The sequence below is a fragment of the Cryptomeria japonica genome, chromosome 11 (assembly GCF_030272615.1).
Source record: "Cryptomeria japonica chromosome 11, Sugi_1.0, whole genome shotgun sequence".
Classification (NCBI taxonomy): domain Eukaryota; kingdom Viridiplantae; phylum Streptophyta; class Pinopsida; order Cupressales; family Cupressaceae; genus Cryptomeria; species Cryptomeria japonica.
The window spans coordinates 539,577,724-539,721,902 of NC_081415.1; the positions used below are offsets into that span (position 1 = coordinate 539,577,724).

General features: G+C 35.8%; 1 protein-coding gene across 1 annotated transcript; it reads right to left on the reverse strand.

Moving 5' to 3' along the window:
- Positions 1-6,386: 6,386 nt before the first annotated feature.
- On the reverse strand, positions 6,387-82,618 carry LOC131049044 (uncharacterized). Its single transcript, XM_057983048.2, has 5 exons — positions 82,340-82,618; positions 63,224-63,330; positions 25,654-26,182; positions 21,377-21,495; positions 6,387-6,752 (listed from the first exon to the last, which is right to left on the reverse strand). The coding sequence occupies exons 1-5, from the start codon at positions 82,553-82,555 to the stop codon at positions 6,539-6,541; spliced, it is 1,185 nt and encodes a 394-aa protein (XP_057839031.2). The 5' UTR covers positions 82,556-82,618; the 3' UTR covers positions 6,387-6,538.
- Between the last annotated feature and the right edge of the window lie 61,561 nt (positions 82,619-144,179).

The following is a 144,179-nucleotide window of genomic DNA, read 5'->3' on the forward strand; positions in this document are numbered from 1 at the left end:
GGCATTAAATCCTTCATCTCACCTTTTCTCTTTTGATATTTGATGGTATTGAAATAATAATAATATGTTGGATTACTTTGGATTGAAGCTAGAAAAACATTATATAAATAATGACTCATTTTCCCTATAAACAAAGAATATAAACACATGCTATATGGCATTGGATGTTAGGGAATGTGTTTCTACTAGTTTACATTTTCTAACTTCTTGTTACTCAAGCACATTTCTTCTATCAAATTTAACCTTCTTAATACAATTATAAACTATTATCATCAACTTCCTAATAGGATTCTAAACTAGACCTTTAACTAGCATGTGTATGTGGTGTTAAGGTAATTTTCAATAGTTTGTCCACTTGAGTGCCTTGAGTGTTGTATTCAAATCTCTTCAATAATGAAGAATGGGGTTCTTTGATTGAGGCCTCCTTAACTTAGTCAATAGAAGGAAAAAAGTAACATTTGGTTGGATCTTATGCTCCCCTTGTTTTTTATTAGTAAAGCAACGTTAACTAGGGCGTTGACCCTTCACATAGTCAAAAACTATCAACCGCATACAAACAACATAAAAAAACATGATGTTGGCAACAAGAACAACAACCTGAAGGCAGTAAACAAAACTTATGCTCCCCTTGTTACTCCACATCTAAGGACCTAATTTGAACGTATCCACTACAAAGGCAAGAAAACCAAAACATGTAGATGTTTAGTTTGGAGTGGTTTCCTCAAAATGTTACCCAGACTTACCAATAGTGTCACCATCCAAATGAGTTTTTGGCTAGAGATTCACTTCCTCTTCTATCTATTTAATGTCAATGCCATCACATATCACTATTGCTTCAAAGTTGTTGAAGAGATATATATGGGTCTTAGCTTAGTTATTATATCTTCCATACCATGTGTAAACTATTAAATTTATCTTTTGTTTGGTGTGATTTGCAATTGTGTCGAAGCCTATATCCTTGTATTCTTTATATTGGGCTTCATGTGAATTATTAGCTATCTCCAATTTGCCTAGGGTCTTTGTGTTTTGAATACTATACCTTGGGTTTTGGTTGATTCACTAAAAGGGTGATTTCATCATGATGTCTATAGCCATTAAACAAAATATAAAATTTAGTATAAAAAAACTATGAAAAAATAGAAATGGGTTTGAAGCTTGGTAAAGAAGAATAAAATTATAAAAAATGGCATATGCCATGAAGGTTTCTATGTCCTCAAAGGCCTTGGGCTTGGTTTTATAAAGAAAAATGTTAAAAACTTTCTAGGTTGTGATAGATAGAAAAGCAACATTTTTTTCCCTAATTTTTTGAATATTTCAATGCTTTTTAATTTCTCAAGTTAAATCCCAAATAATTGAACTTCAGCCATATTTTTTATTTGGTAAGTCAACCTTGATTCCAAGTAAGCTACCATATTTATCATAGAATGATTCAAAAAGCAAATATAATGATCTTAATGAAGATACTTGGATTTCTAAAACATGTAAATCAGTACAACTTGTTGTGGACATCTTTCTCAAGTTCTACTCTCTTGTGAATCTATTACTTAGAACCATGTTGAAGTTCTTAATTGATATTATAAAACAACCCATTCAAAATGTGGTAAGCATTAATATATTTATTTTTATTCATTTGATTTTATTAAAGCTAAGACCTTGGAACTCCCTTAATAAATAATGAATGGCAATAGATTTGTCATTTTGTACAATAGCAAGTGCAAAAAACAAAGCAAAAATTCACTTATGTTATTTACATCATTGGCATTCAAACATCAAACAATGTAGAAGATGATCCTACAAACTCTAACATTGGACTCTTGCCCAATAGCTACCTTTAGTCCTAACGAGAAACACAATACCATATTATGGGATTGGGAACCTAGGACATGCAATTAGGGCTATCAACAAACTGAAAACAAGAAAATGCAACGAACAAGGGTTATATAAGCCTTCTACTCTTTGAGCTCCAAAAAACTCAAGAAGGTGTTTTAATTGTAGGTCTTGAAAATGATAAACTCTAAACAATAGACCTATTTAAAGTGGATAGTTCTCAGATGTATGATAATGTGTGTTTTATATTTCATAGAGCTAAGGCATAATCTCATTTGCCTTGCAAACTATTGAGAACAAAGTCTAACTCCACACCTACTCCTATAAATAGAAAAGAAAATTATATTATGATTTTGAATGACCCTAGAACAACAGAGAAAGTAAGAATAGTGCGTATTCAATTGGGAACAAAGTCAAGTTGCAGACAAACTATAGTGCATACCCATGTAGCAATCCCTAATCCAACATTTCATGCCTTACATGACATGTTGTTGAAACAAGGTGCAAACTATTCTTAAAATTGCATTCAACAGTTAACACATTTCAATAATCATGAAATAGAATTTAACTCTTTCATTAAAAAAGACCCATTATCAAAATTACACATTCTCCATTAGAGAAGACAAATCAATATGTCATTAACATAGCGATTCATACAATGCATACACAAAAATGGAGACAATCTGAACTGTTTATTTTCATTAATTCTAAAAAATCATATACACTTTAATTACAGTTCACAACATAATCTTACAAAAAACTCTTTCTATTACTATGGACTTGCACCTAATACATTCTACTTTCTCCTCAAATTCCTAAATCCTTTACTACTAGCCCTAATTTCCCTTTTATAGCACAAGGGAGCAAAACAAGCTTCAAGTCAATAGTACACACATCAAAATTTGATTTGCATTTCAATGGAATATGCCTAAAAGCATCTTTACAAGTGCAATACAAAATCATCCCTGAGGGAGAGGAAGAGGCGATTGAGATAACCTCTTGGGATTTGAGCCGCAAGTTGAAGAGTAGTGGTGCTAAGGTGTCTTCATATTCCAGCATCTATCACTTTCCAAAATTCAAAATTTGATGCTAAAATTGGCACTGTCCTTAGGAGGTACATGTTGATTGTGAGACAAAGGATGTACACCTCCAAAACAAAACCTGCAAAAGAACAAGGCGAACAAAAACTGGCATTGAGAGCTACTCTTCTTATGGTTGCTCTTCCTCCAACATGCAATACTCTGTGTCAACTCTCAATTTGTGCAATGGTGGGCCAACTGAAGGCTTTAGGTTCTTGCAATTTATTTATTGCCTCCTTTGTTTTGTTGTTAACCTCAGCAACAAATTTTTGATAAAATGAATCAACCTCCAAAATTTTATCAATGAATAAATAATACATTTCCTTTTTGTGTTGATTTTCCCACACAAGTTGATTCATTGCTAATTGCATTGCTTCTTCAAAATCCTTTTTACAATCATTTAGGGCCTTAACTTGGTTATCCTTTCCGAAAATTCTAGGAATTCTCCAGTGTTGCAAATCTTTGAAAGAATTCACTTTTTCTTTTAATATCACCTCTCATACCTCTACATGATGAATTTCCTTTATCATTATGTTGTAACTTTTCCATGTAGCCCCAATAATTGGAGGGGCAGAGGGCAAGTTCTTGAGTGCCAAGAATGTTCCTTTCAAAGTTGTGGCTCTGGGATGCCACGTGGCCTTCAAAGGTTTAAAGAATGAGACAAGGTCTTGCAGTTGCCTATGGACCTGGAAAATATGTAAATACGAGGCATGAACCTCATCCAGTTTATTCAAAATTTGCTCAAGTAAATGCAAAATTGTGTTCTTCATGATCTTCAACCACTTTTCTCTTCTCTTGAACTTGGTCCAATCTAGCATTCTATTTTTATTCTTAATTACCTTGGCCAAGGCCCTATTTTTATCACTCAACATCTCAAGATCAAAAATGGAAATAGAGGGAATGTCCTCTGGCTCAACAAGTCTAACCTACATTTGTTGTCCTTGGAGAGGTTGTCGCTGCACTATTACAACAACATAAGAAGAATCTCTCTTTGCTAATTCCTTCCTCAACTTCACATTTTCAATATACAATTGATTAAACGAGGAATTTAAGACCACATGTTGCTTCATCAGTGTTCCATGTCTCTTCTCCTCTTCCTCGGCAACTACCTTTGCAAAATATGAAGAATGGAATGCAAATGTGGTAGCTTCAACAATTGATGTGTTTTTTAATGTTCTCAAAATTGCATCCCCCGCTTTCTCTTCTACCATACAAAAGTTTAGGCTTATCCGTGTTGGGGGCCTTTGACCATTGTGCCAATGTTTTTATGCTAGGATGAAACCCAATCCCATGAGTACCATTTTCTCTGGCATATATAGGGTCTTCTTGTTTCATCACTTGATCTAACACAAAAATTCGTTCAATGTCCCAGCCTGGAATCGGAAGCATGCCTTCAATCCTTAATATGTTGAAGATAAGGGTGATGGCATTGAGACTTGGCATCCTTGTAAAAAAATGTCATATAGAAGTACAACTTCACATACATTTTAGCTTCTTTTATTCATATTGTTTACATTAATATTTAATTAAAAAAAAAATTAAATACTATTTTTTTATTTTATTTTGATAACCATTCCCTGTAATACCCAAAATCTAGAAACGTGAACCCCCATCATAATTATTAGTGTACATTTAATAGACAATTTTTTGTTTTTTCGTCAATGAAATGAATGAGTTTTAAAATAGACAGCTCAACAGTTTGTATCACCTACTCACAATGCAAAAACTATATACATCTAAGCATATCCATCGAATATCCTAGGTTAACTACCCAAATCACAATAGAACATTATTTTTTCTTTACTTCAGTTGAATCTTCAAAGTATAGGATAATGTTGACTTTAAAAGTACACTGCATCAGAAAAGACAATGCACGAGAATTTCGAAAAGATCTACATGCATGCTGAAACAATGTAATGTCCCCTTCTGGGATGACTTGCAATTCTGTGTAATGTCCCTGATCAAGTCTTTTTTTCCCTAGCAGACTGATGAAAGAATGAATTGCTGATACTTGTTTCAAAGTGACTTAGATATGAAACCTGATGTGTTCTAGACATATAAGTCTAAAATGACTGTATATACGCAATATACAAACTAAGTATTGTTAGTGCATGCAACTGTCTCATGTGTGTCTGGTGTCCATGATTTATGGGAAACTATTGTTCCACCGTAACAGGCACTCATGCATTGCATATATCTAAGCTAACAACGGAGAGTTTAAGTTTTAACTCTGCCTCCTTCAGAAATTACTATGCTCTCCTCCATAATTTCAGCTCTTACAAGTTCAATAATTGTATTTATATTCATGCAATCAGTGTAATTAAAAATACAAGAGAACCATTCAGATCTATTTTCAGAGCTCTTTTTATCTTAATTTTTCTGCAAGTTTTGTATTTTTTGCTATGCAGAAAATTTAACAAGTATAAATAAATAAAGCTTCTGATTTACAATACGTCACTATTCTAGAATATTTATTTATGTCTGATTATATATATATATATATATATGCTATGCCTGTTCTGAATATACTTATATCAGATTATATATATATATTATGCCTATTCTGAATATACACTTAAGTCAGATTGTTCTGGAATATACACACATCTGATTATCTAGATATTATGCCTTGTCTGAGAGCCTGTGGACAAGCTAAGGTTGGCTCCGCCTTTCACACTATCGCTGTAATTTGGATACAGTTCTTAATTCTGTGTTTCTGGGAATGAGTCTGAGTCGGGTTCTTAGGGCCAATTGCGATTGACTAAACTGTCGCTAACATGCTGTACAAAAAATCTGTATTGAAACCAGAATAGACGGAGCCCCTCTTTTCTGGGATACCAATAGCGGTTCCTAAATATAGTCGGCCGTACAAAAGCGACTCCTGAGAAACGGCGCTGCCGACAATAATCGTGCCTCTTTGTGAATCTCTAGTGACTAGTGTATGCGACTCCAAGAGCCGTCGAATCGCCAAGTTTAGAAAATATTTGTCAATACTTATGTTTTGTTATTAATATTACTTTAGAGAGGGTCGACGGTGTAAGTATTAATAATGGGCAATACACTCCACATATATGGTCACTCAGCCACTTATCGGACTAGAAAGCGGATAGGTTCCTTACTATCATATTTGTTACTTTAATTAAATATTGTCTTAGTTATAATATAATAATACAGTATTATTTTTTAATAATGTATTAGTTGTTATTTTGTCAATAATTTAATATTGTAGAATTTATATTATTATTTGGTAAATATGAAATTGATATTAATTATAAATTATATATTTAATTTTATTTATTTTTATTATTAAGATTTTATTCTATTCTTTTCATTTGGTTATATATATTTTATTTTTTATTGTATTATCATTTATAATTAAATTCTATCATGTTTAGACGGGGACATCACAAAAAAGCACTAGCAATTACACACATTAGATTTTCAACATGTAGCTTTTCCCACAAGTACAAAAAGTTTAGATATAGTTGCAATCATCTATAGGTCATTTCAACAAAGAAGAAGCAAAACTCAAATATTTCTGTTGTTTATTACCAGTGATGACAAATCAAAAACTCAAAATCTAAGCAAAAAATGCTGAAACACAAATTACATAGAACAAAAAATCTAAAACTTCATCTCATCTCAACCTTATTTGTAACAGCAACAATGTATGCATTCCAAGCACCCTGCTGCTTGAAGCTGGAAACTTCTTCATACTTTACATTATCATTCACATCGTAGTCCTCCATTTCCTCCCCTTGTATATCTGGCATTTCACGAATCCAAAAATGTACAGAACTAAATCCGGCCTCTTCTAAGCAATCTTTTATTTCTGGTAAGGTCCATCTGTACATACATCCAATTTTACCAGACAAGAACTTTAGCATAAAAATATGCTTCAACTTCTCTAAATTGATAATTTCATTATACTATCGTTTAGAAATGAACTAGGATCCTTGCATAGCATACTCGGGCCTCTGAAATAGTGTCGAATATGCAATCTAATTTTACAAGCAACTTTAATAAAAACAGATGAATCAAACAAAAATTGCAAATGTTGGATACCTAAAGTAATAAACCAGGTAAGATGATCCAAAGGCTGAGATACTTGGGAAGAAAATGGTCTTGCAATTGGTTTGTTTGGATTCGAGGCCAGACAGTGTTGGCAGTCTTTAGAACAACTGGTGGTTTTTTTGTTATAAGTTGACATGAAAGAGACATAAATCAGCAAATCGAAATGCAACATCCAAAGATCCTAAGACAGGAAAGAAGGGGAGACAAGCAGAGTGATGGAAATCAAGAGCTGACTAGGAAAATTTGATAAGCTAAATATTTACACAGCTAAGACATTTTATGGAAATTAGTGTGCCAAATAGGATAGATCAATCTTCTCTACAAGAATTCATTGCTGTCGTAAAGGACTAATCTGTAACAGTCGACTAAATGAGTAATGGATTGTCAAACCTATTTTCAACTTTGGAGCTATGTTCCTGGAGATAAGAAAGGAAGAAACATGATGTCAACAATAACATGACCAGAAATCGAGGTGGGAGAAAATGGTGCTACAACAACAATGCATATACAAACATTAATTGTAATACGCATTTTTTTCCATAAAACAGCCCTGCGAAGAAACAAATTAACCTAAAACAACAAACAGGCAAAAAACTGTAACAAAAACAGCTGCAACAGCCCCACAAACATCACTGCAACGGCTTTGTTGCAGTTAAAGAAACAAAACATGGCAGAGAAGCTGAGAACAAGTTATTATCGGCAAAAAATTGTTATCAAATGTTTTAATGCATAGTAAACCACCCACCTTATGTATCCTGCCATGAAGATTTTAAATTCTTGATTTATTTATTACGGCCCCAATTATTCATTTTTTTAATTGAAAAGAATATTTTAATGAAAGATAAAATTACAAAAAGTCTCAAAGATTACTTACGTAAAAATCTGGCAGATTTACATAAAAACAGCCTGTACAAAATACAATAACTATGAACAAGAAGATAAGAGATCTATATATGTGTGAGGTGCAAGACAAGAACAGTGAAACTAGAATAGGATATTTTTATGGAGAGAAATGTAGCTTTCAAAAATGGGTCAAGGTCAAACCATAGCGGCAAAAATCTTGTGGGGAAAAAATTGGCAAACCAAAAGTATAAAGAAATTCATAAAATAAAAGATTTAATTGGGAAAAAACGGAGAAATTTCGGACTTAAGAGAAAAAGATAAAAAATTGCAGAAAAGTTTCTGTTTTTTAAATTTAAAGGCATTTTGATAGCATAGAATTATAAAGAGAAAATAAATTTTCGAGTTTAGCCCATCAATTGTGGAACATTGATAATCGTCATTTATATTTATATAAACTTTTGACAGGCATTAGCATAGATATGTTTGGTTAAATTCAAGCACTTCTCAGAAGGAAACCATAGAGATTCAAGATCACTTTTCCTTTCTATGAATAAATTAATCAACAACCAATTCCCCTCTTTTCTGTGAAACTCTAAAGAAATAAAATTGGAGAGGACAACAGACCCTTTTTAGCACACTGTAAAGTCTGTGCTAAGGGTTGTTTAATGCAATTTTTGCTATTAAAAATCAACCCAACCATACACCACATAAAATAGATCACCTTACCCAAATTTTATGAAAAGATGTAACTACTTTCCCATATGTGCCTAACCATTTAAAAGAACAAGCACAAGCAAGAATCCACGTTATCTTGAAAAGTTAAAACAAACATAATTGAGAGATAAGATAAAGAGATTTGCCTTCCACTGAAATCACTTCTAGGTGTTTGAACTTTGAAACCTTAAGCTTAAGCTATGTAAATTCCTCCTCATAAAGCACCTGATTCTTACCATCTTTGGAGTGTATATATATATATATATAAGACAGGCATTTTTTATTCTTCCAGAATATGGTTTTCTATGTTACCATGCCTCCATACTAGCAACCCATGGTCAATGCTATTGCTACATGTCCTGTAGGGTACAAAGCAGAGTTCCCAAACTCGCCGCGAGTCAGGCGAGTTCGCCGAGTTGGCGAGTCGAGCCAAGCTCGGCGAGTTTGGCTGACTCGGGACTCGGACTCGGCGAGTTTTGACCATAACTCCCCTGACTCGCGACTCAGGCGAGTTATGGCAAAACTCGCCGAGTCCAAGCTCCAAGACTCGGCCACGACAGGTCAATGTTTTGACTTGTTTGACAAGTTTTTCTCTCCGTTTTGAGAGTGGTTTCGGACCTCCATGAGTTATAATGCAAAATCTAGTTTTTGGAGGATCCTTCAAATTTCCAGACTTAGTCAAATTTCAAGCCATTTCAGGATCAGGATGGCATTCCAGACTTTTAAGGCAAGTTCACTCTGACCTTGATGTAAGGGACGAGACCTAGGAGGACACTATGCATTACACCAAGGTTTGATTTAGCAACATGAAGCGTGACCAGATAGTACACAAAAACCCTAGGAATGATCTAAATAACCCCTAATCACTCAACTGACCTAACCTCCTTCAGTCCACCTTGAGGAGATCCACTTGAATTGATGACCTTTGAGAAACTCAATCCCTTCAATGCAAAGGCTAAGACACTAAAACGACCAACAACAAAACTAAAAGAGCTAACCCTAGAAAGCAAAAAGTGGGGGTCTTCATTTGCAATGGGGCGATGTGTGAGTACCTAACAACAGGGATGTTTCTTAAAATTTTGAAAAAAGAGGGTGAGTTGGGGACATTTCCTACCTATCCCCACATCCCAAAAAATCCCGCCATGGGGCACAAGGTTATTTTTGGCAAGGGACATGTCTCTGAAGAGCATAATTTCAAACCCTTATGGCCTCACAATTCCCCCTTCCATCCAACATATATATAGCCTAAAAACTAAGAGGTCCAAGAAAGACCAAGGTCAACTATAGTCCCAAGGTAAAATCTAAGTTCAACAAGCACGCTATTTAATGCTACCATACACAAGCACTCCTTACAGTTTCCAAGTGAAGATGTTCATGATGTCTCATGTTGGTGCTCCCAAAATTTCAATTTGGCCAAAGAAAATACTAAACAGAAGCCCCAAACAAGTAGATACTCTACCAACATGCCTTTCATGGCATAACAAGCTAGCACACATTATAATTGGGCTTTATTCAATAATGGGTGCATGAAACAAGTTTAAAATTGTTAAAAATCTCTTAATTTCAAGGGTTTTTTTATTTTGCCGAGTCATTGCCGAGTCGTTGCCGAGTCATAGCCGAGTCACGACTCGAGTCGGCCTTGCCGAGTCCGAGCCGAGTCACGACTCGAGTAACTTTGGTACAAAGCCTCTTTCAACCAAAAATGTTATAACTAATATTTTGCATGAGTTGTTGAAGTCGTAAATCTAATATAAGCTAAGCATCATACTCCTTCAGCCAGCAAAGGAAGCAATATTGTATATAGTGGATAGAGTAATGGCAAGAGCACAACTACCAATAATTTCTAGTTTTCTTTCCTAGAGCCATAGAATTTTTTGGAGTTGATGCATTCACAAAAATCAAGAGCAGTTTTCATTGTGTGAATTGTTCGACAATGTCATTTTTGAGGAGAGAATAGAACATGTACAAATTGTTACCAAAACAAAAATTAATAACCATTCTACAGGGAGACTTAATGGAGAGATGACCCATCATCATCTAAGACAAAACAGAAAAACAATTACAAGGTTTATCATACTCATTGATGTATGTCCTTAACATGTTGAGAAAAGATATGGACGATGAAGAGTTTTCCAACCTTGCAATCACATGGTTTGAAACCAGTTTAGTTCATTGCAAACCATATCCATAAAAAAGAACCAAATGAAATGTGTGCCAGCCAGGAGTTGGCCAATTCTAACAATAGTAAGAAGGCAGATGCTAAAGATATGGCAGAATTAATATTTAATGATCCTAAGTAGGCTGGCAATGAACTAATCAAAATTTCAGAGCCATTGGTCAAAATATTGAACATAGTATATGAGCACTGTATGATGCAATGGATAAAGCAGTGAGGGTTGTCAATGCAACACAGGTGGACTAGAGAGGAAATCCATTTAAGTTTTTGAAGATCGCCTATCAGAGGCAGCAATATCAGCTAAATATATAACTTGGTATGCAGAACAATACTATCTTAACACACATTTCTTCCATGACCTGATTGAAGACCTCTTCATTTGCAATGAAATTCCTAGACTAGGCAGTTTGTGCTTCTATCCATCAAACATCTAAGTAAAACAATGTTGCAGGACCAATTGATTATGAAATGGCAATTTGGCAATGACATGCAACTTTGCCAAAACATGGACAGCATTGTCTACCTGTTTAAACTTTACAATGACAGATATTCAGATCTGAAAATAGATAGCCTAAGACAAAAAAATTGAGAACAGAGAAGGAAGCTTGTAGGTTTAAATTGAATTGGAACAAATCTTAATAGAAAACTAATATTTCCACAATTCAAATGTATCAAGGACAAGTATTGTAACTGGTAAACTTGGCTCAAAACCATTAAGGTGTACCATATTTTTTGTTACAAATTATCTTTTCCTGAACACGCAAGCAAAGATTTCTGGATGGTGGTACTTAAAATCAAACATTGGTCGAATCTCTGTTCCTAAATGCATTCCAGAAGAAAAGGAGGCTGGATTCTGGATAGGGTGGAGAATGGTTTCCTTTTGGGGTTTTTATACAGAAAGTCTACAAATCGCAGATAGGCCCCTAGATTGAGCTAAACTGAATATCAACGGGTTTTAAAAATAGCTACAAGTCTATCCAAGTCTCAAAACAACTGATCAACAGTAGATCTTGTCTTTTGTCAAAAAAAATGGTATTATAACACTTGATCTCAACAGCTATTAGATATGGCAGCTCAATGCCAGACAACCCACCTGCACAAGGATATTTGTCTATGTATAAGGCACACAATTGCGACCAGACTAAACCGAGGATCTGTTTTTATATGCAGATATGTTTACTAAAATACTGAGACAAGACAGTATTTAAGTTTAAACCATTGGCCCCTCGAATGATAGGGAGAGTCAAATTGAGAGTCTAAATGTGAAATGGGGCCCAAAATTTCATTACACAACCTAAAAAATCATAGTCATCTTATGATTTTTATCTAGATTTTCATTCAGAAAAGTAATATGGAAGGCTAGTGTACCTTGGTTCCGAAGGAATTACTACATAGCCTGCTTCAACAAATTTTGCCACTCTAGCTGAACAATTAATCTTCAGTTAAGAATAAAGCTACCTAAAACACTCCAAGATGAGCCTCCTCCTACTAAAGCTTGAAGAGATTAAGCAGGGATGCTTGATTATTTTCAAGCTGGTTAGTAAACTGTTATGTAATGTGGATATTTGGTTTATTATCTGTTTCTCATGTCCCCCCTAGTCCTGCTTTGCTGTGCCCTTTTCGCCTTCTTTCTGATGAATATTTTTTAGGTCTATTCTTCTAATTTTGTGTTAGTTGTCAGAGTTCCCCTTTTGAGTATGTCTTTCCTTCCAGCTCTATTTTCCTTTTTTCTCTATCGGGAGTTTCAGAATTATTCATTCTATCATGACTTTCATCCTTCCCCCCTCTTTCCTTTGTATTTGTCAAACTTTTGAACCCATCCTTACCAGAATGCCAGCTGCTTGACCCGACACCCCAACCTGTGGTATGATTTCCAAGCCCCCAACTCTAATATTTCCACCTTTGGTCATGCTCTCTTTCCAACTCCCCAGCACATGTTGTAATGTCATTATTGGTCATGTTTTGGTGCCATAATTTTCCCAGGTAGGATTTTCCCATCCAAGATCATTGTTCAAATTTGAGATGCAGATTCACATTGTGGCTGACCTATTATTGTTGTGAGGGACATAAAGGGGTGAACAGATCCATTTGTCATGCCCCCGATCTGTCACACACCCAAATAAGAAGTTGTCTTACGATGGTAAGACTTCACAACTTCTTACTCCGATTGTCAATCAACAGCACTCCATGTTCATTATTGTCTTCATGACAAATAGCATGAAACAGGGTTTATAATGAATAATAATTATGAATCAATCTCTTCTTTCCTCAGAGCCACGATCTTCCCTAGAAAGTAAGAACAGATTAAAGATTAGTTAATAGAATACTAAGGGATTATGAGCAGCATCTGACGTGTGGTTGGCAAGGGACACCACTTGGCATGCAAATGGACATGCACTTTTCACGGGTCACAACTTGTAGAAGGGTCACACTTTCCACGGGTCACAACTTGTAGAAGGGTCACAATCCTTCAAGATTGATGGAGTGGTATACGGGAGTCTATAACCTAGATCAAAATTGGGACGAAAGGAAGGAAGACAGTGGATCAGATCATTGATGGACAACCAGTAACAGCAGATTTAAGTTTAGAAACTGCAGATAGCAGAGTTATAACTTGACATGTAATTGGTGCGCTGTATCTTACTTGGATCATATGCTTGTTTACATTTATGTTATGTTATGTCTGCATCCTATTAAGAATAATGAGCCAATATATACAATATAAGTTATTACATTTATTCTGGTATCAATACATATAAACGAATATTGTCAATCAGATTTGCATTTGATAATAATAGGGATATCAGATTTATACTAATTTCATTTACGTACATATGTGTTCATAATATATGAAAGACTACTATATTAATGGCCTAGTCTTTAATCATTCACTATTGCCTTCGAGAGGATAGGTTGGTGTGTGTAGGGAGAGGCAGAGTAATTCCTCACAAGATAGGTAAGCCCAAAATGGAGTATAGATGGAGTCTCCTGAAACCTTGAGGGAGCCTACTTGTAGACTGGTTTCCAAGCGCCCTATGACAGTAAATCCCCGTCCTCCATTAGGGTTAGGAAAGAAGTAGGGAAGGGGCCTAAATATAATAATGGTTGATTGTATTATGAATAATTGATTGTTCTCTAAGTTTTTGTAATGTCCCGTTTTTTACTATCTCAAGAAACCGGAACAATTAGCTAATTCTGATTTCTCACTTGATCAAATAGTTGTTGTTTACCCCATGGGGTGTGTTATTAATATTGCATATCAACAATCAGATGATAACCATAGGATAGAGTAGTAACCAGAAACTCAGAGTAATGCTTTCATTAATGCCAAAATGTCTAGTACAATAATCATTCTCTGCATAAGTGTATCCAACAACAAGTACAAGAGCATATATAAAGACACAATCGAGGGTTGCGGTTACCACCCGTGGGGAACCGTCGTGCAATGGAAAACTACCCTCGATGACACTAACATACTTAACCAAAGTAGCTTAACAAGTAGTACAAAGCCCATTTTACGACCAACATCATCCCCCCCTAAGAAAAGTTGTCTCCGAACGACAAGGACAAAAATCCGAGACTAACACAACAAAATGGGGATGAGTACAATGCTACACAGAAGAAAATCAAGGAGGAGGAGGAAACATCCCTGATGAAGAAGGCCTGGACTGCTGCTTCTCAATAAATTGCCTCAAAGTATGCTCTGTCGCCAACTAGCATTCCCGAGATCTCTTGACCATAAACACAGCCTCCAACAGTTTCTTCTCCTTCGCATCCAATGTCTCCTAAGCCGTCCCCAACTGGGTCTCCAGCGACATCCGAAATTCCCTCTCCTGAACCAACACAGCATCCAGCGCCAACCTGGATTCCCTCTCTCTAGCCAACTCCGCCTCTAGCACCAATCTGGACTCCCTCTCGCGAGTCAACTCAGTCTCAATAGACCGCCTAGCCTCCATCGCAGCTAGTCTCTCAGCCTCTATAGAAGCACCCCGATGCTGAGCCCGCTGCAGGGCTAAGTAAGTATCTCGGAACTGATGCTCCATCTCCTGCACCAGGGAGTACAACTGGTGGCTACCCGGAAGCCGTGGAGCCTGCCAAGCACTTACCATCTCCGGTGTCTCCACTGCGGGCCATCCCTGAGAAAGAAAACATCGCTCAAACTCCTCACACTACCCAGTAAGGACCTGCGCTCGCCTGGCTAAGGCTCCTGCAGCAACATCCGTCTCGGCTGCCTACATACTCTTGGCCAGCTTATGGCCCTGTTCCAATATTGACTCTCCCGCGTGAGTAATGTGTGCCATGTATGCACCCATGGAAGCCAATCCACTAACGACCTCTAGCCCGACCTCAATATCTAATGGAGACCTCACTCCGGAGGGGGCATCCACCTTATCCCCATGAGCTCCAGACCCGCGCTATCGTCCAACTCCACAACCTCATTGAGAATGTGACAGCGTCCCAATAAAGGAGGAACTCCGACCGGGTGCATAGGTTGCATTGCCCACTCACTAAGCCAGGCATCTGTGGCTGCATCCACAGGCTCTCCCAACATCCTGCTAGCCTGCCCCACGGCGACACTCTCAATGTGCGGAATCTCCTCCGTTCCCACATGTTGAACTGGCTCTATCACTCCTCTGGTACTAACTGGTGCCCTTGTATGCATAGTTGAGGCTGGGGCTACCCTTGATGATGTCTCCTGGGGTGGACTGAGGGTGATGGTCGGTCGTAGTTCCCCAAATGCAGGGCCAAGGGTCCGTGTCCTTGCATCCATAGGCAAAGTACCCGAAAGAAGGGCAGGTGAAAAAAGAATCTCCCCTATGGAAGATGCAACCTGTTGTGTGCCATCTTGCGCCATGCCCCCTTATCTCCCACGGCTGGTCCCACACTCTCTAACTCCTCGTGCTATGTACCCTCCATGCAGAAGGCCTCCTCCGCGTCCTCCTCTGAGTTGTCACTTTCCATACCATTGTCCCCATCAGACTTGGAGACTACCACCTGTACTTTTCTTTTCTTTGAAGATGGCGGAGTACTGTTGGGCCCAGAGCCCAAGCTGTCCAAATGCATCTAATAGCAAACAGGTGGGTGTGTATCGTCCACTGGTAACTGTGGTTTAAACTCGTTGTCCTTCAGTGGGACCTGGTCCATCGTGGCCGCAAGGAACAAAGCAATGGCATGGTGCGGCATATAAAAAGTTTTGTGCCGTAACAAGAGAAAAATGTCCAACTTATCTGCTAAGACAGCTGCCCAGTCATACTGTATCCCATTGCGCAGCCCGTCCATGAGAAATATGTGCTGGGTAGAAATGTCTGAGGCACGGCTAGAACCGGTGAGCCTACTTTTCACCACGTCCATTAAGCAACGCATGTTGCCCTCAGCAATGAAGTCCTTCACGCCCCTCTTCTTCTGTGCATGAGCTACGTCTTCCCATTCCTTCTGCGAAAGCTGACAACAAACTAAACCCAGCATCTTTTCCCTGTCCTGCTGTGAGGCCCTCTTCCCTACCTCATTGATTTTCGTGGCTCCTATGGTCGGCAGGCCAAAAACCCGGGCAACCTCTGTTCTGGAGAAGGACACAGTGAGCTTCCTCCCACAATAATCAATCACCAAGCAACACCCATGGCTCTCATAATTCCGAATCATGGCTCTAAGAGGCCCTTCGAACTCCTTTATCCAAAAGATTGGCATTCGGATAATCCATTGTACGCCTGCTCTCCTCAAATTCTCCTTCACCAAATAGTTTTTTGTTGTATCACTCCACCGTTTTCTACAGTTCAACCCATGTAAACCCTCAAACATCACAGTGTCCGTTGTTATTCGCCATGGGCCTGCTGCAACCTTTGGTCGGTGCTTCTTTTTACTAGCACTTGTGTCTATGCCTCCTACAATCCTTACTCCTGATGGTAAAACCCTTGCCGTCTTGTCCAAGTTTGATAACTGTGCTCTCCACTGGCGCTTCCCTACGGAATTCATTTCTCCACCAACGGTTATACCGTTACCTTTTCCTGGGTAGTGCGGCTCTGTCTCTACTCTCTAATCTCCTGGAGGCATCCACAGAGCTCTTCCTCTATTCCGGCCTTGTCTTCTTTTTATTCTCCCGAGGCTTTGTTGTTTTCACGGGGTTGTTGTGGCATTCACAGGGCTATTGTGGTAGTGGTTTGTGCGGTGGTTTTCCCCGCCGCATGGTGGTTCCACCGTGGCCACTTTGTTCTTTTTTTTTCTTTTTTTTTTTCTTTTTTTTTTAATTTTTTCCACTTAGGACTTGTTGGCGCAGCCATCGCTCGTGGTACGGCTTCAATTTGGAGCCATTCACAGCCTGGGGCACCTCTTTTCCGTCCAACGTTGTCAGCCGGATCGCCTCATTGGCCCCGACTTCGCTAATTTGAAAGGGTCCTAGCCATCTCACCTTAAACTTCCCTGGTTTGATCTCGTTTTTGCCGTTGTATTTCAAAACCAACTGTCCCTGGGTGAATTTTGCCCGTTTTAAATGTTTGTCATGCCATACTTTTCTTCTCGCTTGTGCAACCTCCGTGGCCCACTGCGCCACCATTCGACGCTTGTCCAGCTTGTTCAAGTTGTAAAGCCTCTCCCCTAGGCTTTCCTCTCCCCTAGGCTTTCCATGTCTCCGAGTCTATTTTCAATTGCTATTCGTAGACTCCGCACCATGAATTCGACAGGGACCATCCTGACCATACATCAGTTGAAATGGAGTTTGACCGGTGGTCACCTTGTAAGTCGTTTTGTAGGCCCATAATACAGAGGGTAAGTTCTCCTCCCAGTCTTCCTTTTCTACCCCGTAGGACTTGTAGATTACCGACACCAATATTTTATTAGTGGCCTCAGCCTGCCCATTGGCACGTGGGAATAATGAGTGGAAAAATCTTAAACTCGATGGTCAACAGCCGTATGACATGGTTCACAAAGTGGCCCCCTCGGTCACTTGTCAACTGAATAGGTATGCCATATCTCGTAATAATTTGTTCATAGATAAATTTGGCCGTAATTACTAGAGAGTTATCCGGGATGGCCGTCACCTCCACCCACTTAGTCAAGTATTCTGTCGTAACCACAATGTAACGGCACCGCCGTGCACGGCTAGCCTTAAGAGGCCCTACAAAGTCGAGTCCCCATCGTTCGAATAGTTCCTGTGCGTGCGAAGGGTTGAGGGGCATGAAGTCCCGCTTCAAAGGTTTACCCATCCGTTGGCAAGTGTCGCACCCCACGACCCACTCCCGGGCGTCGTCGTGTACAATTGGCCACCACAGCTCTGCCAGCAACAACTTGCGTGTCGTGGTGTCCGGGCCCATATGTCCTCCTGCGGGTCCTTCATGTGCCTCCCTCAATACGTTGGGGACTTCCTCCTCCATGACACAGCGCCTTAGTACCTGGTCGGGTCCCATTTTGTAAAGTAAGCCATTAATCAATTGAAAGGTCTTGCTCCTTAATACTAGCTTCCTCCGTTCCCCTGGAGGCATGTCCTCCGGGAATCGGGATGTCGACAGGTACTCTCCAATATTCTTGTACCACGAAGGGAGTACGGCTATTTGGAAGAAGTGCACATCCGGGAAGTCATCTTTTACTCCCTCCGGAGGTTCCCCTGACTTAATCCGAGACAGCTGATCTGCTATGACATGGCTTCTTCCTAGTCTTACCACAATTGTAAACATGAACTCCTATAGTAGCAATAGCCAACGGCTTATCCTCCCTTGAATAATAGGCTTGTTTACCAAGTACATTAGTGCCTGGTGGTCTACATAAAATGTGAATGGTGTAGCCAGTAGGTAATGTCGGAATTTTTGTATGGCATAGACCATGCCGAGGGCTTCGCGCTCCGTGATACTATAGTTCTTTTCAGCCTTGGAGAGCACCCTGCTCGCAGAATAAATCGGGTGGTCCAACCTATGTCCCCCTACCTGAGCTAGTGTAGCCCCGATGGCATAATTTGAAGTATCCACGTGAACGTGGAATTCCTTATCCCAGTTCGGGTATGCGAGTATGGGTGCTCCCATCAATCTCGTTTTCAGCTCTTCAAATGTGTCGCTATGTGGCTTTGTCCAAATGTATGGCTCCCCTTTCCGTGTCAATCTATCCAACGGGTGGGACACATCAGGGAAGTTCTTGATGAACCTCCTGTAGTACCCTACATGACCAAGGAAAGACTTTACCCCGGTGACGTTTGGAGGAGCTTCCATTTCTACTATGACCCCAATCTTGTCAGGGTCCGTTTTCAATCCTTCTTTGCACACAATGTGTCCAAGCAATCTTCCCTGTGGTACCATGAATCTATATTTCTTCGGATTAAGGGCCAACCGTGCCCTTCGACATCTCTCCAGGCACTCCCCGAGGGCGTTTAGGTGGATGTCCTGCCCACTGTAAATAGACCAATCGTCCAAGAAAGCTTTGAAGTTTCCTACCGACATCTTGTCGAAGATGTGCAAGATGATGCGCTGAAAGGTCGCTGGTGCATTACATAGGCTGAAGGGCATTCGGTTGTATGCATACACACCGTCCTCCACCACGAAGGTAGTTTTCAACTTATCTTCCTCCGTGATGGATATCTGGTTGTACCCAGAGAACCCATCCATGAAGGAGTATATTTCATGTCCAGCCACTTCCTCGAGGATGCTATCGATGAAGGGTATGGGAAACGGGTCTTTAATAGTGACAACGTTCAGACACTGGAAGTCTACACAGATCTGGATCTGATTGGCCTCTTTCTTGAGGGAAATCACAATGGGAGACAACAATTCGCTTGTCTGCACCTTGAAGATTATGCCCGCTTCCAACATCCGCTCAATTTCATCATTCACCCGTGCAGCATACTTTTTGTTCATACTGTAAGGCCGCTTCCTTACCGGTTGGGCTCCCGGTACCAATGTTATGCGATGTACACATAGCCCCGAGGGCACGGCCTCCAGGTCCTTGTAAGTCCATACAAAAACATCCTTGTACTCTAGGAAAATTTTGAAGGCTGCGGCCTTCGACACTGGGTTCCAGTCATCTCCAGCAAGGATGACCTTGGGATCACTTGCCTTTCCCAGATTTGTCTCCTTCAATTGGCTTCTTGGTATTTAATAGGTGCGCCCTTCGGGAACTGGTGTGCGGGAGTGTCATTCACCCAAGCCTCCCCCTCCTTGTATTCCCCGTATTCGGGAGGGAATGTATTTGGTTCTTCCTCGATACTCAATACATTGCACGAGGGTGTAAACAACTCATAATCTTCCATTTGCCAATGGAAGAGGCCATTCATGGAGTCCCCGTCATCCCCCGAGCATGCTTCCAACTCTAATACCCCTTCGTCACTGGGCTCCATTCCGCGTCGATCTTCATCCCCACCCAGCTAGTCTCCTTCAGATTCGGACTCAGAGGAGGATGCCAACTCCTCGCTCACCATCTGCGTACGGAGATCGATCACGTACTTCCTCCCCACGCTTTCTAGGGAGAGCATATTCCGCTTCCAATTATGGTTTGCCTTTGCTGCAATTAGCCACCCACGTCCAAGAATGGCGTCGTACCCTTTCTGCTTCAGTGGAATCACTACAAATTCCAGCACGAATGGCTGCATACCGATCATCACCCACTGGCCCATGAGGGTACCGAGGGGTTTAATCCCATGTTGATTTGCCCCTAGCAGATTGAACGTGGGGGGCCACAATGTAGGCTTTCCCAGTTTTTTCCATGTCTCTTCTGGGAGCACATTTACTCCTGACCCTCCGTCCACAATGGTGTCCGTCAAGGTAGTCCCCAGGATGCCCATTTCTACCACCGCAGGGTGGCGTCCGTTGTTGACTACTAGCAACATAGGGTTGACCTAGACACAACACTGGGAGTAGATTTTTGACATTTTCTAAATTCTTATGCTAGAAATTGTCAAACTACAGTATTGGTATGTGCATGATCATTGGTAAATTCCAAGTAACATTCAGGAATCACAACACAATCTTTTATTAGCATTACCTATAATATAGTAAAAAAATTAAATGAATCAGCTATGCATATACAATTTATTGTTGCATATTGTAAGTCTCTTATATTTGATTACATTCTCTATACCGGTTGTTTCTTTCAACGATCACACGAATCTAACTTATTCTATGCCTATTTTAGAAATTTATGTTCATTTATTCTGAATCATTATGTGTGTGCTAATAGAAATTACTTCTTGTGCAAGTTAGTGCAGAGTGGCTGCGTAGTGACCCTCGACAGACAGTTGTTGGAGTGGACTTGGATGTTGAATCTCTAAAATGGGGCCTTTTAACTTAGAAGGAAACTCCTGCCAGTGTTAATAAAGATGTGAGATCAGCCCCACCAATGTGGGCATAGACTATCTAGGATTCATATTAAATTGTTGCCACTTTATAGTATTACATACCACACACCGATATACATAGCTTAGTACACAATTATGTAAATTCTTCTGGAATTCTAATTCATGTGATTAGGTAAAGAAATAATCTATGTTATGTTCATAATTAAAACATCTTAGACAAGGATAAAATAGCCTTACAAATGCAAACATGGCAGCATACATTGAGAAGAAATCAACAAATTTGCATATTTGAGATATTTGAAGTAGACTATAGCTATACTTAATAGTATTGCCCACATTAAAATGAAATTCTTAGCAATGAGATCATAAGATGAATGATGAATGGTATTAACTTACAATCGCCAGTGATAAGTAAAGGCATGGCGATAACTGCGCTGCATCTTATTGAGATTAAAATGAAGACTTATTCGTGTTGTCCGAGATATGATATCAAAATCCTCTTGTTCCCATATGTACTGCAAATTCAATACTCCAAATATGAGTGCAGTGAAAATAAATTCAATTTTCCCCATACTCTATTTGACAAAGACTATGCACCACATTTATTTAGCTGTAAAATATAGAGAACATTTGCCAACACCAAATAAATTTGTGACTTTACCACACTTGTTCACAAATCCACAATGAAAAGATCGGACTCTTAAATCCTTCAAACTTGATAGCCTTAGTTTGTTTTCAAAACTATACCTTGTCCACATCATTTCTTATATTGAGTTTCGAAGTGAAAAATCTTACAATTAACTGATTTTAAGACAACCACACCAAGAGTTTCAAGCAAAAAGTGTCAAAACCACCTTTGTTTACGTTTTTATTAGGTTTTCTTATTTGAATTCAATGAAAAACTTAGTGTTGTTCTGGAAATGAAAGTGATATTTTGAGTAGGCTTGAATCTGAATGCTTGATAAAGATGAATGGCATTTAACATGAGCCTTTCTTAGGCTGGTTTGGTACCTGCTTACATTTAGACTACATGCTCAGCACTAAAACTAGCCCTTTAGGGTAGTTGAATTAAGGGTTTTAAGTCTGATTCCAGGAAAATAAGTTTAACAGAAAATTCATCTATGAAATAGAAAAAGACTGTTTGTTTGGTCTGAAAATACAAGATAAGACACTGGGTATGGTCAGTCAAAGGGATCTTTTTAAAATAGTTTTAAACAGAAGTCGAATTTCCAGCTGCATGTAACAAACCAGCTAAATATTAAGTTTGTAATTTTTGTAAGAACGCAGCAATGGGAAGAAGGCACACAAGGGATATTGAAAAATAAATTGAATGAATGATTCAATAATCGGATAATTACATTGAACGATATACACACCTATATATAGAGGTTACAAGACGATGTTCTATAAATAGAACTAGTTGTTAAAGTGAAATCAAATAAGCTAAAGAGCTTAAACAGCTAAATATAGCTTAAAAGGCTAAATAATAAAAAGCTAACTTAACAAGCTAAATAAGTCAACTTAAAAGATAAATAGCTAAATAAGTCGATAACTAAGATGACTGCTAAAAATAGAAGATGACCATTATAGAAGATATTAATATTATTTTAACATCCTCCCTAATGGTCATCGTACTCAATACCCTACAGAAGACACTGCAGGTGTTATGATCACAAATGCAAAGACCATCTACTGCTACGGAGACCCTCCCAAGATCTGCAGAATGTAAATGACCAAGAGTACCAAAAGCCATCCAAGCTAATGTAGCCTTCAAACACGAATTAGAGATCTGGCACACTAATTACTGAAGCCTGAAACCATGTTTTTCAGGAAAAAATCAGCAAACCCTTTTGCAGAAGAGTGCCAACTCCAAAACTGACTGCAAGATACCACAGTTGCAGATGTTCGCCTTGGCAGGTGTGACCCAAACTAACTGCAACAAAGCTCGATTTTTTACGAGAAAAATTGATCAAAACCGAAGAACTTCACGAATCACAAATCCCACGCAAACTTCGCATATTATAGATGATTTTTGAGGAAAAAATCGTAAAAACCAGCAAACAATTTTTGAAGAAAAAATCATGAAAACCTAGAAATCTGAGGTTACAAAACATCGTTTTTGTGGAAAAAATGGTAAAACCCAGATAACCAAAATCTTACACGAACATCACGGATTACAGATGAGATAATTTTTAAGGGAAAATTATAAACCCTGCGAACAATTTTTGGGAAAAATATCGTGAAAACCCTCCCATGATTTTTGTGGAAAAAATCAAAAAACCGACAGACAATTTTTCAAGAAAAAATCGTGAAAACCCTGGGACCTCTAAAAGACGAGGTCTGGCCTAAATCAATCTGATAAACGTAACGATTTTCAGCTATCGTGAACATGCACTGTTTCTAGGTGTTGTGGCAGTTGTTGAACTTTTGACTGTGTTCCAACATGATGTTGGTCAAAGATGCCATCATGAAAATGGAGGTTGAACGAGGTCAACCTAGTGAAAGTACAAGACAGAAGAATCGAAGAATCTGATTCAAAAATCAGAATAGAAGCAGCTGCACAAAAAATCTGAAACCTTGGAGTGGAATTTGAGACACGAATCCCAATGCGCGAATTTCAAAGTTTGGAAGAAACCCAAAAATTAAAATTTTTTGCAAACTTAAACTTGAAATTCTTCCTAAAAATAATTAGACAAAAATAATAATTTGCAGAAAATTAAAAAATACCTTTGATTTTTTTTGTAAAAAAAAAAAAAAATATAGACGATTTTTTTTTTAAAAATAGGGGCGAAAACCCTAGGTCGGGTGTACAACATAAACAGCGCCCAGAAGACACCCAAATTCCAGACGTCCATGGAATTAGCAGAAATCGCTGACTGTTTTTAAATTCCAAGGCAAATTTGATGGCACAAAAATCAAGGCATGGAAAATGAGGCACCCAGGAAAATTTGAGACCAACCTAAAATATCTCTCGAAAAACCCACCAAGAATCTGAAATCAGAATGCAGATCTAACGGCTCAAAAATTGAGGCACGAAAAACGATGCACCTAGAAAAATCTGACGACGACCCAATTGAGGTCTTGAAAAACCCACCCAGAATCCAGAATCTGTAACCAAAATAAAAATTTCGACTTGAACTGAAGGGTCAAAACCCTAGAATGATGTTCTATAAATAGAACTAGTCGTTAAAGTGAAATCAAATCAGCTAAAAAGCTTAAAAAGCTAAATATAGCTTAAAAGGCTAAATAATAAAAAGCTAACTTAACAAGCCAAATAAGTCGAATAAAAAGCTAAATAGCTAAATAAGTCAACAACTAAGATGACTGCTAAAAATAGAAGATATTAATATTATTTTAACAGATATATGTCTGCCAACTCATTTGTTAACAGAGGAGGAAGTTGCATCAGTTCTAACTTACGTTGCATACGTTAATCATGTTCGTAGAAATTATTAATGTATGACTTATAAGTCATTACAACATTATAGAAATTAATAGCCTATGTTAAAAAAATTGTAGTAGACAAAGTTTTGTATACGTATAATTAAGGATTTCTACAAAAAAAATCAGAGAAAATCTTGTACAGCTGTGCTCATTAAGAAATTGATGTTTTATAATGTCCCATGAAACACCAAAATTGGTCAGTGGGACTTGAGAGTACAACCAACAAAGATAGTCATAACAAGAGCACCTGAAGTATTATATATACCTGAAGTATATATATATATATATATATATAATGATGATGATGAAATGTAGACCTTTATAATAAAATGCCTACTTCATAATGTGGTATGTGCACCATACACGTGCAACCATTTAAAGGGAGCAAAATTAGGTAAATTGTCCAAACAGTAAAATAAGAGTTGAGATAGAGCCCAAAATCCTTGTCAAAATGGCAAGAGGAATCATCGATCATGATCAACCATAAATTGTATCTGAGGACATTATCTAGGGTGTATTAAGCTGGGAAAAATCAATAAAGCTGTTCATGAAGGCAAACAAGAAGACGCTTCTCCCTCACACACAAAGCTGTAGATACACTAAGATGAATACCGGATGAGGCATGCAAAAGGATAGCAGATACTCAATGTTTTCTAATTGATCTAACGTGTGCCATTCTAAGAGCATCTCCACTGCTGCAGCAGTATCTACAGGTTTGATATTGTCTAGACCAACATTTGCAGTAGCCATAAGGTGCTTGGCAGGCCTTTTAACTGAGATGACCTAATAAAAACTTTAATCAGTTTTGTAAGCTCATGCAAATGTCATAGTAGCTGTTGTCTAAAAGTCACTATCCTAAGAACAAAGCTAAGCACCATCAATAAGAATAAGTTAATAACAATATAATACAAACTATGAATTACCTGAATCTAGAAACAACTGTAATACTTTCCTGAATGGTCATGATAATGAGAGGATTTAATATAAGTATTTCCTCTATTGTGAATAAATTTCCAAACTTTATACTTAAATGATGAATTTGATGTCTTGTTATTGAATAGTAATAACTATACAGATCACAAACATTGCAATACAACCTCTTGAACTTGACCTTATGGACGTATATTTCACAAACACTATTCTTTCAAGAAAAACTATAGAGAAAACATTATATGTGCAAGTGCAAGTAATATAAATGACGAAATTATTGTTTGTGCACCTTTACTTACTGTAAAATCTTCGTATCTTCTGCGAAACTTCAGTGCATGCTCTGAAGATGAACCTCCATAAAGATCCATTACAAATATCCCACCCTCATTTGATATTGCATTCAAAGCTTTCTTAAAATATAACACCAAGTCAGAACGACTTTTAAGGCAACAACAACTATAGTTAAATGCACATACGACATCTGCTGCTGGCCATGAACTGCCTTTTCTCCCCTGATATTCTTGAATTTTCTCATTATTTTCAAGTTTGAGGTTTTTAACATGACTAACTGCATCATCTTCTATCACATTGCTAGGCTCAAACTCAGCATTTCTTAGTGAATTGTCATTTTCTCCTTCCAGTAAGCTGGAGTTAATAAGCTGTGCACTGGACAGAGAATTCAATACATTTCCATGATATAGACATATTCTAGAGTAGGCATCACCTCCAACTTTATCTACATTGTGCTTCAGGCCCCATTTTAGAGATTCAACATCCAAGTCCACTCCAACAACTGTCCGTCGAGGGTCACTACGCAGCCACTCTGCACTAACTTGCACAAGAAGTAATTTTCATTAGCACACACATAATGATTCAGAATAAATGAACATAAATTTCTAAAATAGGCATAGAATAAGTTAGATTCGTGTGATCGTTGAAAGAAACAACCAGTATAGAGAATGTAATCAAATATGAGAGACTTACAATATGCAACAATAAATTGTATATGCATAGCTGATTCATTTAATTTTTTTACTATATAATAGGTAATCCTAATAAAAGATTGTGCTGTGATTCCTGAATGTTACTTGGAATTTACCAATGATCATGCACATACCAATACTGTAGTTTGACAATTTCTAGCATAAGAATTTAGAAAATGTCAAAAATCTACTCCCAGTGTTGTGTCTAGGCTATCTTCCTCTTCAATAGTTAAGGAACATGAATGCAAATGTGAATAATATAACTATGACATCCACTTGAGCCCAATTGTTGAACTTCTAACAAATTCAAATCCTGCCTCCAATTTGAGTGGTAGGACGTGGACTTTCAACATACATGATGTGCTACTGCTAATAATTAATGAATGTCAACATTGTCTCCAATTTATCTCTGTGCACATGCAAATTCTGGCTCAACACCTCTCAAAAATTGCAACTTGATAATCTGCACTCGGAATTTTACTCCATTTTAAAGTTTTGAAGTAACAAAAGTGTTAATTTTGTAACATCGGTCGTGCTATTTCATGATTCCGATGTATTAATCTATTTACATATTAACATATATATACTAATAGATTAACCTTCAGTATATACGTTAATAACTAATGAATAAAACAAGATCAAGTTATTACATTTAACCAACGGTCACACCGTTCATGCTATCGGGTTGATTAGCAATTCTTAACAAATCGCTCTCCTTCCGATCTAGTAATCAATTGATGGTAGTTAACGTGTTGTGGTGAAGAGGTACGTGGGGAAGAGATGTGTCTTCCCACATGGGAAGACATATCTCTTCACTAATCCTCATCCACTTATATAACTTGCATACATTGAGAAGGATGGATACACCAAAATCAATAAGTGTAGTGCATCCTTCAAATCACACTATAGTAGATAAAAATACAACTTTCAGATCATATCAGATATATTGCAGATCGTATATTACAGATCGTGCCATATAAACATATTGCATATCGTGGCACATACATATAGAAGATCGTGAGATATATAATAAGCACAAAATCTACATATAGTAGGTTATAATATTCGATGAATATGAAGGTCCCACAGCAGATTGGTGACATATACAACAAGCAGATTGAATTATCCAAATCTGATCAAAACTTTACATGGTATCAGAGCGAAGTTAAGGAAGATCAAATTAAATTCTATAACGATCTTATAGACATTCACCCGGCCCTTAATAGATCACATTCCTAATAATCCTAATGGCAATCGGAGTTGGGTTTGAAGATCGATCAGAAGGAGCATCAAATTTTGTATCTTGGAAATTGAGGATCATGCTTGTTTTAAAAGAAAAAAAAATTGACTCCCATGTCAAAAGTGAAATTCCTGAACCCTCTAATGATACAAAGAAAATTCAATGGAGCAAGGACAGTGAAAAGGCTCTTAAGATAATTGTGGATTCAGTGAGAGACCCCATTGTGCCAATTATTTCTAAATATGAGATGGCTTTTCAGATGTTCAAAGCCCTAGCCAACATTTATGAAATCAACAACACTAGCAGGGCTCTCACCTTAAAGAATCAACTACACCCTATAAAGATGAATAAAGGAGAGACAGTTACATCCTATTTCTTGAGGATCACTGACCTCAGGGATCAACTATCCACTAATGGACATCTAGTAGACAACAAAGAACTTGCTATGATGGCTCTAAATGGACTTCCTACCACATGGGAATCGTTCATTCAAGGAATCAGTGCTCATTCTAAATTTCCTAAGTTCGATAGATTGAAAACCGATTGCATTCAAGAGGAATCTCGGCTTGTCACAAGAGGAATAAAACAAAACGATGGTAATGAAGACATTCAAGTTCTAAACTCTAATTCCCACAAGAAAGGAAAGAAGAAGAACTTTAAGAGAAAGAGGGACAACAGCTCAAATGGAAAGAGGTCTTCAAAGAAGAAGAGAGACATTTCTGAAGTACAATGTTTCAGATGTGACCAATATGGGCACTATGCAATGAAGTGTCCAGACAATATCAAGCAATAGCCTTCAATGGTAGAAATAAAGAAAGGGAGTGATTCTGAGAAACTAGTCTTCTACCCAGCCCTCTCTAGTCAAGTCACCTCCAGTTCCAACACATGGGTGATTGACAGCGGAGCATCTTGACACATCACTAGATTTCGTGAGCACTTAGATACACTTGTGGAAAATTCAAATGAAGAAGTGACAATTGGTGATGACTCAAATTATCCAGTTATGGGAATAAGACCTACAATATCAACCTAAAGTCAGGCATATCCCTACAACTGACAAGAGTTATATTTGTACCTGGTATAAAGAGAAACCTTGTCTCAATTTCTGCACTTGAAGATAAGGGTTACAGATTAACCTTTATGGAAGGAAAGGTACTTGCTTGGCCAAAGAACTCCACCATCAAGAAAGCCCACACCATTGGAGTAAGACAAGGGAGCCTCTACAGACTTTGGACCACTCCACCTCAAGCCTTGATTCATGAGACTCCAGATTCAAATGAACTTTGGCACAGAAGATTAGGGCACCTTCATTTCCATGCCCTACCTAAGATAGAGAAGATGGTGATTGGCTTACCTATTGATGTGTTTTTCATGCACATGTGAACACAGAATAAAATACCAAGGTATCTTATCCTCTCTTGACCAAAGTTTCCCAACTGCTAAAGATCTCGCCAAAGGATCAATCGGAGTAACTCCAAGGTTCTTGTATGTAGGGTCTCTACGTGTGGATAAGCTCTTCGTGGTATGATGTGATTTTGCTGGAATCACAAGGGGACTTACATTTGACTGCCTGAGCGTTTGATTTGCTTTGGATATTGCTGGAACGTGAGATTTTACTAGTCCTAGATTTTGAAAAAAAGAAAAAAGGATAAGGGCGAGAGAGGATCTAATTCTAACACTAAGAATGTAGGGGCAATGAATGGCCTTTGATGAAATTCTAACTAAGTCTTGCTTTGACATCCCAGGATCATCTCCACAAGGTTAGTGCGATCTTCTAAGGAAAGCTTTATGATGTTCAAATCACCGCTACAAGCATGGACACCATCAGGCTGATGCATATCAATGAAGAAGCGACAATTGATGTTAAGCTTAAGCTAAATGATTCCAGTTGACTACACAAGGCAAGTCTGCAATCAACAAACTGCTAGTAGTATGGATATACAAATTTCACCATCGATCATACACATTTCTTCCACTCATCTAATAACATGAAATCAAATTTGAGAAGTATAGAGACCATGCAAATTGTTGAATCGACCCATAGAATTCACCATTTCTTCAATGAAGTTTACAAATCTTTTACAACAATATCTTGGCAACAATCTTTGCCTTCTCTTTCTATTCTACTCTAACTATTTCCTACTCTCCGACTATTCACTATTAGCTATTCTAACCTCTATGAACTAACTATTAACCCTTTACAAATGAGGAGCCAGGGCTTTATAGAGAAAACCTTTACAAATAGACGGCTCTAATTGATTTAGAATCAATGGCTAGGATTACAAGATAGAAACCCTAATTAGGGTTTGTTACAACAAACTTCCTAACCCAATTAGAAAATTACATTCCAAGGGTGAGGACCAATAGGAAGCAAGGGTAGGTGCCTCGAAGTTTGTGTCGTCCCCAATGAGTCAGATACATTGAATCTGGACACGCTGAGGTGGACCAATCAAACTAGAGGAATGATGGCTGGGATGCCGCCTTGTCTGACACTTGTAACTTGGTTGATGTTGAATTTGATGATGCTGAGAAGCTAACTTTGATTAACTCTTCTGAGACTATTTGCTTCTTCAACAGACCCTTGCACTAACCTTATTTGATTCTCCTTTTGTCTTTGACGTGATGGATGGGTGGTGTACCTTTCCTTGAAATGCTGGCAACACCTTTCATTATCATCTTGTGGTTCCTTAGTGTGGCAAAGTGAAGGTTCTGGAGGTAGCTAGCAATTCCTTGAGCACCTTGAGTCTTGCCTTTTGCCTGTGGAACGTCCTTGACGATGATGGACTAGAAGAGGTCGTCCTTACCCTAGCCTGGCTTTCTCCATCTGCAAAATAAACCAAAAGGTGATTAAGTACATATGACATGTTCATTTCAACAAAGCATTTTCCACCTTAAATCATCAACAAGAAGACTTCAAAATAAAGTTCGCTCAAAATCCTTCCAAGGACAGGCCCTATAAGGGAAGGGTCAGGAGCGAATTTTGCATTTTGCCCAATTTAGACCTCATTTCAACATTATCTCACAACTAGCTCTTCGACTGACCCAAACAAGGTGAAAAATAGGAGTTTCAAAAGGTTTCACCCTGGACCCTCTGGAAGGGTCAGGAGCGAAATTCAAGTCTTAGCTTAAAATCCTTACCTCTTGGACCCAAAACTTACTCAAATGCATGATTGTGGCAATCTCCAAGTCCAATCCTCCTTGACCACTATCCTGGCTTAGCTCAAACTTGAAGGAAAAAAGGACATTTTGTGAATTTCGCCCTGGACCCTTTGGAAGGGTCAAGAGCGAAATTCAAGTCTTAGGCTTGATTCTTCATCTCCTTCACTTCACTTTCATCTTGCAAGGCAGAGTAACATCATTTCAACCTCAACCACCCCTTAGGACTCAAAGTCTTGTCTTGACACAAGGAGGAAATAGGTAGTTTGAAGAATTTCGCTCTGGACCCTTTGGAAGGGTCAAGAGTGAAATTCATGTTTTGCTTGTCTTCTCCTACCTAGCTCCATTCTTTTCACTTTGTTTCCTCTAAACTCCTTCACTTGAATCCATTTCTCAACCTGGCAACATTTACTTGATCCTAAAAAGGCTTGAAAAGGAAAATTCGCTCAAAATCCTAGCCAGGGACTGGACCTATCCAGAATTTCGCTCTGGACCCTTTGGAAGAGTCAGGAGCGAAATTCATGTTTTAGCTCAAAACTTACATTTTTGGTGATCAAAAATCATTCAAAGGCAATCCAAAGGGCTTCTCTCACCTAGATCTAGGCCTGACTTAGCACAAAATTTGAAGGATAAGATGGATTTTAGGGTTTTCGCTCTGGACCCTTTGGAAGAGTCGGGAGCGAAAATCTTGTTTTGAGCTTATTTCCTCATTCTTTCAACTCCAATCCACCTCCAAGACCAAGGACACATTGCCTCACTCCTATCTAGGCCATAAAAACCAAAAACTTAACTTGTCTTGCAAAGAAGATAGGTGATCCTAGGATTTTCGCTCTGGACCCTCTGGAAGGGTCAGGAGCGAAATCCTTGGTTTGGGCTGATTTCCATCATTTTGATAATTACTAGCAAGTCAAGGTCACACCTAAGGACACTCCCAATCCTAATTCACCTTGAACTACCCTAGACTTGGCATAAAATTGAGGAATAAGTGGTTTTGGGAAATTTCACTCTGGACCCTTTGGAAGGGTCAGGAGCGAAATTCACATTCTAGGCTTGATATTTCATTTCTTGAACTCCAATCTATATTGCCAAGCAAAAATACATCACTCCACTTCCATATATGCCATAGGAACCAAAGTTTTGACCTCATCAAAGGAGAAAATAGGTGCTTTGAAGAATTTCGCTCTGGACCCTTTGGAAGGGTCAGGAGCGAAATTCATGATTTGAGCTTACTCCTCCATCTTTCAACCTCAATCAACTTCAAAAGGGCAAGAACACCTCTCCTCACACTCATCCAAGCTATAAAAACTCAAAGTTTGACTTGACCTGCAGGGAAAATAGGTGATTTTAGAAATTTCGCTCTGGACCCTTTGGAAGGGTCAGGAGCGAAATTCACTATTTTGCTCAGTTCCTTCAAATTCCTGGATCACTAGCAACTCAAAGTCATTCTTAGGGACATCTCCTTCTGGAATTTACCTTAGCCCACACTTGATCTAGCACAAAGTTGAGAGAAAAGAGAGGTTTTGAGAAAATTCGCTCTGGACCCTTTGGAAGTGTCAGGAGCGAAAATCTCATTCTTCACTTGGTTCTTCATCCTTTCAATCTCATTCTTCATTACAAGACAAAATTTCATCGTTTTCACCCAAGGAACAAAGTTTTAAGCCCAAACAAGGGAGCAAATGAGGTTTATAATGAATTTCACTCTGGACCCTTTGGAAGGGTCAGGAGCAAAATTCACACTTTGGGCAAAATCTTCACTTTTCAACGCTTTCAATCATCCCCCAAGGCAAGAACACATCAATCTACCTTCCAACATGCCTTAGAGACCAACACTTTAGCCAAAATTAGGAAGGAAATGAGGGTTATGAGGATTTTCGCTCTGGACCCTTTGGAAGGGTTAGGAGCGAAATTTCCATTCTAGGTTCATTTTCACCATTTTGTAGTCTTAAACCTCCTCTCTAAGGCAAACATGCATCCAAGTCTCCTCAACTATGCCTCAAAAATCCAAAACTTGGCCATATAAAAGAGAAAAATAGAGGAAAAGGTGAATTTCGCTCTAGACCCTTTGGAAGGGTCAGGAGCGAAATTCATGCTTTAGACAAAATCCACACTTTCAAACACCTCAAATCACTTCCTAAGGCAAGAATATGTCAATTTGCCCTTACCATGCCCAAGGAATCAAGGTTTCCAGTGCAAACAAGGAGAAAAAAGGTGTCTAGGGAGAATTTCACTCTGGACCCTTTGGAAGGGTCAGGAGCGAAATTCACATTTAGGCTCAGATCTTGACTTCATTCCTCATATTTCTCCATCCAAACAAGTGTTTTGCCCTCAATAATGCCTAGGAATGAGTTAGTTCTAAGTTTGGGTCAAACTAGAATGTCTTATGGAGAGTTTCGCTCTGGACCCTTTGGAAGGGTCAGAAGCGAAATTTGACATTTTGGCCTCTCCGTCAGGATTATTTTATGGAATATAACATTTAAGTATAAGTTATATTCCATATATACTTTAAGTTATATTCCATATATACTGTCAGGATGTTTGAGAGTGGTTTCGGACCTCCAGGAGTTATAATGCAAAATCTAGTTTTTGGAGGATTCTTCAGTTTTCCAGACTTAGTCAAATTTCAGGATCAGGAAGACATTCCAGACAGCCAAATTTCAGGATCAGGAAGACATTCAAGACAGCCAAATTTCAAGGCATTTGAAGATCAAGATGACATTCCAGACTTCATCACTCACCAACTTGACCTAGTTTAGACCTTCAAGGATGATACTCACTCACCAAGCAAGACACAATTAGCAACAAGAGCAAAACCAGGCCCTAAGGAAGACTCTCATAGAAACCCTAATTCTGGGGCCCCATGGACTCACCCTGGCTCAAGCAGAGCCTGCCATCCTAGTGATCCCCCTGGCGACACTCAAAATGCACAGGGCTAACAGACAAACCCTAAAAAACATAGAAAAACAAACCCCATAAAGCAAAAAGTAGGGGTCCCCATTTATAATGGGGCGATGTGTGAATACGTCACAACATTACCCAAAAGCTAAGTCAAGATTCTGAAAGAGCCTACAAGGGGTGTGCCTTGGGAAAGAATACTAAAGGGTCTTTTAATTCTAGCAACAGTAAATCCAAAAATGTATTAGAATTAGTTCATTCTGATTTATGTGGACCCATGTCTGTACCCTCCTTAGGGGGATTTTTATAATATGTAATATTTGTAGATGATTATTCTAGGAAGACCTGGATATATTTTCTGAGGTACAAAGAGTTTGAAGAAATCCTTGCTAAATTTAAGGAATTCAAAGCTCTTGCAGAAAACATGACAGGTAAGAAAATCATAACCTTAAGAACAGACGATGGGGGGAATACACTTCTAATATGTTTAAAGATTATTGTATAAATGTTGGGATTAAGAGGGAGTTAACTGTACCATATAACCCACAACAAAATGGGGTAGCTGAAAGAAAAAATAGGACTATAGTAGAAGCTGCTAGGGCTATGTTGTTTGACCAAAATATAGAAACCTCATTTTGGGCTGAAGCATCTAGGACAGCTTTGTACATTCAAACTAGATGTCCTCACTCTCTTCTTGATAATAAAACCCCTGAAGAAGCCTTTACTGGTAAAAAACCTGACATAAGTCATCTCCGAATCTTTGGGTGTCCAGTCTATATTCATGTCCCCAAAGAAAAGAGATAAAAATTATAACCTTCTGGAAAGAAAGGGGTATTTGTTGGGTACAGTGAAACCTCTAAGGCTTACAGAGTATACATACCTGGTCAAAGGCAAATTGAACTAAGCAGAGATGTCATCTTTGAAGAAGACATAGCATTCAGGAGGTCCAAAAGCTCTAAAGAATTAGAACACCAAGATCCTCCTACAAGCATGGATGAGGATTCCACCCTTGAGATTCAAAGGGAGACCCCTGAAAACACTGAGCATGAAATTCAAGGCTTACCTTTAGAAGAACATTATCTCGAAAATAGGAAGAGACCACTTTGGGCTAAAAAGATGCTTCAAGAAGCTGAAAATTATGCTGCTCCAAAGGGGACCTTCAGAGAAAGTAAGGGACCTAACCTATTTTCCAGTTATACTACCTTGATGAGTGAGATCATTGATGCAGAACCTTCCTGTGTTGGAGATGCTCTCAAGCATCAAGTTTGAAAAGATGCTATGTCAGAAGAGTATCAGTCAATTCTGAAAAATGATGTCTAGGATATTGTGCCTAGGCCTAAAGGCAAATCTATTGTATCTTCTAAATGGCTCTTCAAAATCAAACATGCAGTAGATGGCATCATTGAGAAGCACAAAGCAAGGTTTGTTGCCAGAGGTTTCTCACAGAAAAAAGGTATTGACTATGAAGAGACATTTGCTCCTATTGCCAGATACACTCCTGTCCGAGCAGTTTTGGCTATTGCAACATCTAAAGGATGGAAAGTCCATCAAATGGATATCAAGACTGCTTTTCTGAATGGTAAGATTGAAGAAGAAGTTTATTTGGAGCAACCTGAAGGTTTTGTGATTCATAAGGTTGAATCACATGTCTGCAGATTAAAGAAAGCTCTATATGGACTGAAACAAGCTCCCAGAGCATGGTATGAAAGAATTGATCACTATCTCTTGGAATTAGGGTTTTCCAAGAATGAAGCAGATCCAAATCTCTACTACAAGGTAATCAATGGTGAATTATTAATTCTTATTCTTTATGTTGATGATCTACTAATCACAGGAGAGGATTATTGTATTTCTCGATGTAAGAAAGAATTAGCCTCTAAGTTTGAAATGAAAGATTTAGGAATTCTTCACTACTTCCTTGGATTGGAAGCTTGGCAGTAGGCAGATGGTATAATCCTTAATCAAGGAAAATACACCATTGATATACTTAAAAGATTTGGAATGATGGATTGTAGATCCATGACCACACCTATGGAGACAAATCTGCACAAGCTAAAGGAAGCAGCTGCAAAATCAGAGTTTGCAGATCCTACCCTCTACAGACAGATTATAACACAAGACCTGATATATGTTATGTTGTTAATGCACTAAGTCAGTTCATGTGTGAACCTAGGGAAATACATCTTGTTGCTGCAAAACATATTATGAGATATCTTCGAGGAACTATTGGTTTTGGTCTGAACTATAAACATGTAGACCTTGACCTACATGGATTCACTGATTCTGATGGGGCTAGAAGCATAGTTGACAGGAAAAGCAAATCAGGATGTTGCTTCAGTTTAGGATCAGGAATGATCTCATGGATATGTAGAAAACAGTCCTCAGTTGCTCAGAGTTCTACAAAAGCTGAATACATTGCAGCCTCCATGGGAGCAAGAGAAGCGGTATGGCTCCGGAAATTGCTTGTAGGACTGTTTGGTCAGCCCTTAAATCCTACTGTCATCTATTGTGACAATCAGAGTTGCATCAAGCTCTCAATGAATCCACTATTTCATGACAGGTCTAAACACATTGATATTCCTTATCACTATGTTCGAGATATGGTGGAAAGGAATGTGATCTGACTGAATTATATTAGTACAGGTGAGCAGATTGCAGACATTCTTACCAAGCCTCTCTCCAGAATCAAGATTGAACAATTTAGAGATAAACTTGGTATGGTTGAAAATGTTATTTAAATTTGAGATAGAGTCTCATTTATTCTGATATACTAATATATTTAAAGATGTTTAATGTGTAAACTCTTTTATTTGTCATGTGTGTGACTCCATGACTTCATGGGCCCCCTGTGAACATTATTGAAGGGTGACGACTTTTCAATAATGAACACTTATTTCAAATTGATATTGTAAGGTGACGATTTTACAATTATCAATTTATCTATCTTGATGGATATCATGTGACTTGATATCTGTGGACATGTCATGAGTATATATGTATCTCTAAGACATTATGGTAGATATCTGTTGGATGATATCATTAAATAAACCATAATTATGATAGAGATCTTCATGGTGAATATTATGGACATGATATTTGTGGACATGCCATGAAATCATTATCAGTATGGTAGGCATCATGTGACTTAATGCCAATGCACATACCTTACTTGATAACTATGAGTTATGGTGAGTATCATGAGACTTGATATTCATTGTTGAACCATATCTCTGAATATCACTATGGTGTGATATCTCTACTCTTCACAATCAATGGATGAATTGTGATTTTTTCTCTAACATGAAATGTGCCCTCCCTAGTTAAGAGGGAAAGTTAATTTTGTAACATCGGTCGTGCTATTTCATGATTCTGATGTATTAATCTATTTACATATTAACATATATATACTAATAGATTAACCTTTAGTATATACGTTAATAAGTAATGAATAAAACAAGATTAAGTTATTAAATTTAACCAACGATCACACCGTTCATGCTATCGGGTTGATTAGCGATTCTTAACAAATCGCTCTCCTTCCGATCGGGTAAGCAATTGATGGTAGTTAACATGCTGTGGTGAAGAGGTACGTAGAGAAGAGATGTGTCTTCCCACGTGGGAAGACATATCTCTTCACTACTCCTCATCCACTTATATAACTTGCATACATTGAGAAGGATGGATACACCGAAATCGATAAGTGTAGTGCATCCTTCAAATCACACTATAGTAGATAAAAATACAACTTTCAGATCATATCAGATATATTGCAGATCGTGCCATATAAACATATTGCATATCATGGCACATACATATAGAAGATCGTGAGATATATAATAAGCACAGAATCTACATACAGTAGGCTATAATATTCGGTGAATACGAAGGTCACACAGCAGATTGGTGACATATACAACAAGCAGATTGAATTAACCAAATCTGATCAAAACTTAACAAAAAGGTTCCATATTTGGTGGTTGAAAGCATTTTTTAAGAACTGAAGTTTCTTTCTGCATATAAATTATGGAGACATACGCAGACAAACATCCTTTATCCTCTCGTCTTGACTTGTTGACATCTATGGTAGAAATGTTCATGATTGAGGAATACGTTCAGGGTGATGCTTAAATGAAATCCTCTACATCAGCAGGAGAAGAAGCAATCAACGAGTTTAGTGATCCAAATAAATTGAAGCTAAAAATAGAATTGGGATACCTGTTGAGTCAATATAGAGCTCAAACTTCTAATGAAACCAAATGTTAAGGCAATTCCAACAGGACTTATGATGAATCAACCCAATTTACATTTGACATGGTCTCGAGATAGAAATATTTCTATAGAGGCATAGAAACATGGCACCTTTCTAGCCATCTAAGGTGACTTACAGAAGTAGAGAATGGGCCAATGAAATGGCAGCTTAGTTCAACAAATTCTGAGTGTAATGTTGATATGTGCACATTAGGGAAGTCATATGGGGACACCAAAAACTTGAACCAAGAAGAGGATGTTCAGGCAAGTCCAAGGAATGCACATATGGTGTCAATAGCCAAAGGCTGCCCAAATTTAGCAGCAAAGGGATAAAACAATCCACAAGGAACTAAATGTGTGCAAAACCACTTGCATCTCCAAAAACCAGGATAACAACGCATCTTGGAAAATCACAATAGTGTAACAGAAAACTATTAAAAGATGAATGGAACTACCATGTAAGCAAAGTAAATGGAGCCTAAACTGAAGAAAATAGGGTTCTAAAACTAAAAATAAAACATATTAAATACCTTCTAATAGCAGCATATGTTGTTCTTTCTCCACATACATTGCTTGTTGGAAGCATAATACATGATACATGTCTAGAAAATTCCCTAATGGCCTGCTATAGAAACTTTCATAAATTCATGACACAGTCCTTTTAGTAGGGATGTTGCTTACATTAAGAGTGTTGGAAATTTCAAATGAATTAGAATGAAACCACAACAATATGCAATACACAAGATATGCAATTGCAATATTCAATTGAGCAGCCAAAAGAATATTGCATACAACATGAAAAATATGATAGCTCCTCATAATTTTGACTGAATACTAAATAGTAACATTATAACACAAGAAATCTCCTCTTAGAAAGCTCTAGTAACTGAGCATATCATACTTTTGGAAGTGGGGCTATGTATATGAAGAGTGTCCAAAGTTAAGGTAAAAGCACAACATATGTATCTGTACAACTTTATTTTGCAGCCAAACCGATGTTGCGTAAAACATGTTAATATATGTCATATCATCATATTCTTGACAGAAACTACTATTCTAATACTTCGCCTGCTATATTGATTCATTGTGTTAATTTACATAAAAAATTGCTTATGTACACAACACCAAAAGAATGACATACATCAATTTTCTAATCAAACTAATAACATGGATATCAACATTTGTATACACCTTTAAAGAGATATCACATGCAACCAGGGACTAAATAAATCTCCAAATTAAAAAAAAGTACTCTTGATAATACAAATTTGGTCCAAGCATAGTTGTGGAAAGGAAACAGCCTTACAACCAATTGGAACATTATACTTCCACACTGCATTTCACTGTTGGGTATCAAAGAATTCATCAGAAAACCATGCATTCAAACCACAATATGAGTACACCTGCTTTCCACTCCCAAATATCCATGATGTCATTGGACACAAGAACGGTACATCCAGTTTAATTTGAAAAAGAAACAGCCTTACAAACAATTAGAACATTATACTTCCACACTCCATTTTCTTGTTGGGTATCAAAGAATTCAACAGCAAAACATGCATTCAAACCGCACTATGAGTACACGCATAACACTTTCACTCCTAAATGTCCATGATGTCATTGGACACATGCATGGTGCATCCAGTTTAATTTGAAAAAAACAGCCTTCCAAACAACTGGACATTATAAGGACTTATCATGACCTTCCTTTAGCTGGTCATCAAGGGTATTATAAAACCTACAAGCAGATCAGAGAAAGATTTTCATGGAAGGGGTTGAAGGAAGATGTACTGAAGCACACCCAAGAATGCATGGTGTGTCAAAGAAATAAAGAAGAACACACCTTCCCTTCAGGATTACTCCAACCACTACCCATCCCAAATCAAAAGTGGGAGAGTATATCCATGGACTTCATAACAGGACTCCCAAAGATAACATTTACCTTCCATTATTTAATCGGAAATGACTCCTTGTTTATATTAATGTAATAATCATGTTTAATTATTAACTCCTGATTTAGCTTTACCATAAAAGATGTTAACTAAATATATAATTAGTGATGTATACTAAATAGACATAAACTATATACAATATAATGCATTGTTAATTAAATATATAATAATTATTATTATTATTGATGCATGTAATAAAGCTAAAAATATAAATATACAATATAAACAAAAAAAGAAGAACTTAATACATTATAAACATTTTTAAGAAAATGAGATTTTACAAACTTACGGGACCCCTTATTAATTTATAAGAACCGATACACATTATAAAAAGCGCTTTAAACTTAGGGGTTTTCGGGGAGGAATTGCACCAGCAAACACATTAGGTGTGATGCGTTGCGTCTAAGTTTGAAGGCGCCGAAAGAGAGCTTCGGGTGGGAACGGTGACTCCAACAGTCACCTCGTTCGCTCCTCCAACAGACACGACCCCTGGCCGAGTCCGCCAACTCATTCCATGGACTAATAGTGATTTCACCAACTCACCCCATGCCAAATACCCATACATGTGGCACACTCTTCATCTTTTAGTTGCATTTGGAATTAAATATCAGTACAAGATATCTATTCAACATCAGTCTTTAACATTAATCACCCTTCAAATGATAACTAGCAAGACCAACATTTCTGTTGAATAACAACACCAATATTCTTTTATGAAATTTCATTTTAAAATGAAGCACCTAAGGTAAATTCAAAATACTGGAACTGGTCTCTAACATGCTAAGGCAGCCTACCTTCTTTGATACTGTACATTGAAGAATGAGGAAAAAGCAAGAAATAAAAAATTTTAAAAAATGTATGCAAGATGCTTTCTTGTAAATTCAAAATACTGGAACTGGTCTCTAACATGCTAAGGCAGCCTACCTTCTCTGATACTGTACATTGAAGAATGAGGAAAAAGCAAGAAATAAAAAAATTTTAAAAATGTATGCAAGATGCTTTCTTGAGCAGCCAAACAAAGACTGCCAGAACATGAGTTTTTTGTTCTTTACCCTTGAGTCTTCTCAAAGATATGAACCCAAGAAGGTCATTAACCACATATGTCAACAATAAAATTAGCATGAGTGTCTAAGGAGCAAAGTACAAGCAATAGATGCAGGCATGAAATTGCACATATAGCATTTAGGGTGGTGTTGGTGTACATTTTATCATATACCGAACATTAGAATAAAATACCCAAGGATACTCTATCCTCTCTTGAAAAACCACCACTTATGCTAAGGTTGTAAGAAGACTATATGGCGATTCCAAGGTTTCTTTGGTCAGGTCTTGACATGTGGATAAGCTCAATGGGCGTTGTGATATGCTGGTAATACACAAAGGGACTTACGCTTGGCTCGTTCAATTCACAATGGAGATTTATCGTTTGTGGGTTTTGGATTGTGGACTTCAAGAAAACTGAAAAGGAGATATGGTTTAGAAATTCTAATCTATTCCTAAGAATTCAAGAGACGGTAAAGACTGGGTGAAACTAACAACACTACTTTGTTTCGCCACACTTAGGACAACTACGCAAAGCATGTGCAATCTTCTAAGGTTGTGCTCAAGATTTTCACACTTACGAATAACACCAACAATTGAACAATATTACTCAAAGTAGAAGTTAAGCATCCACATCAAAAGCTTAGGGTAACTTTACATATCGAATGAAAATCATCCATCCAACAAAAGTATGAGCAAAAAGTTTTACCAATCTAAACTATCAAATCCTTCATTCTTCTAACATACATGAAATAAAATCTAAACTATGATGAGGGATAAGAACCATGCCAACTCCAAAATAAAAGAGGTAATCACCATCAATTCGAACAATGCATTACTTATTACTTTGGCAATTGTATGCAACAATTGCTTATCTCAACATGTTTTGCAACATGCTCCCATGATTTACAAATGAGGGGTGAGTTCAATTTATAGGCTCCCCAATTACAATTAAATGGCCAGGATTGATTTCTAATCAACGGCCTAGATTAAAACAACCTAACCCTAATTAGGGTTTCCCAAAATAGATCAAATATCCTTCGAATGAGAGACAAGTGGCACAAGATGCTATCTTTTAGGATTGCACCCCCTTCTTCTGCTGAGAGGTAGTGTGTTCAATGAACCTGGACATGTTGACTTGAATTCCCCAATTTGTGTCGAAAAATTTGCCTAAGTATGGAAATTTGTCTGGCATACTCTTCTTGCCACCAATTTATGTTGCACATGGGAGCTTGTCTTTGACTCTTCAGAAATGAAATCCTTCAAGAAATCTGGAATTTCTTTCCATAACTTTCGTCGAGTCTGAAGACTTCTCTTTCTTGATGCCCGGAGACTCTTTCAGGTGCCTTGAATTTGGAGAAGAATTTGATTCATCTCCTCTTTATTTTCTTCTTTGTTCTTCTTCTTTCTTCATGTTTCCTCTCCAACATTTAGTCAAAATTTGATTCTTTTGGTTGTGGAAAATTCCACACTCAGCCATTTTTCATGTATCAAACCTTTATCCACCCGTTCGTTTGATTGACCCTTGATTTCATGTGCTTGTCAAATTTATTTTCCTGCTCGATTGTTGGTCTGATTTCATGTGAATTTGTTAAAATTAGTCTTTCCTCATGGCATGTCGGCTAGATGGTCTTCTTGTCTAATGGATCAAATTTGAGGTCCCTGATCCGACATCTTCACATATTTCATTTATGCCTTGGACAAATTCATGTCTGAGTTTAAATCAACTTGCTTGGACAAAGGCTTGGACAATTTTCAGTCCTGTCTTATGTCCTGACTGTGAATGTGCCAATTTATTTTTCTCCCTCTTAGGTTGTCTTAAACCATGAACTCGAATGTGTCTGACATATTAAGGTTTGTGTCTTGGAACAAATTTGTGTCAGTCTTTATGTCTTGGCATGCTTCATGTCAATGGGCTTGTCCTCAAACTTGGAATATTCTTGGACAATCATCCTTCATTTTTTTATGGATCGAAAAAGTTCGGACAGACACATGTCCTCTTGTCTTTGGCACATTTCGGAATTATAATCAGACAATTTGTCTTGCTCTTTGTCATGTCATCTTGGCAGGCTTCGGAAGTATGATCGAACAATTTGTCTTTCAATCTATCAGGCCATCTTGTTATTGGAAAGAAAAATTGCATGCTTTGGATTGTTTGGCATGCTCGAAGGCTTTCCTTTTGGCAAGGCGAAGTTCACATATCCTTGGACAATTTTTTATTTGCTCAAATTTTGTGCTTAGTTTCTTTGGACAAAATCTTTGGACATGTCTTATTCCTCAGCAAACTTTGGATGACTTTCTTCCTTGGATATGAAAGGGCGGACTTTCCACATCTTTGGATAGATTTTGGTTGATGCTTCACTTCAAACTTGGAAGGTTATCACATGTATATCGGATATAAACAATCTTCCTCTTCCGAGGAGGGTTTGGAAATGATTAAAACTTCCTTGCTGACCATGATAGCAGCAATTTGACAATGTGAATTTAGATTACTCTCTTTTTTTTTTTGACAAGGCAGAATTTATTCTTCCTCAGGCAAGTCCACTTTCAATTTGCTGACTTGGACGATCTTGGATGAATTTTATTTTTTGGCAGATTTGAAAGATTTCTGAGAAATCTATGTGCAGATTTGAATTATTTTCCCAAGGTAGATTCAAGGATGATCAATGGTGAACTCAAAATTTTATCAGCAAACCTTGGTGATGGCGAACTTGAACCTTTTGAATGTCCCTTTCAAACCCTTGGACCTGCTTTATTCTTCCTTTTGGAGATGTTCAAGGTAGAATTTTCTCCTTCAAACTGTTATCAATGGCGAATTTAAGGAGAATATCGAACTTATTTTATCCAAACCCTTGACTTTTCTTTATTTCTCATCCAAATTCTTCTGAAAATTTGATAATCTAATTGGATTTTGGAGCTGCTTCCTCAAAAGAATTTGAATATTTTTTCTTCAAACCCTTGAATTTATTTTACTTCTGCAAAGGTAATTTGATAATATGATCAGATTTTGGCATGAATCTAATAATATTTATGCCTGAGAGCTGTTCACTTTGATTTCCAAACCTGTAGACATGGCAGATTTTGAAGTTGGATAATCTGATCATGCATTGAAGCTACTAGCTTCTCTCAACTTGGCGAATTTTGACAAAGTTTTGATGCTTCCTTCTTTGCTATACAAACTTCTTGGCAAACAAAGTATTAATGAATGGGCATCATCTCTTTATAGCTTCGTAGCAATTTCTAGAAGCTTTGTGTTTAATTCTATCTTTAGAAAATTGAAAGCCTTTGCCTTCTTCTAGAAGGAAGCTTGGAAGATTCTCAAAAATTAGAAAGTTTTATTGTTTTATCCTCCCTCTAAGAAGTTGGAATTTATCCTTAGAAGCTTCCATCGTGTTTTTAGAAAGTTTTATTTGTTTTAAATCTCCTTCTAGAAATTCGAATTTGAGGAAGGCATGCCACAATTTTTTATTTTTTATTTTTTTTCTATTTTTATTTATTTATTTATTTTATTATATTATTATGTGACTTTAATTGCCAAGTCATCTTACTTGCCATTTTTAATTCTCTTGGAATGCCATATCATCTTTTATTGCCAAGTCATCTTTTATTGCCAACTAGGAAATTTATATATTTTTTTTTATTCTATGCCATCTTCAAGTGGGACCTACATTCTTTCTCAAGCGTTGACGAATTTTGCACATCTTCGTTGTGCCATGTTTTTAAAGTGGACTTGGAAAGAATTTCTAGCTTGTGCCATGTTTTTAAAGTGGACTTGGAAAGAATTTCTAGCTTGGACATGAGGTGCACTTTAAAAATTGTCAGACATTTTTGGTGCATGAATAAGCTTAACCTTAGGCAGGAATTAAGTAACCCTTGCCATGAGTTAGTTAACCCTCGATAGGAGTTTAATATTTGTCGGACAATTTTTAAATTGATCCCGCTCAAATTTCTTCCACATTTTAACTAATCGTCTGCCATTCTACCCTTGAACCTTGTTGAACTTGTCTGCCATTTTTATTTCTTCAACCTGGACGAAATTTTCGATGTGCCATTCTACTTGCCTTATTTTGACTTGGTCAATAGTGTTCATGCCATGTTCATACCTTGCTGGTTCATCTGGACAAAAACCCTAATCTGGATTTCCATTTTGCTTTTTGCACTTGGAGACCTCATTTTTGAAATCTGAGAACATGGGTAGGAATAATTCGGCATGAGGATCAAAACCATAATCTCAGAAAAAAAAACAAATTTTCAAACCCTTGCTTTTTACACTTAGAAGCAAAAATTTTCGAATCTAAAGAAATGGGTAGGATCAGAATAACCTAAAGAACAAAACCCTAATCTCAGAAAAAAGCAAAATTTTCAAAGCCCCGCTTTTTATATCTAGAGGCGAGATTTTCAAATTCCGACAAAATGGGTAATAATAAAATAGCTCAAAGAACAAAACCCAGATACCAGTTTTAAAAAAGCAAAAAAAAGCAAAAAAAGCAAAAAATGCAAAAAATTCTAAAAATAGCAATTTGTCAGAAATGACTTAAAGCAATTGCGATTTTCATCCTTTAGACCTTCTGCACACTTTTGCACTGTTCAAATTCAATTTTGAGCATAAATTCTCAATCTAGCCCGGATGACCTCAAAACTCTAACTCTAAACTCTCATTGTAAAAAGATTGGTGATTAGCAGATGCGACACCAAAACAAGAACCCTAAAAAGCAAAAAAAAAAGGGGGTCCCCATTTGCAATGGGGCGATGTGTGGAATAGGTTACAACAAGTGGTAATAAGAATATTAAATAAGAGTTGGTAAGTCTGTCTGCCATTCCATTAATATTGTATGGATACCATGCATAAACAAATTTTGCATGCTGCATCATGGTCTTGAGTCTCATATATACTTCCGCTTCTTGTATTTTCTCATTTATCTTTTTCATTTGGTAAAAGCAAAAAAGAGAGCCTCTCCTTTTGAGCTCAAGGGTGGAACATATCACAGACATTGACGGAAGGTTCAATCTAACCTCTACCCATGACTTTATTGTTATGGTCTACAGATACATAATTTACTTTTTGGCATCTTTCTATCGTAGATTCCATTTTTAATGCATGCAGTAGTTTTCAATATTCTTTCATGGAATTTCAGTAACCTTTGAGAGTATAGTACTGAAACAGCAAAAACTAGCAATTTTTTTCTTAGGTATCAAAAATATTTCTCTTGTAATCCACACTGGCACCTCTAAAACTGTTTGGTTCATGGCTGCCGGGAACCAGTCACTAAAAGGACTAAATGCAGCCATTTTCTAGTGTGTATGAATTGAAACATAAAAAGTGAGGTATTTTGGGGAACTCCACATGGTATTGTTTTTCCTTGGTTTTACTAATTGGTCTCTTAATATTGATGATGTCATATGGTAAACCTTTCTCATTCTTCCATTATTTTTTTTATGCCCTAGCAGATAAGGGTGTATCATGCCTATAGCTAAAAAAGTGTAGCAGTTAAACATGTAAAGCATGGCCTAAAGTTTTCTTGGAGATAAAATATCTAGTTTCCATGCTATTCGACCTATGTATATCCTGCTGCCAATTGTTTTCCAGTCCCTACATTCTTGACTTTACCAATTTGAAAAATTTGGTAAAATCACAAACATACAACGTGGTAAACCTTTTATGGTAATGTAGAAAGAAAGAAATTATATTCATGTCCATGTGTTAACAAAGTCGGTCAACAGGACTCAATGATATGTCCAATAAAAAAGTGCTGAAGCAATGAAACAACAAAACCAAAGAACAATGGGGTAAACCCACAAAGAGTAAACTCTAGGCATGGAATACAAGTAGAAATATAAATAACCAAGCAATGGGAAGAACCCCTAGGGGAATAACAAAATAGTGAGAACCAAAGATGAAAACAAGGTACAAAACTGGTATAGACACAAGTTTGTACCAATGCTTGGAGAGGAAGGAGGAAAATTTTTGGCATCATCATCCACGACCACTACAAAATAAATGCTAGATCTAATAATATCCACACAAATTTGGTCCCAAGCTAAAAGGCTTTGATTAAACAACTCTGTGAGGAAACAAGATACTTATTCAAACCTAACATCTATGGTCAACAAATCTCCAAAGTGGGAGAGAAATATAGTGATACAAAATAGACTATGTACCCCAATGTGCAGGCAGGGAGAACAAGAAGGTACCTGATGCCAAGTACTCATAGTTATGAATCCATAAAGACTTACATGTGAGTAAGAAGCCTAGGATATCTAAGTAGCAGCTTCTGGAAGTAGATGCCATCTCACTTATGTCTCACTATTTGTGTGTAGATCAATGAAATCCAAGGACTTGTCTAATAAACCCAGCATTCAAGAGAGTATGAAAAAAAGAGGTAATCAACCTTGTAGCCAAGGAGGTCGATTCTTATTGAAGGGATATACAAATAATCAGTGGATAGAGACTATACTAAACTGGTTACAGAATCCAAACTATTGTAGCAGAAAGTAAATCAAGAACATGCACAAATGAACACAAGATTATCTTTGGGAAACCCTTTCAAGAAACAAACCCAACAACATAGCACCACTCAATATATTATCAAAGAGAATGATTACCATATAGAGAGATTTCACATGTGTTGACTTGATGTCATATATCTTATAATCAATCTGATAGCGTGTAGGTACTTTAGAAATATATCGAACAACTATATCCAAACACAACACCAAGTACTTGATGTATAGGCAAGGGACACACCAAACCACCATATTGTTTCTAATACCAAGGGACCAAAACCTTGGCCAAAATCCTCCAACCAAACCCATGTGCCCCACATTGTGAATGAGGCCAACATTATGTTGGGATTCCGTTGACCCCTACTGTAATGTCCCCAATTTTAGCCACTAGGCTAAGAGGAGCTATAAGGAGAAATTAATTAAATTAATTTCTTATAAAGTCATTAAAATAAATTATTTATTAAAAATGTGACTTTATATTTAATTAATTTAATTATAAGTGACTAAAGTATAAAAATAAAATATTAATTATTAGTCACTTAATTGAAAATAAATATATTGTACCTACCCCCCCTTCTAGAAGCCTCTCATGATGGGTTATGAAAAAAGATAAATAGAAGAGGGTAAGTGTTGGAAGGCAGACTTGGATTCAATATTGATGAATTGTTTGGTTTTGTAGAACCTAGTGGGTGCCTGCAGACTAAGGATCCTTGGGAACGGAAACTCCCATTGATCGCATAACTGAGAGAGTGAAAGATCTCTCGAGGGGTTGCATAGAGGAGGTGACACCTCAGTCATCTCAATTGGGTTTATTGAAGATTCAGATCAGTTTGATAGTGGTCGTGCTTCAGACTTTCAGATTTGGAGACCATCTTGTTCAAGATATTCTACATCAGCAATATTCATTATAGATCCTTGGCAATACTTATTGGCGATTTGAAGAAGAAGTTTTGAAGAGTTTGGGGACAGATCGAAGAACTTATACCTTGCTGTTGCAGACCTTGGGTTTCATGTTTTGATTCATATCTTATGATTGATGCATCGAACTTGCTTGCTAATGGTTGCAGATTGGAGAGGAGTCCTAGGTGACATCATTAAGGGTATTTATCGGAAGTTAGTGTGCCCATATTAATTTATTGGAGAGGCCAAAGCTGGGCTGGTCCGCCACCTCCTTGTGCCATCGATCTCACCTTTAGACATTTGTTATTACCCAAAGATCATCAAAGAGGACAAGCGCTGCCATTAGTGAGGAATCCGATCAGGTTGGAAGCAATTTGGGAGTCATCTGATGCAGTGACAGCGATATCTCTGAAGCATTCACTTACAGCAATCAAGGCGGCAGCTCTTGTGGAAAGATTTGACATTAGGAAGACTAGAAGACAGCCGAAATTGCTCCTTCATCATTGCAGATATCCCAGGTTCCTTGTTGCCTATTTTACATTGCATTTTCAGTGGTTATAATGCTTATATCAGTCTTATGTCTTCAGATAAATCTGAAGGTGTCTATGTCTCAGTAGTGAATGCATTGGTGTAAACCGGCTTAGGAAGTTAAGCCTATTTTGACTCATGAATAAAGATTGGGAGACTACGCTTCATGTTGTCATGTTTGCCAATTGTTTGTACAAACGTCAGTCTGTTGGTATCATTAATTCGTGGACTCTATTCTATGCCATTGGCTCATATGTTAGGAAAATAATGTTGCAAGGTCATCCTATATCATTAATACTATGTTTTATAAGCCCTCTTATTAATTATGGTGACTATAGAAGTCTGAAGTATCTTTAATCAATTATATGCCAGATGTTTGACAAATTGTCTCATGACTGTAAGTGTATTATACATTATCTTTATGCATTGATTTGAGGCCTAGAGAGTCTTTAAGCATTCAGATAATCATTTCTGCATTGTAGTGTTGATAATTAAGCATTAGTAGCCATCTATAGACATTTTTATATGGATATATCAGACTGATATAATGGACCAGCAAGCTGGAAGGTTGCATATGAAGTGTTCGACAATATTCCTTGGGTTGAAAATCATCAATTTCCACTCCTAGTTGACCAAGGGATATTACACCTACAAATAAGGAGTTCACTTGGTACAACCAAGTGCTCCATTTGAAGCATAAAAATACACTTACAAGATGTTGTTACACATTGTTAAATTTAGCCAATCAAAATGTCTTTCTTCAAAGTCCTTGTAACCCCCATCATAAGCACTCTTACAACATAACTCTTGGATCATAGATATTCTTACACCTCTTACACATCATAGATACTCTTGCATAATGTAAATCGCATGTCATAAATGCCATTCCAAGTGATAAAATCAATCTTACAAGGGGAATCTTGAGATTCCTTTCCAATGTGGTGCCTCATTCCATGAGGGACCAATATCACAATAATATTAAATATTATTATGCAAGGTGTACAACACACCTTCCTAATAGTTATATCTCGTGTCTAAGAGTCAGTCCCCTAAGTGACCTCGCAAAAATGTAATGTGTAAAATGCAACCTTTTGAGTATCATTCATGAGCATATTTATTATCAACAATAAGTTAGAAAGTAAATAAACAAAGAACAATTACACTTACCTCTCTAGTTCCCAATGAGTAGTGAAAGTGAAGGGGCACAATGAATTCTTGGGTACAGGTACGGGTTCGTCCGTACACACACACACACACACACACACTATATCTGTGTGTGTGTGTCATATATTATATATAAGTTCAAACATCAAAATTATATATGTTCACAGTTCAAACATACAATGTAACTTTCCCATACATGATACATAAATGATAACAGATAAATCATAAATCATAAATCCATAATTGCCAATGATAATAAATATTTTGATATTCATATATCGTAAATGTAATATCATATTCATAATTTGCAAAAAAGATAATATTCAAGTTTCAATTTTCAACCGATTCAAGTTAAAAACCCATTAAAAAAACTGTTTTTTATTTGCTTTTTTTTGTTTTATGACCCGTGGGCCCCGTTTTTGGGAACCCACAGGCTTAGGTTCACTCAGGTCCACCTGGGTTCGACCTGGGTTCCACCCGGGTCCTGCCCAGGCGGCTTGGTTCCTTGTGGGTCCTGCGAACCCAGCCGCCTAGGCAAGACCCAGGTGGAACCCAAGTTGAACCAAGCTCAGACCAAAACCGGGCAAGAACCAGGACCCGGACTTGGCCATTTTACCCAAGAACCGGTATCTGAGGAATTTACTGACTTAACCTCATAACCTTTGGCACATTGTAGTGGCCATCAAAACAATTAAAAGTGGGGTCAAACTTATGAGGATGCACCTAAGCCTTGTCTCTCAAAATGAAGAAATCAAAAATAAGGATTGAGTGTAACCATGTTATGGACCCAAGCCACCCCCTATAATATCCCACGAAAAATTTGGCGAATATAACATTTCCAACCAAAAACTATAAAACCCTAAACCTCAAATCACTTTTGTGATTTAGTACAAATAAATATCTAATTTAAAGATTCTACCCAAATCTAGCACAAACCTAAAAATTCATCTCCACATTTGCATAATAACATTAAGAACCTAATATTATAAATTGGATCGTCAAATGAAAAATAGATATGTTGCAGATTAAGCACTTTACCCTAATCTATAAACCCAAAAAATTTCACTATTTTTGCATTCATTGATACTCTAGATTCAAATTGAATTCACAAATGTAAAATAAATTGGAAAGCATCTATCATAATAGTTGGGTCTATAATACATTACAAACACTGCTATGGCAGCAATAACAAATTGGTAATACAACTTTACACCCACAATATTCTGCAACTCAAACTTGATATAGTTGAAGCTTCACCACTAGGTAAGCTTGAATGCAACCTCTGAGTGAGATTGTCCTTTGTCCGAAGGGGTTTTGTCCTATAACACATAGGATCAAAGGCTTTTCATCCTCTAATCTCTGATAAACTCAAGAGTTTTTGTCCTCAGATTTGACAATTTGAACACATGGGTTTAGAACAATTTCTCTGTTAGGGTTTTGTGTACATTCAGCAATGTTTTCCATGAAGACTCAAGAACCTCAATACACCAAAAAGAATGTTGAAACCTACATTAAAGTCCACAAACATATGATTGATACTTTGTCAAGGATGCCCATACCTAATAGGCATCTTCTTTCCTTTGATCGCATCCAAAATCATGCCCACATCTGTAAGATTACACTTAAAAGGCATGGGAAGGGATTCCAGCAACCTACAAATATCCTCTACAATAATGGCGCAAATTTGCATGGGCTTTAAAGCCCTAACCACCATATTAATGGTATTAAAGGTCATTTTCTCCGATCTTGCTTCTAGAGGTACATGTGGATCCACGCCCTAAAGATTGGCCAATGTTTTCTAGCCAAAAGGAAAATCCTTTTAGAAGCTATAACATCAAATCTACACATAAATGCCACTCCATATCGTGCCTAGCAATAGATAAGGAGAACAATAAAAAATGGCAAGAATGTCGAAGTTCAAGCATCAAGGATACCCCAAGACTAATACTATAAGTCAAGGATCAAGGTTTGGAGGTGAAGCATACAAGGAGAAGTTCGCGTCACCAACAAAGGTAAGGGAAGGAGAGGGTTTGGGAGATGATAGGGCAGAAAACATTGAAATCTCAACAAAAGGGGGAAATGATGACAAGGAATTGAGGACCAAAAGTTAGCCGTACTGTTGATGTGTCTTTTATACACGATCAAACACAGAATAAAATACCCAAATGTACCTTATCCTCTCTTGAACAAAGCTTCCCCGAATGTTGAAGTCGCCTAAGGATCAATCGAGGCAACTCCAAGGTTCTAATATGTAGGGTCTCTACGTGTGGATAAGCTCTTGTGGTATGATGTGATTATGCTAGAATCACGAGGGGACTTACATTTGACTGCCTGAGCGTTTAATTTGTTGGAACTTGAATCCTATCTGCTAGCTAGAAGATAAAGAAATGGCAAAAGATATAGGGTTTGGAGAATCTAATCTAAGACCTAGAACGTAAGAAGATGGACGAACAACTAGGTGGAGTCCTACCGGGCTGGGTCTCACCATCAAACTGAACAATTCAACACCAACTCAGTGCGATCTTCTAAGGGATGCTTCGAATATGTTCAAATCGTACACCATCAGACACTGATCACCATTCAAGATAATGCATGAACAATAGATGTGTAACGACTCGAGATTAAGCTCATTCTATGCCAGTTGACCATGCAGGGTGCACTTACAATCAGCAAGAGGCTAGTGGTTTGGACTAGACGGATTCCACAAGAGCGCATTCAATAACCTCCTCCATTCAATCTAATTATTTACCATCTAAAATGAAGATTCAACAAGAGACCATGCATATTGCAAAGAAACAACACATTTCGCCATAACTTCAATGAAAATGGAGTTCATTTACAATTTAGGCAACAATTTCTTGCCTTTTCCTCCTATTCTATTCTAGTTGCTATTCTATTTTACTGACTATTAGCTATTCTAACCTCTATTAACAAACTATTATCTATTAACCTTTACAAATGAAGAGCCAGAGCTTTATATAGAGAGCTCTTTACATTTCAATGGCTCTAATTGATTTAAAATGAATGGCTAGGATTACAAGATGGAAACCCTAATTAGGGTTTGTTACAACAAACTCCTTTAGCCAAGGAGAAAATTACATTCCATGAGTGTGGACCAATAGATGTCAGGGGTAGGTGCCTCGAAGTTTGTGCCATCACTAGTGAGTCGGGTACATTGAATCTGGACATGCTAAGGCGGAGCTGTCTGACTGGAGGAACAGTGACTGGGACGCCACCCTGTCTGGTACTTGCTCGTATCTCTTTTGATACTCAATTTGGTGATGGTGAGAAGCTAGCTTTGATTAACTCTTCTGAAACTATCTGCTTCTTCAATGTACCTTTGCACTGACATCGGTGATCCTCCTCTGTCCTTGATGTACTTGATGAATGATGTACCTCTCCCTGACTCTCTTGCGTTTGATGAGACCTCTTTCCTAGTCAAGTCACTCCTCCTCTGGTAGCTCATATCGCTTTGAAGTTTTATAAGATCTTTCTTCTGATATCTTGTGGTTTCTCTATGTGGTAGAATGAAGATCTTGAGGATAGCTTGCAACTCCTTGAACACTTGAAGTCTTCCAACACTTTAGAAGCACCTTGAGTCCTCCTCCATGCATTTGAAGTGTCCTTAATGATGATGAAACTCAACGAGGTCGCCCTTGTCTTTTCTTCCTTCATCTTGATTTTGTTGATCTGCAAAACAAACAAAAGATGATTAAGTATACATGATATATTCATTCTAACATGATATTTCTCACCTTAAATCATTAACAAGGCGGCATTAAGATCAACTTGCTTTGGACCCTCTCCAAGGACAGGACCTATGACAAAATGCACTCAAGACCCTCTCCAGGGACAGGCCCTATAATAAAATTCGCTCTAGACCCTCTCCAAGGACAAGCCCAATAAAGAAATTCGCTCTGGACCCTCTGGAAGGGTCAGGAGCGAAATTGACATTTCAGGACAAATCCTTCACATTTTGTGATCACGACTCACTCAAATGCATGCCCAGGGATACCTCTAAGTTTGATCAAGCTCCATCAAAGTTAGGCTTGACACAAAATTGGGAGCAAAAGAGATTTCAATAAAATTCGCTCTGGTCCCTTTGGAAGGGTCAGGAGCGAAATTTGTGATTTAGCCTCAATTCTATCATTTTCTTTGCTCCAAATCACTTCTCAAGGCAAGACTTATACAATTCTCTCCCAACAATGCCTTAGGAACCATGATCTTGATCTCAAACATGAGCAAAATAGAGGTTTTAGGAATTTCGCTCTGGACCCTTTGCAAGGGTCAGGAGCTTGGAAAAATTTCGCTATGGACCCTTAGGAAGGGTCAGGAGCGAAATTTGCATTTTAGGCCTAAATCCTCCACCTTTTTACCCCTCAATTGCATCCAAGGCATGATAACGTCCTAGTTGAGGTTCCAAGGCATGAAATTAGTCCATTTTTGAAGCAAAAGGGAGGGTCTTAGGAAAATTCACTTTGGAGTTTGGACCCTTTGGAAGGGTCAGGAGCGAATTTTGTCTTTTGACCTCAAATCCATCATTTCCTTCACTTTCATTCACTTCTTAAGGCAAGAATATATCAATCTTCCCCCAACCATGTCCTAGGAACAAAGATCTTGGTTTGAACAAGGAGGAAAATAGTGTTTTTAAGAAATTTCGCTCTAGACCCTTTGGAAGGGTCAAGAGCGAAATTTGCATTTTCAGGCTTAATTCTCATTCAAGTTGCCTAGGACTTGTCCATTTCCCCTTTATCTTGTCACATTCAAGCCAACTTGCTATCAAAATGGTGAGGAAAAAGATTTTCTAAGAATTTCACTCTGGACCCTTTGGAAGGAAATTGATGTTTTAGGCTCAAATTGACTTCATTGACTTCATTTCCAGCCTTTCCCTATCAAAACAAGGTGCTTTGCTTTCAAAAATGCATGGGAAAAGGATTAGTTCATAGGTTTGAGCAAGGTAGAATGCTTTATGAAGAAATTCGCTCTGGACCCTTTGGAAGGGTCAGGAGCGAATTTGCTCTTTTTGGTTCAAATTTTATCCTTTTTTACTCATCTTGCTTTAGATTTGTCTTCTTGAATCCTTTCCTTGCCATATATGTCCAATATTTGATGTCCTTAGTGAAGAAAAAGGTCTTTTGGGGAATTTCGCTTTGGACCCTTTGGAAGGGTCAAGAGCGAACTTTGCAATTATGCTCAAATTCCTTACTTTTTATCACTTCACTTTGTTTCACACCTCACTACTCTCTCAACTACGCCATAAGGACAAGGTTTACGAGGCAAATTAAGACCATGAAGGGAGATATAAGGAAATTCACTTTGGACCCTTTGGAAGGGTCAGGAGCGAAATTGAAGAATTAACCTTAGATACCTTCCAAACACTCAAACTTCTCCCTCAATCACATTGTTCTCACCTTAGGACACGTCAACAAATCACCTTAAAAAGGCATCTAGCCCAAGACGTTGGGATCAAAAGTGCATCTTAACCATTTCGCTTAGGTACCCTTGGAAGGACAAGACCTATCCAAGAATTTCGCTTTGGACCCTTTGGAAGGGTCAGGAATGAAATTTGCTTTATTGGTCAAATTCCTAACATTTCTTTCAACTTTGTTCTTAGACTTGGCCTTTGGGTCCTTCCTTCACCTTAATCAAGTCCATTTGCCTTCAAGGTGATGTCAATTCAATGCTTTTGATGACAAATTAGGTCTTTCTAAGGATTTTGCTCTGTACCCTTTGGAAGGGTCAAGAGCGAAATTTCCTAAAATGCTCAAATTCTTGACCTTTCTCCAAATTTTCAAGTGTAGACTTGGTTGTTAGGCATTTCTAAGGGCAAAATAGGTTAGTATCACATCAATCAACACCTAGAACTTCATCATTCATCAACTGGACCAATCTCAAACCCTCAAAGGGAAGAATTCTTGAGAACGCCTGCTCACATACATCCATTCCCTTCCTTAACTCAATGACATAGCCCCCAAAAGGCAAGATTCCTAGCAGGATATAAGGACTTTCTCAAACTCAATCAAGACTCGACCTTCGAAGCAAGACCCAGGCCTGACCTAGAGAAGGCCTTTGAAGAGACCCTGACCTGGACCACCTACTGACCCACCTCAACTTAAGCAGAGCCTGCTATCCTAATGATCTCTCTGGCAACTCTCCAATGCAAAGGCTAAAAGCCAAGACCAGGCAACAAAGCAAACCAAACTAACCCTAGAAAGCAAAAGGTAGGAGTCCCCATTTACAATGGGGCGATGTGTGAATATGTCACAACACGTACCAAGTACCAAATTAAGGATTTTACCAAAACCCCATCTTCGATGGGATATATGAAGGGAGATCATCAAGTGTCAAGGTTTGGGGATCTCAAAACAAAGTACTTGGATAAGGGGGCAAGCAAAAGTCTAATTTAAAAAAAATGTGTAACAAAAAGGATGGAGTTCGAGGTTTGGCAAGGACAACGAACCAGTACCCAAGAAAAGTAAGGCTGCAACTCTAACTTTAGTAAAGTGGTAAAAGTAAGGCTGCAACTCTAACTTCAGTAAAGTAACTGAAAATATTGAGTCATGAGTTGAGAATGATCCTTGTGAGGTACCTAAGTAAGGAGAAGGCCTAAACTCCAATGTCAAAGGGAAACTTAAGGCAAATGGTCAAGGTTTTAGGGGAAAGAAAACTCCAACAAAACACATTTCTTAGAAGTTTGAACAATGTAGCCTCCACACTTAGAAAAGTTGAGACATGTGAGATGAAGCTCCCTTAGGCTTAGCTCATGGAAAATAGGAAATGGGATTTTAGTCCACAAACATAAACTAATTGAAAAGGAGACATTACGCCCCCCACATTCTTTGTGAGCTCTGCCTCTATTCTAGTGTTTACCCTAACAATTTAGTCCAATGGATCCAGCACAAAGATAGTGGGGGGCACTCATAAAGCATTGCCTAGGTTTGATTCCACCCCCTAGGCTACATTAAGCAAGACAAAACTCTAGCAAATATGTGGCAAGGTTGTGGTCTATTATTTACACCATATATTCAAGCATAATTAATGTTTATAAATCTTAATAATGGGGTTGAAGCTTACCCCACAATGCATTCCCATAATACCACCCAAGATACATGAAGGAGAAAAACCACCTATCTAGCTTATAAATGTAGATTGTATTATGAATTCAACACATTGACAAAAGAATCAAAGCACTGAATATATTCCTCACAACTACAAGCCTTATTTCTTAGTTTTTATATTGTGCCAATAGATATTCTTTGTTGATTATGAAATAATATAGCAAATTATATTGCCATACAATTTGAGTTGGCCCAATAATGAAGGTGTGTGCACTCCATAGTGAAGGTGACATGTTGAAATCCATGAAGGGAAAGGGGATAGAGTTGTCCTTGAACAAAATAATAAGATAAATGGAAAAACTTACTCCATATGGAATGCTTGCAAAAGGGGGGTCTCATACATCAAACTAGTGTCTCACATTATAGTGACCTATGAAATAGGACTTTAATTTGTCTCTTGTGAAAGAACACAAAACAAAATAGTGCAATAGGATCATTCTTCAAATTGTGAAGGAAAGCCCCCTAAGACGTAGCTAAACCTAAAACAAACCCTAGACAAAAAATATAGATAAAATTTACAAGTATGCACACTATACAAGATTATCAATAGGATTTTTGCATAAATAAAAAGACTAAGTCCTATGTTTTTGCCCTAGATGCATGCATTAGGCCATTGGCAATCAAGCCTTGTCAACAAAATTTTCAACTAAATTACCGGTTCGGGTTCGGATTCAGGTACGGATTCGTGGATTCGGCAAAAAAAAAAAAAATCTTGGGTACGGGTTCGGGTTCATCCATACAAATATATATATATTTTAATTATATATATATACCCATATATTATATAAATGTTCAATATATACAATCCATACAAAAATAAAATATAAAATGTGACTTTCCATACAAAATGATAAATCATAAATCATAAATCCATAATTATTAATTGCCAATGCCAATAAATATTCATATATCGCAAATGTAATCAGTAAACTAATAACTAAAGTCTAATATCATATCATAATTTGCAAAAAAAGATAATATTCAAGTTTCAAGTCTTTTTTAAAAAGTCATAAAGGGGCGAATTAGAGTTTCATTATAAAAAAACTATTTTAAAAAGTCTTTTTTTATTGGTTTTTATTGTTTTTTGACCCGTGGCCCTGTTTTTTGGAAACCAAGGGCTTGGGTTCACGCGGGTCCTCTTAGGTTCACCTAGGTCCTCCTGGGTTCGACCTGGGTTCCACCCAGGTCCTTCCCAGGTGGCCGGGTTCCCTGTGGGTCCTGTGACGCAAGACCCACAGGGAACCCGGCCACTTGGGAAGGACCCGGGAGGAACCCAAGGAGAACCCGAGGAGAACCAGGACCGAGCAAGAACCAGAACCAGAACCCAGGCCAAAAGGGGAAGAAACGGTAACTTAGATTTTCAAGTATTAAAAAAAGCAAACTATTTAGGCATTAACAAATTCAACAACTTCCTACTAGCTAAATCAAAGACTAGTATCCCACTGCAATAAGAGTTTGAAGTAATAACACCACACAATTTCAAGAAGTAAACACGAAATTGCATCCAAAGCTACAATTCAAAATAGGCATATGTTGTTAATATAATGCTCAAGCCAATTACAATCTACTTTTAATTTACTTGATGAAATTACAATCACAATAACAATGGCTTCTGAAATGATTATTGATAGTTCAATGTATTAACATAGGAGATGAAAGCTACTTATATAGAGATTACAAGCGACGTTTCTATAAAAGAAAAGATCAAGAACGAAAAACAGAAAGGAAACTTCCTAAAACTAACTAAAAACAAAAGACATAAAAGGAAGTTTCTAAATACCAACTAAGATGACCATTATATCAATATTACAATATTATTTTAATATCCTCCCTTAATGGTCATCCTACTAACTACCCTACAAAAGACTTGACATAATCTGCAAGTCATTTGGCCATTAATGCATAGAAGGCTGCCCCCTTCTCCTCAAAATGCTTTGTGACATGTTGTTGAAACCCTCCCTGGGTTTGTAGAACTTCTGGATATGACTAAGTTTACCACAATACTTCCAACATGATGTTGGGTAACAAACTATCCCTCCCGCTATTTAGAGATACGGAAACTAAGATCAGCTACTCAAAACTTCACAGGTTTGAAAGAACGCGATTTTACCACAAATCGTCAAAAGAAGCAACACTTGTGATTTTGTTAAAAACCGTCAAAAACTTTTGCAGAAGAACACCATTCGCCTTAGAAACCCTAGGTGTGACCCAAAACAAGCTGCAAGAAACCACAGTTCTATGCAAAAATCATCAAAAAGAGCACCAAGATTTTGTGGAAAAATCGGCAAACCCTTGATGCGATGCTAAAATCACACATGATTTTGTGAAAAAAATGGCAAAAACCTTCATTTTAGTGGAGAAATGGCAAAAACCCACGAACATAGATTTTTGGAGAAAAACAACCAATGATTTTTGTATGAAAAAATCATGCAAAAAAACAAAAAATCCACCCTAATTTTATTAGGAAAAAAAAACAGAAAACCCTACGATTTAAGAAATCGCCAAACATGATTTTTTTTCCAAAAAAAAATCATGTAAAACCCGACTACAAATAAATCTTCACGTGTCAGAACACCTTGTCATCACACTGGAAGTGTGTTAGCATTAGCTTCAAGAAGTACCTCGACACATTTTATCTCAAGATACCCATAGACAAAGTGCATGGTTGTCCAACCTTCTAAGTCTGCTCTATCTTCATTTTGCTGGCCATTTAGAGCAACACAAACAAAAAATTTCATTTTTGAAAAAGTATGATAAAACTGAATATTTTCAAACCTTACCACCTTCTTGCCAAAATTTTGAATAACTTTAGGACGTTGATCTGCATATAAGCATCACACAAAACATCCATTGCAATCCACAAGCCTTTAATAATATGCAATTCCTTCTAATAGATTCCCACAAGCTAGCCAAGCTAAAAAATTATAATTGAAGAAATACTAAACACCATGAATCCTTCACATGCAAGTTATTTTCAATGAATATTCCTACACGATTCTTTGAAAAAAAACTGCACAAACAAAAAAAGCCAAACCATGATTTAAGCTTGAAAACATCGCGAATTTTTCCACAAGATTCAACTTCATTTCATGTGACTCCCTGTTTTGATATTTGTAATGGTGAAAATTGGGAATTAGGGTTTCAACAAGTGAACCCATGAAAAACCCCAATTGACCCACATACATTGAAAGAGGGTTGAACCTAATAGATCTATTCTTAATCCCATTAAGGAAGGGCTAAGAAATCTGATTAGATTCACCTGGTTGGGGGGTTTGATTATCCTCTTTCTAAGTTGAATGTTGAATGTTTGTAAATTAGGGCAAAATAGGTTATTGTTGAAGTAATTTGTCAAAAACAGTGAGCTACAGATGTCACACAGAGCCACTAACCTAGATTTGGGCAAAATTAAATGTCTAGAATCTGTCCTCAAAAGTTTGACCTAATTTTTCGGGACCGGGTAGTATCGATTCTCCATGGTCCTCCAAATTTTCCGCCTCCGAAAGCTGAAGATGTTCATCACTATGAATTATGTCGATCCTCCCGACTACAGCTTCGCACCTATTTTCTACACAGAAAGAAAGGGAAAGATGTTGGGAATAAGGATTTGCCTAAGTCAAACCCCAGTTTGGAATCAACCTTGAATGAAATGAGGCAAATACTGAAATAACTGTTAAGGGACTATACCTCAAATTTGCAATTGTTGTTGATGATGCAATGCTCTTTGAATGTAATCACAAATGTTGTATGTAATGGCATGAACATGACAAAACCCTAATTACACACTCATGCTTGCATGAAAATTGACATGACTTTGCTCCACAATGCTTGATGATGAATATGCAACCTTGAAGATCTTTGAAAATGTTTGATGATCAATGCTTCACAGATGCATGAATAATATGATTAATGTTCTCAATTGTTTCTCTAGGTTAAAAATGAATTAATAGGATGTCTTTATATAGGGGTCTCTAAGTAAATTACCGATTAGGCCAACCACCAACGGTCATGTATAGCCCCAGGAATCAAATCTAATCGAGGAGGTATAGCACCTGCCCCATTTCAAATTGGGGCCCCTTTGAGAGGGACCATGGTGTTTTAGGGTGCCATGGTCTAGACCAAGACATACCATGCCCTAGTCCCTCTGCAAAGGGGACCAAAATAAGGTGCCAAGGAGGTGGGTACCCCTCTGTGGGACCCACAACAAGTTATACATGTTATCAAAGTTGGGTAATAAGCACAAATCAAACCTAGACAGGGGATGGGGATAGGGCATCCTAAAGTAGGAGCACAAACATGAGGTGTAAATTATACTAGTGACAATTTACGATGCTACAATATCGTATTGCCAAAATTAATAGAACACGATATTTTAATATTCTATCAAATAATTGGACACGGATTACAAAGAGGTCCATCTCCTTAAATAGAGAATGGAGGATGAAACTATGCAAAAGGATAAACATGACATGACTCACCCAACGCTAAAAATAGTGAACTAAAAAATAGAAATAACACTTTCACTAAGGTAACTTTATTACAGCTGTAAGCCTTAACTTCTAATAATTATTTAATATTAAAAAATGTCCCAACATGACGATATGCCAAACACATGAATTTGAAACCCTATTTCTAATTCAATGACACTATGAACATCATGGCAGTAGGAACACAAAGAAGACAATGTGTTCTTTTCCTGTGGAATGATATCAAAGATTGAAAACCTTGTATGAGACAAAACATCCACCTTATTATACTGAAAACCCTAGGACACAATCTGCTCAAACAAATCCATACACAAGTAAAAGCCTTGTGGGATCCCCATAATTCTAAGTGCTGAAATTTGTACACAAAAAATTTTTAAGAGATGCTGAAAAATGCCTACAGATGTGAAATCAGAAGAGAGGAAAAGGAGCCTACCAATGCTGCAAATAAGAAAGCCTGAATGTTTTGGAGTTTCACTGGTGCACTGCACTCATATAGGTGCTTGGATCCTTTCTTTGCATGCATTTATCCCTTTCTTTTGCTCTCAAGGCAAATAAAAATAGAGAGAAGTGCCCCTCTTAAGTGATTTTTTCTAGCACTTCCAGGTTAAAATAAATCCTGCTGGAAAACTTAAGAAGACCATGCAAAGTTTCATAACACATTTGCCACCTTTTTGATGAAGTGTAGATTACTGATGGCTGACCCATCATATTTATGCATCCGTGTCTAACTTTTAGCCTTATATACCCAGATGGAAATTACCAATCAGTTCACCACTTTTTAATATGCTTGCGTGGAGTTTATGAGGATTTAACCTTCTAAAACAGATGCCATCATTTCTTAAAGTTACTCTTTCAAAGCTGACCCATTTCACTGATCAATTTGCCATTTGTCCTTATGTTTGGTGGAAAAATGTTGATGGCAAGGCCAAGGAAAAAGTGTCTTCCTGCCAATTTAAAGAACTGTTTGGAGGAGAAAAATGCTGCAAAGCCACTCAATATGTGTGCCTTATTTCTGATTTTTTATGTCCTTTTAAGGCTGGGTAGAAATAATTAAAGCATTCAACATGCTTTTGCGTTGTGACAGAAGTAATAGATGGGAAAGCCCTTAAAATTGTGTGCCCAGTAGAAAGGCAGAAGATTGTTCATTTAATGTCACTTCGATATTCTTGCCAAGTGGAATTTCTGATTGTCTAAACACCTTACTAATCAGAGGAAACCACAACTGATCGGATTGACATAAACTAAAGGAGCATGAAAATTTAAATATCTGTTTAAGAGCATTTTACAATTTGCCTCAAAACCATTGACTTTGATTTTTCTCTGAGTATTAGGTCATTAGCATATAGAATGCAAAATTGCGAGTATTGTAGTAAGAGTTGACGAGGTTGTTGGGTGGTTGTAAAATCTCTATTTTTCATTGCAAAAGGAAACAAACACGACTATCACATGTTGCAGTTGGAATGTAGCATACTGAATTATAATTTGTTTTAAAGCCAAATATCCATATACCATAAGGGGTTTTGACAATTTAAAAAGTACATAAATTATTGTAATTTGCTGCCTGTAAAGAGAGAATATGAAATGGTCTCTCCTCTAATATCCTTTGGTATAAATTATAGCAAATCTTGGATTCTAGAAACCTCAGTTCTTAAAACAGACCTTAAAAACGCAGTTCCACAGAAATCCTCTTGTAGATGAAGAAGTGAGCGTCCTCCAACATAGGTCCAGAAGAACTTTTGAATGTAGCTGATGTCTCCTTTAGGTGACTGGAATGAAGAAAATAATAAATTAGAAAGCCATCTCACAAGAACAACAGCAATCAAATTATCTTTGTTTACAGGTTAAGGCTCACTATGTGCTTCAGAAAAAACCAAGTATATTTGATCTAGATATGATTTTCTAATAATAAATTAAAAAGCAAAATTTTAAAACTGTTGTATTGAACATTACGTCAAGAAGTATTGTCACAATGAACAATACAACACAAAACTTGAAAAGAGAAGGATTGTAAGGCGGAAAGAATATAGCTATTCTATATGTAGGAAGCCATTAGATATCCACCCACCAAACATCATACAAACTAGGCGATAAATCTCCTTGAATATCATCAAAATAAATATGCATTGCCTTTTCCAAAATGAGTTGGCAAGCGCATTATAAGATGGTCAGACAAGCATTAAAAACTAAATACAAAATGCCATTTGAATATGTGAAAGTAATTGCAAAATATGAATGCAATTGTAACAGTCAAGAAGACATGATTGATGGATTAATTGCACACTGAAGAAAACCATTTATCACACACTTGATTGAGTATTCATCTTGTAATATCATAACTTGTTGTAATTTAACATTTTTTCCCTAATTTATTGTTTGACTTTAAGTTAGAATTCAATGCTACTTTCAATGTTGAACTGCATTCTTTGAATAGCATGTGATGTTTATTCTGAAATCTGAATCAGGACAATTTTGTGCATTGATTTGAGATTGCCATTTGGTGCTCCTACAATGCACATTTAGCACGATTCCTATTTACAAATCTCTTCATTTCTTTACCTCCTCAAATCTTAACATCTGTAGGAAATTCAGAATAGTTTGACAAGCTAACAGATTTGTTGATAGGCTCTTCAAGGAAATTACAAATAGTAGTTACAAATTTGACCATCAAGGAAAAATAAGATTCAAAATGAAGTTATAAAGCATAAATAATAAAAACGTATTTGCAAAGAAAAGGTAAAAGAATAAGTTTCACCACATAAAGATATAACAAAACACACTTGTAGTCAGCGTACAATGTCTATTATTATGTTTCAATAATATTGGTTATCCAACTATGTATTAATTGTTCATATTAACTGTTTTTCGGCTTTGGGTAGTTATAAGCAAAGAAGAAAAAGACTGCAATTAATCACGATTATATGTGATTAATCGTGGATCGCGGAGGTTGCGGACGTTTACCCCAAAGAAATTGTGAATCATGAATCGTGTCAGCAAATCATTGAATGATTTTCAACGCATTTTTACCAATTAATCACATTTAAAACCCCACAAAAATCAGTAGAAAAAATGTTAAAAATTGCTCCAGAAACCACAAAATAAAACACTCAAGAAACCCTGAAATTAACATGCGAAATAGGTGAAATAGTTATAATATGTGAATGGCGTGATGGTGTAACAGAAAACCTAGACCTGAGGAAGAAGCCGCAACTTGCAAGACCTAGACATGAGGAAGTCGCCCTAAAATTTTCTCTCTATTAAAATCACCCTTGAATTATATCTCATGATTCTGTGTAGTCGTAAAAAAACCAACTTGGTGAAAGAAATGGCCGTTTGGTTCAAACTCAAGCGGGCCCTTGTGCTTTGGTTCTCAGCTCACAAACTTTGAAAGATGAAGAGCACTAGAGTGAAAACTTCTCCTAGTGAATCCAGCAAGATATGATATTAAACTTTATTGTATTGAAATTAGGAAATTCATAAGAGATATAAACAGATTTTATTTTTTCTTTATATCTCTAAGTTTTGGAAATGCCCTTAAATTTTATTATAAAAAATAAAATCTTATTTTTAACAATTTTTTATGTTTTTTTTAAATTCCATTTTTTTCAAAAAATCTTATACTGATTTACCGATTTTTCCCCCAAATGATTTTTGCTGCTATGGTAATAAGCACCAATTGGTTGACAATTGAGTTCCTCTTGGCAACCATCAAGTCCTCTAAATAGATTGTGTATCATCAAAGAAAGTAGTATGATCTAGTTAGATCGACTCTGATCACTAGTTAGCCATCTATGGTCTTCTTCAGTAATACTAATAATTCCACATGCGAATAAAGATATATTTTACTCTTGTATCTAGTATGTATTGTCATCTCTATTAATAATTCATGTATTCATTGTATCAAATAGAGCAATAAACATTTCGAGCCATTGCCTTAAGAGCACAGTTACAGGATATGACACTCCCCATCCCCTGGCATGCATACCACTGTAGCTAGTACGGATATGGCATCGTTACGGCATGGAAACCGTACTTGCACATTTCAAAAAAATTGCCTTATTTTTACCCATGTCGAATTTGTAGGGATTCGGTTTCTAAGAAAAATGACCCAAATTTGTAGAGATTTTTTGTTAATTCTAAAAACTCTGAAAAAGCTACTTTTTTTTTATAATTAAACCCTTAATCACATTGAATGTATAGGAATTTCGTGGAGATCTTTCTATGCCATTTTCCCTCGTGATTTTCCTTTCAGTTGCATGCTTTTAATTTGGCATTTTTGGGTTGTGATTCTTCCTAGCATTTCTAAGTTTGGCTTCTTCTGGGCGTTTCATTCTCGGCTTGTTTTCCCTTTTATGCACCTTTCTCCTGCATGTATCTTCCTCGCAATTTTGTGCATCAGTGATTCTAAGCATTGCGGCAACTTAAGGTATGCAACTTTATTCGATTAATATATTTATCTAATTTTATTAAATAATTTATATTATAAACATTGTTTAATATAAATTAGTAAATATAATATATTTTTAAGTTCAAATTATTTTGGAAACAAGTCTTCACTATGTCGAAAGCTTTTGTATCTCCAAGTGCCTTTTGCCCATTCGCGGATCTGCACCCTACTCGCTTCTCAACAAATCATCAATTCGCTTCTTGGCAAGGCTTTCCTCACTCCCGCGTTGGGTATGGTGATTTTGGTCTAGCTGGCATGAGCTTTGCTTCTTCACTTCAAATTGAGTCATGCCCTAACCTTTTCAGGGTGCCATCAACACCATTTTCTTCTGCATGTGGTTTGTCTTCTCAAAACAAGATTGTCTCTAATGTGTTGTGCCCCTCATCAACAATTGTCACTTCTTCTGGTGTGGAAACAATCAATGTTGCTCAAGGATCTTCTTTTCAAGATGTTGTTGCCCATAGGGTTGTGTGTTCCAAGGTTAGACCTTTGACTTGGGAAGCATGACTTGCTATTGGAGGGTTGGTCCTTGATTTACAAGGGGCTTCTAAGATCTACCCAAAAACCCTCATCGAAAAGGCCTCTACATACCCTGTTTTAGTCTTCTCCGAGGATCTAAAAAAGGGGTTTTTGAAGGAGAACAGCTCTATATCTCCAATGGCATGATTGGCCAATTTAATAGATTATGGCCAAAGCTTGCAGATCTACACAAATGGATCACTGGGGCGTAGCAACCTATGCTTAGATGTTATGTGTAAGTTTACCCCAATACGCAAGGCTTTTTTATTGTGGTGTTTGATTGTAAGCACAATCAAGATACCATCATCTAGGAACAATGGTGTTGGGGGCAAAAGTCTACTTCTCCTCAAACCATGGTATCCATATTTCAACCCTATCCTTTTTGGAACATCATCCTCTACTTGCACCTGCCAAAACCCTAACGAATATGGAAGCGCAAGAACAGTGAAATCGGGAAGGCAACCAATTATCAATGGGTTTGGGACCATAATAATAATGCACTTAAATTTTAATAATTTTAATATAAAATAAATAAATTTTAGTTTTTATCATTTATAATTTAATATAATATTTATTATTTTTTAATCTGATATAATATTTTAAATTCATTAATAATTTCATATAATAATTATATCTTTATAAATTTAGTTTCTATTTTTTATTTTTTAGGCTATACATTTATGGTTTCAAAGTTAAACTAAATTTATTCTTTATTTATTATTTGTATACTATATTTTCTAAAAATTATTAAACTATATAAATAAAACTTGGCGTCTCCAAGTACCCCTGTCTCTTATTTTTGAAAATTAGTCGTACTGGTACCGATACCAATCTCCAAGTACCCCCCGTCTCCCGATAACCTTGCCTTCTAGCAATAATGTCCTACTCTATTCAATTACAAAAATGAATTGGATACATGGGATGCTACAAATAGGAAGGCAAGGAATGAAGATTCTTATGACCACAAAGGGTAGAAATGTTAGACTAGTTTGCCTTCACCATGTAGTTATTTGTCATCATCAACCAACATGAAGGAGCGAGTGAATATATGTAGGACATTGTTACAAAACAAGAGAAGAGAAAGGTGCATGCTCCTAAACTTCTTGATCTCCCAACTAGTCGGCAGTTGAGATTCTTGATAATTGACATTCCACTTCCACATTTAAAGAAGTTTATTAAAGATGTCACCTATAACAAACTACTAATTGTGCCAGGTGATGCACAAAGTCATGTTGCTTCATGCATTGTAACAATGGAACAATGACTTGCACAAGGTCATGTACGATGATGTGCAATGACACAAAGCACACATGTTGTGGATGAATGTGTGTGAGAGTAGAAGATTGGAAAGGCACACACAAGGTTCCCTGAGGCTTGCCAAGTTGTGCATCAATCCTTTGCCCTTTCTTAAGAAGTGGTCCTCATCACGTCTTTGATGAACAATGGAAACTAAACACAAAATTGCTAAAGATTGTACCACTTTACCTAATCTGCACATTGCCTTGCCTTTAACACTGTAAATAGATGATGTAAACCTTGGTGCACACTCCGATTGTCTATATGATCTTGTCTTGCACAATTGTACACAAGTGTTCAAGATCTAAGTTTGAAGGATATTGAGTTAACATTGGTATGGAACCAAGTCTTATGGTTGATAAGATTTTCAACTTAGAATATTTGGGAACGTGTTGTGAATATGAATGTTATAAACGACAATATGATTCAAGTATGTTATGACACGACATGGAGATAAAATTGTAAAGAAATTGAGGGGAAATGGAAAAAATTGTCACAAGGCAAAGTTAATAAGTTATAAAAGGGGCAATTACAAAGCATGGCTACAACCACATTTATGTATTTCACACATCATATGGCCCCTAATTATTCTCATCATACGATCAAACCATTCATTCACTCAACAGTTACAAATATGGCATTTTAAGGTAGCGATAGTTGTACGGCACCCACTCCCTCAACATAACATTAAGCAACACTCAATTTACAATGCGTAGCAATCCTCTATTGACATTGTATGACTTCCACTTCATATCATACAACCCAATTATTCCTTCATGCATTTGAAGGCGACTAAACATCCAGCATTTCCATTGCTAAAGGCAACCAAACATCCAATGTTTCCATCAACAGAGGCAACCAACCATCACATGCTTTGTATGATGGTCCCCAGGAGTGCAAGGTGATACAATACAACAAAGTTTTGACGTCGTAAGGCAATGCATCCTTTACACCATACATCATCAGATCGCATGTCTCACTCGCCACTGTGCTTCGTTACATCACATCATATAGCCACTTGGGTACATCATCTAGTGGCAACAACAACACATCATTGTACGGCAAGTTTCTTTCGTCTCCAACATTCAGCGAGTCCCTCAATTTTCTATGAATGAGTGGTTGTTATTCACCTCATACAACATCAACTACCAATCCTCTCCATACACACTTCTCCACTCATCTAGCAATGACTAATTTAATACCTCAATGGCATTTGCACATAGACTTCCTACATTGTACAACCTTACTGCCTCGTACACCAATCCACTTAGTCAAGTAGTAAATGTAACTAATTTTTGAATTGGTACAAACAATTTATATACTTTCTATGTGCAACACAGTGAACACATTGCGCAATAGCTATGCATAGAAACAACAAAGGAAAAAAGGGGAAGAATGGAAAAGAGGAAGAAAATGCAACCAACTCCATATCATAGGAAAGCCTCACAAGTAATGAATGTTGCACGTGGTGGCTGAGCAATGCCAATGATCATCCATTAAAACTTGCACTACACCATGCCTAGGTAGATAGGCCACCCAACTTCCATCCTTCGATTATCAGGAATTCGAGCCCTATTTGAAAATGATGGTGGTCAACTACAATCAGCACACACATAAATTAGTGATAGAATATATGGGATGTTCAATCACCATCTCCTTTCAAACAACCGACTTCAAAAGGGTTTTTAACTTACCATCTTCAGGAACCATTGTCTCTAAACCTACAGGAAAAATAACACCCAAACATAAGGAAGCTTCCCTCCGAAGGATCTGCAGAACTGATTTAGCCCAGGAAGAGAAAAATATTATTTGGAATGTAAGAAACTGAGGACTACACAAGCACATGCTGGCAAATGCAAAATGAAAATGCCTCCAAGGGCTAGCCGTGCATCAAATATTGCCGTCTAGACGGTAAAATTTTATGATTGAAGTTAGACTAGGAAAAGTTTACCATTGGGCACTATTTTTATCAAAACATATAAGGGAATTATTATCTTTTAAGCATAAGGCCTTCTATGTGACACAACACTCTATAGCGTTATTCTTGGATGCCATTTTTACCTAAGTTCCTGCGGATAAGATGGGCAAGTTTCAACCAGCTTTCGATTATGACTCTTCTTGACCTACAGTTATTGGGTGGACTGTATTAAACATTCAAGCTCAGTCAAGAGAAGAAGCCAAGCCTAGATATAATAAACGGAAACATAAGGATTGTTAAATTTAGAACCAGAATTATAAGAACTCAGAAATCCGAAACAAGGAGTCATACAAGAAAACAGAACACAAAACTTATCCTGGGAAAACCCTCCACCTGAGGGTGAAAAACCCAGCCACACTGAAAATATCTTTATTATCAAAATAAATCAGATACAAAGCTGAAGTGCTCAGAAGTAATGATTGTTATCAAATTAACAATCAATGGAATGACTTCTACAAAGCATAACAAACATATCCTCTTTCTACATATATAAAGAAAGGATTCAAGTAAACGACCCGAACTCTGCTGAAGAATACCTCCTCCAAAAACTATCACGACTGAAGACAGAAACAAGAGAAAATCATGGTCTTCCTACTAATTAACACGCTCGCTGAATGTGACTCCTCTGTTCTGAAGATAACGCATACACTGAATAACACCAAGATGCAAAAGACAGATCGAACAACTGAACCCCTCGTCATCGTTAAACGACTCAATAAATAGAAGAATGGAAGAAGAATAAAATATACGAAGAGAAGACCAAACGCCATGCGAAATAGAGAGACATCGATTACATGACCGACAACAAAAGAAATAGCAACAGACGGAAACACATCCGACAATAACTGCTGCCAACTCACTGCACTTCCATGAAGTCGAAAACAACATATCCTTATGTGGTGACGGATATTAGAAGGAATGGAAAACACAAACATCACGCTTGAAGATGAACACAAAGATATCACAAATATGAAGCTCAACCAGCCATCGAGCAAAAGAGGAAGTGCTTTCTGAAATAATGTGATCAGCAAATGATGTCTCGTGAAGATACACGCATTAACAAGGATGTGTCAAGTGAAGCTGAGGTCAATAATGAAGATGACTATGAGCTGATAGATCTGTCATCATCTACATCAAGCATTGCAGCCAATGAAGATGACTATGAGCTGATAGATCTGTCATCATCTACATCAAGCATTGTGCCTACAGCTACCAAGACCCAATCCATAGTTGCACAAGATGAGGCTATTCCTGTAGACAATGACATTCCTACTTCATCAGTTCCAGCCAACTTACCAACTGACTTTCCTGAGGCCTCCAAGTAGATTGACAGTTCGCTGAAGTTACCAGGGGCTCCAATTGAGATACAAGACTATCCCCCACTCAACCCACCTCAGGAATAGAACATCCTATGATCATTCATTCCACTGATGAGAGTGTTCAACCATGCCCCACACAAGCAACCAGACCTACTATTGAGCCAATACAGGAAGGTGATCCTTCCCTCACAGAGCAATAGCCTTCAATGACTCAAGAACTGCCCATTGATGTCCCTATCAATGATGAGGATTCTAGTAGTTCTGGGGGAATTACAATTCAAATCTCTAAGCCTAATAAGGAGGATCCCCTAGGAACCATTCAGATTTATGTTCAAGACTTGGAGCCAATAGCCCTTGTCATGCAAGAGGTAACAAATATTTCTAGACGGCTAGATCATGCGTATTCCCCTCTAGTCTAGCAAAAGGCTCATTGTTTCATTAAGTTCATGCAGGAAGGGTGTGAGAAGGAGTTCAACGCCATATTCATTTCCAAGGGATGGCCAGAGCTTGAGCTTCCTAAAATGACAGCAGCATAGCAACCTGTAGCCCTACCTTTGGGGGAAGGGATAGCAAGATGCTTAGTACTCTCTTTGACATGGAAACCACATTCCGAGAGGTATTCTATCAGCTGCAATGCCAATTAGTTTCCAATCATCAGCTTAAGGACCCAGTTGATGAGTCCATATGGATGTCCCAGAAGGTGCATGCCAAAACCGATGAGCTCACTCAGAAGTTTCAAAAGCAGTTGGCTCAACAATCACATCTTACAGAAATTGAACAGGCTAAAGTGGCAACAAAGGTGGAGAATTGGCTAAGAAAGATTGCCAGCTAGCAAACAAAGATAAGGTAGTTGAGCAGACAAAGCGCCAGCTAGCTGAGGCTATACAAATGGCGAAGGATGCTCAAGAAGGAGACTATTAGCCGCTCATCATCTCAAGCTCCACACAGGAGTATAAATTGTGGCAAAACAACTCTCAGACGTCCACTCTTTCATCATCAGTCTATCCAGCTCATGGGATGTCCTCTCACCCACCTCAGTAGATTCAGTAGATTTTTATTTTGTTGTTAGCCTCCCAATTTTTTTAGTTAGTTGTCTAAAAGACGACTTTATTTATTTTTTTTGGTGGGGGGAGTTGGGCTGATGAGTCAGCATTAATGTAATTAATTTTATTAATCAGCAACTTAGTTCCTGATGGTAAAACAGTTGATAGTTGCTAACAGTTGAGAATCCTCAACAACCATTGGCCATCTTTTATGTATTTCTCTTGGAAACATGATTGGGGACCACATATGTAAAGTTCCCAAATTATATTGTAATATCTTATGATTGAATGAATCGACATATCTTTATGTACTTGCTGTTGTAAGTTACTATTGATTCTGCTTTATCATACTGATTACTCTTCAATAATCATTCATGTAGAAGAAGGCAGTAAACTAATTCCATATTAGAGGAGGTGAAAATATGGTGCAAAAATGGCCTCTCATTTGAGGCAACTCATTGCTATAGATTTCAAAATACTATGGTGAATTATATGGCAAATCAAGGGGCCTTGCTTGAGGATTTTTTAGTGGTGGGAAGTAAATAAATCAAAGATTGGGATATTTAATTTTTATAGTTGAGAATGATCAGACTTAGAGGATATAAAATTCTTGGTTAGTAATTATGGCAAGTGTGAGCATTGTAAGCAAGTGTAAAAACTTTAACTGTTTAGGAATATAGCTCACAGTGGCTTGTGGAAAAAGTATGGAGAAGCGAAAGACAATTATGCTCGGAGGTGGTTTTCTTTTATTTGTTCACTTGGGTAGCAGATATCTACAAGATGTAGTTGGTAGTTAAGGTGTAGTATGGTGGATGTGTAGGTGTCCTGTGGTTGTGATTTCTTGGTGTCTCTATTGTAAATGATGTTCAATTTACATTCAATATGCAAGTTATATTCTATTATCTAATTTGGTATTATTACTTTCTTATTGTATATATCTAACTATCTTCTTGCTTGTGACAGATGAGAGGAACATTTAATATTTTCTATGTCCTATCTCAACAATGTCACTTACTATAAGTATATGACAAATGAGGCACGGTCAAGCAATGCCTTGATCAGACATGACCGATCAAGACATTACTTGATCGTACCTTTTTGTTTATAATAACAAACAGCATGTTACGTAAATGTCAATCGGTGTGGAGTATGACCGAAGATTATCGGTGTTTACCAAGCGCTAACACCCGATAGTATATCGGTGACTGTCAATGCTAACAGCCGATAGTTATCGGTGTGTTAGCCTTGACAACCGATAACTATCAGTGTAGACTAACACACCGATAACTATCGGTGACTAACATAATACAACCCGATATGCATTCCGATATATATTACATGCACCCCGATATAATATGCAACCCGATCTAATATAATATGCAATCCGATAATATATTAACTGGTGTCATCATTAATTATGTTTAATCAATATTCATCTAAATACAAGATTCATTATATAGTTGAACATGAGGAAGATACATAGTATGATTAATCAATAGTTTGTCCATAAGCAAATATAGAATGGCTATCAAGGATGAATTAATTGCTTGATGGTTTTATCATAGTTATCGATATGATAAATGATTGAATGAGAGACTTCATTTATCTCTCATTCAATCATTTATCTTGCCGAAGCTATTATGCATTAAAACTCCCTCTTATCTAGGTAAGATGAATGTAGACAATATATTCAAGCATCATAATTTAATTGATAGTGATCATTTTAGTCATCCAACTAATCATTTGGTATGAAGTATCACCTAAACACGTGATACTAGAGTTCATTATATCAATCTTGCAATTGACAGGATATCACCTAAGCATGTGATATCAGTATTGCCTACACGCAATACTTAAGGCTAATCATATGAGAAAGATTAATTTCTCACCTTATCCTAGTTGTGATAAGTGCACCAACACTTTTATACAAATGTTTTATCACAACACAATCATGGCAAATCCATGACATACCAGAGATCCAACATGATAACTAGTTTGGACACTATAAGATCGTCACCTTATAATGTCCCCATACAAGCGTTCACTATCTTGAGAGATCGTCACCTCTTAAATGTGAACCCAAGGGATAGAATCCAAAAATTTGTCCTAACATGACAAAGAGATTTACACATTAAACATCTTATGGGTATTCAAATATAGATTACAAAGCAATTTACCTTTTTGTCATACCTAAACCTTTTCTAAAGTGATCAACCTTCACTCTGGAATGGGGTTTGGTCAGAATGTCTACAGTTTGATCTCTTGTACAAACATATTCCAGTTGGATTGCATTCCTATCTACCATATCTCGCACATAGTGGTATGGAATCTCAATATGTTTGGATCTGTCATGAAACACTGGGTTTACTGAAAGTTTTATGCAACTCTGATTGTCACAGTGCATAACAATGGGTTTCATAGGTTCTCCAAACAATCCTACAAGCAACTTCCTGAGCCATACCGCCTCTCGGGCAGCCATAGAAGCTGCAATGTATTCTGCCTCAGTGGAACTTTGAGCTACAAAAGACTGCTTCCTGCTGATCCAAGATATCATAGTTGAACCTTGACTGAAGCAACACCCTAAAGTGCTTTTCCTGTTTGTTACACTTCTAGCCCAATCTAAATCTGCAAATCCATGTAAGTCTATCTCAACCTTCTTGTATTTGAGACCAAGGTTTAGAGTACCTTGTAGGTACCTCATAATGTGCTTCACTGCAACTAGGTGTATCTCCTTTGGTTCACACATAAACTGACTTAGAGCATTGACTACATAATAGATATCTGGTCTTGTATTTACCAAATACATCAAGGACCTAATCATCTGTCTGTATTGAGTAGAATCAGTGGGTTGTGACTCTGCTGCTGCTTCTTTAAGTTTATGTAAGTTGGTTTCCATAGGAGAGGTCATGGGTCTACAATTTAGCATTCCAAATCTCTTCAAAATATCCAAAGTGTACTTTCCTTGGTTTAGTATGATGTTGTTAGAATTCTGCCATACTTCTAATCCTAGGAAGTAATGAAGGAATCCTAAGTCCTTCATATCAAATTCTTTAGATAGATCATTCTTGCATTGTTTTATAAGTTGATCACTTCCTGTGATTAATAAGTCATCAACATATAAGATCAATATTAGCATATCATCTCTATTTCTTTTGTAGTAGAGATTAGGGTCTGCATCATTTTTGGAAAAACCTAGTCCTGAGAGACAGGTGTCTATTCTTTCATACCATGCCCTAGGAGCCTGTTTGAGCCCATAGAGAGTTTTCTTGAGTCTACACACATGAGACTCCGTGTCATGAATTTCAAAGCCTTCAGGTTGCTCTAGGTAGACTTCTTCTGAGATCTCGCCATTTAGGAAAGCTGTCTTAACGTCCATTTGGTGTACCTTCCATCCCTTTGCTGCTGCAATGGCTAATACAGCTTTTACTGAGGTATACCTGGCAACTGGTGCAAAGCTTTCTTAATAATCTATTCTTTCCCTTTGTGAGAAGCCTCTAGCTACAAATCTGGCCTTGTGTTTTTCAATACTGTCGTTTGCAGCATGTTTGATTTTGAACAACCATTTAGATGAAACCACAAATTTCTTGGTTGGTCTAGGAACAATCTCCCAAACATCTTTCTTCATAATGGATTGATACTCTTCAGACATGGCATCCTTCCATACTTGATGTTGAAGTGCATCTGATACATTGCTTGGTTCAACTTTAGAGAGGTCATTCATAAGGGCAACATAGCTAGCAAATTTATTAGGCCTTTTGCTTTCTCTGAAGGTTCCTAAGGGAGTAGCAAACTTCTGAGCTTCTTCTACAGTTTTGGTGGCCCATAGTGGTCTTTTCTTGAGGTTTTCTCTAGGTGGACTTAAAGTTTCGCTCATAGTTTCCTCGGGATTCTCCCTCTGAAGCTCAGGAGTAGGATCTCTATCTAAGTCGGGGTTAGGAATATGGACTTCAAGATCTAGAGAGCTTTGGGCTCTTTTGAAGGCCAAGTTTTCCTCAAAGATCACATCCCTACTTAGTTCAATGTTCTTTTGGCCGGGTATATATATTTTGTAGGCTTTGGAGGTTTCACTGTATCCTACAAAGATTCCTCTCTTTCCAGAGGGTTCTAATTTTAATCTTTTCTCCTTAGGTACATGAATATACACTGGACATCCAAAAATCCTAAGGTGGCTTATATATAGTTTTGATTTTGTAAAGACTTCTTCAGGGGTCTTGTCTTCAAGATGAGAGTGAGGACATCTGTTTTAAATGTATACTGCAGTGCTGGTTGCTTCTGCCCAAAGATTGATATTTAGATTCTGATCAAGAATCATAGCTTTGGCAGCTTCAACGATTGTCCTATTTTTCCTTTCTGCTATCCCATTTTGTTGAGGGTTGTAAGGTATTGTTAACTCCCTCTTAATACCTGAATTTTTACAAAACTCTTTAAATAATTCTGATGTGTATTCCCCCCCATTATCAGTTCTAAGGGTTTTAATTTTGTTTCCTGAGTAGTTTTCTGTTAATGATTTGAATTCTTTAAACCTATTAAGGATCTGTTCTGATTCTTTGCATTTCAGAAAGTAGATCCAGGTTTTCCTAGAGTAGTCATCGACAAATATCACATAATACAAAAATCCCCCGAATGAATTTACAGACATAGGTCCACATACATCAGAATGAATTAATTCTAAGACTTTACTTGTTTTCCTAGTACTACTCTAAAAAGCACCCTTAGCATTTTTGCCTACGGCACATCCTGTGCATGCCCCTGAATGATATTGCTTTAGCTTAGGTAGACCTGTGACAAGGTCTCCCATTGATGATAAAGCTCGAAAATTTAGGTGGCCTAGTCTTCTATGACAGATTTCATTAGCATCTGTAGTTTCATGAATTAGGGCTAAATTGGGCTCTGTGCATAGCTCATATAGGTAGCCTTGTCTTTGACCAATTGTACTAGCTTTCTTGATAGATGAGTTCTTTGGCCAAGCCAGCACTTTGTTGTCCATGAATGTCACTCTGTATCCATTGTCCTCCAGTGCTGATATTGAGACAAGATTCCTCTTAATGCCTAGAACATATAGTACTCCTTCAAGTTGTAATGATACACCTGACTTCAGTTTGATGGTGCAGTTTCCAACTCCTTTGACAGGGTGTGTGGAGTCATCTCCGATGGTTACCTCTTCATCATTTTCCTCTCTCATAAAGTCTAGTACTTCTCTGAATCCTGTGATGTGTCTAGATGAGCCACTGTCGATTACCCAGGAGTTCACTTTGTTTGATATTTGATGTGTGAGTGCTGAATAGAGCACATACTTCTCGGAGTCCTCTTCCCTTTTCAATTTTCCTGATTTGGCAAATGTGGCTTGTTTAGCTCTTTCTGGGCATTTGGCAACATAGTGCCCAAATTTGTCACATCTGTAACACTGAATTTGAGAGAGGTCCTTTTTGAAAGAGTTCTTGCCATGACGACTCTTTCTCTTCCTGAATTGCTTCTTCTTGCCCTTTCTATCTAAGTTCGTAGTTAGAACTTGAAGATCTTCATCTATATTCTTTTGTTTGATTCCTTTCTTATTTTGCCTTGATTCCTCTTGGAGACAGCCAGCCTTTAGTCTATCGAATTTTGGAAAGTTGTCCCTTGCACTGATGCCTTGGACGAACGTTTCCCAGATACTAGGTAACCCATCTAAAGCAATGAGGGTTAATTCTTTGCTTTGGATCTCATATCCAAGGGTTGCTAGTTCATCCTTTAAAGTTCGATATCCGCATGAAGTAGGCGTTGACTGATTCTCCTTTCATCATGGTTATATGATTTATCTCTTTTTTTAGAGCCAAGGTTCTACTGGCATTGGATATTTCAAAAGCGTCTTCAAGTGCTTTGAACATGTTGAAGGCTGATTCGTGTTTCTTTATAATGGGCATAATATTGTTCCTTACCCCATCAACTCTTATTTTGATAGCCTTATCATTTCCTTCTCTCCAAATTGCTTGATCAGGTTCAGTCTAAGGTTCTTTGGATTCAGTCTTTACGAATGATTCAACTTTGTTATCTTTTAGTATCATTTGAATTCTGAATTTCCATGCAGAGAAATCATCACCTCTTGCAAGTCTGTCTTCAAATCTGATAGCGCTGGCCATTGATAGGATTGTGATGTTGAATATATACTTGATTTGAATTTTACATAAAATTGAACAACCACAGGTTCGATTTAACTATAGCTCTGATACCATGTAAATGATGTTCAATTTACATTCAATATGCAAGTTATATTCTATTATCTAATTTGGTATTATTACTTTCTTATTGTATATATCTAACTATCTTCTTGCTTGTGGCAGATGAGAGGAACATTAAATATTTTCTATGTCCTATCTCAAGAATGCCACTTACTATAAGTATATGACAAATGAGGCACGGTCAAGCAATGCCTTGATCGGTCATGACCGATCAAGACATTACTTGATCGTGCCTTTTTGTTTATACTAACAAACAGCATATTACGTAAATGCCAATCGGTGTGGAGTATGACTGAAGATTATCGGTGTTTACCAAGCGCTAACACCCGATAGTATATCGGTGACTGTCAATGCTAACAGCCGATAGTTATCGGTGTGTTAGCCTTGACAACCGATAACTATCGGTGTAGACTAACACACCGATAACTATCGGTGACTAACATAATACCACCCAACATGCATTCCGATATATATTACATGCACCCCGATATAATATGCAACCCGATCTAATATAATATGAAATCCGATAATATATTAATCGGTGTCATCATTAATTATGTTTAATCGATATTCATCTAAATACAAGATTCATTAGATAGATGAACATGAGGAAGATACATAGTATAATTAATCAATAGTTTGTCCATATGCAAATATAGAATGGCTATCAAGGATGAATTAATTGCTTGATGGTTTTATCATAGTTATCGATATGATAAATGATTGAATGAGAGACTTCATTTATCTCTCATTCAATCATTTATCTTACCGAAGCTATTATGCATTAACATCTATTAAGATGGCAAGTGGAGAATCCTCTCAGGACCTGCTTAGGCAAGGACCAGTCTCAAACCATCACCCAGAAAGGATTTTTAACTGTGCTGAAATGATTCTAATGCAGCTATTAAAGGCTATAGTAGGGCCCAAGGGCTTGGTGGATACAGGCTGCTTTCAGTCACATGCTTTGATTCTGGCAAAGATTAAGGATAATCTATTAAAGTTGGTGGTGAAGAAGGAAGTAAGGGAGTGCCTATCGGAGCTCCTTGTCATGGGCAATGATGAAGAAATAATAAAGAGTAATGATATTTTTTAGGGTAGACCAAGATATATATCAAGCAAAAACAAAGGCAACCTATGAGTATTCAGATTGAAGCTTCCATTTCTCAGTCATAGGAAGAATTGCATGAGGTAAGGGTGGATAAATAAAATTTTAATTCTGCCAGGATCTTCATTTGGCTAGGTGACACATGGTCATTTCATTCCATGATGGCACAAAGTTGACCAGTAGTTTTACAATGCCAATTCTAGGGAATGGCTTGTTGACAAGTGCAGTGCAAAGAACAAAGATAATTAAAGATCTTAAGGTCCCTGATGCAATGCCTGCTACAGGTGGATTTTCCCTCATGTTAAAAGTTACTCTGGTCTTTAAAAATAATATGTAGTCATGTTTGAAAACGTTGGAAGATGAATCTATTTAAGTTGATTGTAAATGAGAAAGGGAGTGCCTATCGGGGCTCCTTGTCAATGGCAATGATGGAGAAATTCTGAAATATTAATGAGTGGTGATATTTTTCAGAATTAGCTGAGATATATTTAATGCAAAAACAGGGGCAACCCATGAGTATTCAGATTGAAGTATTCATTTCTCAGTTGTAGGAAGAAATGCATGAGGCAAGGGTGGATAGTGAAGTTTTAGAGGAATTCTGCCAGAACCTTCATTTGGTTATGAGACACAGGGTCAGATGTTTCCATAATGGCACCCTAGAGTTGACCAATAGCTTTATGATGCGAATGCTGGAGAATGCGATCAGTGCAGTGCAAATGTAGCGCTGCCTAAACTCAGTGAATAAATTCGTTAAGTGTTGTTGCCTCCCACACTTAGTCGATTTTTGAATAAGGAGGAGTTGTTTTCAATAAGAAATGGTGGGTCCAGTTTCACTTAAGTGAGTTCCTATATTTCAGTCATGAGTTGGGGCCATCAGCAATCTGCATTAAGATGGTTTTAATAAACATCCTATGCCATCTTTTATATATGCGCTCCAAGTATTAATTCCTTGGGTTATCGCCTAAACTTCAGGAGTTAGGGTTATGCGCTTGTTTTAGGGCTGGGTGTTATAAGATGGATTTGGAGAAAGAGGAAGGGATTTTTTTTAATGATATTTTATTGTTTATTGCTGCCGCTGCTAGAGCCTCTGTTAAGGACGAAAACCCTGACTGGGCTGAACCTTGGACGCCCATCCATGGTGGTTACTATCACTGTTCTATGATCTCAGACATTTCGGCCAGAAGATACAGTTGTGACAATGGACTCCATAATACCTCGTGCTGCCATAGCGGTGTTGCTGTGCATTGCTGATAAGCCGACCAGTCACCATTGATAGGAAATTTTATGCTTTGAACGATTACAGCTTCTGATTAATAAGTTGATACTGGTATTTATCCGGATACCTCATAAAAGTCTTTGATATGCTATTTATGTAACCTGTTTGATGTCATTGGTATCAAGTAAACAATGAATTTCATTACATTGTTCAGAATTAATTAATGATGAACCCGATCATTGAATTGTTCGAGGGTTTGTGCATGCAATGTTTCAATTCTGAAGTGTTTTTCAATTCGATACCCTAGTTGGGATATTTCAGCAAAGAGCAAAGATAATTGAACTTTGAAGGGCTGAAGGTCCATGGTGCAATGCCTGCTGCAGGTGCATTTGAGTCCATGTTGTTAGTTACTTCGGGCTTTGGTAATAGCATGTATAGTCCTGTTACCTGGAAGTGACCGTGTTTGTGAGCCTCTTTAGTTCCCTTGTTTACGATTCCCAGCGATATTTGTAGGTTGGTGGCAGTCTCTCTGATTTTGTGATGTTAATTTAATTTTGTGGAGGTTATGGTCAAGCCAGTATGGTTGCTGTTGGTAGCATATTATCTATAATGTAGTTTGTTGTAGATGCAGTTTATGCTTATGTTTTTTGGTATTGGGTGTTGTTCGATGGAAGCCATATGAACTTCATTTTATGGGTTCCTACCTAGACCTTTGTTCTTGATATAGTAGAGCAGTAAACCCTTAATAGATCCCCAATATTATATTTATACAAAAACAATACCAAATAAATGTATTTTCATTGTTGTCAGATGGGATGAGCTCAAAATATAATAGTATCATCCTCCTTAACAGAATACCAGGTTGCAATCCCAGGAGACATGATAAAGTGTTAAAGAGTTAGGTAAACTTCTACATTCACCCGGCTGAGAATGTGGCGCGGTGTGCCCAAGCAGACAAGGTCGATGTTAACAGAAAGAATGATTGAATGCAAATCCTTAGTCTTCAAAACTACCCCAAAAGGAAGAACTTGCTAACCAAGCCAAATGCAATTGTTTTCTCGCAGTCTCCAGCAACAGGGAATAAATGTAATTTTTCTGATATCACAAACAATGTGGTTTTTCTGATATCAGAAACACTGTAAGTTTGTTTGGTATACTCATTGCATCCAAATAGGTCGAAATTAGTTTATTCTGAATTGTTTAAAACCTTAGCCAGAACCCTAGAGAGGTCAGCTGCTAAAGCTGTTTTAGAAACCACCGCCAAGAGAGATACCATTTTGGTGTATGAGGTCCCTTTTTCATTCTGAATTGATTAAAACCTTAAAAGGAACCTTAAAGCTGTCAGGTGGTAGAGGAAATTTTTTAGGTCATCGCAAAGCTAGACATCAATTTAGGGTGTCAGGCCTCTTTTCAAAGCCAATGAAATCGGATTTTAATGTATTCCTTAAACGTTTACAGTCTTGGATCTTGAACTCGTTACTTAAACTCTAACTTGCCAGTCCGACTCCTGGCGGTAGACTCAGAAAAACACGGTAGAAACGTATGATAAAATTAAACGGAACATCTTGAGGCTGGAGGAAAATGCGAGGAGGTGTATCAAAGAGCTTCTCGAAACCCATTTAAAAAGGATGTGTATATACCTGAACAGAATGTTGATAGAGATCAAATTTTGAAAGCCCATCTAATGGGAGCTCTTGATATTTATCTTCTTTTATTGTCTCCTCCTCGAGACGTGAAGAAGATTCGGGAATTGAAATGGCAGGATCATACGCAGAGGAAGGCAATGGGTCGTCGTCTTCGTTTCTCATCGAACGGCCATTTCGACGGTCGTGGTGTTTCTTTCCTTGCTTTCCCATTCACTTCTCGATATCACTTGCCCCGGAACGCCTTAGCTAGAAATGACAAACTCAACAGAAAGTAATGCTTGACAAGTATTAAAGAGCTAGGGTTTAAAGAATCTTTATGTTTTGTTTGACGAGGAACAAATGGTACAAATAGCTGATTATTTGTTAGAGAGGATTAGGGGAAGAACATCAGTGGTCGTTATAGCTAACTTCGCGCACTCACAGATCTTAAACGGTACATCGGATTTTAATTTAATTTTTTTAGCTGTCTTTGTATGCGACTTAACTGCTTAAACCTATTGATCTGGCTTCTGGGTAGTAACGATGCACGTTGTGGAATCAGTTATGCGCACAAACGTCAAAAAGTACATATTTCAAAGTGTCGCCTGATACCTAACTAAAGATGTTCCAGTAACTGTCAACTCAAAATCGCTAGTACTTGTTGACAAATGTCCCAATAGTGGTGCACAAACTTTCCAATAGTGGTACACAAATGGGACAAATGTTTCAATAGTTGTGCACAAATGGGCCAATTAATTACAAAAAATGATACGTTATTGGTACAAAACAAATTTATTAATGTTGTTTTCACTATAACGGCTATTGGGGGGTCAACATGACAATAAGGTGACGGCTATTGGAACTATGTCATCTATTGGTGTTCTTTCCCTAGTGGTTACTGGATGTTTGATGAGTTTCATAGATTGTTTGGTCTTCGATTTTGTTGGTTGGATGGTTCTTTTGCGATCATTTTTTTGTTTTCTGACTCTTGAATCTATAGAGTGCTTGGTCGAAACTTGATGAGTAAAGTTAGTGGTATGTTTGCTTCAGGACTTCGTTAGTTGGATGGTTCTTTGTGGCATGTTTGCTTGGGGACTTTGGTGGTTGGATGGTTCTTTTGTGGTCATTGTTTTGTTCTTAGTTTTGGGTCCATAGACTACTTGTCTCGAACTTTCTTGGTTGGATGGTTGTTTTGCAGTCGTTGTGTTTGTTCTCAAACTGCTTGAGTCCCATAAAGTGCTCATTCATGTCATTAAAAATCTTCATTCTTCATTCATTCATTTGAATTTGAATCACCTGGTAGAGAGGAGGATATTAATGAAATATAAGAATGAGTAGGTACTTTGAAAATAGGATTGGGGGCCTAGCTCGATTGATGAGAGCTACTAGTGGTGAAGCACGAGGTCACAAGGTCTAGTCTCCCCCTAGCCCACGTGGTATTGGAGGACGTGTCACGCTAGCGTCATTGGTCAGTCATGTTAAAAAGTTTACCTGGTGCACTGCAATTTATAAGGGGTGTTATACCCGATTCATGTAATCTAAAAAATAAAAAATAAATATTATAATGAAAATAGAAATTGTTTTTATGATTAAATGAAAAATATTTAAATTTATGATTAAATGTTATAAAATTATATTGTATATATTAATATGATTAAAAAAAAATTAATTTTAAAAATGTATTAATAAATAAATAGAATGATTTCAAAAAAAATATACAAAATTATAACTATAAAGATATATTGGGTTTATTTTTTTAATAAAAATATTTGTTGTGTAATGCTTATAATGAAATGGTTTAATTATTTATTCAAATTTTTATTTTATTTTATTTAAATGGTGTGAATGAAATCCCAATACAATTGTTAATTTTATAATTTTATATATATGTATGTATGTATGTAATTATTTAAATTTACAAAATTATAAATAAAAAATGAAAAAGGTTATTTAAAAAAACCTATAAAATCTATCATTCTTATAAATTTGTTAGTCAATTTTTTTATACAAATAAATAATTTCTAGTTTAAAAATATAAATCTCAACTTTATTTTGAAAACAAAAATAATATTCCCCTTTGATTGGTGCAAAAAATTGATTAATTAGATTGAAAAAAAGTGTTTTGTATTTGACTAATTAATTGTTTGATTAGTATAAATATTATTTTTCAGATATTTAGTAATAATTATTTTATTTTATTTTATTTTTCTTATTGAAAATTTTCTATAGTTATTATAATTGTATAATTTATTTGAATAGTTTATGCAAGAAATTGACCATTGGATAGAACAATAGAAAAAACTATTATCTTGATGTATTTTATGTTAGAACCAACATCTATATTAAAATCTTGTTTTTTTCATATATTTTCACATTCTCAAACTTAAATATTTGTACTTGTTTTAGATGAAGTTTAGGGAAAAAAAAAGTTCAAAATACTTCTAATGTAGCTGTAAAAAGAACAAGAAAACTTATAAACCTTTAATTTGCAATCATGGCCAAAAATTAGCTAGTACATTTAAACATCAAGAAATCTAAATCATAATGCATTAAGTGTAATAGGGGAGAGGAGCCAAAATGTGTGCACCCTAACTTTGGGGGTCCACGTGGCGTGGAGACCAATTGTATTGCTTCGCCAGGTAGATCGATGACTTGGCAACCCCAAATCAAAATATTTCACGTTGACTCGGCGATTTTCCATGTGTCTCATTTGTTCTCGTCCACGATGTCATCTTTATGTCACTTTAGTGCATTGACCAAAACATGGTCAGGCCCACACCCTAAACCTGGCATGCTTCCCATCTGCATTGAATGGGGTGGTCATGTGGCAATCAATGACATGTCCACCCAATTGACCACCTCCTCCATTTAAAATTCTCGCCGCCACCTTCAAACATAGTCTACAATGGCATTAAATACGCGTCACCTCTCCTTACATGCACCTAAAGGCTTGTATTTATCGAGCACAACTGCATTCAATACGCCTGACTCCTCGCAGATCGAGCCATGTTTCATTCCTTTCTTTCCCATATTTCCTCCACTCAATGATTTCTTTCACACCACAACATATTCAGCATGGGACACTACGAATACAACAAGGGTCCAAAACATATTCATCTCGACTCAGGTAATGTATGCCTTCCTCTACGCATTCACTGGTTTTTGAGTAGGTCTCACAACTTTTTGGGTTTCATTTTCTCCATGTGTTTGTATTACTTCCTCACATGCTCACGTTGCAGGTATGGAGCTAAATGATGAGGACAAACAAACGACAACCACAGAGGAAACTATGGTTGTTTTCCCCTTCGACCCAAGTGAGGATTTATCCTCACTAAGGCCCGCCAATTTCACCCAATCTTCTTTTCTGTGTTTGATTTTTTTGAATATGCAATTTATCCTTTAGTTGTATGTTTTTATAGTTTTTCTCAAACTGTGATGTCCTCCATTGTTTTTTTGGTTATTGTGTGACGTTTATGCATGTCTTTCTATTTCCGAATACTACATTTTGTGTTCATAAACACAAATACATAAAAAAAGGGAATCATACTCCTCTATTTTAGCTTTACCGACATTTTAATAGTGACCTATGAATATAAAAAAAAATCATTTCAACCATCACTGTTAATATTGGGTTTAATGGTTTTGATTTCGAGCAACAATGTCAATGGTTGGTTTAATGGTTTACAATTTCAATGTTAATGTTTAGGGGTTTAAGGGTTTCAAATTCTTTGTTTCCATTTGGTTTAAGGGTTTCACTTTTAATGTAGCATGGAATTGATTGTTTCAATTTCAATGACAATGTTTGCAAGTTTACAATTTTAATTGTTACTGTTTAAGGGCTTCAAATTCACTATTTGAATTGGCTTGAAGGGTTTCAATTTCCTTGCTGAAGGGTTTCATTTTCTCTTCTCTACGAATTCAATTGAATATTTTAAGGGATTCAATTTCATTGTAAATGTGTTTGCAATTTCACTATAAATGTTAAAGGGTTTTAGGGGTTCAAATTCAATGTTTCTTTTGCATTGAAGGGTTTCAATTTCATCGTTGAAAGGGTTTCAATTTAATTGTTTGAGGGATTCAAATTAATAGAAAGTGGGATTCAATTTCACTGTTAATGTTTAAGGGTTTACAATTTCATTGTTAATTTGTACAAGGGTTCAAATTAAACCGTCAATGTTGGATTTAAATTAAATTGTCAATGTTGGGTTTAATGGTTTTGATTTCATTATTGTCAATATCACCATTAATGTTTAAGGGTTTCAAGGTTTCAAATTATGTATTTCAAAGAGTTAAATTGAATTCATGCAACAGTTGTTGGCCATTTGGAGGAATTGATTATGTGTTGCATCAATGTTTTATCATTGATGTCAACATTGGTTGCTTTGGTTGTTTTACCGGTATCCTTTTGGTCCTGGTAGGTTGTTTGGTTTCTGGTTGGTTAGATCATGATGATCCAGTATACTCTGGTATGCTTTGGTTTATGGAATTATCTTAGATCTTCTATTCATGCTACTCAGATACATGTTCAGTTGGTTGGTATTGATCTGGTGATCGGATGTTATCTTATGTGTTGGTAAGCCTGGTTTGTTGATCCGGTGAGGGTTTCATCGATAGAGCTTTGTTGAAGATCTTTTGATGTTATGCATAAGTGGTATTGGTGCGGCTTCTAGTAGGGATTAAGGATGCTAATGGTGATTGTGTTTGAGACTTAACTGATTGGGATCATTGCGTTAGCGTGTGTGGACTTAAATTGGGTCTCGTTCTATCTAGGTTATGGATCGGCTTATTGTAATGTGTTGTTTGGTCTTCTCAATGTGTTTTCGGGAGTCTTATGGTTTGGATGATATTTGTTTGGTCTCTAGCCGACATTTTTTGTAATTATGTAATTGGTTTATTATTTGGTGGCCGACCTTATTGTTTGAGGTCTAGGGTTTGTATTTATATGTGTATGATCTCATTGTAGATCGGGATGGAAAATGGATGGATACTTTTATGCAAGCGAATAATGTAATAATCATTCATGTAGAGGATTTGGTTGATCATTGGTGATCAAGTTGGGTTTATGCAAGAGGATTAAGTCCTCCAGTATTGAGCTTAATCGGAACTGTACTCAGGCATGGGAGATGCTATTATTGCAGTTCATTCTTCCTTTTGGATTGTAGTCTGGATTTTTATGTAGTCAGTGAGACTCCTTTTGTAATGAGCAATGTGTTCTAGGTTGTTGGCCTTCCTGCAAGTGTAGGCCCCTCAATTTGTAATCACATACTTACTGCAGAAGTATCATCTGACTGTGGGTAGGCTTCCCACCGTGGTTTTTCCCTTTACTGGGTTTTCCACGTACAAATCTTGGTGTCATGTGGATGGTATTTATTCGCTCATTGTTGCTTGTGTTTAATTGGTATATCTGCTATTTCGGTAATTGGTTTATGTATTATGGTATTGATCTTATGTGTTCTGGTATTAAAATTTTAATAGATTAAGGTTCCAGTAATCTGGTGACAACTGATTCACCCCCCCCCCCTCTCAGTCGTCTTCTGGTTATTTGAATTGTCTAACAATTGGTATCAGAGCTCTAGTCCTCTCTGTAGAAGCTTAACTGCTTGAGGAAGATCTTATGACGACTAACAGTTCAAGTTCATCTAGTTCAGTTGTTGTTGTCTTTCGGAGAGAAATTCCTAGGCTTGATGGAACAAATTATAGAGTATGGAAGATTCAAATGGAGACTCATCTAAGATGTCTTGGCAAAGAAATTTGAAAAATAGTAGAGAATGGTGTTACTCCTTTTAATCTGGCATCTGGAAATCCTCCTCCGATAAACTTGGATAAGGAGCTTGAGAATGATTGTAAAGCTAGAGAAGCCCTCTTGTGTGCACTTTCTGATTAGCAAATAATATGATTGACTGACAAATCAACAACAAAGGCTATATGGGACAAGTTGGAGACTCTTGATGAAGGTGACCCTACTATTAAGATTGTTAAACTTGATGGTTACCGGGTGAGATATGAAAACTTGAAGATGGAAGAAGATGAATTTATGGAAAGGGTAAATGAAATTGTCATGGGAATTCAATGTTGTGCTGGATCTTTGAGTGAAGATGAAATAGTTTCTAAAGTTATGAGAGATTTACCACTGGCTTATAAGATGAAGGTTTCTGCAATTAATGAATTGAGAACAATGGCTAATACTTATGTCAATAAAGATATCCTGGTTGGGAATTATCTGCTTTTGAGCTTGAAGAATTTGGACCTTCTGGACCTATGAAGTCTAAACCTTTTTTTCATGCATTTACATCATCAACTGGCAAGCAAGATTGGAAAGCTTTGTATGCAAAAAAATTGGAAGATATGAAAAGGGAAGATGAAGAATTTAAGCAACTTGAAGCCCTATTTGCTAGAAGAGTACCTAAAGGATCGGTAGGAAGTAAGTATCAAGGAAAATTGCCTTTTAAATGTTTTGCATGTAATAAGATAGGTCATTTTGCATCTAGATGTCCTGAAAGGAATTCAAGATTTGAAGAGAAAGCTAGAAGATCTTTTAAGCCTAACCCTGGATATCAGAACAAGCATGAGTATAGGAAAAATAGAGATAAATCATGCTACTTTGCGGATGAGGAAGGTGTGATTGATTCTAATGATGAACCAACACAAGACTATGTTACTGGTTCCGGCAATGGAAAGGAATGGGTGTTCCTGGCTATCAAGGAAGATGATCTGGTAATAAAAGAGAATGTATCTGAAGAAAAGGCCCTTGCTGCTAAAATTGAAGATAAGGATGAATGGGTAATTGACAGTGGATGTTAACATCATATGATTGGAGATAAAAGAAAGTTTCTATCTTTGCAAGAATTTGATGGCAATCTGGTTAGATTTGGAGATGACAAAGCATGCATGATCAAAAGAAAATGAACTATATCATTAGATGGTAAGCACAATACTGATAATGTTTATTATGTTGAAGGTTTAAGGCATAATCTTTTGAATGTAGGACAGTTGGTGGATAATGGATTTCAATTACAATTCAAGTATGGAAAATGCAAGATCATTAATAGATCTAGATTGGAGATTGCAATCGGTACTCAAACAAAAGGTAATATATTTTATTTGAATTTCGGTGAGAAGACATGTTTGATTGCACAAATTGATGAGAGTTGGCTTTGGCATAAAAGGCTATGTCATATGAATTTTTATTGCATGGTAAAGATTGGTTCAACTAAGGCAGTTAGAGATATACCTAAGATTGTGAAGCCCTATAATCCAGTATGTAAAGAATGTCAAATGGGAAAATAGGTCAGAACCTCTTTTAAGAGTATACAAGACAAATCTAATGGTGTTCTTGACCTTATTCATACGTATTTGTGTGGTCCTGCTAGAATTAAAAGTTTTCAAGGAGATAGATAATTTATGTTAATCATTGGTGATTATTCTAGAATGACATGGGTTACTTTTCTAAGGGAGAAATCTGAGGCTTTTTAAAAGTTTAAAATCTTTAAATCTAAGGTTGAAACTGAGACAGGATTGAAGATTAAGTACTTAAGGTCATATCATGGTGGAGAATTCACATCCGGTGAGTTTAATAACTTTTGTGAGAAGCATTGCATAGGGAGACAATTTTCTAATCCCCAGACACCTCAACACAATGGAGTTGTGGAAAGAAAGAACAAAACTATCTTAGATGTTGCTAGAACCATGATGATGGAAGCTAATCTACCTCATATCTACTAGAGAGAAGCAGTGAGTTGTGCAACAGTTTATACATTCAACAAAGTTCATATCAAAGGAGAAACCGGTAAGACACCTTATGAATTATGGTTTGGTGATACACCTACAATTAAATACTTTAGAATCTTTGGTAGTAAATGTTATATCAAGAGAAATGATTTCATTGGCAAGTTTGATCCTAGATGTGATGAAGGAATATTTCTTGGTTATTCTAATGAAAGCAAAGCATATAGATGTTATAACAAGAGATTGCAGAGAATTGTGGAGAGCACTAATGTCGAACAAAATAGAAGTCAAATAAGAATTTATGAAATGATCATAACTAAACCAGTAACACCTTTACCGGAACAAAATGTTGAACCGGTTACTTCAACATTATCAAAAAATTCAACAGTAACTGAAAAATGGGAAACAGGAACAGAGAATCAGAAGACTCCTTGGTATGTAAGGTTGAATCATTCAGAAGATCATATCATTGGGGATAAGAACAATGGAGTGATGACAAGAAGAAGATTGGCAGCTGATGAGGTATGTTTAATTTCTCAAGTTGAACTGGTATCAATAATTGAAGCATGTAAAGATGAATATTGGATGAAAGCTATGGAAGGAGAATTAGATTAGATAGAAAAGAATAACACATGGATTTTAGTTCCCCGACCTAAAAATAAGAATGTTATTGGAACTAAATGGGTTTTTAGGAATAAATTAAATGAAGATGGACAAGTTGTGAGGAATAAAGCTAGATTGGTTTGTAAGGATATTCTCAGAAGGAAGGAATTGATTAAGGTGAAACATTTGCACCTGTAGCTAGGATTGAAGTTGTAAGATTATTTATTGCCTATGTTGCACATAAAAACTACAAGGTTTATCAGATGTATGTTAAGTGTGTTTTTCTAAATGGGGATCTTGATGAGGAAGTATATATTGAGAAACCTAATGGTTTTTCACTTTCAGATGATAAAAACATGGTTTGCAATTTAAATAAAGCGGTATATGGATTGAAACAGGCACTTAGAGCTTGGTATGCAACGTTGGACAAATATCTTTTAAAGCTTGGTTTCTCCAAAGGTTTGCATATTACTCATACTGATAAAGGTATTTTCATCTATCAAACTAAGTATGCTAGGGAGATGTTGAAGAAATTTGGTATGGAAAATTCTAAACCGGTTAGTTTCATATGGTTACAAGTGAAAATTTGATGAAGAAAGGTTTATCAGCACCTATAAATCCTACAAGATACAAGTCTATGATTGGAGGTCTACTATTACTGACTCAGACTAGACCGGATATAATGAATGCAGTTTGCATTGCATCAAGATATCAAAGTGATCCTAGAGAAAATCATGAGAGTGCAGTGAAAAAGATTTTTAGATACTTACAAGGAACATCTGAATATGGTTTGTGGTACCCTAAAGATGATGAATTTACTTTATGTACATATACAGATGTAGATTGGGCAGGTGATTTACTTTCAGTGGAGCTTTCTTTCTTGGAAAGAAACTTATTTCATGGATCAGCAAGAAACAATCATGTACTTCGTTATCTACTATTGAAGTTGAGTATGTTGTTGTTGCTACTAACTGTACACAAGTTTTATGGATGAAGCAAATGTTGAAGGACATAAAAGTGCATTGCAATGTACCGGTAGTTATTCACTGTGATAACTCTGCTGCTATAGACATATCAAAGAATCTGGTATTCCATTCTAAGACAAAGCACATATCTATCAAGTATAAATTTTTGAAGGAGAAGGTGGAAGAAAATGAAGTAAGATTGGTTTATGTGAACACTAAAGAGTAGATTGCAGACATCTTCACTAAACCTTTGCCTAAAGAATTATTTGAGTACCTTAGAGACAGATTAGGGGTTTCTACCCCTTCGATAGAAGACTGATTGATGCTTTTTGGCATCAGTTCGATATGCATTATCAGAGCTATTATTCATTCCAGATTGATGTGGTGATGCTACTACTCTAGGGGAGTAGTTAGTTTTGTGATTCAGTGGTTGATGATTTTGCTTTGATATTTATGTTAGATATCTGGCATTGATGTCAAAGGGGGAGAGATATTCACGTGAAAAACTTAAGGGTTATATACATTAGGGGGAAAAATTTGAAGAACTTAATTGTGATATCATCTACAGAAAGAGTATGGATCAGAACTTCATTGCTATATTATTGTATGGGAGATTTGTTTGGCATTTCTTGGCACTTGGATGTTTTTCACATCTAATGTTGCCATCAATGCCAAAGTGGGATATGGTTGGCCATTTGGAGGAATTGATTATGTGTTGCATTGATGTTTTGTCATTGATGTCAACACTAGTTGCTTTGGCTGCTTTATCGGTATCCTTTTGGTCCCGGTAGGTTGTTTGGTTTCTGGTTGGTTAGATCGTGATGATCTGATATACTCCAGTATGCTTTGGTTTATGGAATTGTCTTAGATCTACTATTCATGCTACTCATATACATGTTCAATCAGTTGGTATTGATCTGGTGATTAGATGCTATCTTATGTGCTGGCAAGCTTGGTTTGTTGATCCTATGAGGGTTTCAACGACAGAGCTTTGTTGAAGATCTTTTGATGTTATGCATAAGTAGTGTTGGTGCAGCTTCTAGTAGGGATTCAAGATGCTGATGGTGATTGTGTTCAAGACTTAACTGGTTGGGATCATTTCTTTAGTGTGTGTGGACATAAATTGGGTCTGGTTCTCTCTAGGTTATGGACCAACTTATTGTAACGTGTTGTTTGGTCTTCTCGATGTGTTTTTGGGATGTCTTATGGGTTGGATGATATTTGTTTGGTCTCAAGCCGACATGTTTTGTAATTATGTAATTGGTTTATTGTCTGGTGGCCGACCTTATTATTTGAGGTCTAAGGTTTGTATTTATATGTGTATGATCTCATTGTAGATCAGGATGGAAAATGGATGGATAATTTTATGCAAGCGAATAATGTAATAATCATTCATGCAAACAGTTTGGTCGATCATTAATGATCGAGTTGGGTTTATGCAAGAGGATTAATTCCTCTAGTATTGAGCTTAACCAAAATTGTACTCAAGCATAGGAGATGCTATTATTGCAGTTCATTCTTCCTTCTGGATTGTAGTCTGGATTTTTATGTAGTCAGTGAAACTCCTTTTGTAATGAGCAGTGTGCTCTAGGTTATTGGTCTTCCTGCGAGTACACACCCCTCAATTTGTAATCACATACTTACTGCAGAAGTATCATCTGACTATGGGTAGGATTCCCACCGTAGTTTTTCCCTTTACCAAGTTTTCCATGTACAAATCTTGGTGTCATGTGGATGGTATTTGTTCTTTAATTGTTGCTTGTGCTTAATTGGTATATCTGTTATTTCGGTAATTGGTTTATGTATTCCGGTATTGATCTTATGTGTTCGGTATTAAAATTTTAATTGTTTAAGGTTCTGGTAAGCCGGTGATAATTGATTCACCTCCCCCTCCTCTCTCTCAATTGTCTTCTAGTTATTTGAATTGTCTAACAACAATAAACATGAAACACTTTCAATTTTTCTAATGTTTAAAGGTTTCAATTTCATTGCTATTGTTTAGGGGTTTACAATTTCATTGTTAATGTTTTAGGGTTTAAGGGTTTGTATTTCACTATTTCAATTGGGCTTAAGGGTTTCAATTTCATTGCAGATCACTCTCCACTCCATTGTGGGAGAATGCTAATACCCAGTGGAATGGAATATTTGCATGTCTTTTCAATGTTACAATTGGTAAGAGAGTGGGAGATCGGGTCTAATGCAAGTTTGAAGCAACCCTAGCCTGGCATCTCTATGTGACATGCTTAGAAATAGGGGTAAATTGAAGATTTATATGAACTTGATGCAAACCAGTGATTTTGGGCACCCAAAATTGATTGATTTGGTGGTTCGGTGATTATTTACACTTGTGTGATCCATTGGTTAAGAATTTGAATGCCATTGTAGGGTACTTGCTTTGGAAAAGAGAGCTAATTAGAGCCCTAGTGCAGCGATAGAAACCATTTTTTGATAGACATGCTCCAAAACAACTGTTAGTCATTTTGAGATACGATTTAGGGCTTTGAAAAGGGTTTTTTGGGGGGGTTTCAAATTGTGGAGAAGGGGTCTAAATAGGGAGTTCTTTTCACTAGTCCTGAAAAGGAGGGCTACTAGGAGTTTGGGTGGTTGAGAAGTTGTCATCATCCTACATGTTGGAGACCCTTGCCAATGCTTGGTATAAGTTTGTCTTGATGCCTTAAGATATTTGGAAATCCTTCCTTTGAGGTACTAAGCCAATTGAAAGCCAAAACCAAATTGAGTCCTTTGGTCTATGTCTAGGAAACCTAGTGGGAAAGATAGATGAATTGGGAGAAAGATCTCCCTATATTGTTATTTGCCATGGAGACCATGGAACATGTTTGTAGAAGATTGTGAGAATCCTCCTTTCCTCTGCATCATCATCTCAATTATGTGTGATAACACTAGTGCAATAAATATTTCCAAGAACCCGATACAACATTCCAAACCAAAGCATATATCTATTTGGTATCACTTCTTGAAGGAAAAGGTGTTTGATAAAGAAATAAAGCTTGAGTATGTACCTACAAAAGAGAAGATTGTTGATATCTTTACAAAGGCATTGTGAAAAGATATTTTTGAGTATCTCTGATATAAGTTAGGGGTATTAACCCTTCCTAGCTTGAACTGATATATGTTTGGATCTGCATTGGTCTAGTGAACTACTTGTATATCATTATTTGGATTGATGCTTGGGTGCTTCCTCTTAGAGGAAGCAGGAGTGAGTTTCATAGGGGGAGTTATTCTCTCCTTTGTCCTTGATGTCAAAGAAGGACAGATGTGCAGAGATGCAGAGATGATGATTTGATGATGCAGAGAGTTTTATTGTTTGTTGTTGATGGATGTTGCCATCAATGACAAAGGGGGAGATTGTTGAAAATGTGATGTTGATTATTATGATTGGTTTTCATTGATGTCAACATAATGGTTTTAATGTCAATATAATGGTTGTCATTGATGTTAGCACATGGTTTTGGTGTTGGTAATTTGGTATATGTGTTCCCAAAATCATTGGTGCTTCAAAAGATGTGTTATAGTTTATATTCAACATGGATTGGTTGAGTTGATGGTGATCCAAATTTATTTTTTTGTTGGATACAGTGTTGATCATTTATATTCATGAGTATCTTGATTCCATTCCTATTTTTGTTGTTTTGGGTAGTGCTATTTTGGGTCTAGATTAAGTCTAGAATTTGAGGATGAGTAGCGACATTGGTGTAGCATGTGAGTCATGATTTGGGTCCAAAATTTATAATGGATGTAACATGTCAATATGATCAATGATGTGTGTTGTGATGTAGTCCACTTCTCATTCCTTCCCACCACTAGAACGTTTTGTGTTGACCTATTTTAGATCTTTGTCTTGGACGAATTAGAAGATTATGTTTTCCGAAAGATAGTATATATATGAGGATGATCTAAATGAGTTAGTGTGGAAAAATGTGGCATTGGTATTGAAGATATGTGAGATTGAAAATGAAGGATCATATTGTTGATGATATGCAAAGTGTGTTGGTGTTGAGGCACCAGAAGCAATTCCATTTTGCAAACTGTGTTATAGTGGTGGATTATCTTTCTTTATTTCTCTCTTTCTTTGGCAATGAGCCACCCTTAGTAAAAATCACCTTAGCCAGTGTCACCTTAATCGATGTTTTATATTGAGAACTAACATTCTCCGTGGTTTTTTCCCTCTCGAGTTTTTCACGTCATATTTGGTGTTCATTGCGTGATGTGTTTGTATTTTCATGTTATATTTGTTTTAATTAATTTTATTGGTTATTTTGGATGTGTGAAAGAATTGAAGAAATTCTTTAAGTTGTCAACTGATTCACTCCCCACCCCCTCTCAATTGCCCAGATATTCAACACAAAATATGTAATAGAGATTTTGTAACCATTTTAGCTTGATTGATTATTGGTAGAATCAACATTAATTAAATGTTTCCTTACATGAACTCAATTGCATTTATTATGTATGTTTATTAGTTTCTTAACAAGATATTTGTAAAATCCCTACAATGATATTGTATAGTATCTTTTGAACATAAATAAGAATTCGATTTGAATGTTCAAGGATTACTAAATAGATTCACTTAATATTCATTGTAGTCTCAATCATTGCATGTTCTTTGTAAATCTAGAGACTCGATTACCCAACTAGATACATGCACTAGCTTTCCATTAGTTTTTTCTTTCACAATCCTAAACACACTAAAAAAATACATCAAATAAAAACATCTTTTAATTCCATTTATTCGGTGTGTTTTCTACCTTGTTTTAATATGCATTGATGAGCCTGAATAATGGCTTTGTTTTGATAGATTTTTGTCATAGTATTCCTACCTAGGTCTTGTGTTTAGACAATATTTGGATCAGGAAACTTTCCTAGTTGATGCCTTTCTAAATATTTATGGAATTGATTTGTCTGATACTTAAGATTGTCATTTAATGATTTCTAGTGGGTTTATCTCTGCAAAATATTTGAATAAATGTTAAATATGGTTTAATTTATGTCATGCTAACATTGGTAGATACACATGTTTTTTGTGCACGTTAACACCATGATGCAGGGTTGGTCGTGAAGGAAGGAAGACTAAGTTGGCGGATTAAAGGAACATCAAACATACCACCATGATGTAGACCCAGTCAAAAGAAAGCAGCATTGAAGGAGGTCGTAACCACTTGATCGCTTCTTCAATAGAGTGGTTTGTGGACATTTATGGTTGTTCTTAGTGGAGATTAAATCTAGGAAGGAGATCATGTTATATCTTCTCAGCTGCAAGATAAATGTTGTTTTCCTACACTGACTTCTTCTTTCAGTATAATAAACCTATTCGCCTATTTCGTTGGAATATGGTTGATCAATTATGAATTTGTTGTAATTTTTCATATAAATAAAAGGTCTCTCTCCTCTCAAGAGCAGAACGGCCATAAACTTTGCAATATCCAGCTCTCAAACTTATGTACTTTGCTATCAATTCGGAATAAAGAAATCGATGTTCTTTTGAGCTTATTAGTTGTTGTCTGAGAATTCTAGATATACTCACTCAAGGGGGCCCACTTGGTGAGTGGTCCTTTGTATTTCTTTTAGTTATTCCCCATTTTGCAATAGTTGTTGTTTTGGCAATTGACTATTCCTGCAACCACTAGAAACAGTTCTTGTGTCTGCTCCTACAGTCACAGCGGGCAGAGTAGTTCCTATCCACTGGCCATAACTTTATCATTTGGTAGTAGTTGCTTGAGTTATTTTCTAGTTATTATATTTCTACATTATTTTAGAGAATTTCCTTTCCTGCAGTAGGATAGAATGGTTGCAATATGAACTTAGTGCACATACCATGCTGGCCCATTTCAAGTTTACATCCCTGGTCAATAAAGTAAATGAGCCTTTGCTACAGGAAAGCTAGCTGTTCAGTAAGATGTCCAATCCCTGAATTAAGTTTTATCATCTAGTTGCCATTCCGATTGTAAGGACCAACATGCATAACAACCTAAGGGGTTACCATAAAATATATTTTGGATGCTCTTATGACAATATATCTATTAATTAGATGCTTAACCTTATATGTCCAAACTAGCACATATGTATATTGTGATACCAATATTGGGATACATTATGTAGTTTGCATTAAGGGAGTTTTTAATTTGTTTATCAACAACCTAGCATCTTATAGATACTGCTAGTCTTGCAAAGCTGGGATTGAAGAAGGTATTACCCACCTTAACCATTGTCCTTAGTTTTCCATCTTGAAGAAGAGTTTGTGGTAATTTCCTCAAGTTTGATAATACTATAACTTAAGAGATTAATAGGACTTAGGGATTTGGGACTCACAAGTCATATCACCAACAAAGGGCTTGATAATAATAATAATAATAATAATAATGGATTACCTCTTTTGCGCCCAACTCTTTCCTTTTTATTCATTCTTTTAATTTGATTTTCCTTTTCCCACTTTTAATGTTTCCCAACAAATGTGTTCAAAACTACCTTTTTAAGTAAAATATTACATTAGACATTTATAAAACAATAATACATGTCATCGTTTTTAAAATTTCATAAAGTTACTAGGAAAACTTAATATACTATTATTAAATTATTTTTCTAACTTTACTGATTAGTGTATGATAAATAAGAAACGATAATCCACCATTTAAGAATAACTTAAACATAAGCAATTGTAGATTTAGATAGACAATTTTTGCACCAAGTGTCATGTGTAGCATCTTTAATTGAAAGATTTCAATGCACTATTTGTTCCATTATAATTTTGCTTCTCAATTTCTTCTCTATGACTAGTGATAGCTTCTAAAACCAATATCAAATTTCCTTCATAAAAAATAGGCAACTTTGCTAAAGGTGTGATATGCAATCTTAGTGTCATTTAAAAAATGGTGCATGAAATATATTATGGATTTTTCTATTCATGGAAACTCAAACTCATAAGTAACCTCAAATTCTCCTTGACATCCTATAAGGCCCATAGAATGTAGCTTTAAGTTTCTCAACTTCCTTGATGGAAGATTACTTGTATGGCTACAATATTATAAACATGAAGTATCCAACTTGAAATATCCTCTCGATGTAGTTCTAATCTACATAAAATTTATGTTGATTTCTGAAAACGTTGAAGGTAATCTTTGAGTGCCCTTAATGTATATTGATTATGCTTAACCAAATTATTAGTTGTTGACACTACACTATTAGTGAACACTAAATCAACAAAAGTTAAATAATCATAACAATATGTTGTCACAAATGAAGAAATATGAAGAAAGATATGATAAGAAATATTGTATAGCAATATTATCTAAAATACCACCATTTTACTTGAAAGATAATTGTTGATCTAAAACATAGTCCTTCAAATGTCTCTTAACCCATTTATGGAATATTTCTATTTTTCTATATGTTGGGGGATGATAGCTCATGCTTGGAGTAAAACAAGTTCCATCAAAAAGCACTAAAAAATTTGTGGTCATCATTACTTACAATATTTTTGATCAATCCATGTCTAAAAACTTCCTTGAAAATTAAATTTACCCACTTGGGAGGCCTAAGTTATGAAGAAATAGTAAATAAATGTACATAGTTAGTCTACCCACGACAACATTTATTATATTATTATCCTTGTATCTTGGGGAGACCTCTAATGAAGTCCATTTATATGATTTTCCACTTTTGATCAAAATATGCAAATAAAATATTCTCTAATATGCAGAAAATTTGTACTTTATTTTGTTGTATTGGAAAATTTTGTATTCTAATATGCTTGATGACATCTTCCTTAATTCCCTTCCATGAAAATATATCCTTAATCAATCTATATGTCATGAAATATCTTGGTTGTCCTACTAATGGTGTATCATAGAAGGCTCTTAAAGTATTGACTTTCATCTTGAATTAAAAAATAGTAAAACTCTATTCTTATATAGGATAAGAGCATTTGTCTCTAAATATTGTTATCCATTCCCTCCTCATCAATGACATAAGTAGAAAATGCATGTTTAGCATGGTGAGTTATAATGGTAACCTTCCAATTAGTAGTAATAATAGAAATGAAAGATAAAGTCGGATTCTAGGAAAGTTCATCAACAACTACTCATTTTTCCCTTTCATGTATTTTATGTCAAAATCATAGGCTTGAATATTTCTTACAATCAAGTCTCGTTGACCTAGAAAGAATTTCAAATTGTTATAATCTATCTATTGGGAACCTAGGTATTGCACACCTTGCATAATAATGTTTATAACTGTAATATTTTATTTTATTATGTGAGTTGCACATGGATGTGTGAAGTATAGAGATTCCCTTGGAACATTCTCGAGGCCAATTGATGAGTTGTATTGTAACATTGGGATATATTATATTGTATTTATTTAATATTGGAGAAAATAATTAAATAAAGTACCCAATATTAGATGTAGGATCAAAGGGGTAGTTAGCCCATGGTATTAGCACATGGTTTTGATGTAATACCACTTTGTGGTTTTCTAAGAGCTTGTGTCTATAAAAGCAACCACAGGGGTAGTTGTTTGGGTAAGCTAGGTGTAGCGTTTGTGGAGGTTGGAAGCATGGCATGGGATGTGTGGTTACATGCTTGTTCACATGGAGTGCTTGTTGATGGATGGGGTTTCAAAATCTTTCATAGTTGTATTTGTAATGTTGCATTGATGATGATACATGGTGATAGATGCTATTGGAGGCTAGGCTTTTCTCTCATAAGGGTTTTCCCAAGGTCTATCGTGTATCAACATTGATGGATATGTTGTATCTTCTTTGCATGTGGATTTTATGTGTATATTTGATTGAAATCTCAATTGAGTTATGTGGAGATTTTCATAGGTATGGTTGCAAGTTTTCTTTCAAGTGGTATTAGAGCCGTGGTTTATGGTGTTATAATCCTAAGAGCTAAATTCATGAATGCATGAAAATAATGTTAGACAAGGCAAGATATAAGGGTTTGATGCAGGTTGTATATTTGTGGGCATTTGTTGTAGATCTGGGTTTATTAAAAAATATTTTAAAATGGGTTTCCATGGTTTTGCTTTTGGGGAGTTTTGGGGGGTGAGGTTTTATATTGGACCTTGTGGGACAAAACAGATCCCATGGTTGTGATTAGGGAGATTGGGAGATAAATTTTGATATAAAATTTGACCCTATTTGGTGATGGAGGATTGAGATGCAAAAAAATTTAGATAGCACAAAAAAATTTGTCAAGAATATTAAAAAATTATTGGAAAAAAAATGAAAAATGCAAAGGAAAAAAATTAGAATAGTTGGGGGTGGAAGGGGGGGTACTATCCCCACCTCAGTACCCCATTGTCGCAGTAGTGGTGGTACGCTCATTGTCCATGGATAGTGTGTACTATCCACGTAAGTGGCAAAGGGCCCTATCTCGTGGGGTAACCTCGGGGTGGTGTAAATCCCAAATAAAAACCCCAAAAGATTAATTTAAAATTTTTGCCAATATTTTATAAATAAAAATTTTATTAAGTTTTTAAATATTAAAAAAATTGTAAATTTTGCCCAAATTAAATAAATTCGATATTTTTGTTAGTGATTTTATACATTGGGTGTTATATTTGTTTGGGTCTAGGACCCAACAAATATTTTTATTATTAAAAAATTAAAAATATTTTTTATGGGCATATTGGTGATTTTTGTGGGATCCATTTGTTTGCAAATATAGCCTAATAGGCAATTTTTTTTCATGTAGCATAACTTCGGCCATAAGTGTCAAATTTTTTACTTCTTATAGTCATTGCAAAGGTGATTAAGAGAACTATAGAATGGTATGAATAGTTTTTCCATATTTTTCTATTTGGGTAGTGAAATGTTAGCTGGAAGTGGTGACTTACCTTTATGAGTTTGAGAGGTCATAACTCAAGCATATGGAGTTGGATTTTGGACTTCGAATAGTCAACATAAAGCTCTCGGAGAGCACTACATTTTGGTTCAAGTTTGAGGTAGGTTCGACATGATTTATTTTCTTATATATTGATCTAAGCTCTTTGTGGGTTCTTTTAACTATGGTGACATTATGAGTTTATGGCATGGGTAGTCTTAGAGATTTGGAGTCTATATCATTGTACACTCAATATGTATCTCATATTTCTCTTATGTTGACATGGTTATTAATTTTGGTTTGGGTATGTATGTTGCATTGTTGGGTCTACATGTTGTGCAATGTTGTAGGTAGTCTATACTTACAATATTGCATTTATGGTTTGGACATGGCTTGTCTATGCCCATAGACCTTTCATTTATTATGCATATTTAGATTGGTGGTTTGGTTTAGTCACGTGGTTTATTGATTTTGTTGTCTTATTGAGGAGGAGAGATGGTGTTACCAAGTACAATCATGATGGAGGACCTATGTTGTTGACAATGTGATGTTTATAGGTTGGACACATTAGGAGTTAGATGCTTGTTCAATGGAGATGATCATGGTGTCATATACATTACTTGTATTTTGGGACATTAGCATGACATGGTTGGATTTGCAGGTGCTTTGATTAGTGATGATTTGATTGAATTCATGATTAGGTATAGTAGTGTATCTTCTTGGTTGAGGATCATGGCTACTTTGGATTTTAGGAGCTCATAATGTGCACTTTGAATTTTTTTATTATTAGATGGCTTTGTTTGGTTCTCATGTAGAGGATGGTTTTATCATGATGTCATGGATAGAGCTTGATTACACTTTTAGTAAGATCTTTTGACAATGATGATGTGACAGTGTAGGATTGGTTCCTAATTGTTTGTTGGTGGTTTTGTATCTTCTTGGCTTGGAGTTCATGATTACATTTGATGATATTGAAATTTCAATTCTGCGTGTGTAAACCTGGATGATCTTCATTTAGGAGAGGGTTATCACAATGCTATGGATAGTTCAGTATCATGGTTCAGTGGGAACTTATGGTAGTGACGTGTATTCACCATTGGATGGTGGATGGTCTTCTTAGTGTGCAGATGTTAGATGATTCCTTAGATCCTATTGCTATAGAAGGTGAACTCTCACATTTGCAGGTACACAAGTAGAAGATGGTGATCTTCATGATATTTGAGGATGTTGATATCATTGAAGGCTAAAAGAGTTGTTGGTTGAGGTGTAGTTTTATGCTTTCATTTGATATGTTATCCTTGTTTGATAGGATGGTCGATATTATGTCATGGTGCACTCTTGTTACTAGTGTTGATTTTTTTGTCAACATCAACCTAAATGGTTGTCCAAGAAGACATTGGCTTAAGTAAGGTATAACTTATGTTTCATATGGACTAAATGTTTTAAGAGGGAAAATTGAAATGTTGTCTTTTACCAAATTTCAATTCCAAAGAGGGAAAGAATGGAAAATATTTTAGGTTTTATTTTCATTGAAAGATTTCAACTCTCGTAGCATTGAGAGATAGGGTTTTTCTTATATTTGGCATTCCAGGTGCCTACCAATATGGTGTGAGACTAGATAATTGAGGGAATGTTACAACTTCTATACAAAGGTTTTTTGTAGGTTGAAGGATATTGTGAAAGGTTCATCCATCATCCTTGGCATGAAGATAGCTCTCTTTGTTGACTTATGAAACACCATGTTTCAGTTTAATCAAAGAAAAAGATATGGCACATTTAAGGTGAAAGAGACACCTCTTTGTTTTGAGTTCTACTCATGTTTATGCCAAAGACAAGAGAAAGCCACATTGAAAAAAAGAGAGAAGGTTTTTGAGGGTTAATAATAGAACATGTAACTTGCCTAAACACCTCATTTTATGCTTTTTCAAGTATGTATGCCATGCCTAAATTTAAGATGGGGTTTTTCATTTGATGCGTGTACCATGTGCCATTGTCACTTTTATAGAAAGTGTTTCCCACGTTGTTCACTTTATTTTAAGTCATGTATATTGTGCTAAATGGGGTTGAGTAATATGCACTCTAAAATGTTGACTTTTATCTTATTGATTGTTTAAAACCAGTGAAGGATGAGTATAATGATTCCAATCACAAGTAAACTTAGTATGCTGAAAATGTGAAAGTATTTTCATTCAATAGCCATCAAAGTCTTGTAAAAAAGTTGCATTAAGGGATGGGGGTGTGAAATCTAGGAAAAAATGCTTGCAATGGTAATAAGAGTAGTTTACAGTCAACAACTGATGGGAGGGGCTGTCATGAATGGATATGACTAAGATAGAAGAGATAATGAGTAATACACTTCTTATGTATATAGGGTTGTCTTGTGGCAAGACTTGGAGAGTATTAAAGGTCATGGGCCTTACCAAGGAGCATATTTCTTCACAAAACTAAGACCTGTGCATGAATGGAGTCATTCCAAAGGTACATGGACATTAATAAATAATCATATCAAGCCAAAATGGGAATAAGATGCAAATTTTTGATAAGCATGTTATAGTAATAATGAAGAAGACACCCAATAGTGTCATGATCTTATTTTGAAAGATAAGGAATTGCTTCTATATCCCGCGCACAATCATAATGGCTATCATGAGATATAAAAAGGAAAATTTATAATAAAGAAAGAAGAAACATGATAGAGGTATTGGACTGTGAAAGAGGGCAGAGTTGGTTTATTCAAAGAAATACAATATACAATCCATCATCACAAACCTTGTAGAGAGGAAGTACAATTATAGAGATGACAATCCCAAAATCATGAAGGCAATTTTTAATAGCCATGAGGTTAGAAACATAGTCACAAAAGAACCTTAATGGTAATCCTTAATATTGTAGTGACAATGATTGTACAAAAGAAATGAAATGATGAACAAAGGGAACAATGACAATGTTGGTTAGTAAAAAAGGAAAAAATAGTCATCAAGAGTAAGAGTATCAAAAGAATGAAAGATTCTCAATGTGTGGCATGACATAGAACAATGAGCACACAATATAAAAATCAGATTTTAATCCAGGGAGAAATAGAAAACAATTTATATGACAAGTCTAATTTAATCATAAAGTTTGTTATAGCATGTTGGAGGAGCATCCACCAAGCACAAGGGCATTTTTCACTCTAGAAAATAGGCATACCAATTGATCTGTAAACTCCTTATTATGAATCACTTAACAATTGTCAGACTCACCAAGGTACATATTTAATTTAAGATCGAAACTGATGTTGCTTGTGAATTGAGCAAGTATTCACATATTATGCAGGAAAGGAAATAAATTGACAAAAACATGCATCAAGAAAAGAGAGACAAAGAGATTTGATAATAGAGTTCACTAGACTCTGGCTATGTCTCCGGATCTGCAAACATGCATGATTGATGTCATTATTATGACACAAATGTTCTTACATCACCATGGTCTTCCCCTGAGTTACAATTTGCTTCAAGGAAGATTGTTGTGCTTTAGGCTCTTCCCACTTCCACACTGCAATGACAAGATCTATCTGGCAACATATTCATGCCCAATTCCTTTGTCACCTTTACAACACTAAGCAAGCAATAACACTGCAACTCACACTCTCTCTTGATAAGAGTACATGAATACAATGGGCGTAAAGCCTTTACAAATGACTTAGAAGTCGTACAAAATCTCTCAGACTCACTAAGTTTTATATCTCCATTCTCTCACAAGAGACCACTTAGCTCCTTTTACAAAAACTCTTCAATAAGAGTATAGAAGAGAATTCCCCAAGGAAAGAAAGACTACTTCCTCTCTCAAATTCTCACCCCCCTTTTATACATAAACATTTTTCATAATGGGGTTAACCATCATATTTAATGAAATAACTCCCTATCAACCAATTAACCCTTCCAATATTCGTATAACCTATTTTTTAACTCATTTTAGCCTTTTTGTTTAGGTTTTCATAACAATTAATGGTTAAAAATAACCATAAAAGGGTTGTTTATTAATAACTCGGGCCTAAATAACATTTTATAGTTAAGCTGCTCAAACGACGCACTGGTGATTGGCTTTTTTGGTAGTCGGAAGGTTGGGGGTTCAAGTCTCCTTCCGGCCACGTTTTCATAACCACCGCCTCAACTTGGAAGCGGAGGTTACATATACAAAAGTTGTAACAATTTTTTGTTTAAACATTTCAAACTCCAAGGCCACTGAGGTGCCACATGGCATGTTGCTAGATCCACTTGGATCACCAATCTAAGTTCCAAAACATTTTTGATAAGAACAACAGTATCAAGTGATGACATAGATATTCAGAAAGTCATGATCGTGATAAATGATAGATACATGTTTCAACATGTGTACAAGATCTTATTATTGACAAACCCATGTTGAGTTTGTTTAGATCTCTCTCATTATTTATATCCTCTACCAATTAAAAGCTCTCTATAAGTTTTATTGTTGAATTTTGTGTGCATTTCCCTCATGCGATAGTCATATATAAAAAGACAAAATGAGTAAACAACCCTTGTAATGTTGAGAGGTAAACAAAAATCATATGGATATTAAAAATCTAAACACTTTGCATGTACTGATTTTGACAAATATGGTGGTAACAAATTGTGATAGCCATGAATATCAAAACCATGGATTGTAGCACAATCTATAAGTGTAATCATCAGCATAATAATCATGATTATTTTGTCACGATCAATAAATATGTAACAATAAGTGAAGCTAAAAAATGAAGGCCTTTCACTTGCATATAATGGCTTTTAGTAGTGACACACATGATTGTGTTAAGGTTAGTGATAGAGATGGAGCTTCAAAAATAATAACGAGTCTTAATAGTGGTATCAAAGTGGCATTAAAGAGGGATTGTAGGACTATGGTGAGAATGAGCTAGATAGTGGCATGAATGATTCTCTCTCTCTTTCCTCTCTTTTATGATGTCCCTTTTATCTTGATATTGAAGAATTAAGATCCTAAAGTCCCTTAGGGGCTTAGTGTGTTTTGTCTCTTTAATGTCTTGATGAAAGTTTTCAGTACAAACCTTTGTACTTTATCATGAGTATTCTTAGTCTCATACTCTCACTAAAGTGGGAGCTAATTATTACATACTAAATTGTACTCGCCTACAATTTTGTCTTCACTTATGCCTCACTTTGGTGTTCGTCCTCTAAGGCCTAATTGAAGCTCTGATTATACTCACTCTAGTCATCAAACTCAACTTTTCACTACCTGCACTTTCATCCCCTTAATCCTAGGACTCTAATGTCCAAGACCAGGGCATTGGGTGCCACGGTCCTCAAGGACCAGGGTGCCCAACATCATGGTCCTCTCAAAAAGGGCCCATTTTGGGGCCTCATAATGGTCACTTAGTTTGAGTTGGAACCTAGATCCCATGTCGGTATGTGTCAAAAATTTAATTCATTTTTCGACTAGCATGTATAAAAGGAGGTCTACCCCTAATTCTAAAACCTAATCCAAGAATTCAAGATCATTGTACACTCTAGAAAATTCAAGTGAGAAAGCAATCAGTCTCCTTTCAAGCATTGGACCAGAAGTAAAGTCAAGACTTAAGCATTGGAGATGACATTCATGTTCTATGTTTTACAAAGACTATCTACATGAAACCCTAATTCCTTGTGAAGACAAACAAAACTTCATTAAAAGGTATATCATTAGTGTTTTAGATATTTTCAGCCTTTCCCTCAAAAGGAAAGCATTTCATTACAGTACTTCATTTACATTTCAATTATATTTCATTGTTAATTCCAAAACTAGGGTTTGACCTAAGGCAAACCTGTTGATTGTATGGTAGTACTCGTTAACCATGGGCAAACACCAAATCTGTTGCCTTCCCAACCATAGACGATAAGCTCTTATCATCACCCTGGGCACATCTCTTCTCAATATATATATATATATATATATATATATATGAATGGAGATTCAGTCTCCTTTAAATGCACCGCTTATGCCTTTTCTCCAAGAGTAGACCCTCTCCTAAGCAACACATCTCAATACAAAGAGGTGGTGGACATCCAAGTCGGCCTCAATCGATTACTATTAAAGCAAGATGCTAATCAAAATGCATTAAGACCTTAATTATACTTAACATAAATGAATATAAATCGGACCTATAATTGTCTCAGGCCGATAGGCCAATTAGACAATTATATTAGCTATGTCGGCCATAGAAGGAATCTGACCATAGCTACAAACATTAACACTCCCTCTTAGCTAGGGAGGAATCCTTCTCAATATCCGAGTCACATAGTGACATCCACCATGACTACTCCCAGAGGGTGGGTCCATCAAAGCTACTCCCATGTATGGAAAGGTAAGTGAACACAGGTGCTTCATCACATAGTCACTCAATGTGATGTTGTCACCTCAATATGATGTTCACCATGGCTACTCCCAGAGGGTGAATAAGCACAAATGCCAGGTCATGGAGTCTATCACATGACATCCACCATACCTACTCGCAAAGGGTGGATCCACCATACCTACTCGCAAAGGGTGGAACAAGGGCTGCAACCTCAAACTTCTCTCACAGAGAAGAATGCACAACAAGGGATGATACCTCAAACTTCTCTCATAGAGAAGAATGCACAACAAGGGTTGAAAACTCAAACTTCTCTCACAAAGAAGAATGAAAAACAAGGGTTGAAACCTCAAACTTCTCTCACAGAGAAGAATGCACAACAAGGGTTGATACTACAAACTTCTCTCACAAAGAAGAATGCATAACAAGGGCTTGCAACTCAAACTTCTCTCACAGAGAAGAATGCATTAAACAAGGGCTTGCACCTCAAACTTCTCTCACAGACAAGAATGCATGAAACAAGGGATTGAACCTTGAACTTCTCCCTCACAGAGAAGAACTCATTAACAAATCTTTATGATGGCGTGGCTCCCTCTAAAGCTGAAATGTTAAGCTCCCTCTAAAGCCGAAATGTCAAACCCCTCTCAACCTTCTAACCTCTTCATCCAAGGTTACTTTTGATGATATGTTAGACTCCCTCTAAATGTTGATTCTTCCTCTGCAAAGAAATGCAAGCAATCTTCCTTCCTTGAATGCAATCTCTGATTCATCCTGGAAGCATTTCAAAGAGAGATAATGATAGTCATGGGAAATGTCAATACATAATTCACTATTCAATGAAGTAGCATGACTTAATGAAAATTCATGAACATTATTCAGACATAAAGAGTACTTATCTTTTATAATTTTGCTCAGTAATGGAATTTCCATTCACTTGGATTGATCACACCGAAGTACCTAGTGATGATCTAATGGTTGGGTGGCCTCTCGCCATCACTCATCATCTGTCCACAATATCTACTTCGTGCATAGCTTAAGCATCATCTGAAGAACTGCCTTTAATACCATCCACGACAAAGTGATGGATTAACCACATAAATGTGATAGAAATCCACCCATTCAATAGTGCCTGAAAAGAAGACAAGCAAGACCTCTAACCAAACTTTCACCCAAAGCCAAAACCAATCAATTCAAAATAGCCGAATGGGAAACACCACCACAGGTGATGATGAAACAAATTGATCACCCAAAAATGCAAGCCACAAAATATAATGAGGAGGAGTATTGGGAAGAATGTCGATCTAAGGAAAATTCCTTGGGTAGATCAGATGAATGAAACCACCATCAAGAACATATCGATCAAGATAAAATAATGTGAGCACCTATGAACCAAGGCAAATGGAGAGAAGACCACACAATGACATATGCCAACTAAGAAAGTTCTAAACTCTAGAACAAGAGGTAATCAACACAAGCAATGATGATGTTGTCTACAAAAATACATACATTTGTCACTACAATCTCTCAACAATAAGCCAATATGAATCGACTTGATCTGGCTGAGGAGAATGCAGGCTGGTAATATGCATTGACCAAACTGAAAAAACACTTGATTTGTCACAATAGAAACGAAACCCAATCTGATGCAAAACGACACCAATGAAATGGCATTGCTAATCGCCAAGAAACATCTCTATAAAATGCAGGTCTAATGGAAACTCCAAGAATCAATGCCAAGAAGGAAAAAGTCCCCCCCTCTTGATCGGATCAGCCGCTACAAGGATGATGAATCACACAGATCAATCACACAGGATTGCACCAAAATATCTCTACAAAATATATCTTGTTGGATCCACAGATCTACCTGACCAAAGGAAAGTACTCCATAAGTGATTAACACAAGTCCAAACTTTGATCGAGCCAATCAAAATGCTAATGAAGGAACCAAGCAAGTCCTTTGACTGAGATGTCAATGATCAAATAAGAATCTGAATAGCTCAAAATGATCCTGTGAAATAGCTGGGTTAACCAAAATATGAGTCACACAAAGTAGGGCCACCAAATGCAAAAGCACATCGACACAACCACAAGTGCGCAACCTACAACATCAACATCGGCTTGGATCCTGTACTTGCACTCGCCTAGAGTGTTCCACGATTGATTGTGCGGTCACGCGAGGCAGACACAATCATTTCAGAGTTGTCAATGGGCATCGCAATGGCTGTCACATAGTTTGAGTACCCCTCCATTGTTTCGTGCATTACCAGTGCTTCCGTCATGATTCCTCGCTTGACCAAAAATTCTTCTTTCTACTCTAGTTTTGGTTTTCCCTTTGCCTCTCCTCAGTGAAGTGTATTGAACTCCCTCAAAAATACAGGATCTACCTTCAAGCGATTAGGCTCTATAGAAGGAACCTGACTCTGATACTAAGTTGATTGTATGGTAGTACTCGTTAACCACATGCAAACATTAGATCTGTTGGCTTCCCAACCATAGATGATAAGCTCTTATCGTCACCCTTGAGCACATCTCTTCTCAATATATGTATCTGCTATATGATTGAGTGTATTATATATATGAACGGAGATTCGATCTCCTTTAAATGCACCACTTATGCCTTTTCTCCAAGAGTCAGCCCTCTCCTAAGCAACACACCTCAATACAAAGAGGTGGCGGACATCCAAGTTGGCCTCAATCGATTACTATTAAAGAAAGATGTTAATCGACATGCATTAAGACCTTAATTATGCTTAACACAAATGAATATAAATCAGACCTATAATTGTCTAAGGCTGATAGGCCAATTAGACAATTATATTAGCTATGTCGGCCATAGAAGGAATCCGACCATAGCTACAAACATCAACAAAACCCCTATTCCCAACAATTTTCCCTTTTTTACTATATACAAGAATAGGAACATAGTTGTGTTTTGGAGGAACAACAAGATTCACAAAGACGAACAAGTTCCCCTTTAAATAGCGAAAAGTTTGAAGGACCAAGGTGACCACCACCATGGTCTCGACAATTCAGGCCAATTTTTCGGGAACATATCTAAATCTTCATCTACTACTCAAATCCAAGTTTGTGGATCCATACGATGAATGTAGCTCATTGCTTATGCATAATTGCTTCAATAACCCACCATTGTACCCTAATCTTCAATTAATTCAAAATGCAATTCAATTTCAAGGAAAAGAAAAACTCTATCTAGGAAACCAAGAATCTGATTAGAATCTAGATCTATCGAGGTCAAATCTATCAAATTCTTATATTTCCCAAATGTAATGGTTATTAAGCAAAAATTAGTGGTTTTACTACATTCCATGGTGAAACCCTAATTTTTCACCATTTACATTTTTGTGAGCTTGGCATCTTGCACCTTAATTTCTTATTTATGTTCCTAGATCTAATTGTTCATGCATTTTCAAATTTAAATTTACATTTACAAGTTTAATTTTCAATTGAATTACACAAATTTAGAGGTTGAATTCACACAAACCCTAATGTATAATTTTGAAATTGAACTTGTGGGTTGCCTAATTTGGATTCATTATTTTAGATCTGATTGTTTATGTATTTAAAAATGCAAATTTGCACTCATAGATCCTCATTTTCAATTAAATTACATAAATCTAGAGGTTAAATTTATAAAAACCCTAATTTATAATTCTAAAATTTACTTGCAAATTGCATAATTTTTTGCATCTATTTTTAGATCTGATCTTTATGACATGTTATGTTATGATTTAGAGACATTTATCTTTCAAATTCACAAATCAAATTGCTTAATTATTTGGCAATAACTTTTACCAAATTTTGCATTGTTTAATCACAATTTTCAATTTGTGCATTCAAATTGTAACATCATAAAATGGTTAGTATGATTAGTCAAGAAAATCAAACAATTTTAAAGACATTATCAAGACAGATTTTAAATAAGAGCATATTGGAAGACAACAAAATCAATGAAATATACTCATGAAGCTCCCATTGCTCGTAGCTCTTTCTCGTGCTCCTCGTCTCCATGAACTATGCTAGCTCCAAAGTTTGACTAATGGAGAGTGGGAGAGAGATGGAGTGATTGTGGAATGCTCTCAACTAGCATAACAATATCGTGGATGAGTGTATATGGATAAAATATGGATATGGCTTTAAAATTAAAATGACATTATGATAATGCAATGATGAGTGGATAAAAGACTATCATAAGGATGTATGAAAAGTGGATGATTTGATAAGAGATAAGGGCTCAATTTATAGAGTTTAAGGCTTGGAAACTGATGATCAAGATCAAAATTTGATCAAGGGCTTAGATTGAAGGAGAGAGCAAGGTGTGTTCACACATGTGTGAGTACATTTTGGGAAGAATAACTGTCATAGGGAAAAGGGGAAGATGTACTCACACATGTGTGAGAAAATCTTGGGAAGTCCAAGAAGTTGACAAGTGGAAACACTTATGGAAGGGTGTAAGGGCTAGTGGAAGAGAGCTTATGATATACGAGCTAAAAGAGGAAAGTGTAGGGTGGCTCTATGGGGAAGAGCATCCTCACACATGTGTGAGAACCCCTTGGTCAAAGGTAATGTGGAGATGTTGAAGTGACTTGTGCATGCAATTCCTTCAAGAGGGGGTCACATGTGGAGTCACATGTGGGTTTTGGGTAGATGTGCAGTATTTTTAAGAATAAATACTAACAGGGGTTAGGCCTTGGTTTAATTAATTTAATGGGGTGATTAAAAGATAGGTTTGTATGAATCATAGAATTAGCTTAATTAATTACAAATTAATTTAGCTAATTGGGATTAAGAATAAATTTGGAATATTCTTTAAAGGTGAGATTGCTTTATTAAAATAAATTGACTTTAGGATAAAAGAGACATGTATAATTAATTAATAAATAAATTATATATGTGGAAGGGAAAAATTAATTAAATGTAATTTAATTAATAATAAGCTAACTTGATTAATTAAATTAATCAAGGGATAAAGGGAAAATTAGTTAAATATTAGTTTAATCAATTATACATGTCTACACGAGATACTTCTACATTCTACTGCCTTCTGACCTGCTTTATTGCATTTATAACAAGACCATTAAAAAAGATGTTATTTTTTCTTACCTGTTGCTTTATTGGTGACTTACCTTTATCTTCCTTGGTGGATTAATTAGAATCTATTGCTTTTACCAGAGGAGAATCTTCTTTGTGATTTGTGGGTCAATGCAAGAAGCTGAGTCCACTTTTTGGCCAAAAAGTGGAAGTGTTTTCCCTGATTTTCAGATTTTATCTCATTTGAGCTTAAATTTTGAAACACTTGGAGATTGAATCTTGGAAAAAGTCAAGAATATAAAAGATAGCCTTCTGAAAGTACTTTCCAAATATGTAATTTATTTTAATACCCATATAATAAAAAATAACTTTTGGAATGGAGTTCTAAAAACTATGTTTTAAAAATGTTTGTTTCAGGACCATACCATACATGTGTACAACCCACACTTTTTGACACAATTAAAATTATTTTCTCAAACCATTTTGGGAAATGGTTTGTAACTCATTGAGGATTGATGAGCATATTTTTCTGTATTTGCTTTTAAAATATTTTATTTTTAATTAATTTTATAATGACCGTAATTATGTTTTTAAAAATTTGACGTGTACGGCCACATAATTTGACGTAAACTTAACATTTTTTAATTTTTTTTTTTTTAAATAAAAAAAGAATTTTGTGTTGATTGATGACATATAATTTTTTTTTTAAATTCATTAAAATAAAAAAGTTATTAAATTAACAAAATTGATTAATATTTCAAGTTTATGGACTTGATTTAGTATAAATTAAATGAAAAATAGTTAAAATAATTAATTTTTATTTAAATTTACATATTTAGAATCTAGACAATATAACCTGAAATGGGTTTTAATTTCGTATAAAAATTCTCTAATTACAGGCACGTAAATTATTTCAGAAGATCATATTTGTGCTTTCATTCATGGAGATTTGAATTTGCAAGTCCATGTCTTAAGTGTGGCCATCCCAGGCCTATACCAAGCCTAATCCCAAGCCAAGTGGCGAGTTGTGGAATCAACTTCCACAAAACAGGCCCCCATTTTTAAGCAAGGGCAACTTGTGGAAGAAAAAGGAAAAAAAAGATTTAGAAACGGGGGCCTATTTTTCAAAATGGGACCCCGTTTCTAAAAAATGGGCCCCCATTTTGTTTAAAAGTGGGTCCCTGTTTTAGAACAAAATGGGCACCCATTTATTTTAGCTTCGGTCCCCCATTACCTTTCGGCTCAGGAGCCCGAAGCATAAACGGGCCCCCGTTTATAAGAGCATTTTTTCCAATGTACGGACTTCCATGAATTTGTGACTCATTACCTTATACTTTCCATTGTGTTGGATTGCGAACATTCACCGGATTCATTTTTTGCATCCTTTAAGACTTTCTTTGCATCTATCACCTTGTCAGACTTACCGGATTCATATTTACTCTCTTGTTTCTTTGCTTTCTCTAGATCTATCTTTAGAGATGTTACTTCTTTCTTTAGCTTCTCACACTCCTCTAATTTGCATTTCATCATTTTGTTTAAATACTCCTTGGTCTTCTCATTGTCTTCATTTTTGACTTTCAAATCTACAATAGTGTTGTTTTCTTGCTTAAGCTCTTCACTAACTTCTTTATAATGCCTTATTTTAAAATTTTGGATCTGCTCTCTTAACTTCTCAATGCATTCATTTGCCAGATGGATATTTTCTTTCAGATCTTTGTTTTCATTTTCTACTACTTCAAGATCCTCAAAAACATTTCTCAGATCTTCACTTAAATCCATAAGTTCAACTTTTTGGATCTCCTTCGTGTGGTTAAACTCTTCCAAAGGACTTATCTCTAATACCAATTGATGAATATCTATAATACTGAGAGGGGAGGGATGAATCAATATTCCCTTGAACTTATTAAAACTTCTAACTAATCAATCACATAACATAATTTAAATGTAGTAAAGGAAATTAACACATAGCATTGGATTTGTATGTGAAAAACCCAATATGGGAAAAACCATGAAGAGATTGATCTCTCAGGTATAATGCAATACGTAACCAGTTACATAGTACAAGGGGTTGGCTCACTTCCCAGAGGGTTCACTTCTTAAATACAAAGAGGCTCACTGTTGGATGATAGAGTACAAAATTGAATTATTAGAGTTTCATTTGACATATGCATGAATTACAGTTTTGTTGAAGTGCACAAACTATTTTATACATCCACTGTATATATACTGCATAACAACATTCACATTCACATATCTTTCACATATATACAATGTACACAAATAGTTTTCTTCTAACAACCATGCCTCTAACTTTCAAAATAGATGGCTATATGTATCTTCACCAAATATTTCGATCAGATGGCTCAACCGTACAGGGGTGAGACCGAAATATCCACACACAACAACAAACAAATATCTTCATAAGATGTTGGCTTCCAACTTGATCCAAAGAGGGATTTGTAAAACAAGCCTCAAATATGTCCTGATAGGATTGGATCCAAAAATGCCTTGTGGATTATGGCTTCATCGTATCCAGGACCACACCCAAAATGCCTTTCGATAAGGTAGATACCGGACCTCAAAATTGCATGAAGTAAATATACATGAATTGCATAATAAAGGAATAATATAGACTAAACCAAACTACTGGACCAAAAAAAAAGCATACATGTTGGACCAAATCACATTAATGACATCAATGACAACAAGCCAACAACCCAAGAGTTAGTGGATCCCTTATGTGCCTTTTCCCATATATTTTGTGACCATTATCATTTGAGTTGTCCTTTCTTAGGGGCATCTCATTGTGGTAACGTACTTGTCTTTTGGACGCATGCTACCTTAAAGCAATTTCTCTTGATAAGGCATATGCAATCACTTTAACGTGGGGGTATACACTTCGCTTAATGTTACACTTTATGCACACACAATGACATATTTTTGATACTCAAGTTACTTTACAAACTAAGCCTTTTTACTTTGCAATTTTGGTTTTTTTTTCATGACTCATAGTATGTAAATCTTTCTAGGCTAGTATAGTCATGTCCTCTCTTTCCTTTCATGTGTTGTCCCTGTTATCTTGATATTATAGTAGTAAGATCCTAAAGTCATTAGGAGCTTGGTGTGTCTTGTCTCTTTGATATCTTGGTAAAAAAAATTTAATGTGACTTTGTACTTTATCATGAGTATGTTTAGTCTTATACTCCCACTAAAATGGGGGCTAAATGTAGCATCATAAATTGTATTTGCACACAATTTCATCCTCACCTAGACCTCACCTTAGCGCTTCATCTTTTAATGTCCGATGACTATTTTGATTCTACTCACACCACCTACAAACTTGAAATTTCATCACCTTCCCTACCTCCTCTCCAAATCCAAGTCATGATTCTTAGGACCAGGGCACTATGCACCTTGGCCCTCTCATTTGGGACACAAATCTGGTCCTCACAATGGTCACATCAAGTGAATGGGAAACTAGATCCCATGTCGACCTATAAAAATTAGAATAATTTTCAGTTATACAAGTATGAAAGGAGGTCTAACCCTCTCATTTGAAACCTAACTAACAAAACCTAAGAAAAATAAAGATCATTATCATGCACTCTAGAAAAGTGAGAAAGCATTCAAACATTCATCAAGGATTGGAGAAGAATTGAAGTCAAGTTCAAGCATTCAACATGGCATTCATGATCAACTTTCTATGAGGACATTCTACATGAAATCCTAAAACCCTTGCATGAGAATCCAAACAAGTTTCATCAAGGTATACATTCCAATCACAAGCATTTTATTCTAGATCCAGTGTTTCCCTCTAAAGGAAAACATCTTGTTACAATTTTCATTACAATTAGTATTTCAATTTCAAGGTTAATTTCTAAACCAAGGTTTGACCCAAGGAAAACCCCTATCCACAACCTTTTTCCTCTCTTTTTGTGTGTAGGGAATTGACTCGGGAGATTTACTTATGGATTTTGATAGAGTTGATGACGACGAATAGGTATTGATTTCAATGGAGCAAAATTTGGAGTACGCGGGCAAATCTCTATTAATCAGTCCCAAAAAATCAGTCTGAACTTATGGATGATACCCAATAAAATGACAAAGGTAAAACATTTTATCACATTATTTTATACTTTAAAGGAAAAAAATTATATTTGATTATTATGCTGAGCTTTTGGATTCAACTATGTAGACGCTAACAAAACCTACACAGTTGAATCCATAAACTCAACATAATAATCATCATGAGTTGTGAAAATTTAATATCTTTGAATTTATATTTGGTTTTTGAAACAATATTTAGGCAATCTCTTCCTTATACCATGGTTACAGAAAGAAAATTTTCCTAGGAACAACAATTTGCAAACACATTCACCTTCACAATGTATAAGAGAAGAAGCGAGGCTATTTCACCCATGAGAAAATAATTGTATTGAGATGCATCAAAACTACAAAAACCTCAAGTGTAAACGGTAGAGGTGTGACGAGGTAGAGAAAAACTATCATGTAACTACCAACTATTGTAAATATTAAATGTGTTATAAATATTATTAAATACTATCCAACTAGTAGCTAATAAAATATTATGTCGACTATCTAAGTAAAACTTAAGCCTATGTAAACTGGATTAGACCATATTTACTCCAACAAAATGGGCACTATATTTGACACATGATGACTAAGTAATGGTTCACATCCTGCATAATTTGCATTAATGTTAGTTTTACTTGTAATAGTTTTGACTATTGTGTGAAATTGTATTCCTCTTGATAATTGATATGGTTGGCGAGTAGGATACACTTATTCCTCATATTAATAACAAGATAGAGAACTATTTTCCAAGATAAGAATGTTTTTGAAATACAATTGTTAAATTTTATCTTGTAGATATGGAAATACCACATGATTTATATGAAATTGGAAAATAAATTCCCCAAATTCTTACAAGAGGTAGAATAATCCTTTCATTTTTTTCACCAAATGCTTCCTAGGGAGGTGCAACTACAGTCAAAGTGTGGAAATTGTTAGACATCATTCATAACAACTCACAACCATGAATTTTAAAAAAGACTTTATTACCAATTCATCTTGATTAAAGTTTGAAATGTAATTTGTATTTTAATGAGTTAAAGAATCAATGTTCACTAGAGGGTTTTCTTAATATTAGTTTAAGATTTTGCAAACTTAAATGGGAAAAAAATAACATGGTTGTATGAGATAGTGAATGATTATTCCTTGTTTATTGTGAGGTTTTATCATTTGTAAAGGGGTTACATAATGAAGGGCTATTGTTGGCAATTACTTTTTCACCAAATATACACAAAAAATTATACAAGTAATATCCTTATGACCTTATGCCTATTTATGAAGTGAATAAGAAGATATCTACAAAATGGTGTCTTGAATTTCTCTTTGAGATTGCACTTGTCTTTCTTATGTTTAATTTAAAATCTACTTTTTATTTATTCTCTTTATTTTATATGTGGAGAACAAACTATAATTTTATGTTTAGCCTTGAAGGAATGCACAACCTATGGAACTTTGTGTTTCCTCTATGTTCATCATAAATTTGTATATTATTCTTACGTTTGGTATGGGAATGCATTTATTCATTCATTTTTCTTTTTCATATTGTTGGTGTGAATAAGGTTTGTCTCTATATTTATATTTAACTCTAGATGTGTTCCTTTTTTTATCTTCCATTAATCCTATATAGTTGTTTGCATTCAATTTGTCTAGGGTTGGTTTTCTTCATGTATTTTCTATTTTCTATTTTTGTACTATTTCATGCATTTTAGTTAAAGGTATGTGAAAATCCAAAAGAACTCAACTGAAAAGGTATCTTCTGTTAGATGGTTCAGATAACCAGAGAACAACTGAGAGGGGGGGTTGAATCAATTGTCAACAGATTACAAAACTTCAAGCATTCAAAACCTTATTACCGAAACACATAAACCCAATACTGGAATGCATAAACCAAATACCAGAATGACTAATATAGAAATTAAACATAAACATAAATCATTGAACAATTACCATCCATCCAGAACACATGACACCAAGATTTGTACGTAGAAAACCCGACGAAGGGAAAAACCACGGTGGGAAGCCTACCCACAGTCAGATAATACTTCTGTAGTAAGTCTGTGATTACAAAATGAAGGGGTCTACACATGTAGGAAGGCCAACAACCTAGAGTGCACTTCTCATCACAAAAGGTGCCTCATTGACTACAAATAAATCCAGACTATAATTCGGAAAGAAGAGTGAACTGCAAAGATAGCATCTCCTATACTCGAGTACAATTTTGGTTAAGCTCAGTACCAGAGGCCTTAAACCTCTCTTACCAACCCAATTCAATCACCTATAATCGACCAAAACTCCTGCATATGATTACAACATTATTTGCACATAGGTAATCGCATTACCATCCCATAACCATAATCTCATATACCCATGATCTACAAAAAAGATCTTACATCACATTTATACCAACCCAGGATCTAAACAATTAGGTTGACCACCTAAAAGATAATATAATGAATTCATAAAATAAAACCACAATCCAATGATCAACCAAGTTGGCTTAGGCCAAAAACAATATAAACCAATCATTAAATCTCGCCCGTAATGCATCTAGATCATTCACCAACACGTTACATAAATTGGTCGATAACCTAGACAACACCAGACCCAAAATAGGTCGCTATAAACCAAATCCAACACCACTGATCAATAGGAACATGAACAAGATAACCAATAGCATCCCGAAAGACATCTAGAAGCTGCGCCAACACCACTTATCACGTGCATCAAAAGATCTTCAACAAAGCTCTGCCGGTAAAACCCTTACCAGTAACCAATAGGCTTACTAGAACAAATGATAGCATCTGAGTCATAAAATCTTGAACCAATTGACTGTGATACACATCTGAATAACTTGAATGACAGATCCAAATTAGTTCCACAAACCAAAGCATATTGAATATACCGAATCAATATCATAATCCAACCACTCTACCGGAACCAACTGAAAACCGGTAAACAACTAAAACAGTGGGTGTTTCCATCAATGACAAAACATCAATGCCACACATAATCAATTCCTCCAAATTTCCAACAATCTCTCCCTTTGGCATTGATGGCAACACTAGATGTAAAAAATATCTAAGTGCCAAGAAATGCCAAACAAGTCTCCCCCTATGGAAGACAACCAACAATCTCCCACAAAATGATATAGCAATGAAGCTCTGAACCAAACTCCCCTAATGAATGTATCTCTCTCTTATGTTTTTCACAAGAATAACTCTCCCCCTTTGATATCAATGCCAAAGATCTGACATAATTATCAAATAAAAATCATAAATCCTCTTATTCTTACAGTTGACTACTCCCCCTGAGTAGTAGCACCAACACATCAATCTGGAATGAGTAATAGCTCTGATAATGCATACTAGACTGATGCCAATCAACATCAGTTAGGTCTCTACCATAGGGGCAAAAACCCCCAATCTGTCTCTGAAGTACTCAAATGATTCTTTAGGCAAAGGTTTAGTGAAGATGTCTACAATCTGCTCTTTAGTGTTCACATAAACCAGTCTGACTTTATTTGCTTCCACCTTCTCCTTGAAAAATTTATACTTGATATATATGTGCTTTGTCTTAGAATGAAATACTGGATTCTTTAATATATCAATAGCAGCAGAGTTATCACAGTGAATAACTACCGGTTCATTACAATCCACCTTTATATCCTTCAACATTTGCTTTATCCATAGAACTTGTGTACATTTAGTAGCAACGTCAACATACTCAGCTTCAGTAGTAGATAAAGAGGTGCATGACCACTTTTTGTTGATCCATGAAATAAGTTTCTTTCCAAGAAAGAAAGCTCCACTAGATGTGCTCTTCTGGTCATCAACATCTCCAGCCCAATTTGCATCTGTAGATGCAGATAATGTAAAGTCATCATTTTTAGGATACCACAAATCATATTCAGTTGTTCCCTGCAAATAACTAAAAATCCTTTTCACTGCACTCTCATGATTCTCTCTAGGATCACTCTGATATCTTGATACAATACAAACTGCATTCATTATATCTGGTCTAGTCTAAGTCAAATATAACAAACTTCCAATCATAGACTTGTACCTTGTAGGATTTACCGGTGCAGATGCATCTATCTTTGTCAATTTCTCACTTGTAACCATCAGAGTACCAACCAGTTTAGAATTTTCCAACCCAAATTTCTTCAACAACTCTCTAGCATACTTAGTTTGACAGATGAAAAACATTTATCAGTTTGAGTAATCTGCAAACCTAAGAAATTTTTTATCTCTCCAATCATAGACATCTCAAATTCATTCTTCATATTGTTAAAGAATTCCATACACAACTTATCTTCACTTAAAAAACTGATATCATCAACAAAGACTTCAATAATCAATATGTCATCATTAGTGATCTTATAATATAAATTGTTGTCAGCATTACCTTTAGTGAAACCAAGTTTCAAAATATATTTATCCAGTCTTACATACCAAGCTCTAGGGTCTTGTTTCAATCCATATAAAGCTTTCTTTAAACTGCAAACCATGTTTTTGTCATCTGAAAGTGAAAATTTATCAGGTTGCTCAATATAAACATCCTCTTCAAGATCTCCATTTAGAAATGCACACATAACATCCATCTGATAAACCTTGTAGTTCTTATGTGCATCATAAGCAAGAAATAATCTCACAACTTCAATCCTAGGTACCGATGCAAAGGTTTCATCATATTCAATTCCTTCCTTCTGAGAATATCCTTTACAAACCAATCTAGCTTAATTCCTCACGACTTGTCCATCTTCATCCAATTTATTCCTAAAAAACCATTTAGTTCCAATAACATTCTTATTTTTAAACCGAGGAACTAAAGTCCACGTGTTACTCTTTTCTAGCTGATCTAATTTTTCTTCCATAGCTTTCATCCAATAATCATCTTTACAAGCTTCAATTATTGATGTCGATTCAAATTGAGAAATTAAACATACCTCATCAGCTACCAACCTTCTTCTTGTCATCACTCCATTGTTTTTGTCTCCAATGATTTGATCTTCTGAATGATTCAACCTTACATACCTAGGAGTCTTCAGACTTTCCATTCCTCTGGCCTGATCTTCACTCACTGTTGAATTTTATGATACTGTCGGAGTAACTGGCTCAACATTTTGTTTCAGTGTAGGTGCTACTAGTCCAGTTATGATCATTTCCACTGCCAGTTCTCTCTCATAAGTTCTGATTTGACTTCTGTTATGCTCATCCACCTCGACATTTGTGCTCTCCACAATTCTCTGCAATCTTTTGTTATAACATCTATATGCTTTTCTTTCATTATTCCTCCATCACATCTAGGATCAAACTTTCCAATGAAACCATCTCTTTTGATATAGCATTTACTACCAAAGATTCTGAAATACTTAACTGTCGGTGTATGACCAAATCATAACTGATAAGGTGTCTTACCGACATCTCCTTTGATACGAACTCTGTTTAATGTGCATACCACCATGCTTACAACTTCCCTCTAGTAGACGTGAGGTAGATTAGTTTCCATCATCATAGTTCTAGCTACGTCCAAGATAGTTATGTTCTTCCTTTTCATAACTCCATTATGCTGAGGTGTCTGGGGTGCAGACAATTGTCTCCTCTTCCCATTCTTCTCACAATAGCTGTTAAATTCACCAGATGTGAATTCTCCACCCTAATCTAACCTTAAGCATTTAATCTTCAATCTTGTCTTTGTCTCAACTTTAGATTTAAATATTTTAAACTTTTCAAATGCTTCAGAAATCCCTTAGAAGAGTAACCCACATCATTCTTAAATAATCATCAATGATTAGCATGAACTATCTATCACCCTGAAAACTTTTGATTCTAGCAGGACCACACAAATCAATATGAATAAGATCAAGAACATCATTAGATTTGTCTTGTATGCTCTTAAAAGAAGTTCCAATTTTCTTTCCCATTTGATATTCCTTACATATCAGATTATAGGGCTTTACAATCTTAGGTATATCTCTATCTGCCTTAGTAGAACTGATTTTCACAATGCAATCAAAATTCACATGACACAACCTCTTATGCCATAGCCAACTCTCATCAATTTGTGCAATCAAACATGTCTTCTCACTGGAGTTCAAATGAAATATATTACCTTTAGTCTGTGTACCGGTTGCAATCTCCAAGCTAGATCTGTTGATAATCTTGCGTTTTCAATCCATGAATTGTAACTGAAATCCTGTATCCACCAACTGTCCTACACTCAAAATATTATGCATTAAACCTTCAACATAATAAACATTATCAGTACTATGCTTACCATCCAATGATATTGTTCCTCTTCCCTTGATCATGCATGATTTATCATCTCCAAATCTAACTAGACCACCATCAAATTTTTGCAAAGATAAGAACATCCTTTTATCTCCAGTCATATGATGTGAACATCCACTATCAATCACCCATTCATCCTTCTCTTCAATTTTAGCAGCAAGGGCCTTCTCTTCTGGTACCAAATCATCTTCCTTGATAGCCAAAAATACCCATTCCTTTCCATTGCCAGATCCACTAGCTGAATCTTATGTCGATTCATCATTAGAATAAGTCACACCTTCCTCATCATCAAAGTAGCATGATTTGTTTGTGTTCCTCCTATACTTATGCTTGTTCTGATAATCATGGTTAGGCCTAAAACATCTTTTAGCTCTTTCTTCAAATCTTCAATTCCTGTCACGACATCTATATGCAAAATAACCTATCTTATTACATGCAAAGCATTTAAAAGGTGATTTTCCTTCATACTTACTTCCTGTTAGTCCTTTAGGTACTCTTCTAGAAAATAAGGCTTCAAGTTGCTCAAAATCTTCATCTTCTTTCTTCATTTCCTCTAGTTCCTTTGCATATAAAGTATTCCAATCACTCTAGCCGGTAGATGATGTAGATGCATGAAAAGCAGGTTCAGATTTTACAGCTCCAGAAGGTCCAAATTCCTCAAGTTCAAAAGTAGATAACTTCCCAACCAAAGTATCCGTATTAACAAAGGTGTTTGCCATAGTTCTCGACAAATTAATTACAGTAACCTTCATCTTATAAACCGGTGGCAAAGATCTCAGTACTTTAGAAACTATTTCATCTTCGCTCAGAGATCCACCACAACATTGAATTCCCATAACAATCTCATTAACTCTCTCCATAAAAGCAATAATCCTTTCATCTTCCTCCATTTTTCAGGTTCTCATACCTCACCCAATAACCTTCAAGTTTAGCAATTTTAACAGTAGGGTCACCTTCATTCAGACTCTCCAATTTGTCCCATATAGAATTTGTAGTTGATTTGTTAGTTAGTCCCATTATTTAGTGATCAGAAAGTGCACACAAAATGGCTTCTCTAGCTCTACAATCATTCTCAAGCTCCTTATCCATGCCTACCAGAAGAGCATTGCCAGATGTCGGATTAAACTAGCTAACACCTTTCTTAGTGATCTCCCAAATTTCCTTTCCAAGACATCTCAAATGAGTCTCCATCTAAATCTTCCATACCCTATAATTTGTTCCATCAAGCCTAAGAACTTCTCTTCGGAAAACAACTACAAATGTACTTGATGAACTATAACTTCTAGATGCCATAGGATCTTCCTCAAGCGGTTAAGCTTCTGCAGAGAGGACCAAGCTCTGATACCAATTGTTAAACAGTTCGGATAACCAGAGGAAAACTAAGAGGGCGGTGTGAATCAGTTGTTAAGAGATTACAAAACTTCAAGCATTCAAAACCTTATTACCGAAACACATAAACCCCATAACAGAATGCATAAACCAAATACTAGAATGACTGATATAGCAATTAAACATAGACATAAATCACATAACAGTTACCATCCATCCAAAATACATGACACCAAGATTTGTACGTGGAAAACCCGGTAAAGGGAAAAACCACGGTGGGAAGCCTACCCATAGTCAAATAATACTTCTGCAGTAAGTATGTGATTACAAAATGAAGGGGCCTGCACATGCAGGAAGGCCAACATCCTAGAGCACACTTCTCATCACAAAAGGAGCCTCACTGACTACACATGAATCCAAACTACAATCCAGTAAGAAGAGTGAACTGCAAAGATAACATCTCCTATGCCAAAGTACAGTTCTGGTTAAGCTCAGTACCAGAGGACTTAAACCTCTCTTACCAACCCACTTCGATCACCTATGATCGACCAAAACTCTTGGATATGATTACAACATTATTTGCACATAGATAATCGCATTACCATCCCTTAACCATAATCCCATATACAGATGATCTACAAAGAGATAGATTACATCATATTTATACCAACCCAGGACCTAAACAATCAGGTCTTCCACCTAAAAGATAATACAATGAATTCATAACATAAACCCGCAATCCAATGATCAACCAAGTTGGCTTAAGCCAAAAATAGTGTAAACCAATCATTAAATCTCACTGGTAACACATCTAGATCATCCACCAACATGTTACATAAACCGATCCATAACCTAGATAACACCGGACCCAAAATAGGTCACCATAAACCAAATCCAACACCACCGATCAACAGGAAAATGAACAAGATAACCAACAACATCCTGAAAGCCATCTAGAAGCCGCGCCAACACCACTTATCACGTGCATCAAAAGATCTTCAACAAAACTCTGTTGGTAAAACCTTTACCGGTAACCAAAAGGCTTACTAGAATAAATGATAGCTTCTGAGTCATCAAATCCCAAACCAACTGATTATGATACACATCTAAATAGAATTAATGATAGATCCAAATCAATTCCACAAACCAAAGCATACCAGAGCATACCGAATCAATATCATAATCCAACCACTCTACTGGAACCAACCAGAAATTGATAAACAACCAAAACAACCGGTATTGCCATCAATGACAAAACATCAATGCAACACATAATCAATTCCTCCAAATTGCTAACATCTTCTTCTCTCAAATATATATAAAAGTCACCCATCCTAATGGTGATTTTCCTAATTTCATTATAAATATTTATTTTTTATTAGGTAAATTTGTCTTAAAGGGACCATAAACCTTATACATTAGAAAGAATAGCTTAATCCTTGAAAGGACCAAAAACCTTATACATTAGAAAGAATAGCACAAAGCAAACACACGAATCTTAGAAGGGAAGAAAACATAGTTGCAACTGAGGTACCAAATGAGAATCAATACAACTACAACAAAGTTGCTAAGATCAAAAGAGTACCCAAGGCTCTAAACTCAATAATGTAAACCCCTACACCATTTAATCTCATGCCCTACAATCTAGTGTATGATCAAGAAAGGTTTAAGAAGATATTTATTCCTACTTTGAGAAACTACCCAATAAATGTTATCAATCAATTCCTTGGACCTAGGAGAAGGGAATATTCCCTCAGAGAGCCCATCCATGAGTGTAATATAATTAGAGGGGCATCTAGCTAGTTTTGTTAATCATATATCAACTACTTAAGAAGTGGGAATATGTTGTGCTAAAGATGAGGGTAAAATAAGATAAAATGGAATGAGACACTAAAACTATAGATTAGACAATGGGTAGAACTCACTACAAGGAACTGAAAGATACAAAGTAGCGGGACTCACTAGAATCACACACACCACATGGTAAATCCCCTTAGGAAGCTTATTTTCCATAAGGGGAACAAGAAGAGAGGAACCAAAATTCTAAGAAGACATATCACATTTGTAGAAGCCAATAAATTGAGAGGTAGAAGAATTAATAGTTGAGTTATCTTAATGATCATTATTTGTCATATAGATGCCTCTAAAAATGTGGAGAGAGTAAAATATTAGAAGCTAGGTGACTAGAGGAAAAATATCATCTACATCTATAGGCAAGACCCTAAGAGTCAACTAGTTGAATCCATAAACTATTCTTCACCATCAAAAAAATATCCTCATGAAGAGCCTTGGAGATATCTATGCTCACCAAAATACGAGTAAACTTAGACTGACTCAAGTAGTAGAGTCAAACTTCAAGAAATGACCAATAGCATTACCGATGGCCTCATAGAATTAAATATTTCCAAAATTGGATGAGAAGATTCATAAGTTGAATCCAAAGTAATCTAAGTTTGAGAGGTTTAGAGAGGGGGTTGAAAGAGATAGATCAAGGCTTGTCTTAGAGATGGTGCCCTTCCCACATCCACTTTGGGCCAGCCACATTGATTTGAATAAATAACTACCGTGACACATATGTTTACCATCAAGACTAAAACTAGAATCACAACTTTGACTTGTGTACAATACATATTTAATGTAAGATCTAAAATACTTGATTAATAAAGAGATCATAATTTTGGATAAAAAGAACTTTTTGTGGAGTGTTGATCAATGCGTGATATAATAGGCATGTGATTCTTTTTAAGATTTTTTTTGCTTCAAACCATATTAGAAAATGCAAGTTTGCAAGAGAAAATAAAGCCATGAGTTGAGCCACATGTGAAAAAAGTGCATTTTTATGAGAAATGTTGATTTATTTATTCAAAAGTTGTAACAAATTTTTTCAGTGTTAGATGTAATTCAAGATGCTTCTTAGGAGATAATTTAGAAAAGGTAGATGAAGTTATGGGTGAAATTTTAGAGATATGTCACACTTTGGGTTAGCGAAATAGTTTTGGAAGAAACTATTTTGTTCAAAATAGTTTAGGATGAAATAGTTTTACTTGAAAGGCGCTAATGCAACTGTTGTATCTCCTAAGAATAAATATTTGTAACGGATAACTAGTGGGGCTCCTACATTCCCTTCAGTTGTTATCTTTTTTTAGTTGTGCTTGTGCATTGATTTTTGTCAATTTGTCCTATTTTTAGTTTCCTCTCTTCTTATTTGAGGGGATTTTTGGATTCATTTTTGGAGAGGGAAAATTACAAATCTAGAGAGGTTTCTTGGTTATGTAGATGCTACAAATTTTGGGGATTTTAATATCTATGAATTCTCTTTTGGCTTGGAAACTACTTCAATACATTTTTCTTTATGTATTCAAAATTAATTATCATGGATCTTCTTTCTCTATATGTTGAGTTGATTAATATCTTTAGTAGTTAAATGATAATGTTTTTTAGTAGTTTTGTGCTATGAGATGCTTACACAAGTGCCAAGAATTTTTTTGGAGAATTGTTTGTAGAGAATAGAGGATTAATCTACTAACAATCTAGTATGTAAAGAAATGGTTGATAAATTACAACTTTGTTGCATTTCAAAGGCTAACCCCTACAAGATTTACTGGTTAAAGAAAATTCATAGTGTGCTTGTTGATAAGTGTTGTCTTGTTTCTTTCAAAATTAGTCCATATGAGGATGAAGTGCTTTGTGATGTGGTGTTGATGGATGAATGTCATTTGTTGTTGGGTAGGCCATGACAATATGACCATAATGTAATCCACCGAGGATGAGAAAATACTTATGAGGTTCAACAAAAAGCTAGGAAAACTATCTTAAAACCATGGTAAGACCAAGGAGCATTTGAAGTGGTAGCTTTATCTCTTATTGTAAAGTGGAAAATTGAACCCTAGTGACTCCCCACCTAGGAGAGAGAAAGGAAGTCACTAGGATGATTTTCACTTGGGAGATACTTTACAGTCAAAAGAGGGACTTGAATCCACTAGATCCAAATCCAAGGGAAATAAGAATATGAATACCAAGTGGATTTCAAGGGATAGAATGCAATTTGCCCTCTTTTGTAAATAGGAGAGTTGACTTGTTGACTATGCAGAAAAGGGAGATAAAATGGATGAAATGAGGAGATACCAGTTTGGGATTGCACTGTAACTTCGGATCTAAGGTATTTAGACTGATACGGATCTGCCCTACAAATTGAGAGAAAAATCATCAGGACCGTGTTGAAAGTACACACGGTCCTCTAAAAACTCTGCACGCTAAAAAGGATTTTTCCATCTCTGCAAATGGAGTCCAAACCTGCAATTACAACTGCGCACCTGCAACCTACACACAAAAAAGAAGGGAATACGGGTTGTAGATAGGGGTTTGCCTCATTCAAACCCCGGTTGAGGAATCAACCTTGAAAGAAAGTAATTGCAAATGCTTAAATGTAAATGATGGAAATGCATACCTTGTAGATCTGCAATTTGTTGATGATGATTACTTTGCTTCTTGAATGTAATCACAAGTGTTGTATGAAGTGGCATGTAACATGACAAAACCCTAACACACACATGCTTGCAAATGAATGTTGTAATGTTGCTCGAATGGATGAATAAAGAAGACACGTGAAGAAGAGAACTTGATGGATGCTTGAAGACTTGAATGCTTGATGAAGACCTTTCGCTTGAGTTTCTCTTAAATCCTGTTATTCCAGTATATTGTGTGTATTGTGTGTCAAATGAGGGAATTGAATATACTTTTATACATGCCTAAGAGGATTAATTTTCATCTTATCGAAGGCCAACAAAGGAGAATTGAAATCCCTGAAGATAAAATTATGCTTAAAGGACCGGATAGACTCATCTTAAGGCCACCCTAAGAGGGGGGACAGGGGCGCCATACCCTTGTCTAAGGGGGGACAGGGGAACCATGCCCCTGTCATACTCTATATGGGGGCCTGGATAGAGTCTTGAGGGAGCATAAGGGCTAAAATGGGAGGAGACTTGGGGCGGAAGCACAAAGGGGGGTCTCAATTGAGCAGGGAGATGCAGTCACATAGGTGAGGGCCTAAGATGTGGTCGAAATTATGAGGGTCACAATTTTATGAAGCTAGATTTATCCCCCACTTTAGTGGGAGTATGGCTTATGCCAATACTGTCAGTAAAGTAGAAGAGATGAAGATGAGAGATACAGAGCAATACCACAAGGAGTATAAGACATCACTAATCTTGAGGAACAAAATCCCCTAATCTCAGGATCTTAACCCACTCAAACATATGCAAAAGCACACAAAACCAAAAAGAACAAGACAAATCACATATGACAAAGACAAAACACACAAGACCATACATCAAGTAGTCGTAGAGAGCTCAATACAAATTTCTTAAACAACTAATTGAAACACAAAGACAAATGTTCACGTAAACACAAATAATCACATAGAAGAGCAAAGCTAATAACATCCATGAACCATCAATAGTAAAACTATGGGTTCATGAGAGGAAGGAGAGAGAGGACATGGATACACACTTTGGTGATCCATGAGAAGCAAGGCAAACAAGAGGAAACCATGGACATCTCACCCCTAGAATTAGGTGATCCATGAAAAAAAAGGACATGGAAAACTAGCCCCTAGAGTTTGTCTAGGTGATCCATGTAAGGGAGGAAGGTGAGAATGTCGTTAGTTCCACTCAAGCTCGTGCACATGTGTGCAAGTGAGGTTTGAAGCACCTCATAGGAGTCTATGCCCAAGCATGCTACAACCTGTATAAGATGTATAGTACAAATTTCAAGAAAGTGGCGATATCTCACTCTAAGAGGCTACCCTTTGGTTCCAAAAATATCCCACTATATAAGAGAAAAGTGGCGACACCTTGCTCTAAGAGGCTGCCCTTTGGTTCCAAGAGTGACCCACAGTGTAGGAGGAAAGTGATGACATCTTTCTCTAAGAGGTTGTCTTATAGTTCCAAGAATGACCCACTGTACAAAAGAAAAGTGGCGACATCTCACTCTAAGGGGTTGTCCTTTGGTTATGAGAATGACCCACTATACAAGGGAAATAATGCACAAGAGAAATATAATACAAAAGGAGCAGTTTGGGTTCCCCCCCCTTAAGATGTCATTACAGTTCAATGTTGATATCTTAAGGAAAATAGAACAAGGATACCTTCCTTCAACACAAAGAAGATATCCATCATGCAACAATGTCATAATCCAAGCAAGAGAGGGAATACTCTTCAAGCAAGGGTAAGATAGTTGAAAAGAGATATATTGCTATAACTGTAAAGGAGATCCTTGGAGGAGAAGAGATATTTGTTCAAAAGACATATACCCCCCAAGAGGAGTTGTCTTAGACAAAAATAACATCTTCTAGAACAAAGCATAGAAGAGAACAAGAATTCAATCCTTCCTCCTATTTCTAGGTAAAAGGGATTCTTGACAAAGGATGACTCACTTTTCTCCCAATGTGGATGGGTGAATTTATTATGGATGTACATTACCAAGTGTAAAAGAGGTTGTAGTCAAGGACTTACACCCCTTGTATAAGAGAGAACCCTTGAGCAAACAACAATGATTTCACACAAGGAATGCCATCAAGTAATGAAAATCACACCATCCACAACATAGGAAAGAGTGGACCCTTTAAGAAAGAGAGAGAGAAATCATTGCCCCCCAAGTGTATAGACAATGAAAAGAGGTTACACAATCTTCTAGAAAGAGATTAAACGTAAGCAAATGCACAATGAACTTACATGAACATATGCAAGAATTGACATTATTATATGCAAAATACACATCTCAAGAATTGGTAATCTTCTAAGAGAGAAAAGAAAGAAAATCACATATTCCTCAAGAGGGATTAGTCATAAGAACGTACCATTATAAAAAATATAGCCCCTAAAGGAAATAATCATAGATGAGATAGAAAGAAAGAGAAAGGAGTGGAATCCTTGCCCCCCAAGTGAGAATAACAAGGATAAACATTACACATCTTCTAATGGGGATCATTTTCAAGTGATGTGCCTTCGTAATGGAACGAATCCTCTCAAGGAAGGGTCATGTACTCCAGGAGAGATCATTCCATTCTAGGGGCATATCATACTTGTGAATAACCAAAACCATAGGAGAGGTAAGTTTTCTAAGAGAATGAAAGCAAGAGAAGAAGTCTACTACTCATTAAAGATACTCCTCTTCAAGCAAAGAGGAAAAACCAAAGAACAATTACATGCTCACATAAGAATAACTCCATGTAAGAAAGGAGATCTAATAATGAATAATGCACAAAAATAAATTAATGAGAAGAAGAAAAATAAAGTGAGCTTCATGTTGCTACCCCAACATATTAAAAATTGAACAATACCACCACAAATGATAAAGAGTCCCCAATTAAGTTGGTTAGTTATGTCATAGGGTGAAGAGGAACATGAAAATAAAAGAAGTGCTAAGGCACTATGTTCATGTCAAGGAAGACAACTAGATCTATTGTAAGAGAAATTTATGCATGATCAGATTGCTTTTGAACAAATTTCTTCAATGCATGACATTTCCCAAGAGAATTTGAATATGAATCATGAAAAATACAATATTCCTCACCTTTCACTTGCTTAAGATTTTTGTTTTGGTTTTTAGGAGGAATAGATATATTTTTATCATATTTCAATCTCCAATAGATTCTCGTAGCTAGTCTTTCAGTATGATAAATGTGTTTTAAGTCATTTTCTTGACATGGAGGAGAATAATTTTTAGAAGAAGAAGGATTATCATCCACGATTCTAATTTTGCCACTTCGATGCCATCTTGAATAGATTTTTGAAAATCAGGGTAGTCATCAACATTATGATCATGGGTTTGATGAAATGAGAAAAAAGGACATTTTGAAGAAGAAGCATTCTTGTGTGCTCTTTTGATTTGTTGCCTTTGAAGACAGTTCTTAAAATTTTCAAGCCTACCAAGTTCATCCTTAGAGAGAGGAGTATCGCTTCCTAGACCTTTTGTAGTAGCTTGCATAGGAGGGTTTATAGGGACACAAATTCCTTGTTCAAATTTCCCCATCCATGTCCTCTAAAACCTTGTTTTGTTATTATATTAAAGCCACAACTATAAGAATGTTGCAAATGACTAGATGGTGGAATAAGATCATGAATTTCTTTGAAACCTGATGTGTAAGGGGGAATAAAAGGTTTTGTAGATGAAGAAGGAATATCATGTGAAAGGATAATCTCCTTTCCTTTGTCATTATTATCCTTTTTGGGAGATTGGGGATGAATATCTTCATCATCTAAAGGCTCATCTTTACTCATTTTTATGCAGGTGGAAAGATCATGAATAAAATGCATAACATAATCCTCTCTACATATACTTTGGTGTTGAAGATAGGTCCTAGGAGAATAAGGAGGGTCTAAAGAGGTAATAATATTAATAGTTTTATGTTTCCCCTCTTTCTCAAGGTATGTGTATGAGAAGATGGGACCATATTGGTTTCCAATGCTTGCTCTTTTTTAAAGAGATCATTGGTTAGAATATTAGCTCTCATCTTATTCACACAAGATACCCTAGGAGAGGTATAAGTATTAGAGTCTCTAGGGTTGGGATATACAAAAGCCTTAAGCTGATTAATATATGAAATGCATTTAGTTAATATCATCACCATAATGCAACAAAAAATGGTACATGCAAGCTTTAAGATCAAATAAAAAAGGAAATGACTTTGAAATCCTAGCAACACAATATGACCAAGTGCTATGAATGAAAGGAAGCAACTTGAAATGAAGGAAGCCATTATCCAACACATGATTGTAATAAATATATGTTAACAACAATGTAATTATATATGAAATAGCAAATAAATCTAATCCATTGATTGCCATTGAAAGTCACTTAATTAAAATCTTAATTTACTTGAAAAGAGGATCTAAAATTAAGACCTTTTTATGAAAATTAATTTAAAAGTTAAGAGTGTGGAAATTTTAATTTGTATTCGACCTTAAGGGGTGCAAAAATTGATAAAGCACGCCAATTTTATGGATTTAAGCAGAAAAATATAGTCACTTCCGACTCCTAAAATTTCAGTAAAAAAGCCAGGGATTGAGTGCAAATTGTACTTGGTCTGATCAAATTTTTCTGAAATTTTTAGGGATGATAAAAATTATGATTTTATTGCGGAATCCAAAAAAATAGCTGGTTTAGAGATGTCTAGATCGGTCAAATTAGCAGTCAAAGGTCGAAATAGGAGATTCTTAAAAATTAGGGTTTTTCTTTTTAACCACTTAATTTTCATAATGAAAAGATAGATTTGAATTGCAATTTTGAAATAGAAATAAGATCTCAAACAAGCAATTAAAATGCTACACTTCACAAGCTCAATTTTGTCGAAATGAAAAATTAGGGTTTCTATGCAATTGACCTCTAAAATTTTCAAAAAGATCTAACTTGGAAATGAAAATTTGAAATTCTAATTGCAATAATTTAGATCTAACAATAAGAAATCAGAATTAAAGTGTAAGACGTCGGGTTCACCAAAATGTGAAGTGGAAAATTGAACCCTAGTGGTTCCCCACCTAGGAGAGAGAAAGAAAACCACTAGGATGATTTTCACTTGGGAGATACTTTACATTCAAAAGAGGGACTTGAATCCACTAGATACAAATCCAAGGGAAATAAGGATATGAATACCAAGTGGATTGCAAGGGTTAGAATGCAATTTGCCCTCTTTTGTAAATAAGAGAGTTGACTTGTTGACTATGTAGAAAAGGGAGATAAAATGGATGAAATGAGGAGCTTTGGGATTGCTCTGTAACTTTGGATCTAAGGTATTTAGACTGATACGAACCTGCCTTGCAAATTCAGAGAAAAGTCATTGGGATCGTGTTGAAAGTGCACATGGTCCTCCAAAAAATCCATGCGTTGAAAAAAGTTTTTCCATCTCTGCAAATGGAGTCCAAACTCGCAATTACAGTTGTACACCTGCAACCTACAAATAGAAAAGAAGGAAAGAAGGGTTGTGGATAGGGGTTTGCCTCAGTCAAACCCCAGTTGAGGAATCAACCTTGAAATAAAGTAAATGCAAATTCTTAAATGTAAATGATGGAAATGTATACCTTGTAGATCTGCAATTTGTTGATGACGATTGCTTTTCTTATTGAATGTAATCACAAGTGTTGTATGACATTGAATGTAACATGACAAAACCCTAACACACATACATGCTTGCAAATGAATATTGTAATGTTTCTCCAATGGATGAATAAAGAAGACACATGAAGAAGAGAACTTGATGGATGCTTGAAGATTTGAATGCTTGATGAAGACCTTTCACTTGAGTTTTTCTTAAATCCTGTTATTCTAGTATATCTTATGTATTGTGTGTCGAATGAGGGAATTGAATCTCCTTTTATACAAGCCTAAGAGGATTAATTTTCATCCCACAGAAGGCCAACAAAGGAGAATTGAAATCCCCGAAGAGAAAATTATTCTTAAAGGACCAAATAGACACATCTTAGGGCCACCCTAAGAGGGGGGATAGGTGCGCCACGCCCTGCCCAAGGGGGAAAGGGGCACCACGCTCCTGTCTTGCCCTATCTTGGGGCTTGGACAGGGTCTTGAGGCAACACAAGGGCTAAAATTGGAGGAGACTCGAGATGAAAGCATAGAGGGGGGTCTCAATTGAGTAGGGAGATGCAGTCGCATAGGTGAGGGCCTAAGATGTGGTCAAAATTATGAGGGTCACAATTTTATGACGCTACACTTCTAACAGAAGCTAGATTTGAGCTTGAAGAGAAAAGTGAAAAACAACCAAGAAGGGAATTAAAGAAAAAATTCAAAACAAAAGAAACGAATTATTTGGAGAGCGAAGTTCAACCAAAATTTGAGGCAAAGTTGCAATGAAATCTAACTAATACAATTATTGGTGAACCTCAAAACATAGATGATAAAATTTCAGTCGATTGTGATGTTATTAAAGAGAATAGTGAGTTATGGGGATATGAGCATGACTGTGAAAAATCTACATTGGATGTGATAAAAAATTTGGAGAAGAGTGACTATTTAACTAAGTATGACAACAGTAATGTGAAGTTTGATTGGGATGAACGAAAATATTTTAGGTCTTGTTGGTTGAAAAGTTTGTAACTAGGGGATGTACAAAATTGTGGTTTCTGCCACAGTGTGTGATTATGATACTCTCCTAATTTAGGGAAGCCTCCCCCTATCTACAAACTAAACTAATCTAATATGGGTGGGACAACAGTCTTTCTTCTTCTTTCAAGAAAAAAACTATACTCTTTTATCTTCACAAAAAAATAATAGCAATTGGAAATAAATAACAACAAATACATAAATGAGACTTTTTTGTAGGATTTTTGGAACATAAAGGGAAGAAAAGTTTCCATGAAGGAACAAAGACCTCTGTCACTTCTTTAGGACGGGAAAACTAAAAGAAAGCTCAAAGTCTTCAACTATCTATTCTCCTATCAACCTTTTTAGATGATTTTCTGCTAACTAAGCACAATATGTAGCAACTTAAAGTCTAACTACATGATGCACTTCACCTTACATGCACAAGTATTAAAAATAGAAGCAACACAAAGTCTACAAGCTATCTTCCACTTTATCTTTCCACACTAGTTTCAGATACGATAAGCAGCTCAAAGTCTGCAAGACCAAATCTGAAAACCAAACATATAACTCTAAATACAATTAGCAGCTCAAACTCTGCAATATTGAATTTAAATCCCTCTTTCACAATATAACGAAACTCACAATCAACTCTAGAAAATGTCATCACATAACAACTTGAATTGGCACAAAGTCTCAACACAACTTGCCTCCTTTTTTGAAAATAATCTGATTTACATCTAAGCTCAAAGTCTTAGAGTGCACATACAAACTGACAAAATTTTGTTGCATTGCCAAAAGATAAAAATTACAATAGACCCCCTCGAGTATTTATAGGAGAGGAGTCATGAGAAAAAGGTGGTAGGATACCAACTAACCTGAGAAATTTTCTCAACCACCAAGACTTATTCGAACTACAGTCCTAATTGAACACAACTTGTAGCTGCTTTACATATAATTACAAAAGTGCAAGTAATGAGTTAACTTGCAATTACAAAGTTATTTTTTACATGTAACTTATCAAAACAAAATCACAAATGCATAACTAAAACTATTCCATGTGTCTAAAGACATGAGTCTAACTGCATCATACTTTTTCTATGATGATCTTCATGTTGCTTCAGGATGCTAGAACTTGAAGTATTTTGGATTGGCAAAGACATCTTGAACCGAAACGAGAACTTTCATCATTATCTTCTTGCTTGGGGTAGTACTATCTTTTCAAGAGGGAAAGGGATGCCTTCCTCTTTCCATGTCATGACCATCTTTGTCTTGAAAGCATTCTATACTCTCAACCATGAATTGTTGTTGTATCTCTTCTTTGTATCATCCTCAAATCTTGAAATCTGCTTGCAAAATAAGGCCCATGCCTTAATCTATTGATTTGGTAGGTTATGTGTGCAAACCAGACTGAGAAGGGAAGGGATAAATTGATGCAAAAATGGGCTCACAAGTGAATTTCGGGTTTTGGAAGCTGCATTACGTGTGTGGGAAAAACAAGAGCATTAACTTGCAATTGTGGGGAACAAATTGCAAGTTGGAGAGGGAAAATTACAAATCTATGGAGGTTTTTTTTTGGTTATGTTGATACTACAGACTTTGGGGATTCTAATATCTATGAATTCTCTTTTGTCTTGGCAGCTACTTCAATACATTTTTCTTTATGTATTCAAAATTTAATTATCATATATTCTTTTTCTATATACTTGTTGAGACATGGACCAGCTAGGACTCAAACCTAGGACCTTCCATACGCTGCTGGAGTGCTCTACCACTGAGCTACTGATCCCTCTTGGACCAGTCCATCGTCGGTCTGGTGTGGCTTATTTCCAACACCAACACCCCCCCTTAAGCAACACCTCTCGTGTTCTTGGGGATCCTAGCCTGGACCTAGCTCTGATACCATGTTGATACATGGACCAGCTAGGACTCAAACCTAGGACCTTCCATACGCTGTTGGAGTGCTCTACCACTGAGCTACTGGCCCCTCTTGCACCAGTCCATCGTCAATTTGAGTGGCTTATTTCCAACACCAACAATTCTAAGCTGATTAGAATGTTTGGTAGTTTACTGATGTTTTATAGAAATTGTGTGCTATGAGATGCTTACGCAAGTGTGAAGCAGAGTTCTGGAGAATTGCTTACAAAGAATAGAGGATTAATTTACATCAGACAATTATGTGGTGCAAAGAGTTTCAAGCAAAACCCTTTCACTAAAAACTCTTAAAATGGGTTTATTTGTATGCAATGTGTCAATTGAAACCTTTTTAGGTGAAAGGGTTTTGATCAAAATGGTTTCACTGAAAACTATTTATGCGACAACCTGTGTGGTTGCCTAACCCCTCATTCAAGTAAATTCAATAAAAAAATTAACTTCAACTTTATATTTCTTCAATTAAGAGTATTTCCATAAAAAAATGGAAATACCTTTTTATAGAGGTTAAAATCTATAATCTTAAAATAATTTTATTTTTTATTATAATATTAAAAACATTTATTACAAGTAGGTTGCTATAATCAAACATGAGGTTGATTAGAGTGTTCTTTTAAAAATAGTATAAATAAAAAATATATAATACACTAGAGGAGATAATTCTCTTTGAAAATGTATAATTTTTTCTTCTAAGTATAGAAAATTTAGACAAAAGTTGATGTCCAATCAAAACTATGATATTTTGAGTAAATTTGATTTTGAAAATTATTTAAAAATTATTTGTCATAAAATTAATTCTTGTTTTGCATGCACTAGATTTTCAAGATATCTAAGGGGGAAAAAGTAAAAGAAACAAATTTTTCTATAATTTTTATGATGTCCCACCAACCTCATTATATACAATTCTTCTAGCGATTAATATGTTATCTTCTTAAATTTATAAAAATTGTATCTGATGCAATGAAAAAGGGATTAGTGACAATCACAATGAAATCATGTTAGTAAACTTTCAACCACAAACATAACATGAAGATAAATCCATTCAAAGCATATCAAGAAAGATTAGTAATAAAGAAAATAGGAAGATAAAGAAATAGATAACCCTTATACTTCTCCCTATGCTTTTGGCTCTTCCTTGTCCTTCTCCTCTTTAAGATCTTATGGCTACATGAAGTATGCCCTTAGCTTAAGCACTCACACCAAGATGACAAATGAAGGTTTGAAGTGGTTGATGATTGTGGAGAGTGGAATGGGGATGCAAATGAAGTATTAGAGGTTAAATAGCAATTCCAACAAATGGAAGAGCTAGAACCTAATACAATGTCTTCCTACGAATCATCCAAATTCTAACTAACACTGATAATGCATGGATAACTCCTATGTGTGTGTGTATCCTCAACAATGATGGAATGAGCCCTATTTATATAAGAAATGGGAAATTAGATGGTTAATATGGATTTATCTTAACAAGGGATAGGATTGAACGATCCTCAATCTATGTGACACTTTCAAACCAATCCTATGTTGAAAAGTGTCAACATAAGAAGGCTTGAGAGGAGAGAGAATAGGCATTAAATGCATGATGGTTACCCTAGGGGGTTTGGTTAGGGTTGAGTTAATGGATAAAGAATGTGCAAGAGTTAAAGGATAACCATGGTCAAAGCATTGAATGTTTGAAGAGACTTGTGGGTTAAACAAATGGTTGAATTAGAGAGAAGGTCTCTAATCAAGGGTCAAAGGTGGGTTAGTTAGATTTTAGCCTTTAATGGTTTATGAAGACTTTGCAGGTTAACTTGTAGAAGGGATAAAACCTTTAATGGTTTATGAAGACTTCACATGTTTTTAAGAAGTGACCCCTTCTTAAGGAATGCACTAATGTTTAGGAAGGGATTAGGTTAATTAGAAGGATTAGAAGAATCTAGAAGGTGGGTTAGTGAATAAGTGTATTTTGTAGGAAATTGCAAGTGGGAGAGATTTTAGGATTTTAGGATTTTTAGTTGGAATAAAATTAATTTATTTCAATTTATTGGTTGCAACTTGCATTGGATAGATTTAAATAAATATTAATTTATTTAAATGTCAAAAGGGGGATTTAATTAAACCGGAAAGGGAGATTTAATTAAATAAATATGATTTATTTAATTTAAAGATATAATTTGGCTAAATGAATTAAATCAAATAAATTGAATACTTTGTTTAATTAATAGAAGAGGGTTAGGGTGAATTATTAATTTAATTAATTATTGATCGATGGTTAAATAATCAGATAATTGCTAAGCATTCATTTAATTAAGTGAACAGATTTGGGTGTCTACAGTATCCAAATAATTTTAAAAAATAAAATTAAAAGCATAAATTAAATTAAGAGTTCTACATTTTAGTAGTTTAGATCATTTAAAAATTTAAAACATATATGTCACTTTGGATGCTTCAAGTTGAAATTGTATTTGTGTTGACGGTTTTCTTTATATAAACGTTAAACACAATTGTAAAATTTTACCCTTTGTCATAACCCTCTTACTTGGAATATTAAAAAAAACAAAACATATTTGATTAATTTTGGATAAGGTTGGAATTGATCAATTATTTATTTATAATAATAATAAAAAAAATTAAACCAATAAATCAAGCAAAACTCAAAAGTTTATAAATGCATTAAATTAGATAATAAACTTGATTAAATATAATAGTAGACTAATATATATAAAACTAATTTTACTAAGAAACCAAAAATACATATATTTAAATATATATTATTTACATTATAATATTAACTAGGTGCAAGTAATTAATTTTAAAATTTAAAACAATAGATAAATACTTATACTTATTTTAATGCATATATTTTTATTTAAGAATATGGTGTAGGAGAAAAGAGGAAGGTCAAGACACATGGCATGCTAGAAGTGGGAATTTATTATTAGCATATTCTATGACAAGTGGAGAATATAATATTAATTTATTTTGGAAGGAATGAATTTTACAAATTAATTCTATGGCAAGAATATCTTATTCATGGAAATTTTATGACAAGGGAGTTACAAAAATAATTCTTGATAAAATGGAAGAGATAATAAATTGACAACAAGGGAGTTACACTATTATTTATGCATATTCTCTTACAAATATTAATTGAAGAATATCCTTATTTTGAAAATTATTTTTACGGATGGTGAAAGTTATTTACATCTTCAAAATCTATAAATTAGGAGGATGGTGGGTGTATTTTACAGACTCCTTTTGGAGAGATTTTTATTGAGTTTCATTTTTATGAATAGTTATAGTTTAAAAATTTTGTGAGCATGGAATACAAGTTAAATATTGGAAGTAGATTCTTTGATGAAATCTATATAGAATATAGGTGCTACAAATTGAGGGGGGGAGATTGCTATCAGAATTGTTGTAGGAATAAATTTGAAGAAAGCAAGTTGGAAGCAGGAGCATGGTTCAACAGAGAAGGATTTGATCTCTTTTGTAAATCCAGGTTCTTTCTTTTGTGTATTTTCAGATGCTAGTATTATTATTTTGTTAAGTTAAAATAGATATGTCTGTTTACAGAGAAAGATTTAATCTCTTTTGTGGATCCAGGTTCTTCTTTTTGTGTATTTTCAAATGCCACTATTATTATTTTAAAAAGTGTTAAAATAAATTTGCCTGTTTGTTTGAATAAAATCTGAATGCAAGTAAATTTTATTTGAATGCATGCAATTTCCTTTGGTAATAAATATGCCTGTTGTTTGAATAAAATCTGAATGCAAGTAAATTTTATTTGAATGCATTCAATTTCCTTTGGTAATAAATTTGCCTGTTTGTTTGAATAAAATCTGAATGCAAGTAAATTTTATTTTATTGCATGCAATTTCCTTTGGTATTTTTGAGGAGATTATTTGAATCCATTACATGTTGAGTTAGATCTAAATGCATGTAAATTTTATTTGGGGTATTTTAAGGAGGATTATTGAATGCAAATACATTTGAATACTGGGAGAGAATGGTTTATATTTACTTGGGTAAATAGGGAAAAACAAAAGAAAAAAAAATGAACTAGTTGAATAAAATTGTAATTTTCTTTCAACATTAAATTTCAACATATTTCTCTTCAAAATTTCCTTTAACATTTGTGACTATGTTTCTTTTTAGAAATTTCTTCCAACTTTAAATTTGTGAATGTGTTGCTGTAGAAATTTCTTCCAAAAAAAATAATAAAAAAAATAAAATAAAAAAAATCTTCTAACATTAAAATAGTAATAATAAACGTACTAATGATATGTTGCTATATAATATTTCTTATTTCTCTTTTTAATTAAAATATGCTTTATAAAATAAAACAATATTTACACTTATCTTATTCTTCCAATTCAATTTATTATTAATTTAAAAAGATTTTTTTTATGTACATAAATCTAAATGGTATTTTATTTAGTTGCATATAAAGATAAGGAAATAAATGAAATATTATAGTACCAAATAAATATTAGTATTTAAAATATAAAATACGTATATAAATATATTTTAAGTTATACATGATTTAAAATATCAACATTATAAGCAATAATTAATATTATTTTATTGCACATGTCCAATATTTTCAATTCAATATATGTATATATTAAATTATAATTATTGTACTTTAAAATAATAATAAAGCTAGATTTATTGCAGAAAATAATTAAATAGAAATATTTATAATTTGAGCATCTAATATTATTTGATATACATAGCAGTATTTAGATGAAAGAAAGAAAAGGGTTGATTTTTCTAAGTTGAGAATTTAATTAAAACATATTGTTTAAAATTCAGCAAATAATTAGTATTAACTCATTTACTAAATTTAATAATTTAATTAGTTATGAACACAGGAAAAAATAGAAAGTAAATATGATTTTAAGAGAAAAACTATAAGATAAAAAATTTAAAAAAAAAAAAAAAAAAAATCAATTTGAATGTGGTTTTATTCATTTCTTGCAACTCAAAAATTTTAATTTTAAAAGACTTAATAAAGCGATATGATTAGAAATAGGGCTTTCAAAAAGTAATGACTATTTAGAAACTTTATATTTTGGTTTTTAAATTTATTTATTTATTTTCAGATTATCCAGTTGCTTGATTTTTGCATGAAAGCAATTACATCATCATTGAAGACAAATTAAATTATATGCAAACAATTGAAGACATTTTTAGTAGCCATTTTCAGAGTTATGGAAACCTTCATTACTAAGTAAAATAAATTTAATAGTTAAATTTAGATTCGATATGAGTAACTATTAAGTAAGTAAATTAAATGGTGTAAACCAATTTATTCATTTAGAATTAGTTCAGTATGAGTAAATAAGTATTTAAATATTGTGTCACATTCAAGATATCAGTTTTAGTTAAATTTTTATATGCAACAAAAACTATAATTGTATTAGTTTGATAAAAAATTTAGATGATATTCTCGATGATTTATTGACAATAACCACCTTGATGATAGAAAAAAAAAGAAAATTTCAAACAAAGAGATATACAATAAGATTTATTAGTAAAATAGTAGGAATTATTCTGGTTTTTCAAAAGATTAATGGAACTTAGTTGTCCTAGGATATTGGGTCAATATATTTTTGATCAAGTAAGCCTTATAAAGAAACCTACCCCCAACAACCCCTTAGAAAGATAAATAATATCCATGAATAAGTCCTCTTTTAAAAATAAAAATAAAAATTCCTTATACGTTTTAGGAGCAAATCATTAATTCTTTGTTAAGGTTATCTTTTATAGGCAATAAAGTTAGATTACTTTGTCTTATCAATTATATTTTGTGGAGTTATTTAGTATTTAGTTCTAAGAGTATGAAGGATTTAAGGAAAGGAATCTAGAATCTAGATGAGTTTTTAGTCCTTACTAATTCAAAATGTTTACCACGTATTTATATAGATATAGGTGTTAGCTCATTTTAATTAGCTTTTAGATGCATTTGAAGAAATATGATTTATAGAGTTTTTTCTTTCAAATAATAAGGTCTTTTAGTATTAGTTGAAAAACAAAAGGAACTAGATCATTTTCAATTCAATACAATTATTTTCAAAAGAGAAAGAAGAAAAGTACCCTTCAACTATATAGTTAATTATTTCATAGTTCCTACTAAGGAGATAGTACTCTACAAGTAAATAGTTTCATTTTCAAACTTTATTCTAAATAATACCTGATGAGTAGATAATTCATTTTAAAATAATTAATTGCATAGTTTCATTATTTTCAAGTATTTGAATTTGTTGCAAAGCAGTTAGACTATGCTAGTAATTATTTTTATTATTATTACATTGTTTTGCTTCAAAAAAAAAGAGTATCTTATGAGCAATTAGAATCATTTTGTAAGTTATTTTGTATCAGGATCATTTCCAAGCTTCACATTTTCCTTTTCTATTTTTTGTGTCCTAAAGAAATAATTTATATTTTTCGTTATTTATTCAGTTTTAAAGTTTAATTATTAAATAGATGTTCTTTTAAAACAAATAATATATTTCAAGTAATTTGATTTATTACGATAGTTTTATTGCTTAAGAAAATATTATTATCCTCATGTAGTTGGTGTATTATTATAGTTTCAATTAT

What these genes read in the sequence shown, in the direction of transcription:
- LOC131049044 (XM_057983048.2), bottom strand. Translation starts at nt 82,555, where the DNA reads ATGGGAAAGCAAGGAAAGAAACACCACGACCGTCGAAATGGCCGTTCG. An exon ending in TCTATCAACATTCTGTTCAG is followed by an intron (nt 63,331 to 82,339) that starts GTATATACACAT and finishes TCTTCATTCCAG; the next exon opens with TCACCTAAAGGAGACATCAG. An exon ending in TTTACTTATCACTGGCGATT is followed by an intron (nt 6,753 to 21,376) that starts GTAAGTTAATAC and finishes ATGTATGTACAG; the next exon opens with ATGGACCTTACCAGAAATAA.